General features: G+C 43.5%; 2 protein-coding genes across 2 annotated transcripts; both read right to left on the bottom strand.

Moving 5' to 3' along the window:
- Positions 48,277–66,464, bottom strand: LOC110433673 (chaperone protein DnaJ-like). Its single transcript, XM_021456182.1, has 3 exons — positions 66,351–66,464; positions 66,133–66,223; positions 48,277–48,509 (listed from the first exon to the last, which is right to left on the bottom strand). The coding sequence occupies exons 1-3, from the start codon at positions 66,462–66,464 to the stop codon at positions 48,277–48,279; spliced, it is 438 nt and encodes a 145-aa protein (XP_021311857.1).
- Positions 67,792–75,762, bottom strand: LOC8069553 (probable protein phosphatase 2C 3). Its single transcript, XM_002455601.2, has 8 exons — positions 75,295–75,762; positions 74,707–74,878; positions 74,472–74,625; positions 73,948–74,011; positions 73,696–73,803; positions 73,430–73,555; positions 73,039–73,271; positions 67,792–68,550 (listed from the first exon to the last, which is right to left on the bottom strand). Exons 1-8 carry the CDS (start codon positions 75,709–75,711, stop codon positions 68,334–68,336), a joined length of 1,491 nt encoding a protein of 496 aa, XP_002455646.1. The 5' UTR covers positions 75,712–75,762; the 3' UTR covers positions 67,792–68,333.

Below are 144,179 nucleotides of genomic sequence, written 5' to 3'. Positions count from 1 at the left end.
TCATGAATCACATATCACCTCCAGTTCCAAAAAAAATGCAGTAGGGTACACTATGAGCTTTTCCAAAGTCCCCTCTGACAAGTTAGTAGCCACTGGGTTTTGTTAGCAAGGGGATATAGAGCCCCTCTTTGTAATGGCATATTCAGCACAAGCTATGCACGTAGGAATTGAGGTCACACTATAACAAACTTGTCAAGCCCCTTTTGTGCTTTTCAATAACCACTAACAAGCAAGAAAAGCTTAGAGTACTAGGACAAGACAAGAGCCATATAGTCCTCATGGTTGTATTGTAGGCCCTTAAGGTGAGCAATCTAGAGCACCATAAAAATAATGCTCAAGCCCACTTATTCCATGTTGCTAAAAAGCACATTTTAAAAATTATTGCATATGCCATTAGTCAATATTAAGGAACTTTCATTATTATGTAAATCAATTAGTAAGAACTAGCCATATGCATGAACGTCATAGGTATCATGGATCAAGATAACAAACACTAGGAATATCCTTATAGCTAATCATATTCGACACATGCGGCATGAACATAGTGACATTAAAATTATTAGGTGTCAGGTAGAGCCTCATATTATACTTGTCTTTTATACTTGTTTCCATTCAATGCAACTCTCTTAGAGAACCTTCGGTCATCTTCTAGTCTTCCAGTCTCCAATACTTACAGACAACTCTTCACACCAACATACAAGCAAACAAATACAGAGACCTAAGAGCAGTAAACTATGACAAAACAACGTACTAAAAGGGAGCTAGTGCGATGGTCTCGAGATCACAAGAAACACCGATAATGGAACTATGGTTAAACAGAAACGACTATCCAGAATTTTATATATTATAAAAGAAACTACTACAAGCTTAATTTATGTTAAATAAGAAAAACTATATGTGAGTACTATTAATTTAGATTAATCAAAATATATTTAATTTCAAAAGTCGAGTAAAAGCTAATCATGTTTTATTTATAAATATCATCATATATTTTAATGATATTAAATTTAAAGTTTTGGAAAAAAATGGTGCATGTGAGAGCATCTATATCTATACCAATTTAATATACGAGTTTAAACTAATCAAACTTATATTGTAAAGGTATATTGCTGTTAGCAATTAATCACACTAATGTTTGTATATAAAACCTATGCTATTTTAAACAAGAACTAGTTACATGCATATTAATTAGATTAATATTTAAATTAAGAAATTGATAGCCATAGGATAGAATGAATGTCGATACTAACAGGTAAATTATGTCGCTGCAAATCTAGCACAGAAAGAACAAGCTAATGAACATGTTAACTTTAGATCATAATCAGCAGTGAACGGAAATTTCACAAGTGAAAAGGATGTATAGCTTATGAAATAAATGAACGGTGGATCATGGAATTTTCAAGACTATTACCATGTCATCCGTAGCTTGCTCTGTTCATGGCGAGAAACAGATAATGGATGCAGGATTAGCGAGCTTGCTTGGCCACAAGACAGACAAGCAGCCAGGGACACAGGTATCATGGTGGTAAATCTAACCAAAGGTGCTGGAGATGTTTTAAGATAATGCATGGAACGAATAATTGATTAGAAAAGAAAGGATAAACTAAAAGGTAGTGTATCTTCTTGTTTTCACCTGCATGGCGAAGCTGGATTTGAAACATTTAGAGCGTCAGACCAGAAATGTGAAGCCGCTATCAACAAGGGTTCATTTCTATCCATATCAGCTAAGGACAGTGTGATGCATTCAGTGGCGAATCTAGCATTTTGTCCTAAAAATTTTCATATAAAATTCAATAAAACCATTTTAGCAATTCAGTTATACTAGAAAAAGTGTTCGTGCGTTGCAACGGGAGAAAAAATATACATTAGCGGAAAATAAAGACAGCCTGTGCGCTGCTACGGGATAGCTAACATTATATATTTAAAATAGACAGATCACACAATAAAACTACAATACTGTAAAACTGAAATACCAACATTAAAGTGATAATATCTAAAAAAACAAAGTTTATGAAATCCAACACAGTCATGGAGAGCGCGGCATTGCAGGCTTACAAAGTCAATGTTATACATCTATCCATAATACGACTAAGATAATGTTTAATATCAGCAGAAAGATATATTTGATATCTATTTATTTCATACACCAGTAGATTCACAAATAAGTTCCACCATACCTCTGTACCATTCTATCACACATCGAGTATATGTAAATATTAGTGCCTATCTCATGGGTAATACTGCATCTTTTGAAAAAACTTCCACAAAAACTTCAAACAAAGTGTTATATTCATGGTATAGATATATGTGGCTTTTGGTGAATTTCACGTAAATATATAATGTAGTATAAGATGCCTCAAAAAATAAATAGAGGCCTAAAAAAAGCTCGAGAATCTACATAGACCCTCAACGTGGAGTGAAGCATAATAAAAAATAAAGTCTACAGTTAAAAATCTGTCACCGGTTGTCCACAAGCTGCAGTTGTGCAAAATCAAGCTTTGAAGCTATCAAATGCCTAGGACTCACATTGAAATAAAATATCAGCACTGTGGTATCTCTCCGTCACTTCGTTAGTTTCATTGCCACAAAAGAAAACTCGACTCTCTCTTCCCAAACTATGAGCTCAAGCAATCTTGTCTCGATCCTCTCTCTTCTGAACCAAATCGAGCATCTTCCTTCCAGATCCTACGAAGGGGTAGCTACATCGTTCCTGAGGGAGGCATCGACGAGGAGGCCAATGCAGTGGGCGTCTCAACCAGGCCAACGAAGGGGCACTACCTACACACTTGCGACGGCACAAGGTCGACGGCACCGGCGAAGAAGGTTCGCATCTGGATGCACTGTGAGCATGCATGGAGGACGACGCGAGGATACCGGCCGCCCACACCCCCCCCCCCCCCCTGCCAGCTCGAGTTCTCCACGATGCCACTCGAGGTCGCCCAGGACCACTCCCCCTCCTTAGCCTTCGACTGTGGCCCTTCAGGTGTTCTAAGTGTGACTTCTTTTTATCAAAAATTATCTGATTGGTCTTTTACCCCCCACAAAAGGTAGGGACCGTTCTTTGCGATCTATCTCTTTAATTTTTTTATTTGTGTTTGTTCTTTTTAAATTTATTAGAGATCTAGATCTTCTTGAATTCATTTTATTTTCTGCAGTCTTTTATTTTGCAAATCAAAGGGAATTCGAAGGAAATTTTGCCTCAACCCACGCAGCGCACCGGCCCACGAAGCGGCGGCCGCACCGGATCTGGACCCAATCCCCGAACAGCCGCGCACGCGCGGGGCGGTTGGTGCCCACCAACCAACCCGAGGCGCTGATTCACGCGGGGCCACAGGCCTAGGCCCGCTCATGGAGGATCCGGACGCGATAGGAGAGGAGTGGACAGATTTGGGGCAGACTGAAATTATGGCTCTTTATAAATAGGTATGGAATTGTAAAATTGACAATATGGTTCGGCATATAAGCATTATGTAACATAATAAGGCTTAAATGATGGATTAAGTTGAAACCATCCACTAAATATAGTATAAATAGTTCAAAAGGCATATCGATAATTAGAAATATAGGCATAGAAGAGTAACAGAGACTTACAATGATATTTTGATGACTATTCTATTCAATGCTTTTGAATGGCCGAAAATATCTTAATTATATCATCTTCGTCCACTTCAAAGAAAATACTCCGCTCAATAAAAATGACAAGACAATCATCCAAAAGACTATCTTTCATCTTATTTCTTAACTTTTAAAAAACACATAAACAATTTATTATTTATGATGTTAGAAAATAACTAAAAAATTAGATAATATTTTTTTATAAAAAACAATTAAATTTTACCCAAGAGAAATACCGAATCAGCGAGCACAACGAGTGATCGGAAAACAGAGGGCAGCTGGCAGAGGCCAGAGGGCACCGGCCACCAGGACTAGGGTGTCACCAACTCACCGTCCGTTGTGCCTCACGGCGTCGTCGCGTCATCGATGGCGCTGGCGTCAGCGTCAACTGTCAGGGCGGTAGCGGCGTGAGTCATGACTGGATCGAGAGTAGAAAACCGAAAGCCAAAAGTAAACTGCGTATACCGTGTATGTATTGAGGTGATTCAGGTGATCCTACTTGTGAACCTTGCTTGGGCCGCTTCATGGGCCTTGTGGCGTGATCAGTGATTCAGGTGATGTTTTTTTCTTTTTTTTTAAATACAGATGTTTTTTAGATAATGGATATTAAAATCCTGCTTCATCTATCGAAAGATAGAATCAGGTCAATTATTATAAGTACGTGTCACCAACCCAAGTTCTTTATTACAGTAAACGGAAAACCTAAACGAAATAAGCTTTGTGCTAAACATAGCCAACTAATCTTGTAGATAATCATCCACTAGAGCTGAAAAACTGCAAAACTGAGGACTCTAAGAACTGTCCAGCTTGGATCAACTGTTCCCGCTTATCATCATGCCTTTGCAGACTTGCCCACTGTCGAAGCCAGTGAGTTCCCCTGAATAGTACCTGCAAGAAAGATTTTGGTCTACATTTGTCAAAAACTACTTCGTTTCTAGTTAACCATATTGCCCAACAAAGTGCCGCTGCTGCTGTTAACAACAATAAATTATACTCCCTCCGTCCCTGAAAGAATCAATTCCTAGGATCCGTGTCAGTCAAACTTTTTAAAGTTTGACTAACTTTATAGAAAAGAGTAACAACATATATAATATAAAATACACATTATATGAAAATATATTTTATGATGAATCTAATAATACTAATTTGATACTATAAATCTTAGCATTTTTTCTAGAAATTTGGTCAAAGTTTAAAAAGTTTGACTTAGGACAACTCTAGAAATTGATTCTTTCAGGGACGGAGGGAGTACTTTTTACTAGCTATTTTTGACCACCTTGAAAAAAGATCAAATATATCAGATGGTGGTGGTAAACCAAAAAGCAAATGTACAGCACGCCATAAGAGTTTGGCATGAACACAATCTATGAGGAGGTGTTTTACAGTTTCTGGAAAATGACAAAAACAACAATATTTGTTACCATTCCAGTTATGTCTAACCAAGTTATCCTTAGTTAACAACACTCCCATTTTTTTTACTACAGAAAGATTTTAATTTTCAATGGTATTTTAATTTGCCAAATATCTTGTGACGCCCTGACCTATTGTTAATTAACGCAGCGTATATGGATTTGACTGTAAAGCAACCAGACACATTCAAGCCCCAAACAAAAACATCCCTTTGGTCCGTTAGATGTAAATCTTGTAATGAAGAAACAATTATATGCCAATCACTTAAGTTTTCTCCCGCTAGATTTCTTCGAAAGGAAATATTCAGAGAGGTTGAACTGAGTACTGTAGCCATAGAATCCTGTTTTCTTCTTACAATATTAAATAGCGAAGGGAATTTATCTTTGAGAGCCTTATTACCCAGCCAGGTATCAAACTAGAACCTAGTTTGAGATCCATCATTTACTTTGAACGAGCCAAAATCCATGAAAGGTTCCTTGACATTCATCAAAGTTTTCCGAAATGAGAATTAGTCGATTTTTTAACACAACTTCCTAATGTGTTCTCTTTGATGTATTTGTTTGTTAATAATTCCTGCCGCATACCATCTTTGTTTAATAACTTGAATAACCATTTACTTAACAAACATGTATTCTGAATATCTAAATTTTGTATGCCTAAACCACCTTGGTCGCTAATCTATATTTTCTCTTATCCTGATCATTCTGTCAGTAGAAACGGGATCTGAAACAGTCTATCTTTTCTAACACTCCTCTCGGTAGTTCGAAAAAAGACATTATAAACATCGGTAAACTAGAAAGCACCGAGTTTATCAAGACCAAACGCCCCCCCCTACTGAAAAAATTTTCCATTCCATCCACTCAATCTTTTCTCTATTCTATCTTCGATTACCTTCCAATCTTTGTCATTTAATTTACTAGTATTCATAGGTAGACCTAGGTATCGAAAAGGGTAATTTCCGATGACACAACCAAATAACTGCGAATAGAATATTTCGTGCTCTTTTGCTTTCCCAAAGCAAAAAATTTCACTCTTGTGAAAATTTATCTTTAGGCCGGATAATTGTTCGAAAGTGCTTAGTAAAAGTTTCATATTTACCGCCTATTGAACATCATGGCTCATGAAGATAACTGTGTCATCCGCATACTGAAGGATAGATAACCCGCCCTGGATTAGATTTGGAATCACCCCTTCCACCTACCCTTCCTCTTTTGCTCTGGCAATAAGTATAGCCAACATGTCAACGACTATATTAAACAGTATGGGAGACATTGGATCACCTTGCCTCAAGCCTTTTTTTTGTTTGGAAGTGTTGACACCGTTTTTGGACACGTATCCAGGGACCAGTAAAGTATGGATCGGCAGTTGGAGCAACGGTAACTAGCCTACAGAAAAGTTGCCGATGAGGGTAGTTACCGATGAAGGGACGATCGAATGCGGCTAAGTCCAGGAGTGATGACGTGTTCTTGCCGATGATCGATATCAGTGTTTGCCGATGGTCATAACAGGAAGTCTGCCGATGATTATGAAGGGGAGCGCGGAAGTTGCCGATTGATTTGTGGTGGTGTCCCAGACGGTTACAAGGGGGTAGTTTTTATGTTTTCCTTAGTTATTTAAAGTCGTTTTGTATACGGACTCCGTTTAATTTGGAATTTGAGTCCTAGTCGTATCTGATTGTAGCTCATTGAGCAGGGTATAAATGTAGACCCTTTGGCTTTGTAATAAAAAATCGATCAATCAATCAAACACAAGTTTTTACTCATATTCCAGCATCTATTTTTTCGACGACTTCGTCATATTTTTCCTTTTTACTACGAGTTCTTAGGGATTCGTCGACTTAAGCTTGGCATATTCTCGAGTTCCGTGTGAACACCTCTTGGCCGTGACATCCGGGCGCATCGCTGTTGTCGGGACCAAAGTGTTCGAATTACCACCTTCGCCGATAGTAAGCTCAAATCGGCTGGCACGCCTTAACATCTGAATCGGATATTAGCCCTTTGTGTTTGTAGATCAGCTTTTGCATCAACACATCTTTTGGCACGCCTAGTGGGACCAGATTCAAGATCAAGATCGATATGTCGACTACCGAGTTCGATCTGGAGAACGTCATCCCGGTGACGGAAGCCAATCTCAGAGATGAGCAGAAGCAAGCTATTGCGAAAGCCATGGAGGACTACAAGCAGCAATGTTTGAAATCCTTCAGCATCAACAGGAGTGGCGAAATAATCCAGAAAGAAGCACTGCCAGCACGTCGGCAGGTTACTTTTGAAGCCATTCCTAGTAAACTCTAAGACATGGTTGATAGTGCTATTAACCGTGCCTTGATCAATCAAGCTAGTGTGCTGTCCAATACGGTTTTCAATGCCGTGGCTAGAACTTTCAAAGAAGGACAATTGCCACCAAATTATGTGGGCCCTGTCTATCACCAGCCGGGATCACCGGTGGTCACAGCTCCATCGGCTGCTACAGCCACTGCGGGCACAGAAACTGTCGTTCCTCCAAGCACGTTAGGAGTCACTAATGCACAATCCACACCGATGCCGACCAATCCATCAACATCAGATGAGTCAATCAAGCTGGCCATGGATCTATTGGCGTCGGCAATGTCGGGATCTGTTCCTCCTAACTGGTGGGGTTATGGTATGCCCCTAGAGTTGATGTTGAAGACACCTAGCACATCTCAAACGGCTGATATAAGAGGCAAGGATCCTATGGCATCGGCACCTCCAAATATGCCGATGAATCAGAGTCCCCAGTATACTACAACTACTACTGCAAGACCTTACACTAGGAATTCTCAAGCTCCAACGTTCCTGTTGACACCATTTTTGGGCACGTGTCCGGAGTGGCAGGACAGGGTGGCAGTACGATACGGGTTGTTGGTAAGGATGGTTGCCGATGAGGGAAGGTTGAATGTGACTAAGTCCTCAGACAGTAACATGGTACCGATGACCAAGTAAAAGGGTCTGCCGATGACTATGGTAAGGGGATTGCCGATGATGCAAAGGAGGAGTCCGGAAGACTGCCAGTTGTCATATGGAGGAGTTTCGGTTTGTCACGAAGGGTGGTTTTATTATTTCCTTATGTTATTCGTATCGTTTTATATGCGGGTTCCGTGTAAATTGGAATTCGAAATCTAATCGTGTCTGGTCGTAGCTCTTCGAGCAGGGTATAAATATAAGCCCTAAAGCCTTGTAATCAGATATCAAGAAATCAATCAAACATACGTTTTACTCATATTCCAGCGTCTACTTTTCGACGACTTCGTCACCCTTTTTTCTTCTTATTACGAGTTCTTAGGAATTCGTCGACTTAAGCTCGGCGTGTTCTCGAGTTCCGCGTGAGTACCTCTTAGCCGTGACATCCGGGCGCATCGCTGTTGTCAGGACTAAAGTATTCGAGTTATCACCTTTGCCGATAGTAAGGTCAAATCGGCTGGCACGCCTTAACGTTTGAATCGGGTATTAGCCCTTTGTGTTTGCAGATCAATTTTGCATCAACACATCTTTTGGCACGCCCGGTGGGACAGATTCAAGATCAAGATCAACATGTCGATCTCTGACCTCGATCAAGACAACGTCATCCCCGTGACGGAAGCTAACCTCAAGGATGAGCAGAAGCAAGCTATTGCCCAAGCTATGGAAGAGTTCAAGCAGCAATGCCTGAAGTCTTTCAGCATAAACAGGAGCGGCGAAGTGGTCCAGAAAGATGCACTGCCGGCACCACGGCAGGTCACCTTTGACGCCAACCCTGGCAAGCTTCAAGACATGGTTGATAATGCCATCAATCGAGCGTTGATTAACCAAGCTGGTGTACTATCTAATACGGTTTTCAACGCCGTGGCAAGAACCTTCAAGGAAGGACAAATCCCGCCGGATTATGTGGGCCCCTCCCATCATCAACCCACGGCACCAGAGGTCACGGCTTCATCGGCTGCTTTGACAAGTGCGAGTGCACAGTCTGCCGTTCCTCCGAATACATTGGGGACTACTGGTGCACTATCTATGCCGATGGCAACTAACCCACAAATTTCTGTTGGGCAGCATAAACTGACAACAGATATGTTGGCATCGGCAATGTCGGGGTTAACTCTTCCTCCTAGCTGGTGGGGTTATGGTATGCCTCCAGAGTTGACGCCGGGAACATCACAGATAACTGACATGAGGGGCAAAACTCCTATGACATCGGCACCCTCCAATGTGCCGGTGAACCAGAGTCCTCGGTATACCACAACTACTACTGCAAGGCCTCACGCTGGAAATCCTCAAGATTCAATGTTCCAGATGCCTAACGCATCGGCAGAGTCAATGCTGATGCAACAGAGGCCTATGGCCCAGTCAGGGTATGTCAATTCAACGACGGTACCCAATTACCAATCATCGGCAGCACCTATGCCGATGAACGCTAATAATGGATGGCTTGGACAGCAAGCCTTTCCACAGTCGCCCCAGCAGGGTTATCAGACTACAGGGTTCCAGCAAGGACAGGTGTATCCCGGGTTCCAAGGTCAGGGAATTCCCAACCAGCCAATAAATTTTGGACAGCAACTCGGAGGACAGCCAATCGGTGGACAACAGTTTGGTAGTCTGCAGATTGGAGGACAGGTGACCAATACGATGTTCCATACAGGTCACGTCCCGAACAGACACGTGGAGGTTCGCCACCAAATGCCAGATCCGCAGCCGCCTCATCGGCAAGATGCCGATGCGTATTGGGCCGATAAGATTGCCGAAGTAATGAGGGAACAATTTGGGATAAAACCCAAAGTCAACACTTATTCTTATCGGACACCGTATCCTCCAGCGTATGATTTGATCCCGCTTCCACATCGGTACAAAGTACCGGATTTTACAAAATTTTCCGGACAGGACGATACGTCAACCATGGAGCATGTCAACAGGTTCATTATTCAATGTGGAGAGGCTGGTAACAGGGACGAATTGAGAGTTCGCCTATTTTCATCATCATTGTCTGGATCGGCCTTTACTTGGTTCATATCATTGCCTCCCAATTCAGTAATTACTTGGGCCGATCTAGAGAAGCAATTCCACAGATACTTCTTCTCGGGAGTTCATGAGAAGAAGATCACCGACTTGGTCAAGCTGAGGCAACGCAACGATGAGTCGGTTGAGGGATTTGTGCAGAGGATACGAGAAGTCAAAAATAAATGCTATAGCCTGGTTCTGGATGATCGGCAACTAGCCGATTTGGCTTTCCAGGGTCTGTTGCCACACATCAGGGATAAGTATGCCTCTCAGGAGTTCGAAAGTTTAAGTCACTTGGTACAGAGGATATCTGATCAAGACATCAAGCCTTTCGAGCCTAAGAGGGCATGGAATAAGAGAGTCTCATTTGTTGATGAGGCGACAAGCTCAGATTCCGATGAAGAACCAGTAATCGGTTTGGCAGAGTGGGTAAAAAACAAGAAGCCGATGTCTTGTCCTTTTGGGCAGAAGGAACCAGAGAAGTTTGCATTTGACACCGCCAAGGCCGATAGGATATTTGACTTTCTACTTCAGGAAGGTCAAATCAAATTGTCACCTAACCACGTGATCCCGTCGGCAGAAGAGTTGAAGAGGATGAGGTATTGCAAGTGGCATAATGCAACTTCACATGATACCAATGAGTGCAAAGTATTCAGACAACAGCTGCAATCGGCCATAGAGTCAGGGAGAATCAAGTTTGATAGTTCCAAAGCCCAGAAGCCGATGAAGATAGACCAACATCCTTTCCCGACGAACATGTTGGATGCTAAGGGGAAGGCTAAGGTCTTGACGTCGGAGACAGCTGAGAAGAGTGCATCGGTAGATCCTCAGCATCAAGTTACTACTGCTGATGCAAGAAGTAAGGGCTTGGTCCAGGAAGGAACTAGCTCAGGAAGAATTCCTCGATCTGGTATTGTCATAACTCATAGAAGGCCTCGAGAGAGATGGCAACAACGGGAAGATCGGTACCGGCGCCAGCAGGAAGATTATCAACGGGAAGAAGAGAGACGCCGACAGGAGTGGAATCGGCATAGGGATCATTGGAATTGCCCATTCTTCATCCATTGTTGGGAGGAAAATATTAAGCTTCCTACTGTCAGAGACTGCCCCGAATGCAACGGTTATGATAGGTACGACAGGAACGATCGGCGTTATCATGATGATGAGCGACGATTTAATGGGCCGATCAGAGGAAGGGCATCAGTTCATGATCGGCTGGGGGGCAGGCTTAGCGTTCACGATCGGCTTGGTGACCGTGTCCAGTATTTTCCCAGGAACCAAGAAGAGCTTGAAAGAATGGCTGATGCGCGGGTTCCCGATGAATTCATATTTTGCAGGGATGCCAATACGCATCGCATGGAGTTAAGAGAAGACCAACGCCCGACGGCAAGGCAAAGGCCACTTCCTCCATGGTGCCCTCAAGGATTAACTAAGACACAGAAAAGGAGATTGCAACGTGAAAGGCAGGAAGAGCTGAATAAAGGAGAGAACTCTGGAAGTCGGCAGCCATCAGACACTAAGAAGGAAGGTCCATCGGCAGGCGTCAACATGGTCTTCATGTTGCCGATGGAGTTTCTGGCACCAGCCAGTGATGATGAGTTGGAATTCTCTGATCAGATAGCTCAGTTGGCTCTGGATCCGATGACGGCTATCTTTGAGAAACCTGCCGATGACGAGAGGCAGCATCTCAAGGCTTTGTTCCTCAAAGGGAGGGTCGATGGGCAGCCAATGACCAAGATCCTGGTTGATGGTGGAGCCGCTATTAATATTATGCCGTACGCAGTATATCGGAAGCTTGGGAAAGGGGATCAAGATTTGACCAAGACCGATATGATGCTAAAAGATTTTGAAGGAAACGTGTCTCCAGTCAAGGGAGCGATATGTGCAGAGTTGACTATCGGCAGCAAAACCTTGCCGACAACTTTTTTCGTGATCAGCGGAAAAGGTGCTTACAATTTATTATTGGGGAGAGATTGGATTCATGCCAATTGTTGTGTCCCATCTACAATGCATCAGTGCTTGGTTCAGTGGGTAGGCGACAAGATTGAGATCGTCCCAGGGGATTCTTCTTATGTTATCGCGTCGGCAGAAGCAGATACTTATGAAAAGACTAGGTGCATTTCAGGAGAAGTTTGGGAGAAAGATTTTCTCAAGGTTGCCGATTATGAGATTCCGCCGATCCAAGCAGTCGGTTCTGACGACGGTTTTTAATGGATAGATTCGCCGATGATGGAAAATTAGGCCAGGGATTCACATCGGCCGATGATTTGGTAGAAGTAGATATAGGTAGTGGTGATAGGCCTAGGCCTACTTTTATCAGCGCTAAATTAGATCCTGAGTGTAGACGGCAATTAACTAGTTTGTTAAAGGAATATAAAGATTGCTTTGCTTGGGATTATACAGAGATGCCCGGTTTAGACCGATCAATTGTTGAACATCGGTTACCCATTAAGTCTGGGTTTCGGCCACATCAGCAACCAGCCCGCCGATGTAATCCTAACATTCTACCTGATATTAAGGCCGAAATCACTAAACTTATTGAAGCTAAGTTTATTCGGCAGTGTCGGTATGCTGAATGGATTTCCAATGTCGTCCCGGTTTATAAGAAGAACGGGAAGCTTCGGGTGTGCATTGATTTCAGGAATCTCAATAAAGCTACGCCAATGGATGGGTATCCAATGTCTGTCGCCGATCTACTGGTTGATGCTGCGGCTGGCCATCGAGTCATCAGCTTCATGGATGGTAATGCGGGTTACAATCAAATATTCATGGCAGAAGAGGATATTCCAAAAACCGCATTCAGGTGTCCTGGTCATGTTGGACTATTTGAATGGATAGTCATGACTTTTGGGTTAAGGAATGCCGGTGCTACCTATCAAAGGGCTATGAATTTTATATTTCATGAGTTCATCGGCAAGATCGTAGAAATTTATATTGATGATGTGGTGGTTAAGTCTGGAGATTTCTCAAAGCATCTTGCCGATTTACGAAGAGTGTTGGAATGCACGAGGAAGCATGGATTGAAGATGAATCCCAACAAGTGTGCATTTGGTGTATCGGCAGGGCAGTTTCTTGGTTTCATGGTACATCAGCGGGGTATTGAAATTAGTCGAAGGTCTATTGATGCTATCAATAAAATAGTGGCCCCTACCAATAAAACCGAGCTCCAATCGTTGATCGGCAAAGTGAATTTTATCAGAAGATTTATATCGAATTTATCTGGGAGAATTCGCGCTTTTAGTCCTCTCCTTAAATTGAAAGCCGATCAAGAGTTTGTTTGGGGAAAAGAACAGCAGTTGGCTCTAGATGAAATCAAAAGGTATCTAGTAAACCCTCCGGTTTTAGTTCCACCTCAACAAGGGAAACCCTTCAAATTATATTTATCTACCGATGGATCGGTTATCGGTTCAGCTTTAGTTCAAGAATTTGAAGGGAAAGAGAGGGTAATTTATTATTTGAGTAGGAGGTTAATTGATGCTGAAATCAGGTATTCGGCCATTGAGAAGCTGTGCTTATGCTTATATTTTTCATGCATCAAGCTAAGACATTACCTGTTGTCAGCCGAATGTGCTGTTGTTTGCAAAGATGACGTGGTCCGATACATGCTATCTATGCCGATTATGAGTGGTAGGATCGGTAAATGGATTTTGGCGCTGTCGGAGTTCGATTTGCGTTACGAATCGGCTAAGGCGGTCAAGGGGCAGGTTATGGCCGATTTCGTAACTCAGCATTGCGGTCTAGTGGAAACCTGGGAAATTGCACCCTGGACGCTCTTCTTTGATGGATCTACCTGTGACCGGGGAGCAGGAATCGGCATTATATTAGTTTCTCCTAAGGGGAGGAAGTATGAATTTTCCTTGCCGATTGTTGCTACATCAACAAATAATCAGGCTGAGTATCAAGCTCTGATCAAGGGATTGGAGTTGTTAAGAGAAGTTCGTGCTGATGCTGTTGAAGTATTCGGAGATTCCATGTTGGTTATAAATCAATTGGCTGGAAGCTATGAGTGCCGAAGTGAAGTTCTCATAACCTATTTCGAGAGAAGTATACAACTGTTGAAGGAATTCAAGAACTTCCGATTGGAGCATATTCCCCGATTGCATAATGAAGACGCTAATCGGTTAGCCCAGCATGCCTCGGGATATCAGCCAATGATTAATGCGACATCGGCAGTCACTGCCGGTGATTGGAGGGAAGAAATTATTGATTATCTAAAAGATCCGTCCAAAAAGGTTGAAAGACGGGTTCGATTTCAAGCAACCAAGTATGTGATCCTTGAAAATGAATTGTATTATCGAACTATCGACGGAATTCTTCTCCGATGCCTGGGTGATGATGAAGCCAGAAGTTTGATGGGAGAAATCCATGAAGGAGTGTGTGGAGCGCATCAGTCAGCTTTTAAGATGAAGTGGATGATTCGAAGGAATGGATATTTTTGGCCAACCATACTTGAAGATTGTTTTAAGTATTTCAAGGGATGTCAAGGTTGTCAAAAGTTCGGTAATATCCAGAGAGCACCAGCATCGGCTATGAATCCTATAATAAAACCTTGGCCGTTCCGGGGGTGGGCCATCGATCTGATCGGCCAGATTCATCCACCATCTAGCAAAGGGCATAAATTCATTTTAGTTGCCACTGACTATTTCACCAAATGGGTCGAAGCTATTCCCTTGAAGAAGGTCACATCGGCCAATATGATTGATTTTGTGAAGGAGCATATTATTTACCGATTTGGGATTCCCCAAACGATTACTACCGATCAGGGCACCATGTTCACGTCGGGGGAGTTCGATGAATTTGCAATCGGTATGGGAATTAAAGTGTTGAATTCTTCTCCTTACTATGCTCAAGCCAATGGGCAGGCCGAAGCGTCTAACAAGGGAATTATCAAGCTTATTAAACGAAAGATTGAAGAAAATCCTAGGCGGTGGCATACATTGTTGAGTGAAGCACTGTGGTCTTATCGGATGGCTTGTCATGGATCAACCAAGGTGTCACCTTATCAATTGGTGTATGGACATGATGCAGTTTTGCCTTGGGAGATTAAGGCTGGATCTAGGCGGTTATCTTTTCAAGATCAATTGGCTGCCGATGATTATGCCACTTTAATGACCGATGAGTTAGATGATTTAGCAGGGCATCGGTTAACGGCTTTAATGAGTATAGAAGAAAATAAGAAGAGAGTTGCCAGATGGTATGATAAAAAAGTGAAGGCTAAGGAGTTTGCCGATAAGGATTTGGTATGGAAGTTGATTTTGCCAGTCGGGACTAAAAGTTCAAAGTTTGGGAAGTGGTCTCCTAATTGGGAAGGTCCTTATCGGATAAAACGCTCAGCTCCTGGTAATGCCTATATTCTAGAAACTCTCGAAGGAGTTGAATTTCCCAGAGCATTGAATGGCAAATATTTGAAGAAGTACTACCCCAGCATATGGATCGATGCATAAAAGGTTAAGTGCCGATAACATTCCTATCGGCTGAATTTAAATGTTCGAGGGCAGACTTAATGTTTCAAAAAATGCCGATAACAGTCTTATCGGCTAGACTAAAAGCTAAAAACGGAGAGACAAAGGTGTGTCGCCGATGAAAGCTTCAGATGTTCAGCAGTGCCTGGATTGCAGATATGGCGCGCAGCCGAATCTGGTTGGCTGTCTCTATCTCTTTGATATCGTCATCGGCAGAACCTTCAATCGGCTTCAATTTCCTCTTCAGTTGCAGCGCTTTACGACCATGGATGTTTCGTTCCTGTTCAAGATGCTTGATGGTCTCCGGTAGTTGACTATCTTCTTGTTGGGCTTGGGACAGGGCGTCTTCTACTTGCTTGAGTTCAGCCAGCAGAGCTTCTCTTTTTGCCGATAGATCGGACATTTTCTGCTTCAGTGCATCACTTGAGGACTTTAAGATGCCGATGTTCTTATGTTTCTCATCGGCTAAGAGTTTTTATTTTATCATCTCCTCAGAGAGCTGGATTTGAGCAGCTCTGTCGGCAAGGCGTCGGGTAGCTCTCTAGTACTGTAGCTGACGGCTTTCTAGATGTGCGGCGTGGAAGAGTGCTTCTTCGGCATCGGCAGGAATTTGGCCTCTAAGAGCCTTGAACAGGGCCTTGGCTGGGTCAGAATCATCGACCAGTTGAGTTGTGTCTTGATGAAGTATGGCCGATAGCTCCTCCAACCTAGCTTTGGTTTCTGCCGATACAATTCCAACTGCCCGAGAAGAGCTTGCTTCCTCGCCTTCTTCCTCAAAGATGTCAATAGCGAAGGAAAATAAGCTGTCGGGAGAATCTTGTTCCTGAAAATGAAAATGAAATAGGTCAATTTTATGGTCAAAGCGTCGGCAGATGATACCGATGGAAAAGTGGATGACTTACTTGCTTCAGGGCAATTTCCTGCCTTTGACTCAGAGAGGCCGAAGGAGCTGCAGGTTGATCGGCAGATGTTGCCGATAGAATGATATCGCCTGAAAGAAGACAGGAAGGATTATAAGAAGAAATGAAAATAAGTTTATCGGTAGGAGTATTGTTGGGATATGTTACCCGGAAGAGGAACAACAGTTGTTTGAATTGAGGAAACCGCCGATGACATAACTGGACCTGCCGGGCCAGTTGTTTGCTCGCCTACGTCAGATAATGCCCCCGCCGTTTGAGGTTCTTCTTGCTGAGTTTCTTCAGTCTGTAGTGCTTCCTGTATTAATTGAGGAGATGTTCCTTGCTGTGCTTGGACTCCTGGAGGAGAAGGAGAAGATTCCACCGGGATTGGAAACACCGGAGGAGGAGGAGGAGTCGCCACTTTCTGACGCTTTGTTCCAGTCTTAACCCCTTGGACGCCTTTCCTCTTTGGCTGGCTAGACTGGGGGAGATCGGCACCTTGACGTTTGGCTTTTGCCGATGCACCAGTTTGCTGCAACAACGATAAAGAGTTTATGAGCACAGATAACCGATATAAAGATAGTCAGCATAAATAAAAAAGGGTTTTGAACAGATTGCCTTGAAAGCTTGCGCCAGAGTGGAAGCAGTTACCGTTGGTGATGTCTGAGTTTTCCTGGTGGTAACTTTCTTGAGGCGCGCACCCCGGTGTACAATGGAGGCCAGAGTGGGAGCATTGTGGCCGATTGAGGAGATCGGGCCTGGTGGGAATAAGTCGATCGGCTTGCCACTCCTGCTAACCGATGGGGGGGTGTTGTCAATCTGCAAAAAGAATACAGGGGTAAATTATCGATGGGAATAGTATTGGAAAATGAGACATCGGTTTAAAACACTTACAGTGTCGTCAGGGACTTCGTATTCGGGGTCGATCATGCCGCGGTATGAGAGAGCCGATCTGCAGAATAGATTCTCCTTCCATTCTGCCCACCATAGCTTGTATGCTTGAGTGATAAAGGCAGCTGGAACCCATTCGGACAGATCTACATCTGTATCGGCATTTGGTGGTAACTGGGCTACTCGAGTCCACTCGAGGAGGTTAGCGATGGGTTCTCTGGGCTTTATTACATCGGCATAAGGAAGTGCGATCGGCAATTGGCCGAAAGCCAGCTGGCGAGCTAATGCCGATGGATTATAAAATTCATAGGTTTGGGGAGAGGTTTTCGTGCTGCCGAAGAAGTTCACTGGTATGGCTCTGGGAGTCACGATTGCTATCATCGCCTCATTGTCCCTATCAAGAGCGTCGTCGAATGGATTGAAGGTCAGAGGGAGCATGCTATCTGGGTCGTCATAAGCCAGCCATGGTCGTTCATCTCTGGCCAGACCCTCATACAGCGTTTCGAAGAATCGGCCGATCTGATCCGGAGCGTTCCCTGAACCGGGTAAAACTATAACAGCTTCGCCAAAGTTCAGGGGGGCACGTGTTGGCGATTCCTCTTCGCCCAACACATGGTTCTCGGCTATATCTCTTGGGAAGTGCTGAGAGAACAAGTTGAGATCAAGGCGCTTGTGCAGGTGCAGATTGAGCCACATATTAATAAACCACCAAGGACCTCCCAAGTTGCCGATAGGTTGGCCGAGTAGGAGTTTCTGGACTACCTGGTGAAGGAGGTGATAAACAGCGCCGAGCAAATAGCGGCCGAGAGGAAATTGACCACCGCTAGCCAGTCTTTCTGCTGCCGATAGGTAGACAGAAGTTGGTCCTGCCGATCGACCACAGAATACAAACTTGTCTAGCCACATGTTCAGAAAAGTGGTTTGTTCCTTTATGGTGACAGGCCCTCTCCCACGGTACTTCTGGATGTACCCTGACCAGCCGCCGATAGCGCGAGTCTCCACTTTGGCGCTGGGGGCGGTATCGAAAAAGTGGGTGCTATCGGCAGAAGATATGTCTAACCCAGTGAGCATGGCTACATCGGCAAGGGTAGGAGAAGCAGGGCCGTGGCCAAAAACAAAAGCGTTGAGAGTATCTGACCAGAAGTAAGATGCGGCTATCAGCAATGACTCGTTCCTGTGCATATCGGCAATGGACAGCCTAATGCATTGAGCTAATTTCCTCTCACCCCATTGAATTTCATAAGAGTTGCTGACCCTCAAGAACCAGTCTTTCCACCCTACAGTAGGGCTAGGCCAAGAACGAAAGGTGTCTTTCCATAGATCTAGAGCAAAGTTTTCAGCTCTAAAGGGAATCCTGTTGGTTTCTGCGTTGATAAGGTCGGTTGGATCTGGATCCCCTAGAGGGCCGAGGCATTGAAGATGTGGTTGATCGGTAGGAATGACAATTTTGTTGGATAGTTCCTGGTGTTTTGGGGAATAAAGATACAAAGAAAAAGGGGAAGGAAAATATTCGGTAAGGTAAATCGCAGATGAACAGGAATGCAGGAAAAAGGTACAGCGGATGAGATGAAAGTCTGACCTCAGGGACGACGAAGCCGACGGCCATCTTGTCGTGAGGGGGGCGCTGGAAGACGCCGGAGTTGACGAAGAAGAATGCTTGTCGGAGATCTTGAGGATTGAGAATGGCGCCGCCGCTGGAAAAGTGAAGTTGGATGGCAGGATGATGTAATGGGGGAAGAGTACCCAAGAAGGAGCTATTTATAGGGCAAGATGGACAGGGGCAAATCTGACTTATTTCTTTGCCACATCCGAGAAACCCGAGGGTACTCAAGTGGATATGGTAACTGTTCGCACGATAATCCAGGGATTGTGCAGGTGATTTGACAGGAAGCGGTCATTATCTAAAGATATTTTACTGTGCACGATCTTTTGGTCGGTCCATCGGTAATATTCTATAACGGTCGTCCTGCCGATGGGCGGATAGAGGGGAAGTGACCGTTTTTGCGGACATACTGGGCAGAGCATCGGCAGATCTTTGTAACGGTATTGTTGCCGATGTACGACTAATAGGGATGCCCGTTTGGGAAGTTGTGGATTTCGAGGGATCTGCGGAGGATTAGGATCAGAGTTGCCCAGATTGAGGTTGTCGGTTACCAGGTTAGGAGCATTAATTGCGGAAAGGACATCATTACTGCAGAGAATTTCGGAGCATTAATAGTTTTATACTCCGAAACTGGGGGGCATGTGTTGACACCATTTTTGGGCACGTGTCCGGAGTGGCAGGACAGGGTGGCAGTACGATACGGGTTGTTGGTAAGGATGGTTGCCGATGAGGGAAGGTTGAATGTGACTAAGTCCTCAGACAGTAACATGGTACCGATGACCAAGTAAAAGGGTCTGCCGATGACTATGGTAAGGGGATTGCCGATGACGCAAAGGAGGAGTCCGGAAGACTGCCAGTTGTCATATGGAGGAGTTTCGGTTTGTCACGAAGGGTGGTTTTATTATTTCCTTATGTTATTCGTATCGTTTTATATGCGGGTTCCGTGTAAATTGGAATTCGAAATCTAATCGTGTCTGGTCGTAGCTCTTCGAGCAGGGTATAAATATAAGCCCTAAAGCCTTATAATCAGATATCAAGAAATCAATCAAACATACGTTTTACTCATATTCCAGCGTCTACTTTTCGACGACTTCGTCACCCTTTTTTCTTCTTATTACGAGTTCTTAGGAATTCGTCGACTTAAGCTCGGCGTGTTCTCGAGTTCCGCGTGAGTACCTCTTAGCCGTGACATCCGGGCGCATCGCTGTTGTCAGGACTAAAGTATTCGAGTTATCACCTTTGCCGATAGTAAGGTCAAATCGGCTGGCACGCCTTAACGTTTGAATCGGGTATTAGCCCTTTGTGTTTGCAGATCAATTTTGCATCAACAGTTCCAGATGCCTAACGCATCGGCAGATTCAATGCCGACGCAGCAGAGGTTTATGACTCAGCCAGGGTATGTCAATTCAATGATGATGCCCAATTACCAGTCATCGATAGGGCCTATGCCGATGAATGCTAACAGTGGATGGACAGGGCAGCCAGTCTTTCCACAGATGCCTCAGCAGAGTCATCAGGCTGTAGGGTTCCAACACGAACAAGTTCAACCCGGGTTTCAGAATCAAGGGTTGGTCAACCAGCCGATGAATCTTGGGCAACAAGTTGGTGGTCAGATGGTCAACCCCATGTTCCATGCAGATCATGCACCTCAGAGACACGTGGAAGCATACCAGCAGGTGCCAGATCCGCAACCACCACATCGGCAAGATGCCGATTCTTATTGGGCCGATAAGATAGCTGAAGTAATGAGGGACCAATTTGGGATAAAACCCAAAGTCAACACTTACTCTTATCGGACACCGTATCCTCCTACATATGATTTAATCCCACTTCCAAATCGGTACAAGGTACCCGATTTTACTAAATTTTCTAGACAGGATGATACGTCAACTATGGAGCATGTCAATAGGATCATCATCCAATGTGGTGAAGTTGCTAACAGAGACGAGTTAAGGGTTCGATTGTTCTCATCATCATTGTCTGGATCGGTGTTCACTTGGTTTATATCATTACCTCCCAACTCAGTGATTACTTGGGCCGATCTGGAGAAGCAGTTCCACAAATACTTCTTTTCTGGAGTCCATGAGAAGAAGATCACTGATTTGGTCAGATTGAAACAACGCAATGATGAATCGGTTGAGAGCTTTGTGCAAAGGTTGCGAGAAGTTAAGAACAAGTGCTATAGTCTGGTTCTGGACGATCGGCAGCTAGCCGATTTGGCTTTTCATGGTTTGTTGCCACATATCAGGGACAAGTATGCTTCTCAAGAGTTCAAGAGCTTAAGTCACTTGGTGTAGAGGATTTCTGACCAGGATATCAAACCTTTCAAACCCAAGAGAGCGTGGAACAAAAAGGTATCATTTGTCGGTGAAGCAGCAAGCTCAGATTCTGATGAGGAGCCAGTCATCGGTTTAGCAGAGTGGGTGAAGAACAAAAAGCCGATGTCTTGCCCTTTTGGGCATAAAGAGCCAGAGAAGTTCGCATTTGATATCACCAAAGCCGATAGGATATTTGACTTTCTACTTCAGGAAGGCCAGATCAAGTTGTCACCCAATCATGTGATTCCATCGGTTGAGGAATTGAAAAGGATCAAATATTACAAGTGGCACAATGCGACTTCCCACAACACCAATGAGTGCAAAGTTTTCAGGCAACAGCTGCAATCGGCTATAGAATCTGGGAGAATCAAGTTTGATAGTTCTAAAGCTCAGAAGCCGATGAAGATTGATCAACACCCTTTTGCGACAAACATGTTGGATGCTAAGAGGAAAACAAAGGTTTTGACGTCAGAGGTAGCTGAAAGAAGTGCATCGGTTGATCCTCAACATCAGATTACTGCTGCCGATGCTAAAGGAAAGGGTTTGATCCAGGAGAGAACTAACTCAGGAAGCCCTCCTCGATCTGGTATTGTGATAACTCACAGAAGGCCTCAGGAAACTTGGTAGCAACGCGAGGATCGTTATCGGCGCCAGCAAGAAGACTATCATCGGGAAGAAGAAAGACGCCGACAGGAGTGGAATCGGCATAGGGATCATTGGAATTGTCCGTTCTTCATTCATTGTTGGGAGCAAAACATTAAGCTTCCTACTGTCAGAGACTGCCCCGAATGCAATGGTTGTGATCGGTATGACAGATCAGATCGGCAGTATCAGAACAATGACCGCCGGTTTGATGGGCCGATTAGGGGGAGAATTTCAATACATGATCGGTTGGGGGGCAGGCTCAGCGTGCATGATAGGCTTGGTGACCGTGTCGAGTATTTTCCTAGGAATCGAGAGGAGCTTGAAGAGATGGCAAATGCTCGAGTTCTCGATGAGTTCATACTTTGTAGGGATGCTAATACTTATCGGATGGAGTCAAGGGAAAATCGTCGTCCATCGGCAAGGCAGCCACAACTTCCTTCATGGTGTCCAGAAGGATTGACTAAGACTCAGAAAAGGTGGCTGCAGTGCGAAAGACGAGAAGAGCTGAACAAAGGCAAGAATTCTGGCCAATTTGGAGATCAACAACAACCGGATCCTAAGGGAAAAGGGCCATTGGTAGATGTTAACCTGGTGTTTATGTTGCCGATGGAGTTCCTTGAGCCATCCAGTGATGACGAGGAGCTAGAACTTTCCGACCAGATAGCTCAGTTGGCTTTGGATCCGATGACGGCTGTCTTTGAAAAGCCTGCTGACAATGAAAGGCAGCATCTTAAAGCTCTATTTGTCAAAGGGAGAGTTGATGTGCAGCCGATGACCAAGATATTAGTTGATGGAGGGGCTGCCATTAATATCATGCCATATGCAGTCTATCGGAAACTTGGGAAAGGAGATCAAGATTTGACCAAGACTGATATGATGTTAAAAGACTTTGAAGGAAATGTGTCTCCGGTTAAAGGGGCAATATGTGTTGAGTTGACCATCGGCAGTAAAACCTTGCCGACGACTTTCTTTGTGATCAGTGGAAAAGGTGCTTATAATCTGCTGCTAGAGAGAGATTGAATCCATGCCAATTGTTGCATCCCATCAACAATGCACCAATGCTTGGTCCAGTGGGTAGGAGACAAGATCGAGATTGTCCCAGGAGATTCCTCTTATGTTATTGCATCGGCAGAGACAGATACTTATGAAAGAACCAGATGTATCTCAGGGGAAGTTTGGGAGAAGGATTTCCTCAAAGTTGCCGATTATGAAATTCCACCGATCCAAGCAGTCAGTTCTGATGAGGAGTTTTAATGGATAGATTCGTCGATGATGGAAAACTAGGCCAGAGGTTCACATCGGCCGATGATTTAGTAGAGGTAGATATAGGTAGTGGTGATAAGCCTAGGCCTACTTTTATTAGTGCTAAGTTAAATTCTAAGTGTAAGCAGCAGTTAACCGAATTGTTAAAGGAATATAAAGATTGCTTTGCTTGGGATTATACTGAGATGCCTGGTTTAGACCAATCAATTGTTGAGCATCGGTTACCCATCAAGTCTGGATTTCGGCCACATCAACAGCCAGCTCGCCGATGTAATCCTAATATTCTTCATGATATTAAGGCCAAAATAACCAAACTTATTGAAGCTAAATTCATTCGGCAGTGTCGGTATGCCGAGTGGATTTCCAATGTTGTTCCAGTTTACAAAAAGAATGGGAAGCTCCAAGTTTGCATTGATTTCAGGAATCTTAATAAAGCTACGCCGATGGATGGTTACCCAATGCCAGTTGATGCTGCGGCTGGGCATCAGATCATAAGCTTTATGGATGACAATGCAGGCTATAATCAAATATTCATGGCTGAAGAAGATATTCCAAAGACTGCATTTAGATGTCCTGGTCATGTTGGGTTGTTTGAATGAGTAGTCAAGACATTTGGTTTGAAAAATGCTGGTGCAACGTATCAGAGGGCTATGAATTTTATTTTTCATGAGTTCATCGGCAAGCTGGTTGAAATTTATATTGATGATGTGGTGGTTAAGTTTCGCGATTTCACAAAGCATCTTGCCGATTTGCGAAAGGTGTTGGAATGCACAAGGAAACATGGTTTAAAGATGAATCCCAATAAGTGTGCCTTTGGTGTATTGGCAGGGCAGTTTCTTGGTTTCATGGTGCATCAAAGAGGGATTGAAATTAGTAGGTGATCTATTGATGCCATCAACATAATTGTTGCCCCTAGTAACAAAACTGAGCTCCAATCCTTGATCGGCAAGGTAAATTTTATTAGGCGGTTTATATCTAATTTGTCTGGTAAAATTCGTGCTTTCAGTCCTCTGCTTAAATTGAAAGCCGATCAAGAGTTCACGTGGGGGAAAGAGCAACAGTTGGCCTTAGATGAGATCAAGAATTATTTGGTAAATCCTCCAGTCTTGATTCCACCTCAGCAAGGAAAGCCATTCAGATTATATCTATCTACCGATGGGATGGTCATCGGTTCGGCCTTAATTCAAGAATTCGAAGGGAAGGAACGTGTGATTTATTATTTGAGCAGAAGGTTGATTGATGCTGAGACCAGGTATTCAGCCATTGAAAAATTATGTTTATGCCCATATTTCTCATGCATTAAGTTGAGGCACTATTTATTATCGGCCGAATGCACTGTTATAAGCAAAGATGATGTGGTCCGGTATATGCTATCTATGCCGATCATGAGCGGCAGGATCGGTAAGTGGATTTTGGCACTGTCGGAATTCGATCTGCGTTACAAATCGGCTAAAGCGGTTAAAGGACAGATTATGGCCGATTTTGTGACTCAACATTGCAGTGCAGTGGAAACTTTAGAAATTGTGCCTTGTACACTCTTCTTTGATGGATCCACTTGTGACCGGGGGGCAGGAATCGGCATAGTGTTAATTTCCCCTCGGGGAAGAAAGTATGAGTTCTCTTTGCCGATTGTTGCCATGTCAACGAATAATCAAGCCAAGTATCAACCTTTAATTAAGGGGTTGGAATTGTTAAGAGAAGTCCATGCTGATGCTGTTGAAGTCTTCGGGGATTCTATGCTGGTTATAAATCAATTGGCTGGAAGCTATGAATGCCGAAGTTAAGTCCTGATAACTTATTACGAAAGGAATATGCAACTGTTCAGGGAATTCAGAGATTTCCGATTAGAGCATATTCCTTGGTTACATAATGAGGAAGCTAATCGGTTGGCTCAGCATGCCTCGGGATATCAACCCATATTGAACACGTTATCGGCAATCAGTGCCGATGATCGGAGAAAAGAAATCGTTGATTATTTAAAGGATCTATCTAAGAAAGTTGAAAGGCATGTTCGATTTCAAGCTACCAAGTATGTGCTCCTCAAGGATGAATTATATTATTGAACAATTGATGAAATCCTTCTCAGATGCTTAGGCGATGATGAAGCTAAAGGATTGATGGGAGAGATCCATGAAGGAGTGTGTGGAGCACATCGGTCGGCTTTCAAGATGAAATGGATGATTAGGAGGAATGGGTATTATTGGCCAACCATACTTGAAGATTGCTTTGAATATTTCAAGGGGTGTCAAGGGTGTCAAAAATTTGGCAATATTCAAAGGGCACCCGCATCGGCCATGAATCCCATTATTAAACCTTGGCCGTTTCGGGGATGGGCTATTGATCTAATCGGCCAGATTTATCCACCTTCTAGTAAAGGGCACAAGTTCATCTTAGTTGCTACTGATTATTTCACCAAGTGAGTTGAGGCTATTCCTTTGAAGAAAGTCACATCGGCCAACATGATTGATTTTGTGAAAGAGCATATCATTTACCGATTTGGTATTCCTCAAACAATTACTACCGATCAGGGTACTATGTTTACATCGGGGGAGTTGGTGAGTTTGCAATCGGTATGGGAATTAAAGTGTTGAATTCTTCTCCTTATTATGCTCAAGCTAATGGGCAGGCCGAGGCATCTAACAAAGGAATTATCAAACTTATTAAACGGAAGGTTGAAGAAAATCCTAGGAGATGGCATACATTGTTGAATGAAGCTTTATGGTCATATCGGATGGCTTGTCATGGGTCGACCAAAGTTTCACCTTATCAGTTGGTGTATGGACACGATGCAGTGCTACCTTGGGAAATTAAGACTGGATCTTGGCGACTATCTTTTCAAGATCAATTGACTGTCGATGATTATGCTACATTGATGACAGACGAGTTGGACGATTTAGCAGGGCATCGGCTGAGGGCTTTGATAAGCATAGAAGAAAATAAAAAGAGAGTTGCGAGATGGTATGATAAGAAAGTAAAGGCTAAGGAGTTTACCGATGGAGACTTGGTATGGAAATTAATATTACCGATCGGGACTAAAAGTTCAAAATTTGGGAAGTGGTCTCCTAATTAGGAAGGTCCCTATCGGATAAATCGATCGGCTCCTGGCAAATGCCTATATTTTAGAAACTCTCGAAGGAGTTGAATTTCCCAGGGCATTAAATGGCAAATATCAAAAGAAATATTACCCAAGCATATGGGTCGATGCATAGAAAGTTTAAATGCCGATAACATTCCTATCGGCTGGATCAAATTGTATCTGGTGCCGGACTTAGTGTTTAAAATGGTGCCGATAACAGTCCTATCGGCTGGACCAAAATAATCAGGAGTGTTTAAAAGAAAAGAGCAGGGCACGCCACCAATGAAGAATTTATATGTTCAGCAGAGCCTGGATCGTCGATATGGCGCGCAGACGAATATGGTTGGCTTCTTCTATCTCCTTCATGTCTTCATCGGCAGAACTCTCCACTGGCTGCAGTTTCTTCTTCATCTGCAGTGCCTTGCGAGCTTGGATGTTTCGCTCCTGCTCAAGGATCTTGATTGCTTCAGGCAGCTGGCTTTCTTCCTGTTCAGCTTGGGACAGAGCTTCTTCCACCTGTTTAAGTTCTGCCAACAGGGCATCTCTCTTTGCCGATAGATCAGAGATCTTTTGCTTCAGAACGTCTCCTGAGGATTTCAGAATGCCGATGTTCTTATGCTTCTCATCGGCGAGGAGCTTCACTTTCATCATCTCTTCTGAGAGCTGAGTGTGAGCGGCTCTATCGGCAAGGCACTGAGCAGCCTTTTGATACTGTAGCTGATGACTCTCTAAGTGTGCAGCCTGAAAAATAATCTCCTCGGCATCGGTAGGGATCTGACCTCTGAGAGCCTTGAACAGAGCTTTGGCTGGATCAGAGTCATCGACCAATTGCGCTGTATCTTGATGAAGAAGGGCTGACAGATCTTCCAGCTTTGCTTTAATCTCTGCTGATGAGATTCCAACTGCTTGAGAAGAACTTGCTTCCTCGCCCTCATCCTCAGAGATCTCGATGGCAAAGGAGAACAAGCTATCGGGCTATTCCTAAAAAGGAAGATAAAATAAGTTATTTTTATGATCAAGTACTGGTAATGATAGAAAATAGAGATCAGGTAACGTACTTGTTTCAGGGCTATCTCTCGCCTCTGACTAGTTGAGGCCGATGGAACCACAGGCTGATCGGCTAGAGTTGCCGATAAAACTATGTCAGCTGAAAGATTGACAGAAGTGATTAAGTGGAAGAAGTAGGTTCATCGGCAATAGATAGAAAGTATGTTACCTTGAGGGGGTGCAGTACTTGTCTGAATCGAGGAGACTACCGATGCGATGATTAGGCTTGCTGGATCGGCGGTCTGCTCATGTACATCAGCCGATGTTTCTTCTGGCTAAGGTTCTTCTGGCTGGAGTTCTTCTGTTTGGGGTTCTTCTTGTGGCTGGGGAGGAGACGGTGCTTGTTGTATCTGGGCTTCTGGAGAAGAGGGAGACGATTCCACCGGGATCGGTGACCTTGGAGGAGGGGGAGGCATTGTTGTTCTTTGGCGTTTCGCTTGTGATCTGGTACTCTTGGAACGTTTTCTCTTCGGTTGACTGGACTGGGGGGCATCGGCAGTCGTACTTCTAGTCTTTGCCGATGTACCGGTATGCTAATATAACAATAAAAAGTTTATGAGTGCAAGTGTAATAGGTATAAGAATGGAATCAGTATGAGTTGAAGAATTCAAAAATTTACCTTGAAGGCTTGTGCTAAGGCAGTAGCAGCTACCGACGGGGATGTCTTCGTCCGCTTGGTGGTAACTTTCTTAAGGCGCACACCTCGATGCATTACAGCAGCCAAGGCTGGAGCGTTGTTGCCGATCGAAGAGATCGGGCCCGATGGAAGGAGTTCAATCGGCTTACCACTCCTGCTGACCAATGGTGGTGTGTCATCAACTTGTATATGACAAAGAAAGTAAGTTACCGATGGAAAGTGAAAGTGAAAGGATTGAAACATCGGTTTAAAGTACTTACGGTGTTATCAGGGACTTTGTACTTGGGGTCGATCATGCCATGGTACGTGAGAGCCGATCTGCAGAACAGGTGTTCTTTCCTCTCTTCCCACCACTGTTTGTATGCCTGGGTGATGAAGAGTGCTGGGATCCAAGCCGATAGATCAACATCTGTATCGGCGTTTGGTGGAAGTTAGGCTACCCTGATCCATTCCAGATTGCTGGTAATGATCTCCCTCGGCTTTATCACATCGGCGTAGCAAAGTGCAATCGGCAGTTGGCCGAAAGCCAATTGGTGAGCTAGTGCCGATGGGTTATAAAACTCATAGGTCAGATTGGAGGCTTTTCCACTACCAAAGAAGTTCACTGGTATGGCTCTTGGGCTGATAATTGCCATCATCACGTCACGATCCTTGTTGAGGGCATTATTGAAGGGGTGGAAAGTCAAAGGGAACTTGGTGTCTGGGTCTTCATAAGGCATCCATGCTCGCTTTTCTCTGGTCAGACCCTCGTATAGAGTCTGAAAGAATCGGCTAACCTGATCTTCGTTACCACCAGTACCAGGTAAGACTATGGCTGCTTCGCCAAATTTCAAGGGAGAGCGAGTTGCCGATTCTTCTTCACCCAGTTCATAATCTTCGGCTATGTCCCTAGGAAAGCGCTGTGCAAAGAGGTCGAATTCAAGGCGCTTGTGCATGTGGAGATTAAGCCACATGTTGATAAACCACCAAGGGCCCCCTAAGTTGCCGATGGGTTGACCGAGCAGAAGTTTCCTGGCTACTTGGTGACGGAGGTGATAAGCCAAGCCGAGCAAGTATCGGCCAAGAGGAAATCGGCCACCATTGGCTAATCTTTCTGCTGCCGATAAGTAAACAGAAGTTGGTCCTGCCGATCGTCCACAAAATACAAATTTATCCAGCCACATGTTCAGAAAAGTGGTCTGTTCCTTTGCATTGACAGGACCTGTTCTTCGGTACTTCTGAATGTACCCTGACCAACCACCGATAGCACGAGTTTCCACCTTAGCACTGGGTTTGGTGTCGGAAAGGTGGGTGTTATCGGCAGTTGATATATCTAAGCCAGTGAGCATAAGTACGTCGGCAAGTGTGGGAGAAGCAGGGCCATGACCAAACATAAAAGCATTGAGTGTGTCGGACCAAAAGTATGAAGCGGCGATCAGCAGTGACTCATTCCTCTCCATATCGGCAAGGGACAGTCTAATACACTGGTCCAGTTTTCGCTCGCCCCATTGAACCTCATTTGAATGACTGACTCTCAAGAACCAATCCTTCCATCCCTTGGTAGGACTGGGCCAGGAACGGAAGGCATCCTTCCATGGATCTAGAGAGAAATTTTCGGCTCTAAAATGAACTATGTTTGTCTCTGTGTTTATCAGATCGGTGGGATCTGGGTTTCCTAGCGGGCCAAGACATTGGAGGTGAGGTTGATCGGTAGGAATAATGATCTTATCGGCCAGATCCTAAAGGTTTGTGGGGATAAAAGAAAAGAACAAGAAAGAAAAAGGAGTATTCAGTAAAAGAAATCGCGGATGAACAGGAGTACGGTAAAGGTGCAGAAAAGGAGGGTAGTGAACTGACCTCAGGCACGGTGAAGTTGATGGCCATTTTCTTGCGAAGAAGAGGATCGAAGACTTGGGAGATTGGTGAAGAAGGCCTTCGATGAAGTTCTTGGAGTCCTCGGGTTGTGCCGCCGCCAAGAAAATGGATTTTGGGCTGTAGAATGACAAGATGGAGAAGGAGTACCCGAGAAGGAAGTATTTATAGGACAAAACGGGCAGGGGCAAATCTGACTTATCTCTTTGCCGCTTCCGTGAAATCCGAAGGTGCTCAGGTGGATATGGCAACTGTTCGCACGGTAATCAAGGGATTGTGCAGGTGATTTGACAGCAAGCGGTCATGATTTTGGTGATATTTCACTGTGCGGGATCTCTTGGTCGGTCCATCGGCAGTTCCCTCTAACGGTAATATTGCCGATGGGCGCATAAGGTGGAAAGATCCGGTTCGGGATGTATAGGAATTCGAGGAATCTGCAGGAAAATCGGGCTAAGGTTGTTTAGATTTAACGGTCGGTTACCAAATTGGGAGAATTAATTGCGGAAAGACATCATTACTGCAGAGAATTTTGGAGCATTAATGATTTTATACTTCGAAATTGGAGGGCATGTGTTGACACCGTTTTTGGACACGTATCCAGGGACCAGTAAAGTATGGATCGGCAGGTGGAGCAACGGTAACTAGCCTACAGAAAAGTTGCCGATGAGGGTAGTTGCCGATGAAGGGACGAACGAATGCGGCTAAGTCCAGGAGTGATGACGTGTTCTTGCCGATGATCGATATCAGTGTTTGCCGATGCTCATAACAGGAAGTCTGCCGATGATTATGAAGGGGAGCGCGGAAGTTGCCGATTGATTTGTGGCGGTGTCCCGGACGGTTACAAGGGGGTAGTTTTTATGTTTTCCTTAGTTATTTAAAATCGTTTTGTATACGGACTCCGTTTAATTTGGAATTTGAGTCCTAGTCGTGTCTGATTGTAGCTCTTTGAGCAGGGTATAAATATAGATCCTAGGGCTTTGTAATAAAAAATCGATCAATCAATCAAACACAAGTTTTTACTCATATTCCAACATCTATTTTTTCGATGACTTCGTCATATTTTTCCTTTTTACTACGAATTCTTAGGGATTCGTCGACTTAAGCTCGGCGTATTCTCGAGTTCCGCGTGAACACCTCTTGGCCGTGACATCCAGGCGCATCGTTGTTGTCGGGACCAAAGTGTTCGAATTACCACCTTCGCCGATAGTAAGGTCAAATCGGCTGGCACGCCTTAACATTTGAATCGGGTATTTGCCCTTTGTGTTTGCAGATCAGCTTTTGCATCAACAGGAAGTATGAACCTAATCGGTCATTAACCTTAATATTAACATTACCCCCTTCTGTAAAACTTTGCACCCATTGGCACCATTTTTGTGAGAAGCCTTTCATCCTCAATGTTTATTGTAAGAAACTCCATTTAACTTTGTCATACGCTTTTCAAAGTCAATTTTAGAAATTACTCCATCTTTCTTTTTAGAATGGAGTTCGTGAATCATTTCATGAAGGATGACTGCGCCCTCCATAATGTTTCTCCCGGTCAAAAATGTCGTTCGAGTGGGTCTAATAACTTTCTATGCTATGGTAGTTAATCTGCTGGTTGCGACTTTAGTGAAGATTTTGAAAGACACATTCAGTAAACAGATCGGTCTGTATTGCTGAATTACTTTCGCATCCTTCTTAGGTAGAAGAATTATGGTTCCAAAGTTAAGGCGGTTTAACGGTAGTGTTCCCTCTTTGAAATCCATGAACAAAGCCATTAGGTCCTCTTTTATATCCTCCCAAAAAACCTGATAAAACTCTGGAGGGAAACCATCTGGTCCAGGTGCCTTATTATGTTCCATTTGAAAAATTGCAGCCCTTACCTCCTCTTGTGAGAGTATGTATCAAGTACTCATTTTCCAGCTGAGAAGCCTATGGAATATCCTCAGTCTGTGTCTCATCTAAGATGATATGAAAGTTATCTGAAGGGCCAAACAGGTTCTTATAATAAATGGTGGTATGTCCTTGAAGTTGGGCATCACCACTTATTATATTATTTCCATCGTCAAGCTGAAAAATATGAGTTTTACGATGTCTACCATTAGCTAACACATGGTAATATTTTGTATTAGCCTCACCCTCTAGGAGATGTTTAACTTTGGATCGTTGGTACCACTTAATCTCTTCTTCCCTTAATAGTTCTGCTAACCTTTCCTTTACCACATGTTTTAGATCTAATTCTGATTAAGTAAAATATTCTCTGCTTTCTTGTCTAATTCATCGAGTTTCTTAAAAATAGTTGTCTTTTCTTTCTTATATGCACCACTCACATTTTTTGCCTATCCTCTTAGATGTTGGCGAAGCCGTCTTATCTTAGCTTGCCATCTCTCTATTGGTGAGCCAAATACAGGTGTATTCTGGCCATCTATCATTATAGTTTGCATTATTTTTCTCATCCGAGCTCCGTATAATATTAAAATCACCACCTATAATTATAGGTAAGGCATCTTTGGAACATACACGGACCATCTCAGGTAAGAAGTGAGATTTATGTTCTACCTGAACTGGCCCATAGACTATTATCAAGTTGAATCTAAAATCATCTTCCTTATGTCTAACTTTAAAGCGAATATAAAGGTCTCCTTCCTCTATTTCTCCTATGTCAAAAGTTAACAAATGAATACCTAGAATCATGCCACCAGACCTTCCCTTTGGAGCCATGCAATGCCAAAGAAAATCTTTTCCTGCGCAGATATTATTCAATGTGGTTTGCGGGAAATTGGCTCTTCCAGTTTCTGATAAGGCAATAAAATCTAAGTTCTTTTCTTTTGTTAATTCAGATAAAAACCTATACTTCTTGCCATCAGCAAACCCATTACAATTCCAGAAAATACCCTTCATCTAGATTTACTTTTAGAATTTTTCTTCTTATTCTTAGGGCGAGATACTTTCTTAGAAATTTTAGATTGTGATACGGGGTTTGGTAGACATTTAGGATCACAACCCACATCACCGAGCCCCTCAGCAATTTCTGAACAAATAAAATTAAGATTCTCCAAGTGTAAACCATCATCAAAGGAGCAAACTGACGAAACATCCTGCATTAAATCTTTGGTAATAACTGCTGACTTAGAAAATTCTAGCAATCTCTGTTTCTCTATATCTTTTAAGCAAACAATTGACTTATTAACCTCAACTTCATTCTCTCCTAGCAGTACCCCTAAAGACTTTGTGGAATTAAATAAAAAATTGTCATCACAAGAAATAAAAGAGGGTGGTTGGGAGATTATATCTTTCTCATTCATGGACTCCAAGTTCTGCCGAGCCTTGAGCTCTACAGCCTTCTCCACTGAGTCCTGCTTAGCAGTTGCAGCTGTCCTCTTGCTGGACCTCCCAGGTGACCCTATCCCACCATTATGGCCTTTCATGTTGCTTAATGTGCTTGAGTCACTAATAGGGTCCATCAGTTTGGCATTCCACTGGCCAATGCTGCTAGGAATCGTCACTACACTCAGTTTTGTTCCTGCATTTGGCTTGCCAATTTTGTTAGCCACCATGCCATCTGCCATACCCTGTACCTAAGTAGAGGCATTGACTTTGGTTAACTGCTTCCCAGCCTTAGGAGCTTGCTTCTCCTTTTTACCATCAATATCCATCTCCTTGGCTCCATCCACTACTACAGAAAAAATTAACCATGGCGGGCCTTTCGCATTTACCGTGGCGAAACCAACGCCCGCCTCGGAGCGCTTATGTGAAACATTGTGCAAAATAAAATTTGTAGTAGTGATCTATGTTATCCTTCGGATCCTTGTTGGGATCAGCATCTCCATCAGCTTCTCCCTCCTTAGGATCCTCAACCTCTATGGTAGAGTCGAAGTCTAACAAACCTGGCTCAGCATCAGAATGACCCTGCTCCACCCCAAAATGCAGCTGGTACGCAAAGTCTCCAATAACCACATCCATGAAGACAGGGATGAGACTGGGGTCAAGCACTACCACCTTCATCCTTGCTCTCCCGTGCTTCTGTGTGAATCTAGTGTCAACAGCTCGTGGGACACCTAGAATAGAGGCAATTGCCCATATGATGGGAAACTTCCTGAACTCCAAAGGTAATCTCCTAAACTGTACCCACACTTTCTCAATCTCATATTTATACGCATCATCTTTAGTACACTTTTCAAATCTAATTTTACCTTTAACTGCTTTTGTGTCCATAGGCCCCCAGTTAACCATTATTTCTAACCAATCAGCAGATGGGAAATTAGTGGTGATGGCATCTTTACCCTTCTCCTCAATTACCCAATTATGCTTAACTGGTAGTAGTTTTTCTAGTTCCACTGCTAGTTGCTCAGTAGTAATAGAACCTTCCAACACATGTAGCACTGTAGTTTTTTCTTTGCCTTTTCTTTTGGGTTTTTAGCAAAAACAGGAATATAATAAAAACCCAGTCCTTCCACAACATTTCCATAAGGTAAAGCAAAAAGATTTGTATTTTTTATATTAGGACAGGCCTTAGCAACATGATCACCATAACAAAAATCACAGCATAAAATAGCATTGCACTCTTGTATGGTATGACCTTTTGTAAGACATCTGTAACTGAATGGCTTGCGTTTGCTTTTTTCCACACCCTTGTTAGATGACTCAGGAACATCAATATTCAACCAAGAATTTTCATTTGGTTGGACAGAACCCTTTGGTGCATCGGCCACCATATTACCTTCAAGTTGTTGTGGATGGTCATGGTTGCCCGCTCCATCATGAGGCTGATGGTCATCTTGGGCACCTTGCTGGTACAGATGGCCTGAAGTAGGCTTCTCCTGGCTAGCCACGACCTATTGAAGCTGACCGCGGCCAGCCGGTGGCGGCATCTAGCCGCCGGTGCCATGGACGTTCCTGTCGACGATCGACACGTGGATTTGATGGGGATGCCTGGAATTCGGGTTATGGTTTTGCGGAGTGAAAGGTCCTTGTTTGGTTTTGGTAATTGAGTGACAACTTAGGTGGACTAATAGTGTTTATGTGAGATACACAGGAGATTAGTCCACAGGTGATGATGTGATGATGGAGGAGCTCATTGCATATGAGACATGACATGGAGTCATGTGACCAAGGTGGAGAAGATCAAGATGAGGCTTGGCTCGATGGACCGGTTGCAAGAGTGAAGGGCAAGTCGAAGGCTTTGAAGCGAGGGACTGCATGTGACGGTGAAGCTTGAGCAAGACTTGGCGCCGATGGACCGAGGCAATGGTGAAGAGCAAGTGAGGTCAAGATCGATGAGCCAATACGGTCATGTGATGATATGAAGTGGATCATATCATTTGGTGATTGGTTGGTGCATGTGTTGCATCAACATTGGAGGAGATGGAATGGAATGCACAAGGCAAAGGTATAACCTAGGGCATTTCGATTTCACCGGTCATAGGTGTGTAGAGAAGTTTATGACTGGATTTAGGATAGATAGCCGTACTATCAAGAGGGGCAAACGGTTTGCATATCGGTCATCTAGTGCCACTTGAGCGATCTAACTTTGCATACGTGTTAGGATCGAGTGGCGTGGCAAGTTTGAGAGGCTAACTCCTTTGGGAAAATATTTGTGAAAATGCTAACACACTTGCACATGGTGGTGTACTCTTGGTGGTGTTGGCACATTTGTAAAGGAAAAGGTGTTGGAGTTGATTTTGATCAACTTGGAGAAGAGAGTGTAGTCTTTCGGTGTTCTCAGGACATTAGGATGGCCTTTAGATTGGAATACGGCTTTGATCCATTTTGATTTGGATTGAGTATTCATATAGATTGGATAGCACTCTAAGTAAGCTTTCCGAAATGTCCAAGATCATCGAATTCAGAGTTCGGAGCTAAAAGTTAGGAACCTAACAAGTTGAACTGCACGCACAGGTCGCTAAGAGTCCGGTGCGCACAGGACGAGTCCGGTGGCACATGACGCTGAGAGTCCGGTGCGCACAGGACGAGTCCGGTGTCACAGGACGCTGAGAGTCCGGTGCTGCTGCAAGTTTGTGTTGCTCTCTGCGTATGCGTCCAGTGCGCACAGGACGCGTCCGGTGTGAAGCAGCAGAGCGTCCGGTGCTACGGTTCCAGACACGTGTGCGTGTGCTAGCCGTTGGCGGCAACGGTCGAGTTCAAACGGCTAGTGACACATGGCTGTTTCTAGAGCACCGGACGCACTGTTCCAGCGTCCGGTGCTACCTGCAGTGAGTCCGGTGCTCACGACTTTTGCCCAGTGAAGGGGCAACGGCTAGTTTAGCCCTTGGGGCTATAAATAAAAGTGGTGGCTGATCTTGGCTGGTGCTGAGCACCCTTGGGACTTAGTGTCCATGCTTGGGGAGTGCTAGTAAAGCCTCTAACTCACATATGCTTGATAGTGATCATCCGATTGTGTGAGTGAGCGATTCTAGTGCATTGCATTGAGAGATTGCACAGAGTGGCACTAGGTGTTCGTGTTGCAAGCCGGTGGTGCTTGTTACTCTTGGAGGTTGCCTCCTCCTAGATGGCTTGGTGGCTTGTGACTCCGTCGAAGCACGCAAGGAGATTGTGCGGTGCTCCGGAGAAAAGATTGTGAGGGGTACGGTGCTCACCCCGCAGGGATCGCGAAGAGCAACTCTATTGGATCCTGCGTGTCATTGAGCAACCTCACTTGTGGGTAGGTTCTTGCGGTGTCCTAGTGGGGACGAGGTTCGTGTAACGCCTCTTAGCCGCCGAACCACCAAGTGTTGGTCGACACAACAGGGACGTAGCTTGGTGGCAACCAAGTGAACCTCGGGATAAAATCATCGTGTCAACTTTGTTCTTCCCATTGGTTTGCAAGTCCCTAACACAACCTTGTTTTTACATTCTCTTGTTTGTGCTTGTGTAGTTGCTCTTGTAATTAGTTAGCTTGTGCAGCTTGCTAGTTACCTTCTTGCTTGTGTCGCTAGAAGTAATTTCCCTTGCGTGACTAATTTGGTTTGTGTAACCTTGTTAGTCACATTACTTAGTTTGTGTAGCTAAGTAAGTTGCGCTCTCTAATTTGGCATTGGTTGCCTTGTTATTGAGCTTGCTAGTGAGCTTAGGCTTTGTGCGCTTTGCCTCACTAGTTTGTGTAGGAGCTCCCCCGGTTTGCAAAGTACTAGTTGCATAGGTTTGTGTGACCTTGCTCCTAGAATTGATTAGGTAGGCTCTTGATAAGGTAGCACCTTGCTTGCTTGTTTAGGATCTTTTCAAGGTGCTAGAGAACTTAGATAGAGGGGTGTAGTCTTGGCTAGACCGATAGTTTTAATTCCACATTTGTTTCGGTTAGCCGACGTAATAAGTTTTAGAAAGGACTATTCACCCCCCTCTAGTCCGCCATCTCGACCCTTCAAGTGGTATCGGAGCTAGGTCTCTCATTTGTGGTCTTTACCGACCCGAGAGGATGGCGTCTAGTGGGATAGATGATTGTGAGACACACATTTTTGATGGTACAAACTTTGCACATTGGAAAAATCACATGCTTGATCATTTTCGTGCAAAGGGACCTAAGTTTTGGTGGATTGTTACTAATGGTCTCACACACAACTTGGACCATAAGAATCTCACCAAAGCTCAAAAGGTTCTCTTTGAACTAGATTGTGAAGCTTATGATTATCTAATAGAATCTTTGAGCTTTGAGTTGTTTGATAGGATAAACTCCAAAGGAACCGCTTATGAAACGTGGGAGTCTATCAAACACACCTTCGGTGATTCCTCCACATGGGATGATGGCAAGTTCAAAAAGGAGGAACCAAAGGTGGAGATACATGAGGTTGTTGAGCATGACCACAACATGGTGTTTGTGGAGGATTGCTCCACCTCATGGTCAAGTGATGGTGATGATGGTGCTACCACAAGATCACTTGACAAGGATGATGATGATGCCACAAGTGATGCAAATGAAGATCTTTTTGAACATTATGGAAACACCTCAATTTTTTCCTGTCCGAACACGACCTCTAGCAGAGACCACTCAATCCGTTCTAAAAGTAGAATCTGTTGACATAGAACACATCAAAAGCCTTTCGACTATTCTGAGTTATGAATGGCTAACAGAAGCAGAGCTGTCTCCTGAGGTAGCTCGGATCATCACTCCTTCAACCATTCTTCTGTGCCAAATTAGAGGGTCCGCTAGGAAGGTCCACTACAATCTATATGTTGGGATAAATGTTATTTCCAAGGATTTAGCTGACACTATTTATCCCAACGAGTCCATAACCCCATCTCAAAAACTTTTACAAAGTCCATCTGGATTAATTCTAGAAAGCCATGGGGTATTAAGGGCAGTTCCTGTCAGAATCAAGGACTCTGGAATATGTCTAGATTTCCACATTTTTGACATACCGGAGAATCCTCTTTTGATTGGTAGACCAATCATGAAACTTCTACAAGAACAACCACAACGAGGTCAATTAGACTTCAAGGTTGGGAATTCCACTATTGTTGTTCCTCTTGCAAGATCAATTAACACGATAGTGGAACCCAAACTTAAACCAGATCCTATTGAGGAGATCTTAATGCTGACTCAATAGGAGATGGCCCAACCATTCTTTAATCATGAACACTTTGTTCAAGAAGAAGAAGAGTTGGTAGAACCCGTTGAGCTAGACAAAAATGAACAACCTTCACCTCCTTTGATAGAGTTAAAACCTCTTCCTTCTAGCCTTAGATATGTCTTTTTGCATAACAACCCAAAAACTCTAGTAATTATCAGTGACAAGCTTTCCGATTATGAAACACAACAACTTGTCACTATTCTTGAAACGCATAGATCAGCATTTGGCTACTCTCTTGTAACACCCAAAACTTGGATTTCAATTAATAGGGTTTAAATTGATTTATTTAAGTATTTTTGTGAGCATTTGAATCTAGCAAAATAAATAATTTTGTGCAAATAAAAAATTCACCAAAAATTAGAAACATGAATTTGCATTCATGCTGGAGCATCTTTATTTGATTGTGCTGCTAACATTTGTTGGAATTTATTTGCTCTCAAAATTCTATTTAAATAGCCTTTGGAAAAATATTTTGGAAAAGAAAAACAGAAAAAGAAAAAAAAGGGGAACGCCCCTGGAAAACTAGGCCGGGGCTCAGCCCAGCTTGCGCCCCCCGCGCCTCCCCCTCCCCCGCAGCTACGCGCGGCCCAGAACCCCCCGCGGCCCAGCAGCGCAGGTGCGCTTCCCCTCTTCCTCCCGCTGACACCCCGGGCCCGCGTGGCAGCGCCCTATTCTTCTTCTCCACGTCGAAACCGAGCAGGTTCTATCTCCGGCCGAATCCAATCACGGGGAAGCCGGGGTTTCTTGCCAAATCGATTACTCGAGGCCCTATAAAGCTCTAGCACCGACCCCGCGCGTTCTCCTTCCGTTTTTGCCGCAATAGCTGAGCCCTAGAACCTGCTGCAGCTCTAAACGGATCTCGCCGAGTTGGGAGCAAAGCCGCCGCTGCGACGTGCCTCTCCTGCTCCTCTTCGGCTTAAAAAACCTTCTCGGTGAGCTCGCGACGTTCTTCTCCATCTCCCGGTGCTTTTCCTTCAAGCAGTGGTGCTCGGAATCGGCCAGGCAGCGAGCTCCGGCGAGCTCGGCCTCCCCGGCCATGGCGCCACCGCACCGGAGGTCAGAGAGCCGGCCGGCCGCCGCCTCGGGACCTCTGGAGTAATCTCGGCCGTCGGATCGTTCGCGGACGGTCGAGATTAGAAGATACCCTTTCGTTGCGAGAATTGCTAAAGAGCCCCTAGAGTTTTCGCTATTCAACTCGTCATCCTTTACGCATTTTCAAGTTTACGTTTTCCATTTCAGTAAGCGTAATCTGGTCGGCTGAATATAAAATGCGCTTTCCAATAATTACAGAATTGCCACTGAACTTAAATTGCTTATAAAATACTTATTTTAACTCCGTTTTCATCCATTCAAATTTTGTTAGATTCGTATTTACGAGCTCTACATGTTAGAACTATTTACTCTCTGTTTTGAAACTTTTTAATTCTGCAGTACCATTTAATTAATTATTTCTCTATAGAAAATCTTAGAAAATTCATAACTTCTACGTTTTAATTCTGATTTTTGTGAACTTTACGTTTGTGTGATCGTAGCGCTGCGTGGAATATTTTCATAAACTTTTATCTTTGATTTCTCACTGTTGGTGTAATGTTCTAATTATAGCTTGTTTGCTTTGTGTATGATTGTCTACATTGGATTGCGTGTTGTTGATTAATGTTTGGGAATAGACGGTGAGCCGTACGTTGGTGATCAAGACCAAGCTTTTGAAGACCAGTAGGCTCAGGAGAGCTTTGATCAAGGCAAGTATAACTTGGGATCATCCTTGTTACCTATTCACTATTAACTACACATATATGTCATATGCATGCTATCACCTTGTCGACCTTAGCAAAATCATATATGATTGTTACCTGGATTCCTTGCTACCTACTTGTTATGCATTTTGTAGTTGTGCTAGTGCTTGATATAATCCATGATCTTGTAAAATGATTAATAGCTATGCAATGAAAATAAAAGAATGACAAATAACTGTATGAGATCTTGTCTGTACGTGATCACCCGGGATAACAGTGCAACCATGAGGGCTATAATGCTCTGGCTTTAGCTCAGTATGGAGACCTTTTCTAGCTTGTTAGAGGTTACCTGAAAGGGCGGAGGGGCTGAACCGACACGGGTATAGTGCGAGCCCCTATCCCTATGTGTATAGGCTGCGCGTCATTGTGCCATTCGGAAGGGGGGTTTCTATATCTGCTCGCAAAGGAAACCTTGTGGCCCTAACATGTTAGACGAACTCATGAAAGGCTTCATAGTGATCTCTGCCAACCTCCCTGGGAAGGGGGTTAACAGATTAGCTACCTCGGGTGAAAGGGTAAATCATGACTCATGCGTAAAGATGTGCAACCTCTGCAGAGTGTAAAACTGGTATACTAGCCGAGCTCACGGTCAGGAGCGGCCTTGGGGACATCTACATTAAGATGATGAGCTTATTATGTTATTATATTCATTTGATTATCGTTTATACTAAGAATTAATTACGCTCACAAATTGATCATGTGATTAATGGATTATTACTGCTACCTTGACATTTGCTATTAATTATGAACATGTTATCCACTATTAAAAGCTAAATGCAGTCAAACCAGTGTCAGCTATTTGAGCCTCATGAACCCCTGGTTATACTTATTGAGTACGATATGTGCTCACTCTTGCAATTTCCCAACACCCTAGGTTATGATAATGATGATGCTTGTAATGAGGACTACCGTTATGAGTACTAGGTTTGGAGTCAACCAGACAACCGTGTCCCTGTGTGGAGCTTCCGTCGAGAGCGTTGTTTACTTCATGCTATCATTTTTGTATGAGACTATGTGATATATTATATTCCGCTATGTAATAAACACTGCAATGGTACATTTGAGATTTGTCTACTTATGTGTGCGACTATTTTTGGGGCACATATGAGTCTTTTATGCATCCTATTTTGTTCTTAAAATATAGGTGTGACATCTCTCGAAGATCTCACGGGCATTACTCTCATTCTCTGCACTCATCGTATCCCTATTGATCCCAATTTTACACCTTCAAGGGAACCACAACGGAGACTTAACAATGCTATGCGATAGGTTGTTAAGAAAGAGGTCCTCAAACTCTATCATGCTGGGATTATTTATCCTGTGCCACATAGTGAGTGGGTTAGCCCTGTCCAAGTAGTACCAAAGAAAGGAGGAATGACAGTCGTTAGGAATGAGAAGAATGAACTCATCCCTCAACGAATTGTCACTGGGTGGTGTATGTGTATTGACTATCGAAAACTCAACAAGGCTACAAAGAAAGATCACTTTCCGTTACCCTTCATTGATGAAATGTTGGAACGGCTTGCAAACCACTCTTTCTTTTGTTTCCTTGATGGTTATTCTGGATATCACCAAATCCCAATCCACCCAGATGACCAAGAAAAGACTACCTTTACATGCCCGTATGGAACTTATGCATACCGACGAATGTCGTTCGGATTGTGCAATGCTCCAGCTTCTTTCCAACGGTGCATGATGTCTTGCAGCGATGTGAAGAAAAGCACTTAATCCTAAACTAGGAGAAATGCCATTTTATGGTTCAGGAAGGAATAGTGCTAGGACATAAAGTGTCCAAACGTGGTATAGAGGTGGACAAAGCAAAGATTGAAGTTATTGAAAAATTCCACCTCCCACGAATGTGAAAGGAATCCGTAGCTTTTTGGGACATGCATGGTTCTATAGACGCTTTATCAAGAACTTCTCTCAAATTGCTGGACCCCTAACTAGTCTCCTAGCTAAGGATGCACCTTTCATCTTTAGTGATGATTGTCATGAATCTTTTCAAACTCTTAAGAAAGCACGCATCTCAGCCCCGATTATCCAACCACATGATTGGAATCTTCCTTTTGAGATCATGTGTGATGCTAGCGATTGTGCGGTTGGTGCCGTTTTAGGACAAACCAAGGATGAAAAGCATTATGCCATATCCTACGCTAGCAAAACCTTGTGTGGACCACAGCTCAATTACACTACAACTGACAAAGAGCTTTTGGTTGTTGTCTTTGCTATAGACAAGTTTAGATCTTACTTAGTGGGGGCAAAGATAATCTTCTATTCAGACCATGCTGCTCTCAAGTACCTCCTCACTAAGAAAGATGCTAAGCCTCGTCTAATTCGATGGATTCTTCTACTCCAAGACTTTGACATAGAAATCTGAGATAGGAAGGGAGTAGAGAATTCCGTAGCCCACCACTTGTCTAGGCTTCAATATAAGGAAACACATGATTAGCTTCCCATAAATGACTACCTAAGGGATGACACCCTGCTTAAGATAACACATGCAGATCCATGGTACGCAGACATCGTAAACTTTATAGTAAAAGGCTATGTCTCACCTAGTACAAACAAAAGGAAGTTGCTTCATGATAGTCATTTCCACCTTTGGGATGAGCCATATCTTTTCCGAGTCTGCGCTGATGGACTCTGGAGAAGGTGTGTTCCTATGGCTGAGGCCACTCAAATTATGGAAAGATGCCATGCCTCGCCATATGGAGGACACTATGGAGCATTCCGGACACATGCTAAAATTTGGCAAAGTGGCTTTTTCTGGCCAACGATGTATGAAGATACAAAGGACTTTGTCAGGAGATGCCCCCTGTGTCAAAAACATGGGAATATCAACTCACGAAATGAAATGCCTCTCACAAATTATCTTCAAGTAGAACTTTTCCACCTCGCTAGCAAGAATCGTCTAATGCAACTATCTGAGCTAGAAGAATGGAGAGAGAAAGCCTACCACAATTCAAGGATCTATAAAGAGAGAACAAAACGATGGCATGATAAGAGAATCAAGCACAAGGAGTTTAAGCCTGGAGATAAGGTTCTACTATTCAATTCAAGAGTTAAGCTCTTTGGGCATGGTAAGCTACGAAGTAAGTGGGATGGACCATACAAGGTTATTGACACTTCAACTCATGGAGCCATTACCATCCAAGACGACATAGGTAACACTTTTAAGGTAAATGGTCAATGTTTGAAAATCTATCTCGAGCCATAAAACAACCTGGTAGAGGAACTTGATATGATTGAGTTCATAGAATTCTCACATTATGCTCTCATAAGCTCTAGACAATTAACTAACCCTTAACATGCTCCACAAGTTTTGTTGTCTATTTGGGGTGTGCAGGATTTTGAGGCTTAAGAAGAGTGAGACCGAACATGCAGGCCACAAGAGTGAACGACTATGTCAACATCCAGCTTGGGGGAGGCACCCCCGCGTGTATCTAGATAAGTATTACTTTTCTTTCTTGGTTTTATTTACTAGTATTCGGAAAAAAATGCATAACCATGAAACCAAACAAAGTTTTTCTTTTGAGTAATATACAATAGTTTTGTGTAATCCTAAGTTTTAAATAAAATAAAAAGAAAGTTTGATCCAAGTCTAGGTAATTGACAAACATGATATGAGAAGGTCTGAGCTACTATTTAACTTGTTCCAAGTTTCGCTAGAGTTCTGGAGATTTTATCTTTTCAAAATCTAAAAATTCAAAAAAAATGAGATCCTGTTTGACATAATACCTAGAGTCTTATAAGATATAAATATTAAAACTGTGGGCACTTGCTTTGTTCAAGCCATTGTTAATTCTTGTAGTTTTGGTTGAGAGAATTATCATGCTCCAAAGATCAAGATCTTTTTGTTTTAAAAATATAAAAGATTCACTCTTCTGAAGTATTATTGCGTTAGAGGCATGGGACTATGCAAAAATTTGATTCGAAAAAAAAGAGTGAGACGAGAGGTAAAAATGGACAAGTGTCCGAAGTAGAATTAGGGGTACAAAGATACCCACCTGAGTGGAAAAAAATGGACACGTGTCCGATAGTAGAATTAGGGGTACTTGGTGCCCACATGAAAAAAAAAGAGAAACAAAAAAGAGACTGAAAAAATAAAGAAAAAAATGATAGCCCATTGTCCCTCTAATAAGCAATATGCCAAGTAAGAGATGACAAACTTTTCAAAAAGGTCAAAGGTCTTGATCTAGGAGTATGACATTCCTCTCCCTTGCTCCGAGCATTGACATAGCATAATGCAAAGTAAGTATGCTAAAACTTTTAAAGCTCTACTTATATATCTTTCGAGAAGAAGGCAAATGCCTCAGTTTTATTTGGGAAACTTACAAAAAACTCCGGAACAAAGGTAAGACAGAAGAACTTGAGACATAGTGCTTGACTTGATCGTTTTGTTTTTCAATCACTTAAGACCATAGTGATAACTTAAACACCCTGTAGTAAGAGGCATAAAAGTAACCCCTGTTTTCTTGGTGATTTTAGGTTTGCTCAGGAATGAGCAAAGGTTAAGCTTGGGGAGCTTGTTGACGGTCCTTAAGTACCAAATATAATCATCAAATAAATAAAGAAAAGGATCCAAATGCAACTAACACCCAGACATAGGGTTTTATCTGACAGAATTCCTCGAGTTTTGGTGTTTGTCTATTTCTGCAGGGGGTTACCAGGAAATACGGAGAAAAGGCCCACACGTCGGGTATACATAGAGATATTCACGTGTGCGGCAATCTTCTATCATCTAGAAGACTCCAGAAGCCACGGGAACGAACGGGAGGCCGAGCGGGCCCGGGGCCTGGGCGCCCGCCCTCCCCCCTAGGGCGCCCGCCCTGCTACAGGAGCCAATCAGGCTCCGCCTCACGGATTATGCTCCACCGACCTAAAGGATTAAGGAAAACCGTGCGATTAAGGTCGGTTTGATCCGACGGCCCACGTTCATTTAGAAGGGCTATATAAACAGGCCCCCTAGCCCCTAGAGAGGATATCTCTTCTACAGAATCAAAGCTAGGGTTTCAATTATTCATCCAAGTAGAGAGGATCCCTCTAGTTCATCTAGTTCTAGTTCTAGTTCATCTAGTTCTAGTTCAAGTTAGTTCTAGTTGTAATCTAGAAAATAGGGAGAGAGAAGTGGAGAGCGGAGGAGGAGCCGGATATGTCGGATCTTCCTCAACATTGTACTTTTGCAGCAACAGGTTCGTTCTTCATCGTTCTCCAAGTTCTTCAATTAATAATTCCTGAGCTCTTTAATTACTTTTATTTACATTCAAGTTATTTATTAGATTCCCACTTGCGTCAAGTGCTCTAGTCTTTGCAACGCTAGAGTAGTAATTAATAGATTAGACGTGGTGTTCAGTCTTGCAATTACCTGGAATTACACTCAATCCTGCGGATTGTTGTGGTAGCCCTAGGGTAGTGATAGCCCTAACCGTCGACATATTCCACCTCGTTCGGATCGGTGTTTGTAGGACCATAGTTAGAGCTTCCTAGCCCCCTTCTCATCTCTTTCTATGGTTAGTGTTCTGATGTCCCGAAATAAATAATCTTTGAAGTAATTCTTGATTCTTAGATCAACTAGAGAACTCTCAGGAAACTTCCTCTCTTTCCACCAAAAATAATTATAGTTATCCTTGGGCGATTTTGAATCTTAATTAGTACACTCACGTTCCCTGTGGAAAATCGATACTCTGGAATACTCATGGGTGAAAGCTACATTGATATCCGTGCGGTTACGGATTTTTCTATTTGCGTTTAAAATACCCAACATCCTACTAACGGAGGTTGGACTATATAAGAATCAACAAAGCTGTCACCATCGCGAACTACCACACGACCCGGCCAATAGGACACATTTGCAGGTAAATAACATCTAAGCACCACGCCCACATGTGATCTACCACTTAGCTCCCACGTGTCAAGAGCTAAGCGCTTTGCAAACTTATACATAAACTCATTATCAATCATAACTATATCAAATATAGAACTAGAGCAAACTAAGAACATAATAAATAGAGACATAATGCAATTAGAATAAATTCGTAGAGAAAGATATGAAATAATACCAATCTTTATTGAACGCTAGGCTCCACTTCTCTAATTCTATCTAATCAATCCTATAGAACTTGAAGGAATTGGGAGTAGCTAATTCTAATTCTTTGCAGGAGAGAAGTTCCTAAACCCTAACTTTGATGGCTTCCTCTTATAATGATTTCTCCTCCTCTCCTGGGGTGGAGAGGCCTTGCTTATATAGCCCCCTCAAATGAACGTGGGCCGTCAGATCAAACCGACCTAAATCACACAGTTTTTCTTGAACATTAGAGGCGGTGGAGCACGATCCAGGAGACGGAGCCTGATTGGCCCCTGAGGCAGGGCGGGCACCCTAGGGGGGATGGTGGGCGCCCTGCCCCCGGGCCCGTTCGGCCTCCCATTCATTCCTGTGGCTTCTCGACTCTTCTAGATTAAGGAAAATTGCCGCACACATAATTATCTCAATGTAAACCCGACGTGTGGGCCTTCCTTCCATATTTTCAGATAACCCCCTACAGAAATAGACAAATACCAAAACTCGTGGAATTCTGTCAGATAAAACCGTAATTCTAGGTGTTTGGTGTATATTGATCCTTTTCCATGTTTAGTTGACGGTTGAATTTGGCATTTAAGGACCGTAAACAAACTCCCCCAAGCTTACCCTTTGCTCGTCCCTGAGCAAACAGCTAAACTCAGATGGATCAGGAGTTGCTTCGGAGTTTTCTTTCCTCACAGGCACACATGCTTTCATATAAAATTCTCCCAGATTAGAGTGAAGTTTCATGGGGCTTAGTACCTCCACTTAAGTCTTGAGTAATTGAAAGACAAAATAATTAAGTCAAGCACTATTCCTCCTGTCTATACTTCACCTTTGCTCTGGAGTTTTGCATAAGTTTTCAAAATAAAGCTCAGAGTTCCCAGACATGATACTCTCAAGTCTCTCTATATGTGGTATTTGTGGATCATTACCAAAGATGTCACTTACCTATAACTAAGGGAATGTTTATATGGAGTTTATAGGTGTGGAAAACAGCTCATACATATGTTGTTTAATCAAACCATGGATCCAAAGGAACTCAGCATATAATTAAATCAAGATGTGCATGTGTGGTGGAGTAAATGATAGTAATGGTGAGAATGTATAAGTGATGATAAAACTTACTTCTCATTGCTCCTCATATTGCTATCTCTCCTCCTTTCTTGATCTTTGCTTTGGGAGAACATGGGCTATCTTTTTCTTCTTTTTCTCTCTTTTTTCAGGTGGGTAGTGAATACCCCTAATTCTACTGTTGGACACTTGTCCATTTTTTTCTGCTCAGGTGGGCATCTTTGTACCCCTAATTCTACTCTGGACACTTGTCCATTTTTAGCTCTCATCTCACTCTTTTTCTTTCTTTTTCGAGGTTCCGGGCACTTGCCTTTTTATTTCCTCGTATATTTTTTTTGCATAACCCATGCCTCTTTCTGCATTGAATCTTTTTGGAGAGAGAGAATAACAACACTTTGGGACAGTGAGTGATAACAATATTTTTAGTAGATTTTTTATGAATGTTCGTGGCTAGTGTAATAGATGTGTGCAAGTGAGTATCTTGATTTAACCACATGAAAAGCTCCTTAAGGGTCTACACAACTTGATCAATCTCATTGCGAATATAAGTAGCAAAAGATATAGAAATTATAGCAAGTATGGCTGTGGTAGGAATTTTGTCATGCTAGGAACTCATCATATGATTTGCAAGTTTTCAAAGTAAATCTCCAGAACTCAGTGTTGTAAGAACAAGATAAACAGTAGCTCAAACTTTATATCATGTCTATCTCTTACCTAGACTTTAGTTTTAGGCTCATGCTCTAATAGATATTAAATTTCACGTTTTAGTAATTCTTGGGAGAACTCTAATTTGAAAGCTAGGTACGTGCAAGTAAGCAAACAGAGCAATTGTTCATCATTTCCATCATGCATCTTTTTTGTTTTTTTAGTTTTTTCTAGAGATTAAACTTAACAGGAAAAATAAAGCACACTATCTACACACTCTTTTTATGTGGTTTTCATGTTTAAAGAATACAGTAAATTAAGAAAGAAAATATTTATTGGGTTTTCTAAGTTTTTTTAATATTAAAACAGAAAAATAAATAAGAAAACAATAAAAACTTACTCGGTAAATGGGGAGGAACTCCCCCAAGCTGGATGTGGCTATGTTGGTCTTACTTGATGTCCTAGAACCGCATCATGGTGGTGATGTTGTCGTTCATCGTCGTGGTGTCTCCCCTTATGTCTTGTCCCGCAGCGGCGTGGTCCTGGTTCCACTTTTGTTGCTGTTCCAGGAGTCGCCCGTGCTGTGTTTGCCTTTCTTGTATGGCGAGGAGGGTGTTGTCGATGCGGTTGAAGAAGGCGCCAGCCTCTTGGTAGTAGTCCCCAGAGAAAACATAGGAGGCGTCGGAGTAACGTCCTGCATCAAATTGGGGCTAGGGCCTAGACCCTGAAGCTCTAAACGGATCAGTGGAGTACCTCTTGAACGGAAAGGCGGGTTCGCCCACTAGTGATCTTGGCCTTCGAGCCACATCTCCTATGCTGGTTCTTCTGGTTGAGCATGTTGTACCCATGGGTCTCGAAGGACTCTGGGGTTGTAGTCGCGATAACGCAGGTGTGCTACTTCTTTTGGCCCGGGATCAGCTCCATGCCATGTACGTTCTTGGTGGGTGGCCATCGTTTCGGATGCCACGTGCTGTGGAGCTCTCTGGTACATAGGTGCCACTGCAATCTCAATCAAATAATTTTGAACAACATACAGGCCAAGGTTTGGGTTAGGTAACCGAATCTTGCCTTTATTATCATACAACATGTACATTACGTTTCCTTCCTTTTTCCAGCATTCGAGCTTGTCTGAACATGTCATAGCCATGATAAATTCATAACTCGTCAATGAATTCCAATGACGAGTTCTCTAGCAAATTGAGACTAGAGGCTAGACGAGTGATGAGTGAAGTACAACCGACAGGTCCCTGAAGACTAGGTAAACTAAGCCAATGAGCAACTAAAAGAGTAACAGGTGAAATAGGTATTTTATTTATAGAAGCATATAAAAGTTGTTAATCTCCTACTCTTAACTTCCTAATGTCATCGCGATAGAAAAGATTGTACCCGATCCATTTGTGGAAGATCTGTAGTGTAGGATGCTCCATGTCACTGGTTCGGGGTTGGAAGAAGTATTCATCCCTCGAAACCTCCCTCCAAAACTGGTTTCTCTCAAAATTGGGCAAATTGGTGTCAATATCTAGGATGAATCTTGAAGAGAAACCGAGATGGTCGCTGAGTTCTCTCCAAGACAACATGATTTCTTGTTTGAACATCTGAAAAGCGATACCCCCCTCACAATATTGCAAAGTGCAGAGAAATTCAATGGTGAGAAGACGAGACCTTAATTCAATGATGCCCCAAAAATTCGTCCATCCCACTATCCGAAAAATCAAGTCAAATTCGGTGTCCATACGTGTCTCCTGTAGCAGGATAGGATCAAGAGTGGGGGTGTGAATGAAACTCTTGTACTTCAGCTGCTGTTAAACTTCCTTCTCTCTATGGGTCTTCAGCCCAAAGTCTCCCTTCTTGAGGAGAACCTTCACACTTGTGCCCGATGAAGACGATGGAGCTTGCTCGGGCGTCGGGTTGACGCTCATCTCCGATTGGTGCGAGGAGAGTCGGGATGAACTCCTCATCCCAATGTTCTTGATGGCCTTGGCCGCGTTCTTTGCCTTCCTAAACATCCTGCAAAAATTGACACAAACAAAAACTCGTGGAGAATGTGAGAGATAAAAGTTAGTGGTCAGCCGTCCAAAAAGTCAGTCGTCCAGAGGATAGTCCTCTGAGATAAATTTTTAATTGAATAGTTCGACAATACTTCCCCTAAGCAACTTTTAGTTCTGCTTTTGGACAGCGGGATCACTAATTACTAGATGAGCCTTGCTCTATCACTCTCCTATTTCAAAAACTATCAAGCTTTCTTCTACTCTTTCCTTCCATTCCACTCTCCTTCTCTCTTCACTACCAGAGCACTTCGTCTGGAAACCGAGAACTGAAGTGTGTAAGTGTTTTCTAGAATGTGTCTGTGATGAAGATGGAGGCAGAAGGTGGCCTTTTATAGATGGAAGGGGGGACAGGGCGGGCGCCCTATGGTGGCCTCCCCTCTGGCTGAAACTTCTCCACTTACTCACTTGCTTAGTCTTTACACCAAAAAATGCTGCATGGGTGGTGGTTGGACGGTGGAAGTTGTCTGGTGAGTGGAATGGTGTTGGTGGAAGAAATAATGTGATAAGATGTATGTGAGGTGTGGTGTATGACATGTGGGACCCTTGGGGTGTGGGTTGTTGACGGTCCTTAAGTATCAAAATTAATTATCAAATAAATAAAGAAAAGGATCCAAATGAAATCAACATCTAGACTTAGGGTTTTATCTGACAGAATTCCACGACTTTCGGTGTTTGTCTATTTCTGCAGGGGGTTATCAGGAAATACGGAAGAAAGGCCCACACGTCGGGATTACATAGAGATATTAACAAGACGCGCAATTATCTTACATCTAGAACACTCCAGAAGCCACGAGACCGAAGTGGAGACGAAACGGGGCCAGAGGCAGGGCGCCCTCCCTGTTCCCTTGGGAGCCCGCCCCCTCCCTGAGTCCAATCAGGACTCTGCTTCATGGGAGATCTCCACCGACCTAAAGGATGAATCTAAACCATACAATCTATGTCGGTTTGATCCAACGGCTCATATTCACTTGAAGGGACTATAAAACCAGACCCCCTGGCCCCTGGAGGAGAGAGCCTCTCAACCCTAATTCATTATTCTCAAGGGAGAAGAAGCCTCTGATCAAGATTAGAGCCACCACATCAATTAGACATCTAGATTAGCATAGCTACAGAGGATTAGAACTAGAAGGAGTCAATCTTCGATTGGTTTCCGGATCTTTCAAGAGGATTCTTGGTAATTCTCTAATTGTGCTTCTAATTGCTTTCTAATTATCTTTGTTCTTCAATATTATGAATATGACTTTGTTCTACTTCAATATATTGCTTATGACTTTGCTCTATTTGCTTATATTCAAGATTATATTGTTCTTAGTTTACCATAGTTATGTACTTGGCTTAGTTAGATTGGATCTATATACATGCTTAGGATCGTATAGCGTTTATCCATCGGATCCATGGGTAAATGATAGATATTGTGTAGGGGTGGTGCTTATACCGTATTTATCTGCGATTGTACCCAATATGCCAGATCGTGGGGTGGTTCGTGATAGTGACAGCTTCATTGATTCTTATATAGTCCCCCTCTCGTGTATTGGGCTGGCAGAGCAATATTATTACAGGGGAGTGATTGCTATGTTTCTCATTTACCTTGCTAATATCACTATGCATGGGCGTAGTCTTGTCTCACAATGATTGCTAAGTATGCTTGCACTAACTATGATAATGCTTGACTATATAGTTGAGAATAACATAGGAAATATTCTTGTAGTTCGTTCTAATTCCATGCTAATGACTTTCTAGAGTATCTAATTGAGGTGCTTATCATATTTATATGTGGCTGATCAGATTAATTATCCTTGTCACTATTCATTATTTCATATATCTTTTATGTGACACTTATCCCTGTATGAAAGAGTTAGATAAATGTTCTCAATTATACATGCAATGATAGATGCTCCATCTCATATTCTATTCTGTAATCACTATTGATGATTGCTAATCCCTTCCCAGTGGTAAAAATATAAATAACGATACCTGGAATACTTCCCGGTTAAAATGCTACATCGGTATTAATCTGTGCGCTTGTAGATCCCATTCATTATTTATTTAAAAGAGCAATTGCATATTTCAATACCGCGTCTCTCATGTCATGCTGGGGATGACAACTTGGCTTAAGTGGTGTGAGGGATAGGTTTGGCATTTTTGGCACCGTTACTAGAATTAGGAATTGTCCACTTTTGGTAATGATGTTAAGAATACCCAACATGGGTCATGCTTCTAGAAGCTTGATATAATTAAATATAATGCAGGAAAAACTAAGAGAATCAAAACTTAATGAGAATGATCATGGAAAAATATTTTTGTGCCTCCACTATAATTAATAAATATGGGTTGTCACACACCATAGATATTATTATTGTGGGGCTTTTATTTATTACAATAATGCTATGAATAAATATGACTAATGCAAGAATTAAATATGCATGAAATCGAACAATGTGGATAAATACCGATTTACCTCCCGGCGAGGGTTTGGGATTTTAGTGTCCCCCAAGCTGGACCTCCAAATCTTTAATCTTCTGATGTACCGTCCTCCGGAGATGGTATCTCCAGTGGTTCTTCTTCATGAACCTCCTTCACTATAGAGTCTCTCTCTGGTTTGGGTTTGAACGTGAAGTGTTCTTCTTGTCCGTTTATGTTGAACTTGATTTCTCCCTTTCCGACATCAATGTGGGCATTGGTGGTGCTCAGAATTGGCCTTCCAAGGATGATGGACACTTTTGAGTCGGGACTCATGTCTAGTACCACAAAGTCTACTGGCATAAGGAAATCTCTTATCTTGACTGGGATGTTTTTAGTGATGCCCATAGGGTGTCGAACTGATTGATCTGCTAGTTGTAGGCAGATTGATGTTGGTTCTAGGGTTGCATGCTCGAGCTTCTTGTAGACCGATGATGGAATCACACTGACACTTGCTCCAAGATCACAAAGTGCATTGTTGAAGTATTGGTTTCCGATCGAGCAATCAATGGTGGGGCATCCTGGATCCTTCTTCTTCTTCGGTGGTTTGTTGAGGATGGCCGCACTACGTACATTCTTCTCTCAGCTTGATCACCTCAGTGGTGGGCAGTGGTATCTTCTTGTTAAGAATATCTCTAATGTACTTTTCATATCTGGGTACCTGTATGGCATCAAGTAGAGGTATGTTGACATATAATTTCTGAATGACCTCTACAAACTTACCAAACTACTCATCGGACTGCAGTCCTCTGTTTCTTCTGGGAAATGTCAAATAGTTGGTGTCGTGAAAATCTTTCCTCATTTCTCCAGTACTTGGTGGTTGTAGCAGATCTTCTGCTTCAATGGGGTTCTCTTCTTCTATCACTGTTGGTGGCACTGGTGCTCTTTGCTTCTCTCTTGGATGTGGGGGGTCTTTGGTGGATTTCCCTCCTCTAGTAGTTATGTTCTTTACCTGCTCAATGTTACTGGCAACAGGCAACACAGCAGCCGGCTTTGCTAATTTAAGCTCTACCCTTTTATTAAGAGTGTTTTTCTCATCAAAGGCAGTTAATAGAAAATCCATTTTATTGTGTATATCTTTTAGAGATGATTCATTTGTATCTAACCTTTGTTTAACTTCATCATTAGTTTTAGTTTGTTGAGCAATTATCTCCTTTAATGTAGGTTGCTTGAAAGCATTACTTGAATTCATACCTTTGCTATTGGGTTGACTTGAAGTGGGTTGATACATGTATGTTGTCTCAATGGCCCTCTGATCTTCTTTGTACTTGGCCCTCTGGTCAATCCAATGGAGCAAATTCTCCATCTTGGTTGATAGTGCATTTACTTCTTCAGGTATTTCTTTAGTTTGATGACAATGTTGAGTTTTTTCTTGGAACCAGCTTTGGTTTTCTGCTATCTTATCCAAAAGTGTCTCTGTTTTTCTAATTGTAAGCTCCAAAAATGATCCTTTAGCAGATGCATCTAGGCACTCACAAGCCTTTCAGGTTAATTCATGGTAAAAGGTCTGCATAAGTAAGCATCTGGCCATTCCATGGTGAGGACAATCTGATATGTATCCTTGAAAACGCTTCCATGCTTCTAGAATGGTTTCTGTCTTCTGCTGTTGGAATCTGACAATATTTCTTCTTAAGGCAGCTATTTTGCCTATAGGGAAAAACTTTGCTAGAAAGGCATCTCACAACTTCGTCCAATTGTTGATGTTTTCTTGATTGGTGGAGAACCACTTCCTTGCTCTTCCTTCTAGTGAGAATGGAAAGAGGCGAAGCAGTATGACGTCTTTGTAACCTCTATTGATGCTGATTGTGCTTCCAATCTCTAAGAAATTCTGTAAGTGTGTACTAGCGTCTTCATGTGCCTTTCCACTGAATTGTGTAGCTTGCACCAAATTGATGAGGCTTGACTTGAGCAAGAACTCGGGTGCTCCTTCTACATCAAATCTTAGACCAGTTGGAATGTTCTCAAGGCTTGGAGCAGAGAATTCTTGTAGGGTCTTCTGTGCCATAGCTTCAACAATTGGTGGCTAGCTTCTTCTTTCTTGATTGCTTTGGTTCTGATGATGAAGAGTTGAATGTACCAAAGTCAATTCTGATATACCCTGTATAAAAATATAAACATAGAAAAACAACAGGGTGAACCTGCCAAAGCAGAGGTGCCTTGTTATGATTTCTCATTTTTATAGTAGTTGTTTGTGCAATTATTTCTCCATAGTCTAGTCTAATATTTTATGTGCGTAACCTTGACCAACTTCCTGACTTTCCTTACCGCTCCCCGACAACAGCGCCAGAAATGCTTGTTGACACTTGCTAACACCACTTAAATACTAGGTTGTCATCCCCAGCATGGTGCCAGAGTGTACTAAGGTATTTATGAATATGAAGGCTCTCTAGAAAATAATCTATTATATTCGCAAGCGCACAGATAAAATACCTCATTGTAGCATTTCACCACTGTTGGGTATTTTAAACGCGGATAGAAAAAATCCGCAAGCGCACGGATACCGATGTAGCTTTCACCCGGGAGTATTTGAGAGTATCGATTTTCCACAGGGAATGTGAGTGTACTAATTAAGATTCAAGATCGCCCAAGGATAACTATATAATTATTTTTGGTGGGAAGAGAGGAAGTTTCCTGGGAGTTCTCTAGTTGATCTAAGAATCAAGAATTACTTCAAGGATTATTTATTTCGGGACATCAGAACACTAACCACAGAAAGAGATGAGAAGGGGGCTAGGAAGCTCTGACTACGGTCCTACAAACACCGATCCGAACGAGGTGGAATACGTTGACCGCTAGGGCTGTCACTACCCTAGGGTTACCACAACAATCTGCAAGATTGGGTGCAATTCCAAGTAATTGCAAGACTAAACACCATGTTTAATCTATTAATTACTACTCTAGCGTTGCAAAGACTAGAGCAGTTGATTCAAGCGGGAATCCAATAAATAACTAGAATGTAAATAAAAGTAATTAAAGAACTCAGAAATTATGAATTGAAGAACTTGGAGAAAGATGAAGAACGAACTAGTTGCTGCAAAAGTACAATGTTGAGGTAGATCCGACAGATCCGGCTCCTCCTCCGCTCTCCTCTTCTCTCTTCCTACTTTCTAGATTACAACTAGAACTAGAATTAGATGAACTAGAGAGATCCTCTCTACTTGGATGAGTAATTGAAACCCTAGCTTTGATTCTGTAGAAGAGATATCTTCTCTAGGGGCCAGGGGGGCTACTTATATAGTTCTTCCAAATGAACGTCTGCCGTCGGATCAAACTGACCATAATCGCACGGTTTTCCTTAATCCTTTAGGTCGGTGGCGCATAATCCGAAAGGCGGAGCCTGATTGGCTCCTGTAGCACGGTGGGCGCCCTAGGGGGGAGGGCGGCACCCTGCCCCCGGGCCCGCTCGGCCTCCCGTTCGTTCCCGTGGCTTCTAGAGTCTTCTAGATGATAGAAAATTGCCGCACACGTTAATATCTCTATGTAAACCCGACGTGTGGGCCTTTCCTCCGTATTTCTTGATAACCCCCTGCAGAAATGGACAAACACCAAAACTCATGGAATTCTGTCAGATAAAACCCTAAGTTTGGGTGTTAGTTGCATTTGGATCCTTTTCTTTATTTATTTGATGATTATATCTGGTACTTAAGGACCGTCAACAAGCTCCCCCAAGCTTAACCTTTGCTCGTCCCTGAGCAAAGCTCAAATCAGCGAGAAAATAGGAGTTACATTTATGCCTCTTACTACAGGGTTTTTAAGTTATCACAAAGGTCTTAAGTGATTGAAAAACAGAACGATCAAGTCAAGCACTATGTCTCAAGTTCTTCTGTCTTACCTTTGTTCTCGAGTTTTTTTGTATGTTACCAAAATAAAACTGAGGCATTTGCCTTCTTCTCGAAAGATATATAAGTAGAGCTTTAAAAGTTTTAGCATACTTACTTTGCATTTTGCTATGTCAATGCTCGGAGCAAGGGAGAGGAATGTCATACTCCTAGATCAAGACCTTTGACCTTTTTGAAAAGTTTGTCATCTCTTATTGGCATATTGCTTATTAGAGGGACCATGGGCTATCATTTTTTTTCTTTTTTTCAGTCTCTCTCCTTTTTTTATTTTTTTTCAAGTGGGCACCAAGTACCCCTAATTCTACTATCGGACACGTGTCCATTTTTTCCACTCAGGTGGGTATCTTTGTACCTCTAATTCTACTTCGGACACTTGTCCATTTTTACCTCTCGTCTCACTCTTTTTTTTCGAATCAAATTTTTGCATAGTCCCATGCCTCTAACGCAATAATACTTCGGAAGAGCGAATCTTTTATATTTTTTAAAAAACAAAAAGATCTTGATCTTTGGAGCATGATAATTCTCTCAACCAAAACTACAAGAATTAACAATGGCTTGAACAAAGCAAGTGCCCACAGTTTTAATATTTATATCCTATAAGACTCTAGGTATTATGTCAAACAGGATCTCATTCATTTTTTTTTGAATTTTTAGATTTTCAAAAGATAAAATCTCCAGAACTCTAGCGAAACTTGGAACAAGTTAAATAGTAGCTCAGACCTTCTCATATCATGTTTGTCAATTGCCTAGACTTGGATCAAACTTTCTTTTTATTTTATTTAAAACTTAGGATTACACAAAACTATTGTATATTACTCAAAAGAAAAACTTTGTTTGGTTTCATGGTTATGAATTTTTTTATTTCCGAATACTAGTAAATAAAACCAAGAAAGAAAAGTAATACTTATCTAGATACACGCGGGGGTGCCTCCCCCAAGCTGGATGTTGACATAGTCGTTCACTCTTGTGGCCTGCATGTTCGGTCTCACTCTTCTTAAGCCTCAAAATCCTGCACACCCCAAATAGACAACAAAACTCGTGGAGCATGTTAAGGGTTAGTTAATTGTCTAGAGCTTATGAGAGCTTAATGTGAGAATTCTATGAACTCAATCATATCAAGTTCCTCTACCAGGTTGTTTTGTGGCTCGAGATAGATTTTCAAACATTGACCATTTACCTTAAAAGTGTTACCTATGTGGTCTTGGATGGTAATGGCTCCATGAGTTGAAGTGTCAATAACCTTGTATGGTCCATCCCACTTACTTCGTAGCTTACCATGCCCAAAGAGCTTAACTCTTGAATTCAATAGTAGAACCTTATCACTAGGCTTAAACTCCTTGTGCTTGATTCTCTTATCATGCCATCATTTTGTTCTCTCTTTATAGATCCTTGAATTGTGGTAGCTTTCTCTCGCCATTCTTCTAGCTCAGATAGTTGCATTAGATGATTATTGCTAGCGAGGTGGAAAAGTTCTACTTGAAGATTATTTGTGAGAGGCATTTCATTTCGTGAGTTGATAATCCTATGTTTTTGACACCGGTGGCATCTCTTGACAAAGTCCTTTGTATCTTCATACATCGTTGGCAAGAAAAAGCCACTTTGCCAAATTTTAGCATGTGTCTGGAATGCTCCATAGTGTCCTCCATATGGCGAGGCATGGCATCTTTCCATAATTTGAGTAGCCTCAGCCATAGGAACACACCTTCTCAAGAGTCCATCAGCGCAGACCCGGAAAAGATATGGCTCATCCCAAAGGTGGAAACGACTATCGTGAAGCAACTTCCTTTTGTTTGTACCAGGTGGGACATAGCCTTTTACTATAAAGTTTACGATGTCTGCGTACCATGGATCTACATGTGTTATCTTAAGCAGGGTGTCATCCCTTAGGTAGTCATTTATGGGAAGCTCATCATGTGTTTCCTTATATTGAAGCCTAGACAAGTGGTTGGCTACGGAATTCTCTACTCCCTTCCTATCTCAGATTTCTATGTCAAAGTCTTGGAGTAGAAGAATCCATCGAATTAGACGAGGCTTAGCATCTTTCTTAGTGAGGAGGTACTTGAGAGCAGCATGGTCTGAATAGAAGATTATCTTTGCCCCCACTAAGTAAGATCTAAACTTGTCTATAGCAAAGACAACAGCCAAAAGCTCTTTTTCAGTTGTAGTGTAATTGAGTTGTGGTCCAGACAAGGTTTTGCTAGCGTAGGATATGGCATAATGCTTTTTATCCTTCGTTTGTCCTAAAACGGCACCAACCGCAAAATCGCTAGCATCACACATGATCTCAAAAGGAAGATTCCAATCAGGTGGTTGGATAATCAGGGCTGAGATGAGTGCTTTCTTAAGAGTTTGAAAAGATTCATGACACTCATCACTAAAGATGAAAGGTGCATCCTTAGCTAGGAGACTAGTTAGGGGTCTAGCAATTTGAGAGAAGTTCTTGATAAAGCGTCTATAGAACCCTACATGTCCCAAAAAGCTACGGATTCCTTTCACATTCGTGGGAGGTGGAAGTTTTTTAATAACTTCAATCTTTGCTTTGTCCACCTCTATACCACGTTTGGACACTTTATGTCCTAGCACTATTCCTTCCTGAACCATAAAATGGCATTTCTCCCAGTTCAGGATTAAGTGCTTTTCTTCACATCGCTGCAAGACTCTATCTAAATTCTCCAAACAATGATCAAAGGTTTTGCCATAGACGGTAAAATCATCCATGAAAACCTCCATGATCTTCTCAATCATGTCCGAGAAAAATAGACATCATGCACCGTTGGAAAGAAGCTGGAGCATTGCACAACGACATTCGTCGGTATGCATAAGTTCCATACGGGCATGTAAAGGTAGTCTTTTCTTGGTCATCTGGGTGGATTGGGATTTGGTGATATCCAGAATAACCATCAAGGAAACAAAAGAAAGAGTGGTTTGCAAGCCGTTCCAACATTTCATCAATGAAGGGTAACGAAAAGTGATCTTTCTTTGTAGCCTTGTTGAGTTTTCGATAGTCAATACACATACGCCACCCAATGACAATTTGTTGAGGGATGAGTTCATTCTTCTCATTCCTAACGACCATCTTCCTCCTTTCTTTGGCACTACTTGGACAGGGCTAACCAACTCACTATGTGGCACAGGATAAATAATCCCAGCATGATAGAGTTTGAGGACCTCTTTCTTAACAACCTCTCGCATAGCATTGTTAAGTCTCCGTCATGGTTCCCTTGAAGGTGTAAAATTGGGATCAATAGGGATACGATGAGTGCAGAGAATGGGACTAATGCTCGTGAGATCTTCGAGAGAGTAGCCAAATGTTGATCTATGCGTTTCAAGAACAGTGACAAGTTGTTGTGTTTCATAATCGGAAAGCTTGTCATTGATAATTACTAGAGTTTTTCGGTTGTTGTGCAAAAAGACATATCTAAGGCCAGAAGGAAGAGGTTTTAACTCTATCGAAGGAGGTGAAGGTTGTTCATTTTTGTCTAGCTCAACGGGTTCTACCAACTCTTCTTCTTCTTGAACAAAGTGTTCATGATTAAAGAATGGTTGGGCCATCTCCTCTTGAGTAGGCATTAAGATCTCCTCAATAGGATTTGGTTCAAGTTTGGGTTCCACTATCGTGTTAATTGATCTAGCAAGAGGAACAACAATAGTGGAATTCCCAACCTTGAAGTCTAAATGACCTCGTTGTGGTTGTTCTTGTAGAAGTTTCATGATTGGTCTGCCAATCAAAAGAGGAATCTCCGGTACGTCAAAAATGTGAAAGTCTAGACATATTCCAGAGTCCTTGATTCTAACAAGAACTACCCTTAATACCCCATGGCTCTCTAGAATTAATCTAGATGGACTTTGTAAAAGTTTTCAGATGGGGTTATGGACTTGTTGGGATAAAGAGTGTTAGCTAACTCCTTGGAAATAACATTTATCCCAACATATGGATTATAGTGGACCTTCCTAGCGGACCCTCTAATTTGGCATAAAAGAATGGTTGAAGGAGTGATGATCCGAGCTACCTCAGGAGACAGCTCTGCTTCTGTTAGCCATTCATAACTCAGAATAGCCAAAAGGCTTTTGATGTGTTCTATGTCAACAGATTCTTCTTAGAACGGATTGAGTGGTCCCTGCTAGAGGTCGTGTTTGGATAGGAAAATTTGAGGTGTTTCCATAATCTTCAAAAAGATCTTCCTTGAATTCAAAGGGATGCTCTAAAGGTGGTGGTTCATCATCCTTTAGTTGGTTTTGCATTCCCTTATCAGGAGGTTTATCTACAACCAAATTAATAGATGGGTCAGGTGGAATTTCTAACTCGGTTGCAAGTTCCTCATCTTTTCGTTTAGGATCAGGCTCGACTTCTTTTTCTTCTTCAGGAAACTCATCATAAATGCATGTGTAAGGGGTATTTTCAAGGATTTTCTCTAGGATAGCTCTCCCCTCATCTATGTGTTTGTGTGCGTATGAGCCTCTTGAAGCAATGTCGAGGTGAAGAGCAGCTTCCTTGTTTAGACCACGATAAAAGTGGTAGTACAGTACATGGTCAGGCAGGGAAAGGTTTGGACCAGAATTGGTAAGGCTTGTGAACCTAGCCCAAGCTGCTCCTAAAGTTTCCTTCTCTCTTTTTTGAATGTAAGAATTTCGATTCTAAGGTCAGCGATTCGAAAAAGTGGGAAGAAAGCGAGACAAAAGTTGTCCCGAAGTTCATCCCAATTTCCATTAACGCCTCCTACAAAATGAGCATACCACTTTTTTGTTCTTCCCAAAAGGGAGAATGGAATTAATTTCCATCTAAGGGTTTCTTGTGTCATGCCGGAAATAGATCGGCAAGAGCACAACTGCTCGAAGTCTCTAAGGTGGGTGTATGGATCTTCATCTACTTTCCCAGAGAAGGGTTGCTCCTGAATCATGGCTATTAGATCAGGGCCGAGGTCATACCCATCTGTAAGAATTGTATGTGATGATGGTGGTGGCTCTAATAACTCGCCCTTTGGAGCAAAGAATTTATAGATAGGAGAGAAATCCATGTGGTATAGTGAAAATGGTAAGGTGAGTGTGGTAAAAAAGAAAAAGGATACACGGACGACTTGGTTCAAAACTACCACAGCTACCGTTCCCCGGCAACGGCGCCAGAAAGCTTGTTGGGTATTTTAAACGCAAACAAAAAAATCCGCAAGCACACGGATACCGATGTAGCTTTCACCCAGAAGTATTATAGTGTATCTATTTTCCACAGGGAACGTGAGTGTACTAATTAAGATTCAAGATCGCCCAAGGATAACTATATAATTATTTTTGGTGTGAAGAGAGGAAGTTTCCTGAGAGTTCTCTAGTTGATCTAAGAATCAAGAATTACTTCAAAGATTATTTATTTCTGGACATCAGAACACTAACCACAGAAAGATATGAGAAGGGGGCTAGAAGCTCTGACTACAATCCTACAAACACCAATCCGAACGAGGTGGAATACGTCGACCGCTAGGGCTGTCACTACCCTAGGGTTACCACAACAATCCGCAGGATTGAGTGCAATTTTAGGTAATTGCAAGACTAAACACCATGTCTAATCTATTAATTATTACTCTAGCGTTGCAAAGACTAGAGCACTTGATGCAAGCGGGAATCCAATAAATAACTTGAATGTAAATAAAAGTAATTAAAAAACTCAGAAATTATGAATTGAAGAACTTGGAGAACGATGAAGAACAAACCAGTTGCTGCAAAAGTACAATGTTGAGGAAGATCCGACAGATCCGGTTCCTCCTCCGCTCTCCTCTTCTCTCTCCCTATTTAAGATTACAACTAGAACTAGAACTAGATGAACGAGAACTAGAACTAGATGAACTAGAGGGATCCTCTCTACTTGGATGAGTAATTGAAACCCTAGCTTTGATTTTGTGGAAGAGATATCTTCTCTAGGGGCTAGGGGGCCTGCTTATATAGTCCTTCCAAATGAACGTGGGCCGTCGGATCAAACCAACCTTAATCGCACAGTTTTTCTTAATCCTTTAGGTCGGTAGAGCATAATCTGCGAGGCGGAGCCTGATTGGCTCCTGTAGCAGGGCGGGCGCCCTGCCCTCGGGCCCGCTCGGCCTCCCATTCGTTCCCGTGGTATCTGGAGTCTTCTAGATGATAAAAAATTGCCACACACGTTAATATCTGTATATAAACCCGACGTGTGGGGCTTTCCTCCGTATTTCCTGATAACCCCCTGCAAAAATAGACAAACACCAAAACTCGTGGAATTCTGTCAGATAAAACCCTAAGTCTGGGTGTTCGTTGCATTTGGATCCTTTTCTTTCTTTATTTGATGATTATATTTGGTACTTAAGGACCGTCAACAACCACAAAAAGTATGTTGGGTATCATTATTAATAATTTTGCTTAAGAGAACGGCGAAAGTGAAAATAGGGGTAAAATCTATCAAGGTGTGGACTAGAGATAAACTTGCAAGAACATGATTACTAATGAGAAACTCATCACACAGTCACTTGCTTTGGCAGGGGGTAAGCCATAAAAATAAAGATAATGAAATATAAGCTCATGGGTAAATAACACAGCGATTAGAAATAGACTACTCCTCATAAAATGTAAGGTGACGTCAGACTAGCAAGAGAATGGATTCTAAGTATCTATTATCTACTAAGTCACAATCTACTTTAGGCATCTACAAGATCATATATAGCACAAAAGACTCTTCATTCATGTATAAGGAACATTGTTAAAGTAAATCAGAACATAGCAAGACTTACTTCGCAATACAAATTCTGCCTGTCCTACTAACGAAGGGCAAACTATATAAGAATCAACAAATTTGTCAGCATCGCGAACTACCACGCAACCCGGCCAATAGGATACATTTTCAGGTAAATAACATCTAAGCACCACGCCCACATGTGATCTACCACTTAGCTCCCACGTGTCAAGAGCTAAGCGCTTTGCAAACTTATACATAAAGTCATTATCAATCATAACTATATCAAATATAGAACTAGAGCAAACTAAGAACATAATAAATAGACATAATGCAATTAGAATAAAGTCGTAGAGAAAGATTTGAAATAATACAAATCTTTATTGACGAAGATCCGAAATCCAGAGCGCTAGGCTCTACTTCTCTAATTCTATCTAATCAATCCTATAGAACTTGAAGGAATTAGGAGTTGCTAATTCTAATTCTCTGTGGGAGAGAAGTTCCTAAACCCTAACTTTGATGGCTTCCTCTGATAATGATTTTTCCTCCTCTCCTGGGGTGGAGAGGTCTTGCTTATATAGCCCCCTCAAATGAACGTGGGTGGTCGGATCAAACCGACCTTTCGTTCCGTTCGTTCCCGTGGCTTCTGGACTCTTCTAGGTTAAGGAAAATTGCCGCACACGTAATTATCTTGATGTAAACCCGACGTGTGGGCCTTCCTTCCATATTTTCTGATAACCCTCTGCAGAAATAGAGAAACACCAAAACTCATAGAATTCTGTCACATAAAACCCTAATTCTAGGTGTTTGGTGTATATTGATCCTTTTCCATGTTTAGTTGACGGTTGAATTTGGCATTTAAGGACCGTCAACACTAGCCTCCATACCCTCTATAGCCTCCACCGTATCCGTGATGCCCCCCACCATAGCCATTTCGCCGGCCACCACCATAAGGACGATGGCTAAATCTACGCCCGCGACCCCCATGTACCCCGATTCCTAGATCAAAACCCGAGAGGAACTCATAGTTGAAACCTGCACCCCCTCTTTCATCTCCTCAATACCCACCGCCTCCACCGTTGCCCCCACCTTGCATCACCATAGGTTTTCCCTCCCTCACCACGTCGGCAAACGAACGACGGGGAGTTGAGGGAATAGACTGTGGCGGTGGCTTAGGTGAGGTACGAGTATGGATTCTGGTGCCTGTGCGCTGGAATAGGGAACACAGTCCTTTCGTGGGCCCGAATAATTTGCCTAGCCCAAGAGAGATCCGATCTAATTTTTTAGGATGCATAGACTTACTCCGATACACCTCCTCCACAGAACTCGTGGGCACGTCCGTGGCTTTACCAGTCGGAGGCAGCGCACCAGAGAGAGGAGAGAAAGTAGGATTGGTTGCCTTAGGATTCGAAATTACTATTTTTTGAATTGGCTGGATTACTCGGAATTTCAAAACTATTTGACCTCTTCCCCGGCCCTGATGGATCATGTCTCGCCGGTGACCTGGACGCACCATCGCGAGTGGTATTCCGGTAGGTTGCCGAAGCTAAACAATCTCCCAAGGTGCAAGGTGGAGAAACTCTAGGTAATGGTAAGGAACCCTCCCATGGAGTTCCCACCATTTTCTTCTTTGTCATTGTTGACACAATAATTTTGGGGAGAATTGTATCAACCAAGGATGGAGAATTACCTGATGCCAACGCTTGCTCCGCTTTAGCGAGCTGTTGAACTGTGAAACCCGCCTCCAAAGCATCCCTGATGAACTCCGGAGTTGAATGCGACGATGCGGAATTAGTGTCGTCATCGGACTCGTTGTCGCTCCCAGAATCCCAAAACGATCGCGGAGCAGAATGAACGGATTCAGAAGGGCTGTGAAGTTGTGGTTGCGACGCCCCTTAAATACAGATGTATGTAATACCTATATTATATTGTACATCTACCACTAATGCATTGATCTATGCCGCATTGATTTATACGGCGGTACCAATTTCTCCAGCCTTTGACCTAGGAGGGCCATGAACAAAAACTAGTCTTTGGGTCAGACCAATCTGCTAAGTCCACCAGATGACTTTTGAAGGCGAGTCTCTGGGTCTCTAAATTAATGAACTCAATAGGGTCCTTGGGGCCTAAAAATATAGATTTGATTTGGCTTCGGTTAGAATCATGATGTTTGCCCTTAGTTCCTAGAGGAAAATATGGGATTGAATCTAAATCTAAAGTGTAAAAAGAGAAATGGGATTGTGAATCTCAGATTCCTGGAAGAAAGATTAAAATGACATGAAAAGGGGTCAGAAGAACATACCTCTAGGACATTGGTCGAGGTTGCCATTGATGGAAGATTGAAGATGAAGAACTCCAAGATCACATCTGGTCGAGGTTGAATCCCTCTTAATGATACTCCTTGCGAGAAGTGACAGTGTGGCGGTGCAAGGAATAGCGGTGCCGGCGATAAGGACAAAATGGCTAAGTGAAGAAGAAGAATAAGAAGAAGAAGAAGAAGAAGGCGTGAGGATGAATATAAAGGTAATTTGGCTCAAAAAACGAGGTGACATGCGCATGCCAAGAGGAGCGGTTGGCGAGCATAATAATTAGTGGAGAGAATTTCTAAACAAACATTTTATTCTGAAATTGGGTGGCACAAGTTTACGCCAAATTTTGGATTCAGTCACGGAAATTACTGCGCCAAGCAACATCAGCTCAAGCGTGAAGTTGGGCTCTGCCATGAGAAATTTAGAAGCATCCAGAAGGCCATAATGTTAGTAGCATCGACCTAAGGCGTAATGGAATCAGACTCCACTAGAAGGAAAAATTGTGAATTCCAGTTTATGTAAATTAAATTATTTTATTTTAAGCACAAGAATTGTTTAGTCTTATTTGACTAGGACTATGTATCAGCCCATGGTATAAATATAAACCTCAGCTATTGTAAACAGACACAATCAATACAACCTCTTTCCGGCTCAACTCCAATCCTTAGGAGTAAGAGTAATGTAGATCTCAGCTACTTCTTGGTAGACATGTTTATCTCATCATGTTTATCTCTATTTTGACGTTAGATTAAGTTTACCAGCCGACTATATCTTAATCTTGGTCTATGTGTTTTCAACCGTCTATTTAACTATAAATAGATCTGTTGGCTTAGAGCATCTCCAATAGTTTGCCAAATTGCACTTGCCAAATCTTGTGTTTTGGCAAGTGGCTAAAACAAATGGTAATAAGTGAAATAATCTTGTATCTCCAATAGTTTGCCATTTGGAACTGTCGCAACTTGTGAAGCAGATTGGTTACCGGCGTAGGCTCCCTGGATCTTCCGAAACCTGGCCTTGCCCACGTTCGTGCTGCCGACGGAGCTCCCAGCGCACTTGTCTGGGTGCCATTTCTGCCCACCAACACCAACATGGACTATTACACACCAGTGAGCAGAGCAGCAGAGTTGGGATCTTTGAGCGAAACAGAGCAGCCTGACAGGACAAAGGGAAGCAGATAAAACGGAGGAGGTCACTGACCATGGCGAGCTTGCGGTAGGTGTTGCGCAGGTCGGCATCAGAGCAGTCGCTAGCCACGCCCAGCACCGCGTACAGGCTGCTGCTCTTGCTGCCTCCTCCTCCGCGTCCAGCCATCGCAACACAAGCAGGAAGGAGTTAGGAAAATTCCGAGGCAGCGCGGGAGAAGGGGCGGCTCGGGCTTCCTCGCGCGATGGCAAGTCGCGGAGTGTGTGCAAATTTACGCATGGAGCACCCCTGCATAGCAACTCCTCAAAATTTGGCAAATCCTTTAGCAAACTATTGGAGAATCAAATTTGTAGTTTTTGCCAAATAAACAAGGATAGCAAGTGCAAATGGCAAACCATTGGAGATGTTCAAGCTTTAACTTATCACCCGACCGCCAATGTTGTCTCAGTTTAATCCAATTGGTAGTGATGCTAGATTAGATCTAATTAGTTTATTGATTTATTCATAGAAGAACAGAGGATGGTTTGCATACTATAATGTGTCGGCTTTGTAGCAGATAGCCATGCTTTCATGTTTTATCGTATGTTATACCTTATATCCATCAATTTATACTTTATTTATCATATACATGGATATATTCTTTTGTTTTTGAACATGGATATATTCAGTTATCATCGGCTCTATAGTCGACGACTATCATGTTTATTCTATGCCATGATTTGTGCTTTCATTCTTATTTTTTTGCATCAGTTTATCCCTGAATTTATTTAATACTCCCTCCATCCCAAATTATAAGTCATTTCAAGAATCTTGGAGAGTCAAAATATCTCAAGTTTGACCAAATTTATATGGTAGAATAATAACATTTATAATATTAACTAAATATCATTAGGTTTTTCATTAATTATATTTTCATAGTATATCTATTTCATGCCACAAAACTCTGTAATTTTTTTCTATAGTTTTGGTCACACTTGGCATGTTTTGAATCTTCAAGATTCTTAGAATGACTTACAATTTGGGATGAGGAAGTATCTTTGTATGGATGAGGAAGTATCTTTGTATGGACTCTACTTTACTGTCATCAGCTTTCTAGCCGATGGAGCTCATTTCAACTGTTTCATCTTCTCAAATTGCTAAGTATCAGCTTAGCCGATGAGTTGCTTTATCGGCTAACTACTAGATCATGGAACTGTCTAGATCACAACGACATGTTCCACCTTAAATAACTAATTGTCTTTCCTACGTCAAACTGACTGACATAGCCACGATCCTCAAAATCCACAGGACCTGCACTGAAGTTAAGTAGATCTTCTAGGCTTGTCGTGTGTCCTGCGCAATAACTAAATTTCTACGTGGACACTAATGTCTTCCTTTTTGGTGTTTGATTCCAAAAGATATAGAGAAGTTAGAGAATAGAAAGATACAAAAAAAAATATTTTAAAGTAATCATCCAAATAAAACTTTAGAGTGAATAAAAAGACTCCTGTAGATGCTCTAACAAAGGCTGAAAACATTTTAATTAAATATCATTCAGATATGAAAATAAAAAAATTGTCCTTGCGCACAAGAAATTACACTACAAAAGTTTACAGGTGAGAGATAAGTCTTTTGCTGACAAGACCCTAACCGACCAAGAATGCCTCGAACAAGAACGGAAAAAATGAACACCTATAAATGCGTGTGCATTTTCTACGGGGGGTGGGGGTGCAGGGGGAAGGCAAGATAGTTACAAATAAAGAATAGGTTAGCTATCATTACTCGCGAGCAGCGAGTTACAGTCAGCCCATTCCGACTGGAAAAGAGAAAGGAAAATGAAGGCATACCCTATTCACTCGCTTCACATTTCCTTTTGCCAACAGCTACTTACATAGTTGGCTAGTTCCTCGCAAGATAGAACAAAATAAGATGCACCCTAAATCATCCGAATTCCCAGAATTAAAGAAAAATTTGTAAAACCCTGAAAGGATCCTCATGAAGAAAGGAAAGGAAGGTGGGATTTTTCAGGTAGCTACAATGGTAATTGGTTGCTGTATACTACAGAACCTTGACACCACTAGGTCGTTTGCCTTCCATGGCATCCTTCTTGTCACGGCAGTCCGAGCATAGGAATGGGCCTTCCCATGGCCTGGAGCTGGAAGAGAAGATCGATCCAGCATGCACCGAAATGCCTTCACTTGGCTCCAGGTCTAATTGGCAGATTGCACATGTAAACAAGCTTGAGGTTCTTCTGCCATCCGAATGAGGACCTAACCTGAGTGTACATTATATGCATGAAATGAGCATTGTTGTGTAGAAGAACCCAAATTGACAGGTTACAATACAATCATAGCATTTCAAAGTCAAAAACAAGTATATATGGAATAATAGGTACTTCATCCGTTCCAAATTGTAAGAGGTTTTGGCTTTTCTAGATACATTTCCTTTTACTATGTATCTAGACTAGATATAATGTACATGAGTACATCTAAGTTGAAATGAAGGAAATAGTATGCAACAAGATGAACATGAAAAACAATGAAAAATGTTATCTCTATGCTGAGCCATAGTGTGCACAACTCACCTTAAACTCAGACATATAATCATGGTATTGTAACACTAGCCCTACAACAGTGCTCGTACCAGGTTAACCATCAAATGGATCAGGGTCTTGCGGCACTATGTAATTTTAGCTATATTACCGATATTAAAGAGATCTTCAAAATCAAAAAATTAACCATACAATCCATATTATTCCGTGTATTTCAAATTATTAGTCATTTTGCTTTTCTATACAATGATTTTTGAGTAAAATGCACCATGGGAACTTAAACTTTTCATAGATTCTGACTAGGGTCCACAAACTAAAAAAGTGACTATCTAGATCCTCAATCCACTATGGATTCTAAACTACGTCAGTCGCTTCACCTTCGGTTGTCAAGCAGCTGCCCTCCTCTTCGGCTGCTCCCTCGTCCTCGAAGGTAGAGCAGCCGTTGCTCGACACCTGACCATCATCATGGCTGGCCCTATCCGGTTAGCTGCCCAGCCTCACCTAGCCGGCCAGCGCTGCTGCCCAGCCCTGCCCCTACGGCAGCTCTGGGCAGGAGGTCCTGGGTTGGGGTCACCTCGCCGCCGCCTCCAACCAAACATCGCTTCAGCGGCAAGGTTTACCAGCACCATCCATCTTGCTCATTGTCGCCAGCGACGGATGGGGTTAGGTCGTCCACTGCCACGACACTGCAGCCCCCGCGGTTCATGTGTCCCTGCCCTCGAAGGGTCACTTCTGGGACATTGCAGCCGCCTGCGCCAGCTCCACAGCCCATGCAGGGCACGACGTTGCTGCCTCCCCCCTACAGTGGCCACTGACTTGATTGTTGTTGTGCATCCTCTTAACTACAGGGTTCTCTGCCAAGTCGACATCTCCCCTGCTATGGAGGACGAGTACCGAGCGCTCATCGACAACAGACCTTGATGGCCCGGTACTAATGAGGTCACTGGCAAATGGCTATTTAGGCACAAGTATCTATTGCTCATTGACAACAGACCTCGATGGTGAGCGGTTCAAGATGTAGACAGCTGTCACCACTGCCTCTCCCCAGAAGACAGCCAACATCCCCCTCTGCTTGAGAAGGGGCCAAGCCATCCCCACAACCGTCTGGTTGCGCTGCTCGATGACGCCATTCTGCCGCGGGCTGTATGGCGCGGAGTAGTGGCACTGAATGCCCCAATCACCACAGTACGACGCGAATTCAGCCGCCGTGAATTCGCCGTCGTTGTCGGTGCGCAGCACGCGCAGCTTGCGGCCGCACTCCGCCTCCACAGCAGCCTGTGTGCACCTGATGGCGTCCACAGCCTCTCCCTTGCTGCCGAGGACCGTCACCCACATGTAGCAGGAGAGGTCGTCGACAAGCAGCAAAACGTAGCGTCGTCCTCCCGGTGTGGCCGGTGTCACCGGGCCACACAAGTCCCCATGCACGAGCTCGAGCCTCTCCTTGGCTCACAAGCTCGCCCACTAGGGAAAGGGGAGTCGCCTCTGCTTTGTCAACATGCAGACGTCGCATAACTACTCCACATGGTCAAGACACGGCAGGCCTCGCACCATCTCTGTGGCATTGAGCCGCTTCAGGGCCTCAAAGTGAAGGTGTCTGAAGCACTCTTGCCACTGCCATGCCTCGTCGTCCCAACGAGCAGCGAGACAGAGGGGTTGTGCCACCTGCACATTAAGGATATATAGTCGATTTGCGCCTCTGGTTACCTTGGCAAGAAGGCAACGACTGCAATCCCAAATCCTCATGACCCCGTGCTCTATCTCCGCATGCGAACCGTTCTCATCCAGCTGTCCCTACAGGGATGTAGTAGACTCCGGTGAGCAGCCTGTGCTCACTAGACACGGTGGTGAAGGTGAATGAGCTGACACCCTGGATCTCCACGCCGGAGGCATCCCCAAACTTGACAAAACCTCAAACGCTAGAGTCAAGCTCGGCGAACTCCTGTCGACCAGTCATGTGATGGGTGGCGCCGTTGTCGAGGCACCACCCGTCAGTCTTGTCATTGCCGGAGCCGTAGCCGAGGAGGGCGTGCTTTTGGCTCGACAAAGGTGGAGAGCCGCTGCGACCGGTGCCACTGGAGGTAGCTGGATGCTAGCATGTGCTATGAATAGAGCCAGCTCCTCCGCCTGTGCGACTAAATCTGGCCAACCCTTGGACCAATGGCCAAGCTGGCCGCAGTTGTGGCAGGTGTCGTCTCGTGGCTTGTGCTGGCCAGCAGCACCGCCCTGGGTGCTTCCACAGCCATCACCCTCGGCACGTCCTTGCACCCTAGCCTGGGCGCCTTGCGCAGCTTGCCATGCTTGCGGCCACCTATCATGGAAGAGGACTCCCCCTTCTTCCTGTCACCTTGGCAGGCATCCCACTACTCCCACTACTCCCGAGTGAGAAGGAGCTTCCCGCCAATGTTGATGGGCCCCGAGAGAGACTGTGGCTCATCACTGTCGACAACCTTGAGGTGACCTCTCGCCTCCTCGATTGACATCGTGGAGAGGTCCAGCAGAGAGTAGATCGAGGGAGCCATCTGCTTGTACTTCTCAGCGATATAGCGAAAGAGCTTCTCGATAGCTCTCTCCTCGCTGTATGTGTCGTCGCTGAACTACACCGACTTCTGCAGCAAAGTGTTGAGATGGAGAGTGAAGTCATCAACATCCTCACCTGGCTTGAAGGCTAGGTTCTCCCACTGCTTGCGAAGCACCTGTAGTGTGGACTTGCGGGCGCGGTCACTGCCAATGCGTGCCACAGCAATGGCGTCCCAAGCCTCCTTGGTAGTCCGCTTGTTGGAAAGCGAGAACTGCATCTCGGGCAGGACTGCAGCGATGAGGGCATCCAGCGCCCATCGATCCTAGTCGTAGTCGACGTCACCATACCGGACTGCCTCCCACATGTGCTGCACCTAGAGCCTCACCTTCATCACCGCGGCCCACTCAACGTAGTTGGTCTTGGTGAGAGTAGGCCACCCACCGCCGGGGCCTATGAAGGCTACGCTGTCCATCGATCCATCTGCCGCCGTTGTCGTGCATGCCTCTAGGAGCGCCATCGCCGTGCGCGCCTCCTCCAGGAGCGCCGTTGGCTGCCGCCACGTTCGTGGGCGCACGCGGCTGCCCACTGTGCCGCCCGCTCTGGCGCAGCCTCCCTTGCCAGCAGGTCGAGGTCAGCAACAGCGCTATCAACAGAAATGGAGCTGCTAACGCTGCCGCGCAAAACCTTGACCTCCGCTGCGGCCGCACACGCTGCATCTGCTGCCACCATTGCTTCCACCTCCGCTCTAGTTGCTGCCAGCCTCGACGCCCTTGCCGCCGCCGCAGCGGTCTCTGACGCCGCTCGCTCGCAGTTCTCTACCGTGGCGAGCTCAGTCTCCTGTCGATGCCGCGTGCTCGAGGCGACCGAGCGCTGAGACTGCCCTGCGGACATGGCGCGTTACCGGGGGCTGCTGCATGGAGAGAGGGCTGTTTCTGACAAGCTGCTGCTCGTCTGCGCAAAGGGAGAGGAGTGAGCAGGGACAGCCGGAGCTGCTGCTGCTACCGGCTGGGGCTGCTGCGAGGCTAGGAAAGGAGATGAGAAGGAGATGTTCAGGATACAGGATAGTATGGCTCCGATACCAGTTGTTAGTCTCTAAATTCTTACTCTTAGTAGTAGCAGAATTCTTACTCTCATCGAGGGAGAGGATGACACTAGAAGTTGGGACAATTTTCTGGTTTATTCCTCACATAGGGGTTGAGGATACATATTTATAGGCTGCCAATCAGCCAAGCATATACCAAGATGCTAGTCCGAGATGCTAGTCTAAGATGTTGTCCTAAGTTGCTGTTCTGAAACGCTGTCCTAAAGCTAGTCCAAGATGCTGTCCTAGATGGGGCAGCAAAGACCATGCAGCAGGGTCACAAGGACCATGTGCTGTATCCCCACAAAGACCATAGTACAGAGACTTATCCATCAGAGGTGAGAAAAAGAGTGCGAGAGATATAGGAGAGAAATCCTAATGGGCTTGGCCCAAACAGAGCTAGTCCAGTAAGCTGAAGCAGCCCATCTTCCTATCTGATGTCTAGTTGGTCAGGGTACCTAGTCAAATGATTAATCATGACTAGTCAATGATTAATTGGATGACCAGGTTTAGGTTTATGATCACTCTGATCGAGTCATGCCAACAGTGAGCTAGTGGAATAACACTAGAAAATTCTGATCAAGAAAACATTTGGAGAAAGAATAGAACTGACCTTTCTGATAGCATGGCCGAACCTTCTTCAAATATCTCTTCAACGATACCAACAGCTGAATGTTGTTTAGTCAACTTCTGAGAAGGGTCCTTTGCTTTCTTTCTAAAGATTAAAGACTTCAGCTTGCTCATCTTTTTCGGAGGAGACAGAGGCTGTATTGTTTGACCAGGTGGGATTATGTCAACAACAATGCAAGTTGTATCATCCTTTAGCCCTCTAGTCCTGAGTGCCTCCTAAAAGATTATTGCATAAAAGTACTTGGGTAAGAAGCATAGTCAACTTGCTGATGCATCATAGTTGATGTCTGCTGATGCAATAATAGTAATTGGCAACCATAAGAAGTATCATCAAGGTTAAACAAGAATATATAACCAAGTGGTAAACTATTTACCTTAACAACTTGCTTTGCGGCAAGCTCAGCAGGCAAACCTCTGCAAGACTTAGCAGCTGCTTCTGAGGATAATGCATCCCAAATGCCATCTGAAGCAATAATAAGTCTTCCTCCAGCATTTGACAACTAGGAGAAAGAAAAAATGAACCAAGTCAAATAAAACAATTAGCATACTGGCAGATTACATGTCCATGAATAATGGAAAGCCTACAGATCACAAACAGAAGAATTTCTGACATCTATTTTTGAAAATAACAGAGTAATACCTTCACTTGCTTCACATATGGAACAGGGACAATAAATTCGCCAACATCAATATCTCCAATGGATCTTGATAAGCATAGACCTCCTGGCCAGCATCGTAGCGGACCAATCTTGTAACAGAGTAGGACAATTGTTATGTTGTTTTGTAGTCCTTCAAATGTTAAGCTACTAGTATTTAATGCATGGTATCATAGATATAGCATAGAAAGCTAGCATGTAAAATCATATTCTTCTGACAGCAAGTGAGAGCACACCTCTGCTCCGCCAACAACACTGAGCCTTCCAACTTCACCTCCACTTGCTGTAACGCGCTCCCTCCTACCATAATTTCACATGATAGTTTTGGTAAAGCAAAAATTACTAATATATTCTTACACGCAGCAATAATGTCCACACTGGTACTTGAGGAAAGAATATTAGCAACTGCTACCAATTACAGGTAACAAGACAGGAACCAAGACCAAGGCTATAGAAAACAAAAGCTTTCTACTTTTTTAATATTAACTACCAATCGTAATTAATATAGTAATTCAACATTTATTAATAGTGATGGCATAGTCAAGTTGCAGAAATGGAAATATGGTTGTATTATAAAATGGTGGTGGTAAACATTTCAGCGACTAGCAATTGACTACTACAGCTGATTTAGTTGACAAAACAAATCACACATGTATGCAATACTAATTCCTAGGTAAGAAAGCAATAGAAAAGCTTGTTGACATGTAACATTACCAGCAAAATAGGACAACACATTACTTAGAAAGTAATTAATACTCACTCCTCAATGTTTTCTTCTAGTCTGTGATCCACAGTAAGCAAAGAAACAGCCCCACCCTGGGCATCTAAAATACAGCGAGAATCACCAACAGATGCAACAGTGATAGTCCATCCATCAATTATCACAAATGTAGCGGTTGTGCCAGAAGTTTGCCCTGATAAACATTAGAAAAAAGACATCAGCATTCATGATAACACACGACAGTAATTACAAGACGCTGATTGCAGAATCATACCTTTGCTCTGGAACTCCTTGTCAGTCTTAACAAACCCTGCGACCAGTGCTATGGGCAACATGTGCAACCACTCATCCCTGGACAGCCCCCTTGGCATAGCACTAAGGACATGGTTGAGCAAATTGTCTCTTGTGTATATTGCGGCAGCGTTACCATTATGGCCATCAAGTACCTGAAGATGGGAAGTGTACAATTAGCACTTGGCACCACTCCAGTCTATCCTTGTCAATTGCTGCGTCATACATGCATTCCACTTTATAGCCACTCCAAGAACAGCTAAATGTATAATTGTGAACTTCAAATTCCAGTGCCCTGGTTCCAAAACTAGGGACAGGCAGCATGGCACACAAACAAATTTAGCAACCATCTCCCACAGATGCAAAGCAAACTCCAAGCTACCAATGCAGCAAAGTTCCCAGGGTCAGCAAATCCATGTTGTCTAGGTTGGTACTCTGATACTCCCGACCTCCACCTCAATCCTCAACAGATGTAGAATAGCGCGGCACTAGTACTACTATCCCAATCACGGCGAAGATGGCAATGGATGCATAGAGAGCGGAGATTCGAGATGTCTGGATAGGTACTCACGGCGAAGACGGCGAAGGTAGGGTGCGGGGAGTCTGGGAAGGAGACGGAGATGGCGGGACGCGGGCAGTCCGTTCTGAGCAAGAAGAAGTCCTCGCCCTTTTTGCACTGCGCGGCGCACCCATAGCGCAGCAGCGGGCGCTCCAGCCGCGTCTCCGCCGCCACCTCCCCTCCTACGCCTGAGTTTCCTACTCCCGCCGCGTCCTCGTCGCGCGCGGAGATCCTGCTTTCGCCGCTGGCTACGGAGTGGCGCTCCGTGCGGGCCTCCTCCTTGATGAGCGCGGCGAGCGGCACGAGACCACTCCCTCCTGTCTGGTGCCGGTAATGCTGCTGGTGGTGCGCCGCCGCCGAAGACGACCCTGACGACGACGACATTCCCCTGCCCCTCGAACCGTTCCCGATCGGATCGAGGCGGGGCATGCGAGGAAAGGGAAACGGAGACGCGGTTTTGGCCGTAGGGAGGTTTGAGACTGCGCTGCTAAAAATAAATAAATAAATAAAGTCCGCCCACACATAAGCTACTTATATCTATATCTATATAAGAAAAAAAAATTACATAACTCAACTACGCTATATAGAACTTTATTTTATCCCTAAACTATAAAACTATATTTATTACCCCTTGAACTTTCTGCGTTGAAATAACCCCTCAAGTGGTTGCGTACGATGATTTTGCTATTGTGATAGTGGTTTTTTGTTTTTCGTTTTTATTTATTTCCATTGAATCTTAAATCACAGTAAATAAAAAAATCATAAAATCAAAAATCTATTTTTTACGTTTCACATGAGTAGATCTACATGGTGATTATATAATATGATATGCTTTAGTATAAATTTTTTGTTATAGCTTTAGATCTATAAATTATTCTAATTAATTATAGAAAAACATAGACCTAAAGTTACAACAAAAACTTTATACTAAAACATATCATATATTTATGTTCAAGGTGTAGATCTACACATGTATAATATGGGCATCCGGGAGCGCTTTCGAGGGCGGTCGAGAAGGCGGCGGTGTGGGTCCTCACCGGAGTTTCGCTGACGGGGACATCTCGCGACGGAGCGAAGGTTAGGGGGCGAGAGGGTGTTTGGTGGCCCCTCACCAGAGTTCCGCCGACGGGGACACCTCGCAGCGGAGCAAAGGTTAGGGGTGGGGAGGGTGTTGGGCGGTCCTTCACCAGAGTCCCGCCGACGGGGACACCTCGCGACGGAACGACAGGTTGGGGGCGGAGATGGAGAGGCTCGGCCGGAGGATCATCGCGGGCGGGAACAGCTTTCGGTGTCTTCGTCCACGCCGGTTCCGGTGTCGGGTCCGCGACATCGATACTCTGCTTCATCTCCATCGAGATTCAGGTTTTCTGAGTTCCCTTCCCTTTGTGATTCAGCTCGTATTATTTCGAAGAAAAAAGGTTTTAGTCCTACTTTGAAGGATGATCTGAGGTACCAATTGGCGATTCAGAAAGGGGAATTTCCCTTTGAGGAGGTTGACGGTGAGACTGTGAGAATTAAATCCACCCCGATTCATTTGCAATGGAATTCGTATGAACATCCCGTGGATGTTCATCCTAGGAATAGAAATTCCACTCAGTTTAATCTGCCATGGGGATTTCAGAAACAGGGGAATCAGAGGTGGTTCCGAAAACCCCCCAAAGTGCAAGTTGTACCGGGGATTCTGGGAGTATGTCCGATCGAATATACACGTGGCACGCATACAGAAGGGGGTGAGAATAGCGGTGAGAGAGATCCCGAGTCGGGGTACTCTCCACTTCAGGACTCTAAAAACCCCATCCGAGTCGGAGGGGCTCCCCCAAATCCGAGAAACCCTAGTGCCCCTTCTCGAGTGAATCTATCCAGATTTGTGGGTCATTTATGGTCTGGAGCCAAACCAAGATCGTTTGCTGTGGTGGTGCGTGCTAATCCAGCCCCCACTGTAGTAGTCGAGATGCAGCCGCGAGGTGGAGGCAGACAAGGCGGGTTCGGCTCGGGGAGAGGTAACTTTAGTCAAGATCGTGGAGGCTTTGGCCATGGTCGGGCTGGTTTTGGTCAGAGTCGTGGTGGTTTTGGGCATGAGCGTGGTGGCTTTGGGCAGACGCGTGGTGGTTTCACTCAGGATCGTGGGAGATTTGGACCAGGTCATGGTCTGGGTGGGAACAGAGGTGGGGGGAGATTTAATTCTTGGAGACGCAAGGATGAGGAACCTGGGAAGGAGGAGAAGAATGGAGATACTTTTGTTGGTAAGGATGCTCAAACTCAAGATTCAGAAGAACTCAGGAACATATGGGAAGGAAAGAGTAATCCTATTGGGAACAAACAAGGGGAGGAAAGCTGTAAAGATGCTGATCTGCAAAAGGAGGAGCCCTCCAAGAAAGACAGTAAGCCAAAAACTCTTGATACTGATGATTCTTCTCTGGCTATGGGTAAATCTGTGAATGTGGCTTGTGAGTTCTGTGGTCTCTTTAATCATGCTTCTCATGATTGTTGTAGGATGTTATGTGAGATTTGTGGCTTTACCAATCATAATACTTTTGATTGTAAGAGATGTCTTCCCTAGAATTATGGTCCTAAACTTTGTGCCACTCAAGTAGAAGAACAGAGCTTCTTTTTTATAGAGGAATGTATTGATTCTAGGGTTGCAATTGAAAAAGCTAGTACTGCTGTTATCAAAGTGATAGAAGGTAATGCCAATGCTAAACAAATTGAGTTTGAGTTTATGAATCTCATTGGAGCTGATACTTGGAGATGGCGTGCACGGCCAATAGCTAATAAAAAGTTTCTGCTTAGATTTCCTAATGCTAAGATGGTAACTGAATGGAGTCGTATTAAGAATCTGACTCTAAGAAATGATGCTCAAATTACCATTGAGACATGGTCCCCTGCTGTTGGTGCTAAAGGTATTCTGCAGACTGCCTGGTTCAGAGTTAGTGGGATTCCAGCTGATCAGAGGTCTGTAAAGACCCTTGCCAAAATAGGTGGATTGGTGGGTAAGGTGTTGGAAATTGATGAAGGGTCTAGATACAGGTATGATTATGTTAGACTCAAGATAGCCTGTAGGGATGTCACTAGGGTACCTAAGACTGCTGAAAGTTTCTTGGGCATGTATCTGATTGACTTTGGTTTTGAAAGGGAAGTCACTATTGAAAGTGGACCCAAGATGCTTAAGAGTGGAATTACTGTGGGCGACCCTGATTCCCAACCTCCTGCTAAAAGAACTAAGTCTGGTATAGATGCTGGAAAAAGTCAGCTAGAAGAGAAGAAAGAAAACCTGTCTAGAGCAGGAGACACCAGTAACAAAGGAAAAGAAAGTGAGATTAGTAAGCAATCCCAAATATGTTGGTCTGCACCACCTAAAGTTGGCAGTGGAGACATCACTGCAACTAATCCGAAGAGTGTTGCACAAAAGTCATTCAAGAAGAGATGTATTGATGATGATGGGGAGAAAGTTCATATTCCTGAGACTTTGGAAGACTCTGATTCTGATAGTGACTCCTTTGCACATAAACTGGCATTACTGGCTGGTATGGATGGTGGTGGCCAAACCTCTAAGAATGATCAAGAGAACAGTTCCAAGCAGATATGGTTTATGAATGAGACTTCAGAAGTTAATATCAAGGATATGTCACTTGCTAAGCTAGATGACAAGCTCAAGGAGGATGATACAAAAGGTGTGAATGTAACTGTTAACACTCAATCTCCTGAGATTTTTTTATCTGATGACACCATTGTCAACGCTCAAGAAAGTGAGATCATGGACATTGATGGAGGCATCATTAAGGGTGGAGCCCTGCCTTTATCTGATTGTGAGATACAGACTGAAAAAGCTATTCCTGAGCAAGAAAGAAGGAGAAGTGAAAGGCTGAAGAAGATCACACCCCTGACAAATTTGGAAGAATTGGAGAGGAATACTGAGGATACAAACTTTGAAGGTATATACTCTAATCATAACTCCTTTTCTATACTTTTAGATGATGATATTTCTCACATTACTTCCTGCATGGGAATTGTGGTTGAAGAAAGTAGTTTTGATACTTTTAACCTTATTAGAGATTTAGAGAAAGCTAGAGACGATTTGTATCAAAAGCAAAATGTAAAAAATCAAAAACCTCAAACTGATGTAGTTGAGGGGGGCTTAGAGGAGGATGTTCCATTAGCTATTGAGTGGATTAATGAAGAGTCTTCTGAGTTAGAAGATTTTATTCTGGTTGAATCAAGGAGAAAAAAAAGAGAAAAGAGAAAAAGTTTGATGCTGGCCAATTCTCAAAACAGTAGAAGAATCATACAGGAAACTCCTGATGATTTGAAGAAGAAGAAAGGGAAATTGAGTAAAAGAAATGTTCCAAAAAATATTAAAAAAGTTAGAAAATGAGTATCAATGGTTTAATTTGGAACTGTCGAGGTCTTAGAAAAAAGGAGTGTCTACATTCCTTAAGGATTTGATATCTCAACATCGGTTTCATTTTGTTGGCTTACAAGAAATATGATTAAGGAGTGTGATGAGAAGATTCTTAGGAAGTTTGATTCAAATAAAGACTATCTATGGTTGTATAATCCTTCCAAAGGAAAATCTGGTGGTATTTTGGTAGGTGTGCGAAATGATTTGTATGATGTAGGATCCTTTCAACAAGGTGACTTTATGCTTCAAATGAATTTGTGGGACAAAAGTAACAAAATAAAGTGGAATCTGCTAATAGTGTATGGTGCAGCTCATGATGATAAGAAGATGGACTTTCTTGCTGAACTTTCCTCTTTTTGCTCTCGAAATTCAGATCCCATTCTGATAGGGGCGATTTTAATATTGTAAGATTTGCTAGTGAGAGAAATAAGCCTCATGGTTTAACTAGGTTCTCTAATCTCTTTAACTCTCTGATTGGCTTTTATGAACTTAAAGAGATTGTCATGACTGGTGGTCTTTATACTTGGTCTAATAATCAAGAGGATCCTACTCTGGAAAAGCTTGATAGGATTTTGGTTTCTAGAGATTGGGAAGATATTTTTCCAACTGCTATGGTTAGGAGACCTCCTAGAGAAATTTCTGATCATAACCCTCTGATTTTAACCTCTGATTGTCATAAACCTCTTAAATTTTTGCAGTTTAGATTTGAGCTCAATTGGTTGGATAATCCTGAGTTTTTAGGGGCAGTTGAAAAAATCTGGTCTAAACATTGTAATGCTAGAACTTCTTTGGATAGAATACAGCAAAAATTGAAACTTGTGAAACAATATTTTAAGGGGTGGGGGTTTAACCTGCAAGGAGAATTGAGGAAAAAAAGGAAAATGGTGAGTGAAGAATTGTTTGAGCTAGAAGGTATAGAGGAAGAAGAATGCCTTACTCAGGAACAAATGGCTAGAAAGGTTTGGCTGATCAAGGAGTCCTTGCAGCTTTCGGACCAAGAGGAATCCTACTGGGTGAAGAGGTGCCATGAGCAGTGGCTGCTCAAAGGAGATAATAACACTAAATACTTTCATAGTATTGCTAATGGGAGGAAGAGGAAGAATTCAGTTCTATTTCTTGAAAGTGATGGAATTGTAATTGAGGGCGATGAAAATCTGTTGAAACATGCAACTGATTACTATGCTGACCTTTTTGGTCCATCTAAAGAGCATAATATACGAATTGATAATAATATTTGGGATGAATTGGAAAAGGTATCTGATGAAGAAAATTCTAATTTGACTAAACCCTTCTCTGAATCAGAGATTAAAGATGCTTTGTTTCAAATGGAGAAGAATAAAGCTGCTGGGCCTGACAAAATACCAATAGAGTTCTATAAAACTTGCTGGAATATAGTTAAAGAGGATATTGTCCAGCTGTTTGATGATTTTTATGAAGGCAAAATTGATATTAGTAGAATCAATTATGGTATCATTACTCTTTTGCCCAAAATTACTGATGCTTCTAAGATCCAACAATTTAGACCCATTTGTCTCTTGAACTGTTTATATAAACTCATCACAAAAACCCTGACCTTGAGACTTGAAAAAGTAGCAAACAAGCTCATTCATACTAATCAAACTACTTTCATGAAGGGGAGAAATATTATGAGTGGGGTGATGGTTTTGCATGAGATTCTGCATGAGACAAAAAGGAGGAATCAGGTGGGGATTATTCTTAAGCTTGATTTTGAAAAGGCCTATGACAAGGTCAAGTGGAATTTCATGTTTAGTTGTTTAGCTGCGAGAGGTTTTAATGATAAATGGTGTAAGTGGATTGAACAAGTAGTTTCTGGGGGTACAGTTAGTGTCAAGTTAAACAACCTAACTGGTCCTTATATTAAGAGTTACAAAGGGGTGAGACAGGGTGATCCTTTATCACCAATTTTGTTCAATTTTGTAGCTGATGGTTTATCTCGAATGATTCACAAAGCTCAATCAAATAATCTTTTCTCATGTTTGATAGACCATATTGTTAATAAGGATGTTGCTGTACTACAATATGCTGATGATACCATAATTTGTCTTGAGCACAATCTTGAGGGAGCTAGAAACATGAAGTTGCTTCTATATATGTATGAATTGATGGTGGGTCTCAAAATTAACTTTTACAAGAGTGAAGTGCTGGTTATAAATGATAATGATAATTGGGCTAATGTCTATGCTGAAATTTTCAACTGTCAAATTGGCATCTTCCCTATTAAATATCAGGGTGTCTCTGTTAGCCCAAGCAGACTACATGTCTTGGATTGGTTACCTTTGGTTGAAAAAAATAATAAAAAATTGGACCCATGGAAAGGGGGTATGATGTCTATTGCTGGAAGAACAGTTCTAATCAACTCTAGCCTAAGCAGTTCACCAATATATCATATGTCTATATATTTGTTGCCTAAAACTATCATAGCCAAGATGGATAAAGTGAGAAGGAAATTTTTCTAGCAGGGTGGAGGTACTAAGAAGAAATATCATCTACTGAAATGGGCTAAAATTTGTAAGCATAAGAAGAGGGGTGGGTTAGGTATTAAGGACCTTAGGAAAATGAATATTAGTTTGCTTTGTAAATGGTGGTGGAAGCTTGACACTGAGAAAGGTCTTTGGCAAGACATTGTACAATACAAATATCTGAGGAAAAAAAACATCTGTACTGTGAAACACAGGCAGAACGACTCAGCAATTTGGTCTGATCTTTTAAAAATCAGACACATATACTTACAGGGAAGGAAGGTGAAAGTAAAAAATGGGGATAAAGCTTTGTTCTGGAAAGATAGTTGGCTTTTTGATAAACCTCTCGAATGTTTGTTTCCAGACTTGTTTACAATATGCATGCAACCAGACATTTTTGTATCTCAGATGAAACAAAGGTCTATCAATTTAACAAAGCAGTTTGTGCTGTTGTAGCTCGCTGTTTAGGGGCTTCTAATGTACCTAGAAATTTTAATCAAAGCTGGGCTTGGTGTGAGCAATGGCTACCTTATGGTACCAAATTTCATGCAATAGGCATTGCTGCTATTTGTTGGGCAATTTGGAAAACTCGGAACAGTGCTTGTTTTGAGGACAAAGCTGTTTCTAGTCCAATTCATGTTATATGTTATGCTTGTTCGCTTATGGAATATTGGGCAGGTTTGTTTCTGGAGGAAGATAAGGAGCAGTTGATCGCTGGAGCAAATACAATGCTGAAAATTGCTATGCAACTGGTGAGCAGAGAGGTGAGAGATCAAAAGCACCTCGCTCTGGAGGATAACAAGTCAACTGATGAAGATGATGCCCTGGATGGACAGAAGTGATCTGACGGTTGATGAAGACTGGTCTTTTGCAAGAAACTGTCGCGAGGAAGGCGCTTTGTCGCTTGATTAAGCTTTTGTATAATCAAACTTGGTTATTTTGCTGGCGCTTTCCTTCTGCTGTGCTGATTAGCCATAGCTGTCGTGAGCTAAGTGCGGTAGTAGTCTGTGTAGTTTCTCTCGTCCAGAGCTGTGCTACTTTCTAGTCTTCTCTTTCGGTCCTACAAACTATCTGTATGAACGGTATTTCCGTTGTTCATTCAATGGAAATGGGGGAAATCCCTCGGTTCGAAAAAAAAGATCTACACATGTAGAGTGCAATAAAATTAGATTTTTCATTTTATGATTTTCTATGATTTACTATGATTTTTAAAGGTTCAGCAAAAATAAAAAACAAAACCAACATCATTATAGCAAAACCACCATTCAAAATTGCTTGAGGAGGTTATTTGACCGGTTTTGGAAAATTTAGGGGATAAAAAAATCTGGTTTTATAGTTCACGGGGTGAAATAGTCCGTCTACAGTTGAGGAGGTTACTAAGACTTTTTCCTATATCTATATCTATACCTCCTATATTAAAGAGCAGGGATGAAAACAGTAAGGATATTTTCTCATCGTATTCGAGACTGAAATCGTTTAGAATGGTTCAAATCTATCCATATCCGAGTCAAAATATTCAACATCTGATATCATATCCGTATCTAAATACTTAAATCTTATATTTATGATGTCGACATTCAATCATATCTTATCCAACATAGCTGACACTATCTGTATTCAAATCCAAATCCGACAAGAAATATAAAAACAAATATGATATGGATAATATCCGTCTGTCGTTTTCATCCCTACTAATGAGGCAAAATCTCTGGCTCTATAATTTTCGTCCAGCCCTGCCGCTCCTAAGCCTTGTTTAGTTCACCCCGAAATCTAAAAAGTTTTCAAGATTCCCCGTCACATCGAATCTTGTGACACATGCATGAAGTATTAAATATAGACACAAACAAAAACTAATTACACAGTTTGTCTGTAAATCGCGAGACAAATCTTTTGATCCTAGTTAGTTTATGATTGGACAATATTTGTCAAATAAAAACGAAAGTGCTACAGTAGCGAAATCCGAAATTTTTTCGAAACTGAACAAGGCCGACGTATCGGTCCTAGGTACTGATTCACGTTGCATTAACATTGACCATGAAGATTATGAGTGAGAAAGAGAATAGAAAGAGATATAGGGTTTGAAATGTAAAGATATCATAGTGTTGACACCGTTTTTTGCCACGTGTCAAGATAATCAGGATGGACTCATCAGCAGTAGGAAAGTTGTTGTATTACCAGAAGGGTGCTGATGAATATCAGCCGATGGAGATTATTGCCGATGAGTGGTAGTGATCGATGAGAGGATTATCTTCTAACTAAAACTCAGAGGTGTTGTTAACAAGATCAGGGATGGCATTGTCGATGACGATTTGAAGATTGTTGTCGATGAGGCTTAATGGTACGTTGTTGATGCCGATGAAGGAAGACGTAAAGACTACTGCTGATGAAGCTTATGACGACAGAAAGCATGCCGATGGAGCAGGAGCCGATGAAGGTTTCATCGTAATTGAGGTGGGCACTAAAGTAGATAGGTGTTGTTTTCCCTTTTCTATATTTGTTAGACTATAACCTATGTAAGAGTCATGTTTTGCCTTAGATACGGATTCGATGTCCTAGTCGTATTTGGTTATGATTCTTTGGACCAGAGTATAAATATAGACTAAAGGACACTGTAAAATCATTAGAATCAATCAATATCAATATAATTTTACTCATATTTTTTGCATCCACTTATTTTTGATGACTTTATCAATTCGCATATTTTCTTTTTACGAGTTCTCATCGATTCGGTGAGCTACATCGCTTCAGTGTGACCTTCGGTGATCCTTGAGTTCTATGTGAGTACCTCTTGGCTGTGCCTTTCGGGCATATCGCTGTTGTCAGGACCAAAGTGCTTGAGTTATCATCCTTGTCGATTAATAGGTCAAATCGACTAGCACGTCTTGGATATCGAATCGGGTATTAGCCCTTTGTATTTGTAGATCTACTTTTTGCATCAACACATCTTTTGGCAAGCCTGGTGGGACCAAGTCAACATGATCAACATGTTGAATCCTGATATCGACGCGAACAACGTCATCACGGTGATAGAAGCAGATCTTAAGGAAGAGCAAAAACAGGCTACGAAAAAAGCTATGGAGGATTACAGGCAGCTTTGCTTGAAGTCGTTCAGCTTGAACAGGAGTAGAGAAGTCATCTAGAAGCAGGATCTGTTGTTACCTCAGCAGGTTACCTTTGACTCTAATATTGGTAAACTTCAAGAGATGGTTAATTCTGCAATTAATCATGCTTTGATTAACCACTCCAATGTGCTATCCAATATTGTTTACAATGTTGTGGTATGAACTTTCAAAGAGGGACAAGCACCACCACTTTATGCTAGGCCAGCTTATCATCAACCAGGGCTGCCATCGGTTAGTGCTACATCGGCTCCCTCAGCCGTTGCACGTACAGAAGTTACTCTCCTCCAATTTCGGCAGGTGTGCCTAATGATCAATCTACACCGGTGAGATCAGATCTGATGCCTTCAGGAGGGCGAGTTTAACTCAATACAAATCTATCGGCATAAGCTATGTCAGGGTCTACATTCCAAAACAGCCAGGTTCCTCCTAATTGGTGGGGATATGGTATGCCTCCGGAGTTTTCTGCCATTAATTCTGGATTATCTCAGGTGTCTGATACAACAGGAAAGGCTCTTGTATCATCGGCTCCTCCAGTTTCGCAGATGACTCAAGTACCTCAATATGCTACATTGACTACTATGCGGTCAATTCCACGGGGGTTTCAGATGCCCTCGTTTCAAACACCCAATACATGTTCATCGGCAAATCTATTGCCGACGCAACAAAGGACTCCTACTATGAGTCAGCCTGCAGTGCAGTTCATCTCTCAAGCTGGTTATGTTAACTATCATCCAGCAATGTCGACAAATTACCAACCATCGGCAAGCTTTGTGCCGATGAATTCTAATAATGGTTGGCTAGGATAGTTACCTACCCAGCATACAGTTCAGCCAAATTATCAAGTTTCAGGAACTTAGCAAGGTCATATACACACTAGATGCCAGAATCAAGCATCGGCGGTTCAGCCGATGAACCCTGTCTAGCAGATTGGTGGGCCACAAGCAGCAGCAAATATGCCAAAAAGACACATGGAAGCATATTAGCAGATTCCTCCTGTAGAAGTTCAACCAATCCATCGGCAGGAGGCTGATGCTTATTGGGCTGATAAGATAGCAGAAATCATGAGAGATCAGTTTAGGATAAAACCCAAAGTTAATACATATTCTTATCGGACACCATACCCTCCAGCATATGATTTAATTCCTCTCCCAAATCGGTATAAGGTGCCAGATTTCACTAAATTCTCTAGACAAGATGATACATCGACAATGGAGCATGTCAATCGCTTCATTATTCAATGTGGAGAGGCAGCTAACAGAGATGAACTAAGACTTCGATTGTTTTCATCATCTTTGTCTGGATCGGCATTCACCTAGTTTATATCATTGCCATAAAATTCTGCATCACTTGGACCGATCTAGAGAAACAGTTTCATAAATACTTCTTTGCTGGAGTTCATGAAAAGAAGCTTACCGATCTAGTGAGATTGAGGCAACGTAATGATGAATTGGTAGAAAGTTTTGTGCAGAGGTTACGAGATGTGAAGAACAAGTGCTATAGCTTGGTGCTGGATGATTGACAACTCGCTGATCTGGCTTTTCAAGGGTTATTGCCATACCTCAAGGACAAGTATGCTTCTCAAGAGTTTGAAAGCCTAAGTCATCTTGTATAGAGGATCTCTAATCAGGATACTAGGGTTTTTGAGCCTAGACAAAATTGAAGCAAAAAGGTGTCATTTGTCGATGAAGCAGAAGACTTTGATTTTGATGAAGAACCAGTTATCGGTTTGGCTGAGTGGGTTAAGAACAAAAAGCCGATATCTTATCCCTTTGGTTAGAAAGAATCAAAAAAGTTCACCTTTGATGTCACCAAAGCCGGTAGGATATTTGACCTTTTGATTTAGGAGGGTCAAATTAAATTGTCACCTAATCATGTGATTCCATCGGCAGAAGAGCTAAAGAAGATCAAGTACTGCAAATGGCACAATGCTACCTCACATAGCATAAATGAGTGCAAGGTGTTTAGGCAGCAGTTGCAATCGGCTATAGAATCTAGAAGAATTAAGTTTGATAACTCTAAGACTCAGAAGCCGATGAAAATTGATCAGCATCCTTTCTCAACAAATATGTTGGACGCCAAGGGTAAAACTAAGGTACTGACATCAGAAGCTGCTGAGAAGAACACATCGGTGGACCCTCAACATTAGATAACTACTAATGATGCAAAAGGAAAGAGTCTACTGGAGGAAAATAGCAGTTCCAAAAGGCCTCCTCAACCTGGTGTTGTGATCACTCATTGGTGGCAACAGGGGGGAACGCAACAGGAGAATTGGCACTAGCATGAGAACCGATATCGACGATAGCGGGAAGAGAAGCGTCAGGAAGAATGGAATCAGCATAAAGATCATTGAAACTGCCAATTTTTCATCCATTGCTAGGAATAAGGTATCAAATTGCCAACTGTTGAAAATTGTCTTGAGTGTAATAGTTACTATCAAACCAATCGGCCAGAAAGGAGGTTTCAGCCTGGTAATCGGGTTTGTTCATTGATAAGCCGATCAGAGGTAGACCATCAGTACATGAATGGCTAGGTGGCAAACTCAGTGTACATGAACGACTTGGTGAGCGTGCTGGCTATTTTCCAAGGAATCAAGAAGAGCTTGAGGAGATGGCCAATGCTAGACTTCCTGATGAAGAAATATTCTATAGGGACCCTAATATACGCCATGTAGAGTCGACTGAAAACCCGTTATTAGCCGGTCTAGAAAACTAAGCTTCCCCAATGGTGTCCTGAGGGCCTAACAAAGACACAGAGGAGGAGGATCAGGGAGGAAAATTCTTCTAATGAAAGGCCTGAAAATTGGCGGCAATCAAAATACAAGGGTAAGGGTCCATCGGCAGATGTTAATATGGTATTTATTTTGTCGATGGAGTTTCTTGCACCTTCCACTGATGAAGAGGAAACTGTTCTCTCTGATCAGATAGCTCAATTGGCACTAGATCCTATGATGGCTGTTTTTGAGAAACCCTCCAATGATGAAAGACAACATCTTAAAGCTTTATTTGTCAAGGGCAAAGTCGATGGGCAGCCTGTATCTAAGATACTCATCGATGGAGGAGCTGCGATTAATATTATGCCTTATGTGATGTATCGGAAACTTGGCAAAGGAGATCAGGACTTGACGAAAATCGATATGATGCTAAAAGATTTCGAAGGCAATGTGTCGCCAGCCAAAGGAGTAGTGTGCGTTGAATTAACTATCGGCAACAAAACTTTGCCAACAATGTTCTTCATTATTAATGGTAAGGGTGCATACAATCTGCTTCTAGGAAGGGACTAGATTCATGCCAACTGTTGTATTCCTTCTACAATGCATCAATACCTCATACAGTAGGTTGGAGATAAGATTGAGGTTGTCTCTGGTGATTCCTCTTACATCATTGCATCGGTAGAATCAGATACTTATGAACGAACCAAGTGTATATCAGAGGAAGCTTAGGAAAAGGAGTTCCTTAGAGTTACCGATTACTTAAGGGATTCATCTAAGAAAGTTGAAAGGCGTGTAAGATTTCAAGCTACTAAGTATGTGCTCCTCGATGATGAATTATATTATAGAACCTTGGATGGAGTCTTACTCAAATGTCTTAGCAATGATGAATCAAAAAGCTTGATGGGTGAAATTCATGAAGGAGTGTGTGGGGCACATCAATCAGCTTTCATGATGAAATGGATAATCAGAAGGAACATATATTATTGGTCGACTATTCTTGAAGATTGCTTTAAATATTTTAAAGGATGGTAGGGGTATCAAAAATTTGGCAATGTTCAAAGAGCGCCTGCATCGGCCATGAATCCTATCATCAAACCTTGGCCGTTCCGAGGATGGGCTATCGATCTCATCGGTCAAATTTATCCACCATCAAGCAAGGGGCATAAATTTATACTGGTTGCTACTGATTATTCACCAAATTGGTTGCAGCAATTCCTTTGAAAAAGGTGACATCGGCCAATATAATCTATTTTGTGAAAGAGCATATTGTCTATCAATTTGGTATTCCTCAAACTATTACTACCGATCAGGGCACTATGTTTACATCGGGAGAATTTGATGAGTTTGCTACTAGTATGGGGATCAAAGTTTTGAATTCTTCTCCTTATTATGCTCAAGCTAATGGTCAGGCTGAGGCTTCTAACAAAGGGATTATTAAACTCATTAAGAGCAAAATTGAAGAAAATCCTAGGCGGTGGCATATGGCATTAAATGAAGCCCTATGGTCATATCGAATGGCGTGTCATGGTGCAATTAATGTGTGGCCTTATCAGTTAGTGGACGGACGCGATGCGATACTGCCTTGGGAAATTAAAACTAGATCTAGGCGGGATTCTCTCAGAATCAATTGGTAGCCGATGATTATGATACTCTTATGAAAGATGATTTGGAAGATTTGGCAGGTCATCAGTTGAGGGCTTTAGTTAGCATCAAAGAAAATAAGAAAAGAGTGGCCAGATGGTATGACAAGAGGGTGAAAGTAAAGGAATTTGCCGATGGAGATTTAGTTTGGAAATTGATTTTACCGATTGGGACTAAAAGTTCAAAGTTTGGCAAATGGTCTCCTAATTGGGAAGTTCCTTATCTTATAACTCGATCTGCTCCTGGCAACGCATATGTTCTAGAAACCCTCGAAGGGGTTGTATTTCCCAGATCATTAAATGGAAAATATTTAAAGAAATATTATCCTAGTATTTGGATGCATGCGTAAAAGTATAAATGCCGATAACAGTCCTATTGGCTAGGCAAAGTATTAGTATTTCTCAAAGCACCAATGCAACATGCTGCTGATGGAAGGGTTTACAAATTTAATAAAGATTGGATGGCCGATATCGTACGTAGGCGAATCTGATCGGCTTCCTCCACTTCTCTAACGTCCTCATCGGTAGAGCCCTCCACTAGTTTGAGATTCTTCTTCATCGCCAGGGTTTGCAGCCTTGAGTGTCTCTCTCTTGTTGGAGGACCTTGATGGCATCAGGTAGCTGACTTTCCTCTTGTTCAGCATGGGCTAGCTCTTCTTCGACCTCCTTAAGCTCAGCCAGTAGAGCTTATTTCCTTGCCGACAAGTCTAAGATCTTCTGCTTTAGTTTGGCACCGGATGACTGCAAACTGCTGATGCTTTTGTGTTTCTCATCGGCGGTATGCTTCAGGTACAGCATCTCTTCCTTAAGCTGAGCTTGGGTAGGTCTATTGGCAATGCGCTGGGCAGCCTTTTGATACTAGAGCTAGTGGCATTCTAAGTGGGTAGCCTAGAAGAGTGCCTCCTCAATATTGGCAGGGACTTGACCACGGACTATCTTGAAGATCATTTTCGCAGGGTCCGAGTCGTCTACCAATTGGGCGGTGTCTTGTTGTAGTAAGTTTAGCAGAGCCTCCAGCTTGGACTTAACCTCTGCCGATACTATTCCTAGCGCTAGTGTAGAGCTTGCTTCTTCCCCCTCATCATCAGAGATGTCGATGGCAAAGGAGAATAGGCTATCGGGAGAGTCTTGTTCCTAAAAGAAGAAAAGGAGTGAGTTGAGAGCAAGTATGAATAGTGCAAATTTGCTAAGTCAGTTGGCTTACTTGCTTCAAGGCGATTTCTTGCCTCTAGCTGGGGAGAGCACTCTGGAGTACACCTTGATGAGAATCGGCTAGACCTGCTGATAGAATATCTTCAGATGTGGAGTTGATTAGTATTGAGATTAATGAGAATTTCTTTGCAGATTAATCGACAGTTAATTCTTGGAGTACAACAACTGATGACGTACCTTGTGTAGATGGATTAATGGTTTGTTCAGGTACAACGGCCGATGACATGCCTTATGCGGAAGAATCAATCGTCTGCTCAGGTGCATCGATCGGTTCTGGCTGGCTTGGAGGCGCTGGTTGGGGTGGTGAAGATGGTACAAATTTTTGCCATTTTGGTTGAGCCTTGGTGCATGTTTTAGCCTTTCACTTGGTTTGAGCTTTGATGACTGCTGGCTACGGGGCATCAGCACTGGTTGGTTGAACATCAGGCATAGATTGTAAGATATGATGTTTGGTGAGTTAAATATAAAGTGAAAGGAATACCTCTGAAGGCTCGTGAGGGATAGCAGTATCTGATGCAAGAGGGTTGCCGATGATGACCCGATTGTAGTTGGGATGTCCTAAAAAAGTATATATAGTGTCAGTACGATTTGAGATCGCCATAGATTGTAGTAAGCAGGGTTGTTACCTTAAACGCTTTTACGAGAGTTGCAGCAGCAGCCGATGGAGTGCCCTTTGGGCGCTTGGTGGTGACTTTCTTAGGGCGTGCTCCCCGATGAGTTAGAGCGGCCAGGGTGGGAGCATGATAGCCGATCGGTGCTATTGGAGAAACGGGCTGAAGGTCGAAAGGTTTCCCACTTTTGCTCATGGCTGGTTCTGGATCATCAACCTGTCAAACAGAAGGAGTTAGTTGCCGATAAAATTAGAGGTGAAGAACGGACTAAGTGTTGAAAGAAACTTATTGCATCATCGAGGATGATGTGCTCAGGGTCAATTAGATGCCGATACATGTGGGCAGATGTTGTGAATAATTGACTCCTCCATTCTTGCCACCATGACTTGTATGATTCAGTGATGAAGGAGGTCGGTATCCAGGTCGACAGATCAATGTCTGTGGTATCAACATCAGGGGGAGTTGAACCACCTTGTCTCAATCTAATCTGCTAGTGATTGCTTCTCTTGGTTTGATTACATAGGCATAACAGAGCTTGATCGGTAGTTGACCAAAGGCCAATTGACATGCTACCACCGACGGGTTATAAAATTCGTAAGTGATGCTGACATTCTTCCCACTACTGAATGTATTTGCTAGAATTGCTCGGGGAGTGATGATAGCCATCATCAGATCATTGTTTTTGTTTAACGCCTCATCGGCAAGGTAGAAGAGGAGGGGGAATCTAGATTCTTCATCGATGTAAGGCATCCAGGTCCGATGCTCATAGGAGAGGCCATTGTAGAAGGTTTGGAAGAACCTGCCAATTTGGTCCTCGTTGGCTTCTGTCCCAGGAAGTACTATTATTGCCTCGCCAAAATTGAGGGGCGGGCGTGTTGCCGATTCTTTGTCCTCAAGCTCATAATCTTTGGCAATATCCCGTGGAAACTACTAGGTGAAGAAATTCCATTGCAAACGTTTATGCATATGGGCATTCAGCCACATATTGACAAACCACCATGGGCCTCCCAGGTTGCCCATGGGTTCACCAAGTAAAAGCTTCTGTGATACTTGGTGAAGAAGGTGGTAGGTAGAACTCAAAAGATATCGCCAAGAGGGAACCTCACTCCATTGGCCAGCAGTTCAGCTGCAGCAAGGTAGACGCTGGTTGGCCCTACCGATCGGCCGCAAAAAATAAATTTCTCTACCCACATATTTAGAAAGGTGGCGTGTTCCCTCTGACCGACTGACCCGGTCTTCTGTTACTCTTGGATGTACCCCGTCCAACCCCCGATGTTGCGAGTATTCACTTTATACTCGGCCCTTCTGTTGTAAGCAAGGGGGTCATCGGTAGATGAGATATCTAGGCCTGTGACCATGTGCACATCGGCAAGTGTGGGGGTGGCTGGGCCATGTCCAAATATGAAGGTATTGGTGGTGTCTGACAAAAAATAAGCGGCCACTATCATCATTGACTCGTTCTTCTGCATATCGGCAATCGATAACCTGATACGTTGGTCTAGCTTTCTCTCTACCCAGTATACCTCCATCGACCCAATAACCCTCAGATACTAATCTTTCCATCCCTTGGTAGTTTTGGGCCAAGATCGGAACGTGTCTTTCCACAGATCTAAAGAAAAATTTTGGGCTCTAAACGGGATTCTATTAGTCTCTGCATTGATTACATCGGTTGGATCTAGGTCACCCAAGGGACCTAGGCATTGGATGTGAGGTTGATCGGTTGGGATAACTAGTTTGTCACTCAGTTCATAAGTTTGGAAGATCAAAAGGACGATGGAAAAGAGAAAGAAAAACCACTAAGTATATGAACTTACAAGGGCACAAGGAGCTATAGTAAAAAGAGATGAGTATGAGACTAACCGTGGGGATGTTGAAGTTGATCACCATTGCTTTGAGTGGGATGAAGGTGTGGCTGGAGACTTGAGGCCGCTACTGGAAGAAGTTCTTGCTGGTTGAAGCCGCACGGTTGTTCGTCAGGGTCGCCACCGGGGAGAATAGGTTTTGGAAGATTGGAATGTGAAGGTAGAAGACAGGCATTTGGGAGAGATGTATTTATAGCTTGAACGGAACAGAGGCATTCTAGACTTATCTCTCTGCCACGCGCGTAACAGTCGAGGTTGTTTAGATATATATATGGTAACTGTTCACACAATAATCAAGAGATCGTGTGGGTGATTTGATGGCAAGCAATCATGATTCAGAAGAAATTTTGGTGTGCAGAATATTTTGATTCTAAAATTGACAGTCTAGTATGGTGTTAGATTCTTGCTGATGGGTTGCTGCCCTTATATTTTAGCCATAATCGGAGCTGGGATGGTTAGAGGTTGTGTGATGTTTACTGAAGCACGAAGATCTGGATTAGATTTAATTGGATTCAGTAATGGATTTTGTCATGAGTTAGATAATTGAAGACAATCGTTATCTAGAGTAAATTTTAGAGCGTTAATGATTTTATACTCCAAAATTGGGGGCATATGTTGACACCATTTTTTGGCACGTGTCGTGATAATCAGGATGGACTCTTCGGCAGTAGGAAAGTTGTTGTATTACCAGAAGGGTGCCGATGAAGATCAGCCGATGGAGATTCTTGCCGATGAGTGGTAGTTGTTGACGGTCCTTAAGTACCAAATTTAATTATAAAATAAACAAAGAAAAGGATCCAAATGCAACCAACACCCAGACTTAGGGTTTTATCTGACAAAATTCCACAAGTTTTGGTGTTTGTCTATTTCAGCAGGGGGTTATCAGGAAATATGGAGGAAAGGCCCACACGTCGGGTTTACATAGAGATATTAATGTGTGCGGCAATTTTCTATCATCTAGAATACTCCAGAAGCCACGGGAATGAACGAGAAGCCGAGCGGGCCCGGGGACAGGGCGCCCGCCCTGCTACAGGAACCAATCAGGCTCCGCCTCGAGGATTATGATCCACCGCATTTGAGGATCAAGGAAAACCATGCGATTAATGTCGGTTTGATCTGACGGCCCACATTCATTTGGAAGGGCTATATAACCAGGACCCCTAGCCCCTGGAGGAGGCACCTCTTCATCCCTATTCATTATTCATAGACAGTTCAAAAGCTAGGGTTTGGAGATGAGAGATCTCCTCTCATCTCTAAACTAGAGTAGATCTAGATAGTAGCGAGATGGAGAGCGAGGGAGGATTGGAGGAGAGGCCGGCCTATCGGTTCTTCCTCCGGTTGTACTTCGCCATGATCAAGCCCTAATCAAGCTTGCTCATGGGATGACTGTAACACCCCAGGTGTTTGCCACGAGTTAGACTTTAGGTTTTGAGCTCAAACATGCCAAGATAAGTGGTGATGATCATGTTAAGGTTAATCCATGAAAGTGAGCCTCAAGTCAAACTTAGAGAATGCACCCTTGCTTATATATAGGCCCTTTTTCAAAGTGCATGCTTGGGTGATATTAATGGAACCTCTCTCATGTGTCCCACATCCATCATTGCCTATAGTGATCACTCGAAAAGTTTCAAGAAGTTTAGAATCAAAAGGTCACATGAAATGATAAGTTACATGCTTGTTGGAATGACCTCATGAAGTGGATAGAACCATAGGTCATCAACCAATTCTTGCAACCTTGCCCAAATGACTCTATATGAACTCTACAACAAAAGTCATGAAGGGTACATGTTGAGCTTCTGCCTAGAAAATGCTTCAATTTGGCCTAAAACCTTAATTCAAGCTTTATCAAGTTGCTGCTTTGACCAAAGTGAAAGTTTGACTTCTGTACTAGTTCTGAGGTTTGACCTTAATTGAAAGTTTTAGTTTAGATTCTGTAGAACAAACTTTGTTTAGTGGTCAAGAGCTAGTTTGGTCCCTAACCTTGTCAAATTGAGCTTACAAAATTCAATGCAGTGCTGTTTTGGAACTCCAGAATTTTGGCTAAGTCCTCAAGGTATTTAGTTTCGGGTACCCTAGTTGGGAGCCCTGTATCTTACTAACCAGGCCAAAAAAGTAGAAGGTCCTTTTGTAAAAGTTGTAGCATAGTTTGCATTCTACAATCTTTGTTAAAGTTACTAAGTCTGAATCCTCCTCTAAGCATGTCAAATAATAGTCACAAGATTGGATCTGCTGTAATTTCCAGCACTTCGAATTTCTAAGTGTGGAATTGCAGTTCATCACGTTGGCATCCCGCGTTCTCCTAATTCTTATAAACAACTTACTTGGGTCCCAAAATAAAAGTTGGAGTACATATTGTGGACAAGAGCATATAAAAAGATGACACCAGTTTGACTTGGTTATGGTCATCAATTTTGAGTTTTGCTAATCTTTATCAATTCATTGGCACTCATAGATTGGCATCTAATTATCTACTAATCTGCAACTCTAATGACCATGGCACCTTAATCAAAGTTGGAGAGTGTCAAGAGTAGAGCAAACTTCGTTTTTGGTCCATGTCCAAATTTGGTCCAGATCCGGCCCAAATCGCTTCCCACGCTGACCACATCGTTGCGTGACACGTGCTCGGTGGAATGCCTCAACGGATGGACACGTCGCTGGTGCGTGGCGACGATGCATGGACACCACACGCCCACCTCCCCTGCTCCTATCGCCTGCTCCTCTCTGCACGCATAGGCGAGCACCAGAGCGCCCTCCACACCCTCCTCCACTCCCTTATTCAATCTTCCTCACTTGGAGCTTCCTCTCATATCTCTGGGAGCATGCACAGCGCACACCGCCATGGCAAGCCTCCCCAGCTCAAGCTTCTGCCACTGCTAGCTACAGCCGGCCAAGGCCAGGGCCGGGCGTGACCACGGCTGGCCGAGGCCAGGCCGCCGACTGGCTCCCCGCTGCCACCGGCGCTCTCCAACAGAATCCAGAAGCCGGCCATGTCGTTGTGTCATCTGTGTCCTCTGTTCTGTAAGGGAGAAGAGAGGGATCTCGGGTTAGAATATGAAACAACTCAGGGTTCCAGGTGCGAAGCCAAGACTCATATGAATAGTGTTTGTGGGCTGTGGCGTGATTCCTAGAAACTCTAGGGTTCCCGGTGCAAGATCGGTTTTCCTTTTCTTTTGTTTTAGCACATTTCTGGGTGAAATTTGAAAATGCATAGTAATTAAAAGAAAAATCGTAAAATAGGAAATGTGGACTTTTGCAATCCCTCTGAAATTCCCTTGTGTAGATCTATAATATTGCATGTTTTAGTTTGAAGTTTTAACGGTAAAAATAGATTTGTGCAGTTAGGTTTTAATTGCTTGTTATATTTGTCGTTTTCATAACCACTGTATTATTGCTCCAATAAATGTGAAAATATTGTGACATGCTTTAAATATTATATTTGATATCTGGTAAAATTTGCATGAATTTAGGAATGACAGATTAAGAGTTATAAAAATAACAAATGCCCTGTGTTGCTTTGCTCATATTCTGAGTAGTTCTGCATGTTTATATTGTTTGGCTCAGTTAGGTTGTGAATCATGCCTAGATGAAAATATATGAGTTGTAGTACTTTTCATAATCTTTCCAAAAAGATAAATAGCACAATTTTTGGTTAATCACATGTTTAGTTATAGTGGTTTAAAGTACTGTTCCAGTTTCTGTCTAAACCCAGACTGGATTGCATTGTTTGTAATGTAAGACCTTGTTAGTGGTAGATTTAGCTCTAGATGTTTATAACAAAGTTGTTCAAAATTTCGTAAGCTTTCTAGAAAGTACACAACCATAAATTATGGACATGTGAACCTCAAGTTATAGCTGTTTAATGTGGCATGACAGATTCAGATTTGAATAGAGATGTCTTCATAGGGCTTGATAAATGGTTTATAATTATAAATAAAAATGTAAAAATGGAAAATGTTGTTCCAGTACAATTCTATGATATTTTTGTATCATGTTTATATATGATAGGGCCATGTGTTTGAAGAAAATATGATTTGTGCATTTATCTTACTCTCACATGGTTAATTGCAATGGTAATTTGTCTTTATCATAGATGTTTCTATGCTATTTCAAATGCAGTGAAATTTGGACAGTAGACTATGGATAGTATGTAAAAGCTACTGTAATTTTTGGTGGAATTTACTGAGCACTTTTGTTATATGTTCTTTAATTCACCTTATTATCCAAATAAATTAAGAAAGACTTTAAATAAATATATTTGGTAATGACCACTATGTTTTCTGGTGTTCTTTGGATATGTGCAAACTGCTGGTAACAATGGTTTTGCTCAAATGTATGTTTGAAACATAAGTTAGTAATTAAATGGTTGCAATTGTTGTTTCTAGACAGTTTCTCGAACTGTTTGGATTACAATATGTAAATGATGTTTTCTGGGAATATTGTTTATAGAAAAGTTGTAGACAATTTACTTATCTAGCTTCTGTTAAAATTTGGTAGTATTTGGCCTTGTGGTTTGTGAGTTATGTCTGTTCAAAGTTTGATTCCAGAAATGACTGCTCTCTGTTTGTCAGGGACAGATTTTGGAACTTTATAATTTCGACCAGCTTAAGTTGAGAATCTGTTGATGCAAAAGCTGATATGCAAACACAAAGGGCTAATACCTGATTCAAACGTTAAGGCGTGCCAGCCGATTTGACCTTACTGTCGGCAAAGGTGATAACTCGAATACTTTGGTCCCGACAACAGCGATGCGCCTGGATGCCACGCCCAAGAGGTATTCACGCGGAACTTGAGAATACGCCGAGCTTAAGTCGACGAACTCCTAAGAACTCGTAATAAAAGGAAAATATGACGAAGTCGTTGAAAAAGTAGATGCTGGAATATGAGTAAAAATGTGTATTTGATTGATTGATTGATTGATTGATTACAAGGCCCTAGGGTCCACATTTATACCCTGCTTAAAGAGCTACAACTAGACACGACTAGAACTCGAATTCCAAATTTAACAGAATCTGTGTACAAAATAATTTAAACAACTAAGGAAAACATAAAACTATTCTGCCGTGACAAGCTGGGACACCACCACGGACCAAATAGCTGCCGTGACAAGCTGGGACACCACCACGGACCAAGTGGTAACCTCCAAGTCTTCCTTCCATGTCATCGGCAGACTCCCCATCGTCAACGATCAATACTGGCCATCGGCATCACCACCCACGGACTTAGCCACATTCAGCTATCTCCTCATCGGCAACCATCCTTATCGGCAACTCTCCTGCAGACCAGTCACTATTGCCCTTTCTTGCCGATCTACACTCTACTGATCCTGGGTACGTGTCCAAAAATGGTGTCAACACATGCCCCCCAATTTCGGAGTATGAAATCATTAATGCTCCGAAATTTTCTGCAGTAATGATGTCTTCCCGCAATTAATCCTCCCAATTTAGTAACCGACAACCTTAACCTGAACAACCTTGGTTCAATTCCTCCGCAGATTCCTCGAAATCCTCAACTTCCCAAACGGACATCTCCGTTTTAGTCATCCACCGGTAATGTTACCGTTACAGAGACCTGCCGATGAACTGACCAGGACACCCTATTCAGTAAAGCATCTTATCCTCCTAGACGGATATCCCCACTTTATCCGCCCATCGGCAATATTACCATTACAAGGCGCTGCCGATGGACCGACCAGGAAATCTCGCACAGTAAAATATCTCCAGATCACGACCGCTCTCTGTCAAATCACCTGTACAATCCCTTGATTACCGTGCGAACAGTTACCATATCTCCCTGAGTATCCTTGGATTTCACGAATACGGCGAAGTGATAAGTCAGATTTACCCTTGCCCATTTTGTCCTATAAATAGTTCCTTCTCGGGTACTCCTTCTCCATCGCATCATTCCACAGTTCCAACTCCACCTCCCTGGCGGTGGCGCTGTTTGAGATCTCCAAGAAATCCAACAAAGTCCCTTCTTCACCAACCTTGAAGCCTTCGATCATCCTTTTGTGAGGAGATGGCCATCAACTTCACCGTTCCTGAGGTTAGTTCTTCATTCCACCTCTTGTGCTTTTACCGCATCTCTGTTCATCCGCAATTTTATTTTACTGAACATTTTTCCTTTTCTTTCTTTTTACCTTCAAAACCATTAGGATCTGTCCAATAAAATTGTCATCCCTACCGATCAGCCACACCTCCAATGTCTTGGCCCCTTAGGGAATCTAGATCCCACCGATCTTATTAACGTAGAAACAAACAGAATCCCCTTTAGAGCAGAGAACTTTTCTCTGGATCTATGGAAGGACACTTTCCGTTCCTGGCCCAGTCCTACCGTGGGATGGAAGGATTGGTTCCTGAGAGTCAGTCACTCAAACGAAGTCCAGTGGGGCGAGAGAAAACTGGACCAATGCATCAGGTTGTCCATTGCCGATATGTATAGGAACGAGTCAATGTTGATAGCTGCATCATATTTCTGGTCAGACACGCTCAATGCCTTTGTCTTCGGCCACGGCCCTGCTTCCCCTACACTTGCCGATGTGGTCATGCTCACTGGCCTAGATGTATCTTCTGCCAATAGCACCCACTTCTTTGATACCAAACCTAGTGCTAAAGTAGAAACCTGCTCTATCGGTGGTTGGTCAGGATACATCCAAAAATACAAACGAGCAGGCCCTGTTAGCATAAAGGAGCAGACCAACTTCCTGAACATGTGGCTGGACAAATTCATATTGTGGTCGATCGGCAGGACCAACTTCAGTCTACCTAGCAGCAGTAGAAAGACTAGCCAATGGTGGCCGATTTCCCCTCGGCCGATACCTGCTTGGCGCGGCTTACCACCTCCTTCAACAGGTAGCCAAGAAACTCCTACTCGGCAAGTCCATCGGCAACTTGGGGGGTCCCTGGTGGTTTATCAACATGTGGCTTAGCCTCCACATGCACAAGCGTCTTGAGTTTGACCTCTTCGCACAGCGCTTCCCCAGGGATATAGCCGAGGACTATGAACTGGATGAAGAAGAATCGGCGACTCGCCCTCCTCTGAACTTTGGTGAGGCTGCCATAGTACTACCCGGTACAGGAGGCAATGCAGACCAGGTCAGCCGATTCTTCCAAACCCTGTATGAAGGCTTGACAAGAGAATAGCGAGCATGGATGCCCTATGAGGATCCAGACACCATGTTTCCCTTGGTTTTCCATCCCTTCAATGATGCTCTCAACAAGGACCACGATGTGATGACGGCACTGATTACTCCCAGAGCTATACCAGTGAACTTCTTTGGTGGTGGGAAAACCTCCAACCAAACTTATGAGTTTTACAACCCATCGGCACTAGCCTGTCAACTAGCTTTCGGCCAGTTGCCGATTGCACTCTGTTATGCCGATGTGATAAAACCCCGGGAAGTTATCACTAACCTTCTCGAGTGGATTTGAGTAGCCTAGCTGTCATCGAACACCGATACAGATGCAAACCTCTCAGAGTGGGTTCCAGCCCTCTTCATTACTCAGGCGTACAAGCAGTGGTGGGAAGAATGGAAGGAGCACTTGTTGTGCAGATCGGCCCTTACATACCGTGGCATGATTGATCCCCAATACAAGGTCCCCGATGATACTGTAAGTACTTCCAAACCGATGTTTTAATCCTTTTATTCTCATTTTCATCGGTAACTCACTTTCTGTGTTGCGTTGCAGGTTGACAACGTCCCTCCATCGGTCAGCAGGAGTGGCAAGCCGATTGATCTTTTTCCATCAGGTCCGATCTCTTCAATCAGCAACAACGCCCCCACCTTGGCTGCCGTCATGCATCGAGGCGTACGCCTCAAGAAGGTCACCACCAAGAAGACCAGGACATCTCCATCGGTAGCTTCCTCTGCCTTGGCACAGGCCTTCAAGGTATATTTTCAAACTTTTTCATACCGATTCCAGTCTTACATCTATTACACTTGTACTCATAAATTTCCCTTTCTATATCAGCACACCGGCAAAAACCAGAAGCACAAGTGCCGATGCCCCCAGTCCAGTCAGCCGAAGAGAAAAGGTGCCGAGAGTACCAGAGCACAAACAAAGCGCCAGAGAGTAACAACGCCTCCTCCTCCCCCGGTATCTCCAATTCAGGTAGAATCTTCTCCCTCTTCTCTAGAAACACAGACACAACAAGTACCATCTCCCCCTCAGCCGCAAGAAGTACCTCAAGTGGAAGAATCCCGACCAGAAGAGACCCAGCCAGAAGCACCTCAGCCAGAAGACACATCGGCTGATATGGGCGAGCAGACTACCGATCCAGCAGGCTCAATCATAGCATCGGTAGTTTCTTCGCTCCAGACAAGCACTGCACCTCCTCAAGGTAACATACTTTTACAAAAGCATTGCCGATGAACTAGTTTTCCTAATTTTATAATTACCTCTGCTAATTTTCAGCTGACATAGTTCCATCGGCAACTTTGTCCGATCAGTCTATAATTCCACCAGCACCTTCCAGTCAAAGGCGAGAGATTGCCTTGAAACAAGTAAGCCATCCAACCCCATCGGTTTTTATCAATACTTAACCATGAAATAGCTCACTTTATCCCCTTTTCAAGAACAGGATTCTCCCGACAGTCTGTTCTCCTTCGCCATTGACATCTCTGAAGACGAAGGTGAGGAAGCAAGTTCTTCCCGGGCAGTCGGAATTACATCGGTAGAAGTCAGGGCAAAGCTAGAAGAGTTATCAGCCCTCCTTCACCAAGACACGGCCCAGCTGGTTGATGACTCCGACCCAGCCAAAGTTCTGTTCAAGACCCTCAGAGGCCAAATCCATGCCGATGCCGAAGAAATCCTCTTCCAAGCTGCACACCTAGAGAGTCGTCACCTGCAGTATCAGAGGGCTACCCAACGTCTTGCCGACAGAGCTGCTCACGCCCAGCTGTCTGAAGAGATGATGAAAGTGAAGCTCCTTGCCGATGAGAAGCACAAGAACATTGGCATTTTAAAGTCCTCGGGAGATGCTCTGAAGCACAAGATCTCCGATCTATTAGCCAAAAGAGAAGTCTTGTTGGCAGAACTCAAGCAAGTGGAAGACTCCTTGTCCCAAGCCCGACAAGAAGAAAGCCAACTACCGAAATCAATCAAGCTTCTTGAGCAAGAGCGTAACATCCAAGCCCGCACGGCTTTGCAGATGAAGAAAAAGCTGAAGCCAGTGGAGGGCTCTGCCGATGACGACGTGAAGGAGATAGAAGAGGCCAACCAGATCCGTCTGCGCGCCATATCGGCAATCCAGGCGCTGCTGAACACATGAGCTCTTCATCGGTGATACATCCTCCTCTCCCCTTTTGAGCACTCCTAGTACCTTAGTCTAGCCGATAGGACTGTTATCGGCGCCTTTCAAAACACTAAGTTCAGCTCCAGATATATTTTGATCCCGCTGATAGGAATGTTATCGGCACTTAAACCTTCATGCATCGACCCATATGCTGGGGTAGTACTTCTTCAGATATTTGCCATTTAATGCTCTAGGAAATTCAAGTCCTTCGAGAGTTTCTAGAATATAGGCATTACCAGGAGCCGATCGACTTATCCGATAGGGACCCTCCCAATTGGGAGACCACTTCCCAAATTTTGAACGTTTAGTCCCGATCGGTAAGATTAATTTCCATACTAAGTCTCTATCGGCAAATTCTTTAGTCTTTACCTTCTTATCATACCATCTAGCAACTCTCTTCTTATTTTCTTCTATACTCATCAAAGCCCTCAGCCGATGCCCTGCTAGATCATCCAACTCGTCTGTCATCAAAGTAGCATAGTCATCGGCAGTCAACTGACCCTGAAAAGATAGTCGCCTAGACCCAGTCTTAATTTCCCAAGGTAACACCGCATCATGCCCATATACCAACTGATAAGGTGAAACCTTGGTTGATCCATGACAAGCCATCCGGTATGACCACAAAGCTTCGTTTAATGATGTGTGCCACCTCCTAAGATTTTCTTAAATCTTTCGTTTAATAAGCTTGATAATCCCTTTGTTAGATGCCTCGGCCTGCCCATTAGCTTGAGCATAGTAAGGAGAAGAATTTAATACTTTAATTCCCATACCAATTGCAAATTCATCAAACTCCCCTGATGTGAACATAGTACCCTGATCGGTAGTAATTGTTTGAGGAATTCCAAATCGGTAGATAATATGCTCTTTCACAAAATCAATCATATTGGCCGATGTAACTTTCTTCAAAGGAATAGCTTCAACCAATTTAGAGAAATAATCGGTGGCAACCAAAATTAATTTATGTCCCTTGCTGGATGGCGGATAAATCTGGCCGATCAAATCAATAGCCCATCCTCGGAACGGCCAAGGCTTGATGATAGGATTCATGGCCGATGCAGGTGCTCTTTGAATATTACCAAATTTCTGACAGCCTTGACACCCTTTGAAATACTTAAAGCAATCTTCGAGTATAGTCGGCCAATAATACCCATTTCTTCTAATCATCCACTTTATCTTAAAAGCCGACTGATGTGCCCCACATACTCCCTCATGGATTTCTCCCATCAAACCCTTAGCCTCATCATCACCTAAGCATCTGAGAAGAATCCCATCAATAGTTCGATAATACAATTCATCTTCAAGGAGCACATACTTGGTGGCTTGAAACCGAACTCGTCTTTCAACTTTCTTAGATGGATCCTTTAGATAATCAACAATTTCCTTTCTCCAATCATCGGCACCAATTGCTGATACTGCATTAACTATAGGCTGATATCCTGAGGCGTGCTGAGCCAACCGATTGGCTCTAACCGGAAATCCTTGAATTCCTTCAACAGTTGCATACTCCTTTCATAATGAGCTATCAAGATCTCACTTCGGCATTCATAGCTTCCAACCAATTGATTTATAACTAGCATAGAATCCCCGAAGATCTCAACAGCATCAGCATTAACTTCCCTCAGCAACTCCAAACCTTTTATCAAAGCTTGGTACTCAGCTTGATTATTTGTGGACGTGGCAACAATCGGCAAGGAAAACTCATACTTCCCTCCCCGAGGGGAGATTAATACTATGCCGATTTCTGCCCCCCGGTCACATGTGGATCCATCAAAGAAGAGCGTCCAAGGCACAATTTCCAAAGCCTCCACTGTACCGCAATGTTGAGTTACAAAATCGGCCATAATCTGTCCCTTAACCGCTTCAGCCGATTCGTAATGCAGATCGAATTCTGACAGCGCCAAAATCCACTTACTGATCCTGCCACTCATGATCGGCATAGACAGCATGTATCGGACCACATCGTCTTTGCAAATAACCGTGCATTTGGCCGATAGCAAATAATGCCTTAACTTAATACTGGAGAAGTACAAGCATAAGCACAGTTTTTCAATAGCCGAACACCTGGTCTCAGCATCAATCAACCTCCTGCTTAAATAGTAAATCACACGTTCCTTCCCTTTAAATTCTTGAATTAATGCCGAACCGATGACCATTCCATCAGTAGACAAATACAATCTGAAGGGCTTCCCTTGCTGAGGTGGAATCAATACTGGAGGATTTACTAGATAATTCTTGATTTCATCTAAAGCCAATTGTTGTTCCTTCCCCCAAACAAATTCTTGATCGGCCTTCAACTTGAGCAAAGGACTAAAAGCACGAATTTTACCAGACAAGTTAGATATAAATCTCCTGATAAAATTTACCTTGCCGATCAAGGACTAGAGCTCAGTCTTGTTGGTGGGAGCAACTATTTTGTTGATGGCATCAATGGATCTTCGACTAATTTCAATCCCCCTCTGATGCACCATGAAACCAAGAAATTGTCCTGCCGATACACCAAATGCACACTTATTGGGATTCATCTTCAACCCATGCTTCCTCGTACATTCCAACACTTTTCGCAAATCGGCAAGATGCTTTGTAAAATCTCTAGATTTAACCACTACGTCATCAATATAAATCTCCACCAGCTTACCGATGAACTCATGAAATATGAAATTCATGGCCCTCTGATAAGTAGCACCAGCATTTTTCAACCCAAAGGTCATGACTATCCATTCAAACAACCCAACATGACCAGGACATCTAAATGCAGTCTTTGGAATATCCTCTTCAGCCATGAATATTTGATTGTACCCTGCATTGCCATCCATAAAACTGATAATCCGATGTCCAGCCGCAGCATCAACTAGCAGATCGGCAACTGGCATCGGGTAGCCATCCATCGGTGTAGCCTTGTTAAGATTTCTAAAATCAATGCAGACCCGAAGCTTTCCATTTTTCTTGTAGACTAGAACCACATTGGAAATCCACTCGGCATACCGACACTGCCGAATAAATTTAGCTTCAATCAGTTTGGTTATTTCGGCCTTGATATCAGGAAGAATATTAGGATTACATCGACGAGCTGGCTGCTGATGTGGCCAAAATCCAGACTTGATAGGCAACCAATGTTCAACAACCGATCGGTCTAAACCAGGCATCTCAGTATAATCCCAAGCAAAGCAATCTTTATATTCCCTTAACAAATCAGTTAACTGTTGCTTACACTCAGGACTTAACTTAGCACTAATAAAAGTAGGTCTAGGTTTATCACCACTACCTATATCTACTTCTACCAAATCATCGGCCGATGTGAACCCCTGGCCTAACTTTCCATCATCGGCGAACTTATCCATTAAAAACCTTCATCAGAACCGACTGCTTGGGTCGGTGGAATTTCATAATCGGCAACTTTGAGAAAATCTCTTTCCCAGACCTCTCCTGAAATACACCTAGTTCTTTCGTAGGTGTCTGCCTCTGCTGATGCAATAACATAGGAAGAATCTCCCGGGACAATTTCAATTTTGTCACCTACCCACTGAACCAAGCATTGGTGCATTGTAGACGGGATGCAACAATTGGCATGAATCCAATCTCTCCCCAACAGTAAGTTATAAGCTCCCTTTCCACTAATCACGTAGAAGGTTGTCGGCAAGGTTTTACTGTCGATGGTCAACTCAACGCATACGGCTCCCTTGACCGGAGACACGTTGCCTTCAAAGTCTTTGAGCATCATATCAGTCTTGGTCAAATCCTGATCTCCTTTCCCAAGCTTCCGATACACTGCATATGGCATGATATTGATAGCAGCTCGACCATCAATTAAAATCTTGGTCATTGGCTGACCATCAACCCTTCCTTTGACAAACAGAGCCTTCAGATGCTGCCTTTCATCACCGGCAGGCTTTTCAAATATGGCTGTCATTGGATCCAGAGCCAACTGAGCTATTTGGTCAGAAAGCTCCAGCTCATCATCACTAGACGGCGCCAGGAAGTCCATCGGCAACATGAATACCTTGTTGACGTTTGCCGATGGCCCTTTCCCCATAGGATCTGATTGCTGATCCCAGATTGACCAGAGTTCTCGCCCTTGCTTAACTCCTCTCGCCTCTCGCGCTGCAGTCTTCTCTTCTGTGTCCTGGTCAACCCCTCTGGACACCATGGAGGTAGTTGCTGCTGCCTCACCAATGGGCGACGACTCTCCCTTGACTCCATCCGATAAGTATTGGCGTCTCTGTAGAAAATGAACTCATCGGGAACCCGCGCATTAGCCAACTCTTCGAGTTCTTCCTGGTTCCTAGGAAAATATTGAACACGATTGCCAAGCCTGTCGTGCACACTGAGCCTGCCCCCCAGCCAATCGTGAACGGACGCTCTTCCCCTAATCGGCCCATTAAATCGCTGATCATCATCGTGATAGCGCCGATCGGATCTGTCATACCGATCATAACCGTTGCACTCAAGACAATCTCTGATAGTGGGAAGCTTGATATTCTCCTCCCAGCAATGGATGAAGAACGGGCAATTCCAGTGATCCCTAAGCCGATTCCACTCCTGTCGGCGTCTTTCTTCTTCTCGATGATAGTCCTCTTGCTGGCGCCGATACCGATCCTCACGTTGCTGCCAAGTCTCCCGCGGCCTTCTGTGAGTTATCACAATACCAGATCGGGGAGGCCTTCCTGAATTAGCCCCTTCCTGGATCAAGCCTTTTCCCTTGGCATCGGCAGTAGTGATCTAATACTGAGGATCCACCGATGCACTCCTTTCAGCTGCTTCCGATGTTAAGACCTTGGCCTTTCCCTTGGCATCTAGCATGTTTGTTGGAAAAGGATGTTGATCAATCTTCATTGGCTTCTGAGCTTTAGAGCTGTCGAATTTGATCCTTCCAGACTCTATAGCCGATTGCAGCTGTTGTCTAAAGACTTTGCATTCATTTGTGCCATGAGAAGTTGCATTGTGCCACTTGCAATATTTCATCCTTTTCAATTCTTCAGCCGATGGGATCACATGATTGGGTGACAACTTGATTTGACCCTCTTGAAGTAGAAAGTCAAATATCCTATCGGCCTTAGTGATGTCAAACGCGAATTTCTCTAGCCCTTTATGTCCAAAAGGACAAGACATCGGCTTTTTATTTTTCACCCATTCTGCCAAGCCGATGACTGGTTCTTCATCAGAGTCCGAGCTTGCCGCTTCATCCACAAATGACACCTTTTTGTTCCATGCTCTCTTGGGCTCGAAAGGCTTGATATCTTGATCAGAAATTCTCTGCACCAAATGACTTAAGCTTTCAAACTCCTGAGATGCATACTTGTCCCTTATGTGCGGCAATAAACCCTGGAAAGCCAAATCGGCTAGCTGCCGATCATCCAGAACCAAGCTATAGCATTTGTTCTTGACTTCCCGTATCCTCTGCATAAAACTTTCAACCGATTCATCATTGCGTTGCCTTAATTTGACCAAATCGGTGATCTTCTTCTCATGGACACCAAAAAAGAAGTATTTGTGAAATTGCTTCTCTAGATCGGCCCAAGTAACCACTGAGTTGGGAGGTAATGATATAAACCAAGTAAAAGCCGATCCAGATAATGATGACGAGAATAAGCGAACCCTTAACTCGTCCCTATTAGCAGCTTCTCCGCATTGGATGATGAACCTGTTGACATGCTCCATGGTCGACGTATCATCTTGCCCAGAAAACTTGGTAAAATCCGGCACTTTGTACCGATTTGGAAGCGGGATTAAATCATATGCGGGAGGATACGATGTCCGATAAGAGTAAGTGTTGACTTTGGGTTTTATCCCAAATTGATCTCTCATCACTTCAGCAATCTTATCGGCCCAATAGGCATCGACATCTTGCCGATGAGGCGGTTGCGGATCCGGCATCTGCTGGTAAGCTTCCACGTGTCTGTGCGGCACACGTTCTGCATGGAACATTGGATTAATCATTTGGCCACCTATCTGCTGACCACCAAACTGTTGCCCGCCGATCTGTTGTCCGCCGATCTGCTGTCCGCCGATCTTCCGCCCAAGATTCATTGGCTGGTTGGGTAATCCCTGATTCTAGAATCCGGGGTAGATCTGGCCTTGCTGAAACCCTGTAGCCTGATGATTCTGTTGGGGCGTTTGCGGAAAAACATGCTGCCCAAGCCATCCACTATTAGCATTCATCGGCATAGACTCTGCCAATGTCTGGTAATTGGGCATCATTATTGAATTGACATACCTTGCCTGAGTCATAAACCTCTGTTGCGTCTGCATTGAATCTGCCGATGCATTAGGTATCTGAAATGTTGGAGCTTGAGAATTCCCAGTATAAGGCCTGGTAGTAGTAGTTGTAGTATACTGGGGACTCTGGTTCATCGGCATATTTGGAGGTGCCGATGCCGTAGGAGCCTTGCCTCTCACGTCAGCTGCCTGAGATGTGCTAGGTGCCCTCAGTGAGTATTCCGGGGGCATACCATAACCCCACCAATTAGGAGGGACAGATCCCGACATTGCCGATGCCAATAGATCTGTAGTAAGCTTGATCGACTCATCTGATGTTGATGGATTGAACGGCATCGGCGTGGACTGCGCATTAGAGACTCCTAGCGTGCTTGGGGGCGTAGTAGCCTCTGTGCCTGCAGCACCCGTGGCAGCCGATGGAGCCGTAACCACTGGCAATCTTGGTTGATGATAGGCAGGGCCCGTATAATTTGGTGGCAATTGTCCTTCTTTGAAAGTTCTAGCCACGGCGTTGAAAACCGTATTGGACAGCACACCAGCTTGATTGATCAAGGCACGGTTGATAGCATTATCAACCATGTCTTGGAGTTTACCAGGATTGGCGTCAAAAGTAACCTGCCGAGGGGCCGGCAGTGCTTCTTTCTGGATTACTTCGCCGCTCCTGTTGATGCTGAAGGACTTCAAACATTGCTGCTTGTAATCCTCCATGGCTTTTGCAATAGCTTGTTTCTGCTCATCCTTGAGATTGGCTTCCGTCACAGGGATGGCGTTCTCTTGATCGAATTCGGTAGTCGACATGCCGATCTTGATCTTGAATCTGGTCCCACCGGGCGTGCCAAAAGATGTGTTGATGCCAAAGCTGATCTGCAAACACAAAGGGCTAATACCCGATTCAAATGTTAAGGCGTGCCAGCCGATTTGACCTTACTATCGGCAAAGGTGATAACTCGAATACTTTGGTCCCGACAACAGCGATGCACCCGGATCCACGGCCAAGAGGTATTCACGCGGAACTTGAGAATACGCCGAGCTTAAGTCGACGAACTCCTAAGAACTCGTAATAAAAGGAAAATACGATGAAGTCGTCGAAAAAGTAGATGCTGGAATATGAGTAAAAACGTGTATTTGATTGATTGATTGATTGATTGATTACAAGGCCCTAGGGTCCACATTTATACCCTGCTCAAAGAGCTACAACCAGACACGACTAGAACTCGAATTCCAAATTTAACAGAATCCATGTACAAAATAATTTAAACAACTAAGGAAAACATAAAACTATCCTGCTGTGACAAGCTGGGACACCACCACGGACCAAGTAGCTACCGTGACAAGCTGGGACACCACCACGGACCAAGTGGTAACCTCCAAGTCTTCCTTCTATGTCATCGGCAGACTCCCCATCGGCAACGATCAATACTGGCCATCGGCATCACCACCCACGGACTTAGCCACATTCAGCTATCTCCTCATCGGCAACTATCCATATCGGCAACTCTCCTGCAGACCAGTCACTATTGCCCTTTCTTGCCGATCTACACTCTACCGATCCTGGGTACGTGTCCAAAAACGGTGTCCACAGAATCATACTTTGATGTCTAAATATCAAATGTAGATAATTTCTTAAGCTTTCCAGAATGTCTTCTTGCATGTCTTTTGGAGTTGTGTAACTCCAGTTACGATTTATTTTCTCAGCTGCTGTTAACAGTCCTAAAAATAACAGATTCCTTGTACTGTTGTTGCTTGGTATATTTCTATGTATGACTCATGTCTTTGATAATAGCCAAGTTAATACACCTGAAATCTTGCTTACTGGATGTCATGCCTAATATGATTAGTGTTGCATTCTTTGTTGACATAGCATGTTGGTTGTGTAATCATTAAGTTGAGCAGTGAGATGTGCTTAAGTATGTTTAGTGTAACCATGCTCTTGCCATGCTTCTTGTGTGTGATGCTTTTTCTATTGCACTTCTATGTGTTCATGCACTTGCATCTTGCATCTCATTTAGGTACGCTAGATGAACGACATGAAGGACATGATGGTGGACCTATCGGGATGATGGAAAGACTACACAAGTGTTGTGAATTTGGATGTCGTCAAGATGGCGCAAGCTAACTTAACTGACTTGTGTCAGATTCCAGGCAAGCCCTGGAGCATTCTAAGTATCCTACCCTCTCTTTTTACAAAAGCACAAGAGTATAACTTTATTTGATGCATTAGGATTATGATCCATCGCCTTTGAGGATCAAGGAAAACCGTGCGATTAATGTCGGTTTGATCCGACGGCCCACATTCATTTGGAAGGGCTATATAACCAGGACCCCTGGCCCCTGGAGGAGGCATCTCTTCATCCCTATTCAATATTCATAGACAGTTCAAAAGCTAGGGTTTGGAGATGAGAGCTCTCCTCTCATCTCTAAACTAGAGTAGATCTAGATAGTAGCGAGATGGAGAGCGAGGGAGGATTGGAGGAGAGGCCGGCCTATCGGTTCTTCCTCCGGTTGTACTTCACCATGATCAAGCGCTAATCAAGCTTGCTCATGGGATGACTGTAACACCCTAGGTGTTTGCCATGAGTTATACTTTAGGTTTTGAGCTCAAACATGCCAAGATAAGTGGTGATGATCATGTTAAGGTTAATCCATGAAAGTGAGCCTCAAGTCAAACTTAGAGAATGCACCCTTGCTTATATATAGGCCCTTTTTCAAAGTGCATGCTTGGGTGATATTAATGGAACCTCTCTCATGTGTCCCATGTCCATCATTTCCTATAGTGATCACTCGAAAAGTTTCAAGAAGTTTAGAATCAAAAGGTCACATGAAATGATAAGTTACATGCTTGTTGGAATGACCTCATTAAGTGGATAGAACCATAGGTCATCAACCAATCCTTGCAACATTGCCCAAATGACTCTAGATGAACTCTACAAAAAAAGTCTTGAAGGGTACATGTTGAGCTTGTGCCTAGAAAATGCTTCAATTTGGCCTAAAACCTTAATTCAAGCTTTATCAAGTTGCTGCTTTGACCAAAGTGAAAGTTTGACTTCTGTACTAGTTCTGAGGTTTGACCTTAATTGAAATTTGTAGTTTAGATTCTGTAGAACAATCTTTGTTTAGTGGTCAAGAGCTAGTTTGGTCCCTAACCTAGTCAAATTGAGCTTCCAAAATTCAATGCAGTTCAATTTTGGCTAAGTCCCCAAGGTGCTTAGTTTCGGGTACCCTAGTTGGGAGCCCTCTATCTTACTAACCAGGCCAAAAAAGTAGAAGGTCCTTTTGTAAAAGTTGTAGCATAGTTTGCGTTCTACAATCTTTGTTAAAGTTACTAAGTCTGAATCCTCATCTAAGCATGTCAAATAATAGTCACAATATTGGATCTGTTGTAATTTCCAGCACTTCGAATTTCTAAGTGTGGAATTGCAGTTCATCACGTTGGCATCCCGCGTTCTCCTAATTCTTATAAACAACTTACTTGGGTCCCAAAATAAAACTTGGAGTACATATTGTGGACAAGAGCATATAAAAAGAAGACACCAGTTTGACTTGGTTATGGTCATCAGTTTTGAGTTTTGCTAATCTTTATCAATTCATTGACACTCATAGATTGGCATCTCATTATCTACTAATCTGCAACTCTAATGACCATGGCACCTTAATCAAAGTTGGAGAGTGTCAAGAGTAGAGCAAACTTCATTTTTGGTCCATGTTCAAATTCGGTCCAGATCCAGCCCAAATCGCTTCCCACGCTGACCACATCGTTGCGTGACACGTGCTCGGTGGAATGCCTCAACGGATGGACACGTCGCAGGTGCGTGGCGACCATGCATGGACACCACACGCCCACCTCCCCTGCTCCTGTCGCCTGCTCCTCTCTGCACGCAAAGGCGAGCACCAGAGCGCCCTCCACACCCTCCTCCACTCCCTCATTCAATCTTCCTCGCTTGGAGCTTCCTCTCATATCTCTGGGAGCATGCACAGCGCACACCGCCATGGCAAGCCTCCCCAGCTCAAGCTTCTGCCACTGCTAGCTACAGCCGGCCAAGGCCAGGGCCGGGCGTGACCACGGCTGGCCGAGGCCAGGCCGCCGACTGGCTCCCCGCTGCCACCGGCGCTCTCCAGCAGAATCCAGAAGCCGGCCATGTCGTTGTGTCGTCCCTCTGTTCTGTAAGGGAGAAGAGGGGGATCTCGGGTTAGAATATGAAACAACTCAGGGTTCCAGATGCGAAGCCAAGACTCATATGAATAGTGTTTGTGGGCTGTGGCGTGATTCGTAGAAACTCTAGGGTTCCCGGTGCAAGATCGGTTTTCCTTTTCTTTTGTTTTAGCACATTTCTGGGTGAACTTTGAAAATGCATAGTAATTAAAAGAAAAATCGTAAAATAGGAAATGTGGACTTTTTGCAATCCCTCTGAAATTCCCTTGCATAGATCTATATTATTGCATGTTTTAGTTTGAAGTTTTAACGGTAAAAATAGATTTGTGCAGTTAGGTTTTAATTGCTTGTTATAATTGTCGTTTTCATAACCACTGTATTATTGCTCCAATAAATGTGAAAATATTGTGACATGCTTTACATATTATGTTTGATATCTGGTAAAATTTGTATGAATTTAGGAATGACAGATTAAGAGTTATAAAAATAACAAATGCCCTGTGTTGCTTTGATCATATTCTGAGTAGTTCTCCATGTTTATATTGTTTGGCTCAGTTGGGTTGTGAATCATGCCTGGATGAAAATATATGAGTTGTATTACTTTTTTATAAGCTTTCCAAAAAGATAAATTGCACAATTTTTGGTTAATCACATGTTTAGTTATAGTGGTTTAAAGTACTGTTCCAGTTTCTGTCTAAACCCAGACTGGATTGCATTGTTTGTAATGTAAGACTTTGTTAGTGGTAGATTTAGCTCTAGATGTTTATAACAAAGTTGTTCAAACTTTCGTAAGCTTTCTAGAAAGTACACAACCATAAATTATGGACATGTGAACCTCAAGTTATAGCTGTTTAATGTGGCATGACAGATTCAGATTTGAATAGAGATGTCTTCATAGGGCTTGATAAATGGTTTATAATTATAAATAAAAATGTAAAAATGGAAAATGTTGTTCCAGTACAATTCTATGATATTTTTGTATCATGTTTATATATGATAGGGCCATGTGTTTGAAGAAAATATGATTTGTGCATTTATCTTACTCTCACATGGTTAATTGCAATGGTAATTTGACTTTATCATAGATGTTTCTATGCTATTTCAAATGCAGTGAAATTTGGACAGTAGACTATGGATAGTATGTAAAAGCTACTGTAATTTTTGGTGGAATTTACTGAGCACTTTTGTTATATGTTCTTTAATTCACCTTATTATCCAAATAAATTAAGAAAGACTTTAAATAAATTTATTTGGTAATGACCACTATGGTTTCTGGTGTTCTTTGGATATGTGCAAACTGTTGGTAACAATGGTTTTGCTCAAATGTATGTTTGAAACATAAGTTAGTAATTAATTGGTTGCAATTGTTGTTTCTGGACAGTTTCTGGAACTGTTTGGATTACAATATGTAAATGATGTTTTCTGGGAATATTGTTTATAGAAAAGTTGTAGCCAATTTACTTGTCTAACTTCTGTTAAAATTTGGTAGTATTTGGCCTTGTGGTTTGTGAGTTATGTCTGTTCAAAGTTTGATTCCAGAAATGACTGCTCTCTGTTTGTCAGGGACAGATTTTGGAACTTTATAATTTCGACCAGCTTAAGTTGAGAATCATGCTTTGATGTCAAAATATCAAATGTAGATAATTTCTTAAGCTTTCCAGAATGTCTTCTTGCATTTCTTTTGAGGTTGTGTAACTCCAGTTACGATTTATTTTCTCAGCTGCTGTTAACAGTCCTAAAAATGACAGATTCCTTGTACTGCTGTTGCTTGGTATATTGCTATGTATGACTCATGTCTTTGATAATAGCCAAGTTAATACACCTGAAATCTTGCTTACTGGATGTCATGCCTAATATGATTAGTGTTGCATTCTTTGTTGACTTAGCATGTTGGTTGTGTAATCATTAAGTTGAGCAGTGAGATGTGCTTAAGTATGTTTAGTGTAACCATGCTCTTGCCATGCTTCTTGTGTGTGATGCTTTTTCTATTGCACTTCTATGTGTTCATGCACTTGCATCTTGCATCTCATTTAGGTACGCTAGATGAACCACATGAAGGACATGATGGTGGACCTATCGGGATGATGGAAAGACTACACAAGTGTTGTGAACTTGGATGTCGTCAAGATGGCGCAAGCTAACTTAACTGACTTGTGTCGGATTCCAGGCAAGCCCCGGAGCATTCTAAGTATCCTACTCTCTCTTTTTACAAAAGCACAAGAGTATAACTTTATTTGATGCATTAGGTCCTAGGAGTTGAATGAAACCGTTGGTGCATATATTCCTACCTTGTCCACTATATGAAACTACCTGAACCCTTACTAGGAAGACGTTCTATGCTTAGCTATGCTTAGCTCGGTAGAAGCCAGGTGATTTCCTGTCACCTGCGAGAGATAGGTGGATACCTGATCACGGTTGGCTATATTTGCTATCGTGGAAAATAACAATGTGCTAATAATGAATTTGAGACCGGGCGGGATGACGATAGTGCAACAACAAGGCATGGAGGTCTTGGGTGTGAATCTATCCCCGTCTGTGTCGACTAAGGACCGATTCGTTGTACGTCCTCGTGTCATGTTGAACGCATGCCAAACACTTAGTTGGCCGGATAAGTCGTTCCGACCGCGAAGCCTACGAGTGCAACTCAGGCCGGATACCCTATTCTGTCTGAGTGCGCACCCCGGTTGCTAGTAAGTATGTGCGGGGAGTCAAAGGCGTAAGACTGAGGTGTCAGGTTAGAGTCCTGACCCTGGCAGATTGGCGGTCCCTAGGGGTGCAGCGCTGGACAGACCTGTGACTTGGTCCAGAGTTGTGCTAAAGGTGATCCGAGCTGCCCTCACGAGGTATGCTTGGGTGAGTGCTAGGAATACCCCTCCAGCTGGATAGGAATCAATTCGAATCGCCGTCTCTCCCGGATGGTGAGAACTTGACTCGAGCAGCGGCAACGTAGAATTCACTAAATGAAACTTAATGGTTATGATGATGATGATAGCTACATGATAAACCGGATATGGTTATTAATGTGATGCTTATTAATCAAGTGATTGCTATAGAATAGGTGCAAAATCTAGCTATGGTAGCTTAACTGAACTTGATGCTAAAATATTGACTAAAAGGTTGAAAGTAAGGACTCATGATAGTAATGCTCTTTTTGGCAAAGTTATGCTATCCAACCAACTCCACCAAAAAGCCTTGCATATCCTTGAGATTCTTTTATTTTCTCTCCTGTCGGGTAAGTCTAGCTGAGTACATTCGAGTAATCAGGGTTTATCCCACCCTGTTGTAGGTGAAGTCTTCAGTCTGCTAAAGATGGTGGCTAACCGCCGGTGGGCTCGGTTCTCATCTACATGCTTTTGTCGGAGGATGTCACTTATGCTAGCAATGTATTTGGAACTTATGTTATTGTAATCACTTGAAAGCTATGTTGTTTTCTAATCGATTTGGCAAATTCAAACTTGTATTATTATTTGTGAACTCTTTTGTAATATTATTTCCGCTGCAAATCTCCGTGTATGTGATGTTTATTTGCTTAATCATGCGATCTTGGTGTAAAGTTGATTTACCGAGGTCCTTCGTGACACTCGGCAGACTACCGGGTTTATATAAGTGAGAGTATGCGCGTGTCAACGTGGTAAACGGGGACAGTCGTACTTAAACTTGTATAAATTGGGCGATTCTGTTACAATGACTCTGGTAATCTACTTCTATTTCATTATGCAGTTACTATCCATGTATGATATGGTTCGCAACTCTTTCGAGTACTTTAATCTATAGGACCCTATAGGTTAGAGTTGTAGTATAGGTGTAAGCGTGGTGCTTAGACCTAGATTACTTGTGGATATCCCATGTCTAGCTGGATCGTGTGGTAGGCCGCGTAGGTGACAGCTACGTTGGTCCTTTGTAGTCCACCTCCCATTAGCAGGACTGGTAGGGTTTATCGGCCTATGGATAAGCATCCTTTGTGGTGTATTCTTGTCACATGTTCGTCCCAGACATAGACATACCCCTTTGAAGTAGAGAAACCCTAGTTATCCTCTCTATTCTCCTATTATCGCCCATATATTATATTTGCTCTACTCTATATTCCCTCATTATCATTTCAACTTTAATATTGTTCTTATTCAATTCTACCATCTTTCCTATTTACACCTATCTATCTATCTGTCAACGAAAGCTAGTCGGCAGTCTACCTTGGGGTATACCCACGGTAGTAGTTTATCGGTAGACGGTGCGCAAGCTACGAACTCGATGGTGACGCAAGACACAGACAAGCTTTTTATCCAGGTTCGGCCGCCGTGTGGGCGTAATACCTACGTCCTGCGTCTGATTGTATTGATTTGTGTTGAGAGAATAATGTGTCCTAGGGGGGTCCCTTGCCCCTCCTTATATAGTCCGGAGGGCAGGGTTACAGATATGGAAACTAATCCTAGTCGGTTACAATTGCCATAGATAGTTCGATATCAATTCCTGTTCTAACCGACTAGAATCCTGCTTGATCTCCACGTCTTGTTTCCTTGCGCGAAACTCCGAGCGGTCGGATCAAGCCTCGAAATTGTCTCGTAATGGGCCAAGCCTCCTGGCCCAAGTCTAGCCGTAAGGGTATAGGGGTTTATACGCCCACAGCTAGTCCCCGAGCACCATGTATTGTGATGTAACATGCCGTCTTGAGCTTCTTCGACCAGCGAGGTTTGACGTCTTCAATAAGCATGAAAGTCACCCAAACAGTTGCAACGGTATTTTAAACAACTCAAAAGACAGTTGATCAACATCGACATCGAAGAAGCAGGTTGTTCGAAGAATGCATGGTGCTCTTAATCAAAAAAAGATTTCTTTCCTGATGAAGTGTGCCCACTTTACTTTTTTGAAAAGTATAGTCTTTCAAAAAGCAAGCATATTCACCGCAAGGTGAAGTGTGCCCACTTAGTCCCCGAGCCTGGTAGTAGGTGACGTAGGCACGTGGTGCCAGGGTCAAAAAAATTAAAAATATCCAGTCCCCGGGCATCTCATGCTCGTTTGCCATCGTATTGACTTATCAACCAGTCCCCGAGCAGATAACGCTTTGGTGGTTGGTAGAGTCCCTAGTTCTTCCAAACTAGCAGACTGGTCGACCAGTCCCCGAGCGTATAGTGCTCGGTGGTTAGTGCAGTACCCAGATCTCCAAACTGGCAGACTGGACGACCAGTCCCCGAGCATACCATGCTCGGTGGTCGGTGCAGTCCCCAGATCTCCAAACTGGCAGGCTGGACGACCAATCCCCGAGCATACCGTGCTCGGTGGTCGGTGCAGTCCCCAGATCTCCAAATTGGCAGGCTGGACGACCAATCCCCGAGCATACCGTGCTCGGTGGTCGGTGCAGTCCCTAGGAACGTTGATCTTCCACCAATTTTTGTCTCTTATTTTGAAAAAAGCATCTTGTCACATAAATTAGTGATGTGACGAGACCTCCTGACGCATTGTCAGATGGTTGCGTGAAAAGGTGCGCCTGGTAACTGTGCAGCCGCTCTTTGCGCGGTTCAAGAAAAGGAAACCATCAATTATACAAAAAGGCCGCCGTATTAACTGCCGGTAATTGTTGAAAACCGAAACGCCGCGTCCGCCGTTGGGCCCGCTCACTTCCCAAGAATGCGGGAAGTGGGAGGGGTGGAGTTGTGGCTTATAAAAGCTTGACAGTGCCCCCGTATTGCTTACCCTGCCATTGCCTTCAAGCTTTCCATTCTTGCCTTCTACAATCACCATCAGTCCTCCCAACTCGTTGTCATTCCCGTAGCGTCAATGGCGAAGAGCGACTCCAAGAAGAGGGCCGAGCTGATGGCTAAGGAGTGGAAGAAGTCCCGTAGCAGCGTGAGGTCCCTCAACGACCTCGTCGGCATGGGGCTACTGTACAGTCAAGAGCTCGGCGGCTAGAGGGCGCCGGAGAGGGAGAGCTACCCCGACCCTCGTGCCGGTGAGATCGTGGTTTTCGTAGATTTTTTCAAGAGGGGTTTTGGGGTTCTTGTCCATCCTTTTCTCCAGAGGCTTCTTCTTTACTATGAGATCGGGATCTGCAATTTGCACCCGAACTCGATTCTTCTTATTTCCACTTTCATCCATTTGTGCGAGGCCTATGTTGGGATAGAGCCGAACTTCGATCTTTTCTGCTACCTTTTCTGTTTGAGGAAGAAGGGAGCGGTTGGAGGCTCCAAGATTGCAGGTGGAGTATACCTCAATCTTCGTGACGGGATGAAGAACCGATATCTCAACTACCCGTGGAATACTTCTCTCACCGAATGGTACAAGAAGTGGTTCTACGTCAAGGAAGAGCCGGGCAGTTCCACGTTCTGCGATGTGGGCTACATTCCCGAGAACAGGGTCAGTTGGACATACCGCCCGCAGTTCGCTGGTCAGGTAGAAGACCTGATGAAGCTGATTGACTGGTCCTGTTTAGACGGGCTAGGAGTGGTCGGCAACTTCATCTGTCATCGGGTGATGCCCTTCCAGAAGAGGGTACATTCGGCGTATGAATACGCTGGGAGCCGGGACCCGACCAGGATGAGTCCTGAAGTTTTGGAGAAGGCGGAAGTGCAACAACTGTTGAACGAGCTGTTCAACTTTACGGACGGCAGGTTCGTCCGTAGTGGTGATCGGGTGCAGGCCTTCAAGCTGGGACAACCAGCTCCCAAGGTAGTGTTGCGAACTGATTTTGCTTTCTGAGTACGTGTTCTCCTAGTTGTTGATTTGTCTTTTATTTTTGCTGCAGATTGGAGACGTTGACCGGTGCGCAGTGTACGTATCACTGGCACCTGGCATGGAGAACCCCGTGGGGGTAGACCCGCCAGAAGACGACGCTGCTCAGTGTGCTCGATACACCAGCAGTGAGGAGGAGCAGAACCATCCCACCCCGACCACCGAAGACAGAGTGGCGGGGAAAAGGCCACTGGTAGCGAACCCCTCCAGTGCGGAAGCGCTGCCGGCAGAGAGCAGTCAGGCGCCAAAGCGCCGTATCGTCCGGATCACCGACGACGACGAGGAGGAGGAGGAGGCCGCGCCTTCTCTGGTCCGGAGGCCGCGCAGTCAACCGGACGTTGCGCCGGCCACCACTGGTCGGGTGACCAGCGACCCTCCTGCACCGCACGCCGAGCCGACGCGCGTCGTACAGACGGGTGTTGACATTTGGGAACGCAATAAGGAAATGATCCGCAAGCGCACGGATATCGGTGAGCATTTCACCCGGGAGGTTTTCCAGAGTATCGTATTTATATTTTTACCACTGGGAGAAAGGGTGCATCTGACTAACCAAATCTATTGCTACTATCCCTTTAGGCACAAAGAATGTCTTTCGATGTGAGTGATAAATAGAGAAGACTGCAACCGTAGTCTCCTTCTAACCTTGGTAAGGATGATCTACTGTTCTAATGGGGAGGCTAACGGAATCTAGACACCACAAAGGATGTTCAACCCGCACCTATAAACCCTATCCTTCCTGCTAACGAGATGTGATCTACAAAGGTAGCTCGGAAATGTCACGTTCCTCACTACTACCACGGTCCAGCTAGTCAGGGAATATCTATGAGTACCCCAGCCTAAACACCACGTTTACGCCAGCAATGATTACTCTAAACTCTACGCGAAGAGATTAAAGTAAACTCATAAACCATAAGAACAATAAAACAAGAACTTACTAGAATTTAGAAGTCGAATTACTGAAGAATCCTAGGAGCAAGCTTCGGGTTAGGAGAACTTGATCCCGCAGGTACAAGCTTGGAGTAGACACCGACAGGCCGGGCTTCCTCCACTCTACACCTCCACTCTATCTCTCTCAATCTAGTAGAAACTAGAAGATCTATTTCTACGTTACATTGATTGCTAAGCCTAAAAAGAAATATTAATTAGAGAAGAGGTTTTCCTTCGAGGGCACCCCTCAGTCTCTATGATAATTTCTTCATGTCTTCTCCAGGGGCCAGGGGGGCCTCGCTTATATAGTCCTCCCCTTCTATGCGTTTTTGGGTCGTTCTTGATCCAATAGGTCGGTGGAATATCCTGAGCGAAGAGTCCTGAATTGGCTCCAGCAGGGGGACGGGCGCCCAGGCTACCAGGGCGGGCGCCCTGGGCCTGGCCCAACTTCGCCTCCGCTTCGGTCTCGTGGCTTCTGGAGTCTTCTAGATGATGTAAAATTGCGCGGTGCGTTGATATCTCTATGTAATCCTGACATGTGGGCCTTTCTTCCTTATTTCCTGATAACCCCCTGCAGAAATAGATAAACAACAAAACTCGTGGAATTCTGTCAGATCAAACCCTAATTCTAGGTGATGGTTGCATATTGGTCCTTTCTCTTGTTTATTTGATAATTAAAATTGATACTTAAGAACCATCAACAAATACCCCCATACTTAGGCTTTTACTCGTCCTCGAGAAAAGGATGGTTAAGAACAATATCTGGGATAAACATTTAAAACATTCTCTATATAATTTGCAGGGTGTTAAAAATTCCACTGTGTACCATAGTCAGGGAAGTATATGATTAAGAGTAAAGATCCTTTCTTCTCAATCCTGTCACTTGGAGTTTTTGTATATTTTTGAAAGAAAGTTAGCATACCTTTTTATCCTCATAGGTTCTCTCAGATCACTCATTATCTTTTATATATTTCACTGAGGCTGTTTTATTTTGCAAAAATTCTCAAGCATACTTACTTTGCATTTATTGCCTGATCAAAACGGGATCCGAGGAGGGGAATGTCATACTCTTAGATCAAAGACTTTGGAAATTAAAAACTTTGTCATCTCTTGCTGGCATATTGCTTATTAGAGGGACCATGGGCTATCATTTTTTTTAAGTGGATACCGAGGTACCCCTAATTCTACTGCCGGACACTTGTCCATTTTTTTCTGCGAGGTTGTCGAGCACTTGCTCCTTTTTATTTCCTCGAAATATCTCTATTTTTGCATAGCCCATGCCTCTAATGCAATAATACTTCGGAAGAGTGAATCTTACTGAAATAGTGTCTTGATCTTGGGAGCATGATAAATCTCTCAACAAGGGTCTAACTCATTTTGAACAAACTCAATACAGAGCAGATAGCTTTTATAATCATATTTAATATTTCAGTTTTATCAGGCATATAAAACACTGAGGATGGTAGCTAGGAATTTGAATATTTTGGAATAAATTCTCCAAGCAACAATGATATCAAGAATAAGAGACTCATACTCTACCATCACATATTCCATATTGACTTAAGTAACACAGGGTTTTGAAATGATTTTATAATAATTTGCAAGTTTTCAGGAAATATCACAGATTGAGATTAATCATGATTAGAAATATTTTAATCTTTTTATTTTATCATATCGGAAACAATATTCTGCATAATCTAAAATATATATATGTGTAAAGTAAAGTGTGCAGAGTGTGTACCTGAATCATGGAGTGGTGTAGTCGGAGTGTGTTTAGCATGTCGAGGGATCTCCCCCATACTTGTTTTCTGCTTTCTTGCACAAAAATAAAGTAGAGACACACAAGACATAATAATAATACTCTTTATTGATCTTGAGGCATTTATTACACAAGGAACAACAAAATTATTTTTGGCTATTCTCTCCCGGATTAGGAGTAGAATATTTTTGGGTGATTCTGAAGATGGAAATGTATGGATATATGTGGATGGTACTTCCGGAGTAGAAGTAGCATGTGTGAGTGAACGTGCAAGTGAATCTTGATTTAATGACAAGCTCCTAAGGGTCTAAACAGCTTGACCACACTCAATGCTCATAAGCAATAAGTAAATGTGTGGCTCGAAGTCTAGCAAGCATGTATATATGGCTGTGGTAGGAATTTAAACTCTCATCATACAAGAACTCATAAGGCAACATTTTAAAGATTTCCAAAGATAAAATTCTCCAGAATTCTAGCACCTCTAGAAACAGATAAACAGCAGCTCAACCTTCCCATATCGTATCCATTAACAACTTAGATTTCAGATCAAGTTTTCATCCCACAAGTTTAGGTCTAGAGCAAGCTTTAAATTATAACAGTTATGTCTAAACTTGAGAGAGAACTTAAAATGTGCAAATTAGGCAGAGCAACTATTCATTATTTCCATGCTTGAGTTTTATTTAGATACCGATTAGCATAGCCACTTTATTTATTTATTAAACACACTAAGCAAAAGACATATATATAAGCATAAAATCTTTATTTGGTTTTTCATAGTTATGTATATTTATATTCTAAAATAATATAAGTATAAAGATAGATAGAAATACTTATCGAGATAAATGGGGGTGCTCTCCCCCAAGTTGAATTTTGACGTAATTTCTCTTGATGTAACTAGCAGGTGGCAGAGGTGTATTTGAAAGTCAGCAGCATTGTGACAGCGATTAGAATATCCTCCGTCTGCCAGTCTTCTTGATTCTTAGATTCTGTGGAGCTCAAATAGACAACAAAGCTTGTGGAATAATTATGTGTTAGCATAAATATCTAGCCTTTATCATGTTGAGACTCCTTAATAATTATTACTCCCTATTTTTATATTTTTATTTTATAAAGCAGAAAAATATTTTTATTTTATTTTTATGCCACCACAGTGAATGTACTTATGGGTTTTATGCCACTCGTATCCTCACATGGGGCTTACTGTTTTTTCACATTTTTACTTTCTGTTTAGAACTTAATTAACTAAGTGAACTACTTGAAATAATTAAAAGGGAAAGGATAACTACCAAGTTTACCTCTTGGCAAGACGTTCGGTGTTTTTAAGTCCTCCGAACGGGACTCTCCTCTTTCTCAATTATCCTGAGGTTCGTTGGGTATCGTAGTCGGTACTTCCGGCAGCGCCTCCTCTTCATGTATAGTTATCTTCATTTTCCACACCTGACTTGGTGCTTCGGCCTCCTCTTGGATAATTCTGTTTAAACTCAACGTCTTCTGATCTTACAACTTTTTCTTCGTAGTTTGCCCATCCGTCCTTGATGATTTGCCTCCTCTGGTTGCGGTTGCGTCGTCTTCTTCTTGTCCTGACCTGCTTAGAATCTTCAACTATGTAGTTAGAATCATTAAAGTAATGGCGTACCTTCTCAGAGGGGAAATACACGTGGACTTCTCCGGTTCCAATGTAGATGATAACTTGGATAGTGTTGAGGAATGGTCTTCCAAGGATGATGGGTGGATCGTACTCGTCTTCTCCCATATCAATGTTCTGAAAATCATTTGGAGCTAAATATATATTGGTTGTAGGGGCATGGTTCCATGCAGGAGCTGATAAGTGACTGCGGCCATTATGTTGACGTTAGATCCGGTGTCGTAGAGTGTTTTCTAAAAAGAGTATCTATTGGTTGTGCACTCGATGATTGGAACACCAGGGTCGTCCTTCTTGATCAAGAAAGGTGACTTGAGTCGACGATCTTGACCTCCTTGAGCTGCAGTGACCATCTTAGCTGACTCGGTCCACATTTGCTTGTTCCTGTTCCTCCTATTGGTCCTCTTCCTTGGTTCATGTTGGGATTGCTCTGAAGTTTATGTAGTCTTGTTCTTGAAGGAAAGTCTCCTTCTTCCCCTTGATGTAGAGACTGATCTTGGCAGCATTAGCGTAGATGACAGCTCTGGTGTTTAGGAATGGCCTGCCTAAGATGATGGGTGCCCTCTCCTCAGTACCAGTCTCTACCACCACGAAGTTTGCTGGAGCGTATAAGGTACCAACTTGGACACAGAGGTTCTTTAATATTTCCTTTGGGAAACTAAGTGTCTGATCTCCATTGTGTTTGTGCTCGTAGATCCCGGTTCTTTACTTAATGGAATCTGGGAGTTGTAAAACGCCTTCACGTTTCTCAAAATGTGTCCTGCTCATAGAGACAAGGCAGAGATCAAGTGCATGGGCTCTGTTGGTGGAAAACACCAACAGAACCAAAAGTGTATTTGTTCTTTTCTAACCTTAAGCATAGTGAGTAAGACAAAGTTGATGGATCATGAGTGTAGCATTTAAAACATTTGTTAGATCAGATGGCTCAACCTAATGGAAAGATAATCTATCTATATTTATGTTTTGTTTTTATCTTCAAAAGATTGAATGTGCAACATATTAGCTTATATGTTTAGGAGCGTGGGATTACGAAGGTAGTACTAAGAACAAAGATTAAGGGACTAAACATGTTGAATCAGTTAGGTTGGTTAATTTAGAGTTATAAATCATACATGTTTGTCTCTTTATGTGAACGCCAGAACCAAGGAGAAACTTATAAAAGGATAGTCAAGTACCTTAAGATGTTACCTTTGAAGAGTGATGGTACAGTATCACCTTGTTGAAGCTTTCCTTTCTAGCGGTTGTGCATCGTGTTTGTGGCTCCCTCCATGGATCATCTCTTATGAGCTACGTCTTTCTTGTGCAAATTGTTAAACTTCATGTGTCACTTTCTTTATCTCCAATGTGAGTTTATCTCAGGACTTCCCAGGTTGATATTGAAAGTTTTCCTGCAGGGGTTAGTCCCACAAAATATACCAATGTCTACACAAGCAATTTTTAGTTCGATAACCGAACTAGACTCCATGTCTAATCAGATTAAGGAAGGCTGTTTAACCTAAGCACCATGCTTAATTTAAAAGCCAATAGAAGTATGTGCAGTACTTCCAAACTAACACTTACTAGGATAAACAAAGGTAGCGTGATGGCATTTATAGAGATCTACTTAAGTGGAGATGAAGTAGTGTGATTAGTATTTAACAAATTGAGCATGTCTCAAAGGTAAGGACAACCAACATAGCAACATGGCAAAGGATGTGTTATGTGAAGTACTCCCTAAGCTTGAATTTTGCAAAATTCAAGATTGGATGAATTTAATTCAATGTTGCATGTTGATTGGTTGGGCATACCTTGCGCTTGTCATTCATCCGGTCTTCTTGCTCCAATCCTAGAAAGGTTAGTGACAAGAATACCCGAAGGAATATTTCTACAATTATCTTATATGCTCAATACACAAGGTAATGTTGCAAGTAATTAAAAGTTCATGTTACAATCTGATAAGTGCTTGTTTTAGGACACTAAGCTTGTCCTTGGGAAACCATCAATTAACTCGACGAGATCTGCAATATTTATTATAAACATATGCATCGACAACCGCTCTTTTAAAGTTTTTATAAATAGAAAAGAAGAGAGGGTTGGAGATCTCAAATGTGGTGATAGCACATGAATTTTTAATGCCCTCTAGCCATTGATGTTGCTCTCCTCGATCCTCCTTCTTATGCATGGGATGTCTAGAGAGATTCATAGGATTATCGGGAGGTTCAAGAGAAAGAGCATAGTAGAGATTATTAGGCTCAAGGATGGGTTGGATAGCCAAATCATGGGATTGGAAAGTTTGGAAATCGGCTATTGAAACTTCCTCTCCTTGTATGGGAGATGATTCCTTCTCTATCTCTAAGATTTTTCTATGAAGACTAGTGCAAGAAGGATGTCTACGAATGAAGACATACCTTCCTTTACTAATAGATAAAGAAAGAAAGACTCTACCAAAGATTATATGATTAAGACCAATGTGAAAATATCTAGGAAAAACATGGTCTTGTAGGGCTAGGTCTAAACCAGAATTTATAGAAAGATTAACAGATTCCCTAGGTGTAGCTAAAAGTGCATTATCTTCTTGATTAAAAGATAGGACCTCGGCTATAGAAAAGGGTTGGTTTTGACCTATTGCAATCAACTCCGGACACAGATCATAATTAGGGGCAGGACGTGTTGACTCCCATGGTCTATGGCTGGTCTCCGAAGGTGCAAAGAATTTAATAATAGTTATGGAATTTGAGATATCCATAAAGATAAAAAGATAAAAGAATAAAAGTATAAAAGTATAATACAAGATAATAGCAAGACTCAAAGTTATCTCAGCAAACCGTCTTTCTCCCCGGCAACGGCGCCAGAAATGCTTGTTGATATTTGGGAACGCAATAAGGAAATGATCCGCAAGCGCACGGATATCGGTGAGCATTTCACCCGGGAGGTTTTCCAGAGTATCGTATTTATATTTTTACCACTGGGAGAAAGGGTGCATCTGACTAACCAAATCTATTGCTACTATCCCTTTAGGCACAAAGAATGTCTTTCGATGTGAGTGATAAATAGAGAAGACTGCAACCGTAGTCTCCTTCTAACCTTGGTAAGGATGATCTACTGTTCTAATGGGGAGGCTAACGGAATCTAGACACCACAAAGGATGTTCAACCCGCACCTATAAACCCTATCCTTCCTGCTAACGAGATGTGGTCTACAAAGGTAGCTCGGAAATGTCACGTTCCTCACTACTACCACGGTCCAGCTAGTCAGGGAATATCTATGAGTACCCCAGCCTAAACACCACGTTTACGCCAGCAATGATTACTCTAAACTCTACGCGAAGAGATTAAAGTAAACTCATAAACCATAAGAACAATAAAACAAGAACTTACTAGAATTTAGAAGTCGAATTACTGAAGAATCCTAGGAGCAAGCTTCGGGTTAGGAGAACTTGATCCCGCAGGTACAAGCTTGGAGTAGACACCGACAGGCCGGGCTTCCTCCACTCTACACCTCCACTCTATCTCTCTCAATCTAGTAGAAACTAGAAGATCTATTTCTACCTTACATTGATTGCTAAGCCTAAAAAGAAATATTAATTAGAGAAGAGGTTTTCCTTCGAGGGCACCCCTCAGTCTCTATGATAATTTCTTCATGTCTTCTCCAGGGGCCAGGGGGGCCTCGATTATATAGTCCTCCCCTTCTATGCGTTTTTGGGTCGATAGCCGAGGTGGTACTATGTTTTTCTTGATCCAATAGGTCGGTGGAATATCCTGAGCGAAGGAGTCCTGAATTGGCTCCAGCAGGGGGGCGGGCGCCCAGGCTACCAGGGCGGGCGCCCTGGGCCTGGCCCAACTTCGCCTCCGCTTCGGTCTCGTGGCTTCTGGAGTCTTCTAGATGATGTAAAATTGCGCGGTGCGTTGATATCTCTATGTAATCCTGACATGTGGGTCTTTCTTCCTTATTTCCTGATAACCCCCTGCAGAAATAGATAAACAACAAAACTCGTGGAATTCTGTCAGATCAAACCCTAATTCTAGGTGATGGTTGCATATTGGTCCTTTCTCTTGTTTATTTGATAATTAAAATTGATACTTAAGAACCGTCAACAACGGGGGCGCACGCACCGACCGGTAGGACCAGGAGGAGGTTCACCGCGACACATAGGCGCTCTGACCTGTAAGTTTTCAATCTTACTTTCGTGCTGCGATACTCTGCATTTTGTTTCTGTTTCTGACATTGTTTAAATGTCATCTTGTTGTTTAGCGCGGCATCGGACGTCGACCCTGACCACGTTGCTGTCCAGAGGGTGGCCGAGCCTGTAGCTGCCGTTGGGGACGCCGCGCCGCAGACCACGGAGCAGCCTGCGGCGACAACCGCTGCTACGAGCGCCGAGGAGCATCCGGCCCCGGCGAGTGCCACGGCGAGCATCCCAACGAGGAACAAGGAGGCTGCGAGGACGCCTCCCCCGAGTAACGTTGTGGAGGAGGAGAGCAGAGCCCTGACTCCTCTAGCCGAAGAGAGGGGAGTCCCAACGCCGCCCCGAGCAGGGGCCTCGCCGCTCGCAGGCTCCCTTGGCCTGGACCAGGGGCCAGTGATGCCTGCGACCGTAGCCGGTGGCAGTGCAGCGAACGAGGAGACCCGGATGGCCTCTGACGATGACGTGGAGGAGATCCAAGGTCGTCCCCGTGATGGTCGCCAGCACGTCTACGTGTGGCGCCAACGCGGGGACCACTTCATCGGACATGAGGAGCTCGCGGAGACGGAGGAGGCTGCAAGGGTGGAGTGCGCGACAAAACGCCTCGTGGACGAGGTTAAGGTAAGTGGTCCTTTGTGCTGCTCGATGCTTATGCGCTATGTTCGTGGGTTCGATATGTGTTCTTGCAGGGCGCGATGAAAACGGCGAAGTACCGAAAGAGGTGCTTCGACCAAATTGAGGGCATTGTGGCCGAGAACAAGGCCCTGTCCGCGGAGGTGGATCGGCTTCGGTCGGAAGCTGGGGAGAGGGTGGCCGAGATGAGTGCTCAGGAAGAGCGCCTTCTCGACCTCAATCGGCGGTTAGCCGACCAGGATCGGCAAAGGAGAGGTCAGTCGCGTACTCCGAGCAGCTGTATGTAGCCGCGTGGTTAGTTTTGTTGACCAGGGGATTGTTCCTGCAGACTTGGAGGAGGAGGTTGCACGCCTTCGGAAGGAGAAGGAGCAGCTCGGCCGAGAGCTTGCCGGGGCGATGGAGTCCGGGCGCCGAGCCGGCGAGGAGCTAAGCAACAGGACTCGGGAGTTGTCTGGTAATAACCGTGCCACCCATTTTTTATTTGGTCGCTTAACGTTCCTTTCCTTATTTGCGAACTGACCTCCTGCTTGATTTGTAGTGCTCAAGGTGAATACCAAGAAGCATTTAGACGAGTTGATCAAGAACCGGGACTCCTGGGAGACCAACTGTATCAAGCTTTGGAAAGGAGTGGCCCCGGTTCTTGACTTGATCAGCCCCGAGCTCCCTGAAGACCAGCCTCGCGCGCCGAGACTGACGCCAGTCGAGAAGGCACAACGGGCGTGCGACTGGCTTCAGCAGTTCGTCAAGGACGCCGGGGAATTCGCCGGCGCGCACGTCCTCAGCATGGTGCGCGCCCACTATCCCCTGGTCGACCTGTCCAGGCTGGAGAGGGGGTACCCCAAGGAGGTTGGTCCGCAGGAAGCAGATGACCTTCGAGCTGGCCTGCTTGACTTGTCATCGACGGTGATCGGCGACATCAACCTATGCGGGACGGCCACTCCCCCCGACCAGCCAGGGTCAGACAGATCGGCCAGGGAGTTGTCGGGAGCGTCCATTGCTGGAGATGGGTGGTCGACGCCTGTGGTCTCGACCAGCCAGGCGCCGGTGGCCCCGACCCCTTCGTCCGAGCAGCAAGGCCGAGCGGGTGATCAGCCCGAGCAGTAGGCCTATAGGATAGTCTGTAGAAGTAGACTAGGAACCGCCCAGCGGGGTGTTTATTGTAAACTCTGTATGTAAAGTTTGTAATAAAGTTTGATTTTGACATGACCATGATTTTGAGCGCTGCAATGTTATCTGAGTGATGTATCACTGTGTTTAAGAATCTTCGCCGCAGAGGAGGATTGTTGTGCTCGTCGAAAGCTCTGCGTGTAAACAGTATATAGCGAAAAAGGAAAACTTTTATTATTACTAATTATAAGAAACTTACAAGCAAAAGGTACTGGAACTTATGGATAGAAACGGCGTAGTTTGTCTATGTGCCAAGAATTAGGCACGCGTGTTCCGTCTGGATAAGCCAGTCTGTAGGATGTAGGGCGTGTGACTTCGGCGACCACAAAGGGACCTTCCCAAGGTGTGGATAACTTGTGCGTTCCTTCCTGGCTTGTTTTCCACCTGAGTACCAGATCATCGACCACGAAGGAACGGTCTTTGACGTTCCTGTTGTGATATCGCCTGATGGCTTCGAGATACTTTGCTGTTCGAAGACATAAAATTAGACATTTTTCCTCCATGCAGTTGATTTCGAGCTCCCTTGTGCCGTCAATCGTTGACTGGTCGAAGTTTTCAACTCTTGGAGATCCGAAGGTTACATCAGATGGGAGCACTGCCTCGGAGCCATAAATCATGAAGTAGGGTGACACGCCTGTATTGCAACTAGCCTGTGTTCGGAGACCCCAGACCACGGCCGGTAACTCTTTCATCCATCGACCAGGTGCTCTGTCGTTCTCGGTGTACAACCTTTTCTTTAGGGCATCAATAATCATCCCGTTCGCGCGCTCTACTTGACCGTTTGCCCGTGGGTGAGCTACTGACACGTACTTTATGACTATGCCCCTGTCATCGCAGAAGTCCCAGAACGTAGTGCCAGTGAACTGAGTGCCCAGGTCGGTTATTATACTGTTTGGGATCCCGAATCTGTGTATGATTTGATCAAAGAACTCCACAGCTTTCTCGGAGGTTGCTTTGACCAGTGGCATGTATTCGATCCACTTCGAGAATTTGTCTGTTAACACGAAGACGAACTTGAAGTTGCCAGGAGCCGGTTTAAATGGACCGATCATGTCGAGGCCCCAGCAGGCAAAAGGCCAGGACGACGGAATAGTTTGAATCTCGTGAGCAGGTACGTGGGTCCTCTTAGCGTAGAACTGGCAACCTTCACAATGTCGGACTAGTTTCTCGGCGTCGGCGACCGCGGTTGGCCAGTAGAAACCTGCTCGAAAGGACTTCCCGACCAATGCTCTGGAGGCCACGTGATTGCCGCAGGATCTGGCGTGTATGTCATTTAAGAGCTTGATTCCATCATCTTGGGATATGCATTTGAGCAGCACTTCGGAACTTGCGTTCTTTCGCATAAGTTTGCCATCCACTAGTATGTAATTCTTGGATCGTCGAATGAGGCGCTCGTTCTCCGTTTTGTCCTGAAAGCCCAATCCGTCCGATATATACCTGATAAAAGGAGTGCGCCAGTCGCGGCTTGTGGTTGTCGGAGTAGCGTCATCTACGAGCATTGCTTCATTAGGTTGCTTTTCGACCAGGTCTGTGCCCACACTCGGCGCGTGGATGTCCTGAACGAAAACACCGTGCGGGATCTGGGCCCGAGACGACCCTAACTTTGACAGCGCATCCGCTGCCTGGTTCTTATCCCGGACCACGTGGATGTACTTTATGCCGTAGAAGTTGGATTCCCATTTGCGGATTTCTTTGCAGTAGAGGTCCATCTTCTCGTGGGTTGTGTCCCATTCCTTGTTGAGCTGGTTGATGACTAAGGCAGAATCGCCGTGGACGTAGAGGCGTTTGACTCCCAGTTCGACAGCTAGCCGTATGCCGTGTAGGCATGCTTCGTACTCAGCGACATTGTTTGATGCTGGAAAGAGGATCCTAAGGACGTAGCGTAGTTTGTCCTTGTTAGGCGACACGAAAAGTATCCCAGCGCCGACACCGCTGATGTTCAAGGACCCGTCGAAGAACATTGACCAGTGGTCGGAGATGTCGGTAATGGAAGGCTCGTTGAGGTCCGTCCACTCTGCGATGAAATCGACCAGGGCCTGAGACTTGACGGTGGTGCGGCTCTGGAAATCTAGGGAGAATGGGCATAATTCCATTGCCCATTTTACGATTCTGCCGTTGGCATCTTTGTTGCGCAGAATGTCCCCCGGAGGGAAGCGTGTGGTTACCAAGACCCGATGGCCGTCGAAGTAGTTCTTTAGCTTCCTCGACGTTATGAGGATGGCATATATGAGCTTCTGTATCTGTGGGTATCTGGCCTTGGACTCGCTTAAGACTTCGCTTATGAAATAAACGGGTACCTGGACTTTGTAGACGTGGCCTGGCTCGTCTCGCTCGACCACTACTGCCGTGGAGACAACCCTGTCGGTTGCTGCAATGTAAAGGAGTAGGTCTTCATTGGGCTGAGGTGCTGTGAGAACAGGCGGTGAGGTGAGGAAAGTCTTGAGCTAGGTGAACGCAGCATCAGCTTCCTCTGTCCAAGAGAATTGTTCTGACGCCTTCAAGAGTTTGAAAAAAGCGAGGCGTTTTTCTCCTAGTCTTGAGATGAAGCGGCTGAGGGCGGCCATACATTCGGTGAGCTTCTGAATATCATTGACATTCTTAGGTGGTCGCATGTCGAGCACTGCTTTTACTTTTGAAGGATTCGGTTGTATGCCGTCGCTGCTGACGACATTGCCGAGTAGTAGACCAGAAGGGACCCCAAAGATGCACTTTTTGGGGTTAAGCTTCCACTTGTATTTGTTTAGTGCCTTAAAGGTTCGGTCTAAGTTGTCGATTAGAGTGCTTGCATCCCTTGTTTTGACGACGACGTCGTCTACATAAGCCTCGACGAGGTCATCACGAATCTCGTCGTGGAGGCATTGCTGGATGGCTCGTTGATAGGTGGCTCCAGCGTTTTTGAGTCCAAAGGACATGGTCGTGTAGCAATATGCGCTGAAAGGAGTGATGAAAGACGTTTTGATCTGATCCTCTTCCTTTAGCGAGATCTGGTGATAACCAGAGTAGCAGTCGAGAAAAGAGAGGAGTTTGCATCCGGCCGTTGAGTCGACCACCTCGTCGATGCGAGGGAGACTGAAAGGATCTTTAGGATAGTGTTTATTGAGATCAGTGTAGTCAACGCACATTCTCCATTCATTATTCTTTTTGCGTACAAGAACCAGATTGGCGAGTGTTGACGGTCCTTAATGCTCACATTTAACCATCAATTAATCATGGAAAAGGATCCAAATGCAACCAACACCCAGACTTAGGGTTTTATCTGACAGAATTCCACGAGTTTTGGTGTTTGTCTATTTCTGCAGGGGGTTATCAGGAAATATGAAAGAAAGGCTCACACGTCGGGATTACATAGAGATATTAACGTGTCGCGCAATTTTCTATCATCTAGAAGACTCCAGAAGCCACGGGAACGAACGGGAAGGAAATTGGGCTCGGAGGCAGGGCGCCCGCCCAACTCTCCTGGGCGCCCGCCCAGCTACAGTGTCCAATCAGGACACGTTTCGCGGATTATGCTCCACCGACCTAAAGGATCAAGGAAAACCGTGCGATCAATGTCGGTTTGATCCGACGGCCCAGATTCACTTGAAGGGACTATAAAACCAGACCCCCTGGCCCCTGGAGATCATACCTCTTCTACAGAATCAAGGCTAGGGTTTCAATTCTTCATCCAAGTAGAGAGGATCCCTCTAGTTCTTCTTGTTCTACCTCTAGTTCATCTAGATCTAGATCTAGTTCATCTAGTTCTAGTTCTAGTTCCTCTAGTTCTAGTTCTAGTTAGTTCTAGTTGTAATCTAGAAAATAGGGAGAGAGAAGAGGAGAGCGGAGGAGGAGCCGGATCTGTCAGATCTTCCTCAACATTGTACTTTTGCAGCAACTGGTTCGTTCTTCATCGTTCTCCAGGTTCTTCAATTCATAATCCTGAGTTTTTTAATTACTTTTATTTACATTCAAGTTATTTATTGGATTCCCGCTTGCATCAAGTGCTCTAATCTTTGCAACATTAGAGTAGTAATTAATAGATTAGACGTGGTGTTTAGTCTTGCAATTACCTGGAATTGCACCCAATCCTGCGGATTGTTGTGGTAGCCCTAGGGTAGTGACAGCCCTAATGGTCGACGTATTCCACCTCGTTCGGATCGGTGTTTGTAGGACCATAGTCAGACCTTCCTAGCCCCCTTCTCATCTCTTTCCGTGGTTAGTGCTCTGATGTCCCGATATAGATAATCTTGAAGTAATTCTTGATTCTTAGATCAACTAGAGAACTCTCAGGAAACTTCCTCTCTTCCCACCAAAAATAATCATATAGTTATCCTTGGGCGATCTTGGATCTTAATTAGTACACTCACGTTCCCTGTGGAAAATCGATACTCTGGAATACTCCCGGGTGAAAGCTACATCGGTATCCGTGCACTTGCGGATTTTTCTGTTTGCGTTTAAAATACCCAACAAGCTTTCTAGCGCTGTTGCCGGGGAGCGGTAGCTGTGCTAGTTTCGAACCAAGTCGTCCGTGTATCCTTTTTCTTTTCCCTTTTACCACACTCACCTTACCATTTTCACCACACCACATGGATTTCACTCCTATCTATAAATTCTTTGCTCCAAAGGGCGAGTTATTAGAGCCACCACCATCATCACATCCAATTCTTACAGATGGCTACGACCTCGGCCCTGATCTAATAGCCATGATTCAGGAGCAACCCTTCTCTGGGCAAGTAGATGAAGATCCATACACCCACCTTAGAGAATTCGAGCAGTTGTGCTCTTGCCGATCTATTTCCGGCATGACACAAGAAACCCCTAAATGGAAATTATTTCCGTTCTCCCTTTTGGGAAGAGCAAAAAAGTGGTATGCTCATTCTGTAGGAGGCGTTAATGGAAATTGGGACGAACTTCGGGACAACTTTTGTCTCGCTTTCTTCCCACTTTTTCGAATTGCTGACCTTAGAATAGAAATTCTTACATTCAAACAAAGAGAGAAGGAAACTTTAGGAGCAGCTTGGGCTAGGTTCACAAGCCTTACCAATTCTGGTCCAAACCTTTCCATGCCTGACCATGTACTGTACTACCACTTTTATCGTGGTCTAAACAAGGAAGCTACTCTTCACCTCGACATTGCTTCAGGAGGCTCATTCACACACAAACTCACATATGAGGGGAGAGCTATCCTAGAAAGAATCCTTGAAAATACCCCTTACACAGGCATTTATGATGAGTTTCCTGAAGAAGAAAAAGAAGTCGAGCCTAATCCTAAACCAAAAGATGAGGAACTTGCAACCGAGTTAGAAATTCCACCTGACCCATCCATTAATTTGGTTGCAGAGAAACCTCCTGATAAGAGAATGCAAAACCAACTAAGGGATGATGAACCACCACCTTTAGAACATCCCTTTGAATTCGAGGAAGATCTTTTTGAAGATTATGGAAACACCTCGAATTTTCCTATCCAAACACGACCTCTAGTAAGGACCACTCAATCTGTTCTAAGAGTAGAATCTGTTGACATAGAACACATCAAAAGTCTTTCGGCTATTCTGAGTTATGAATGGCTAACAGAAGCAGAGCTGTCTCCTGAGGTAGCTCGAATCATCACTCCTTCAACCATTCTTCTATGCCAAATTAGAAGGTCCGCTAGGAAGGTCCACTACAATCCATATGTTGGGATAAATATTATTTCCAAGGAGTTAGCTGACACTCTTTATCCCAATGAGTCCATAACCCCATCTCAAAAACTTTTACAAAGTCCATCTAGATTAATTCTAGAGAGCCATGGGGTATTAAGGGAAGTTCCTATTAGAATCAAGGACTCTGGAATATGTCTAGATTTTCACATTTTTGACATACCAGAGATTCCTCTCTTGATTGGTAGACCAATCATAAAACTTCTACATGAACAACCACAACGAGGTCATTTAGACTTCAAGGTTGGGAATTCCACTATTGTTGTTCCTCTAGCTAGATCAATTAACACGATAGTGGAACCCAAACTTGACCCAGATCCTATTGAGGAGGTCTTACTGGTGACTCAAGAGGAGATGACCCAACCATTCTTTAATCATGAACACTTTGTTCAAGAAGAAGAAGAGTTGGTAGAACCCGTTGAGCTAGACAAAAATGAACAACCTTCATCCCCTTCAATAGAGTTGAAACCTCTTCCTTCTGGCCTTAGATATGTCTTCTTGCACAACAACTCAAAAACTCCAGTAATTATCAGTGACAAGCTTTCCGATTATGAAACACAACAACTTGTCACTGTTCTTGAAAGACATAGATCAGCTTTTGGCTACTCTCTCGAGGATCTCACGGGCATTAGTCCCATTCTCTGCACTCATCGTATCCCTATTGATCCCAATTCTACACCTTCAAGGGAACCACAACGGAGACTTAACAATGCTATGCGAGAGGTTGTTAAGAAAGAGGTCCTCAAACTCTATCGTGCTGGGATTATTTATCCTGTGCCACATAGTGAGTGGGTTAGCCCTATCCAAGTAGTGCCAAAGAAAGGAGGAATGACGGTCGTTAGGAATGAGAAGAATGAACTTATCCCTCAACGAATTGTCACTGGGTGGCGAATGTGTATTGACTATCGAAAACTCAATAAGGCTACAAAGAAAGATCATTTTCCGTTACCCTTCATTGATGAAATGTTGGAACGGCTTTCAAACCACTCTTTCTTTTGTTTCCTTGATGGTTATTCTGGATATCACCAAATCCCAATCCACCCAGATGACCAAGAAAAGACTACCTTTACATGCCCATATGGAACTTATGCATACCGACGAATGTCGTTCGGATTGTGCAATGCTCCAGCTTCTTTCCAACGGTGCATGATGTCTATTTTCTCGGACATGATTGAGAAGATCATGGAGGTTTTCATGGATGATTTTACCGTCTATGGCAAAACCTTCGATCATTGTTTGGAGAATTTAGATAGAGTCTTGCAGCGATGTGAAGAAAAACACTTAATCCTGAACTGGGAGAAATGCCATTTTATGGTTCAGGAAGGAATAGTGCTAGGACATAAAGTGTCCGAACGTGGTATAGAGGTGGACAAAGCAAAGATTGAAGTTATTGAAAAACTTCCACCTCCCACGAATGTGAAAGGAATCCGTAGCTTTTTGGGACATGCAGGGTTCTATAGACGCTTTATCAAGAACTTCTCTCAAATTGCTAGACCCCTAACTAATCTCCTAGCTAAGGACGCACCTTTCATCTTTAGTGATGAGTGTCATGAATCTTTTCAAACTCTTAAGAAAGCACTCATCTCAGCCCCGATTATCCGACCACCTGATTGGAATCTTCCTTTTGAGATCATGTGTGATGCTAGCGATTTTGCGGTTGGTGCCGTTTTAGGACAAACCAAGGATAAAAAGCATTATGCCATATCCTACGCTAGCAAAACCTTGTCTGGACCACAGCTCAATTACACTACAACTGAAAAAGAGCTTTTAGCTGTTGTCTTTGCTATAGACAAGTTTAGATCTTAATTAGTGGGGGCAAAGATAATCATCTATTCAGACCATGCTGCTCTCAAGTACCTCCTCACTAAGAAAGATGCTAAGCCTCGTCTAATTCGATGGATTCTTCTACTCCAAGACTTTGACATAGAAATCCGAGATAGGAAGGGAGTTGAGAATTCCGTAGCCGACCACTTGTCTAGGCTTCAATATAAGGAAACACATGATGAGCTTCCCATAAATGACTACCTAAGGGATGACACCCTACTTAAGATAACACATGCAGATCCATGGTACGCAGACATCGTAAACTTTATAGTAAAAGGCTATGTCCCACCTGGTGCAAACAAAAGGAAGTTGCTTCACGATAGTCGTTTCCACCTTTGGGATGAGCCATATCTTTTCCGAGTCTGCGCTGATGGAGTCTTGAGAAGGTGTGTTCCTATGGCCGAGGCTACTCAAATTATGGAAAGATGCCATGCCTCGCCATATGGAGGACACTATGGAGCATTCCGGACCCATGCTAAAATTTGGCAAAGTGGTTTTTTCTGGCCAACGATGTATGAAGATACAAAGGACTTTGTTAGGAGATGCCACCGGTGTCAAAAACATGGGAATATTAACTCATGAAATGAAATGCCTCTCACAAACAATCTTCAAGTAGAACTTTTCGATGTTTGGGGCATTGATTTCATGGGGCCATTCCCTATGTCCGGGAATTGCGAGTATATCTTAGTAGCTGTGGACTACGTGTCCAAATGGGTAGAAGCCCTACCTTGTCGATCAGCTGATTCAAAACATGCCAAGAGAATGTTCCATGAAGTAATCTTTCCTCGCTTTGGTATACCCCGGATAGTTATAAGCGATGGAGGTTCCCACTTCATCGACAAAATCTTCTGGAAGTACCTAACCGATCATGGAGTTCGACACAACGTCGCAACACCATACCATCCTCAGACTAGCGGTCAAGCTGAAACATCTAACAAACAAATCAAAAATATTTTACAAAAGACCGTAGATGAGATGGGTAAGGGGTGGAAGGACAAACTTCCTGATGCACTTTGGGCATATAGAACTGCATTCAAAACACCCATAGGCATGTCACCTTATCAACTTGTATATGGAAAAACTTGTCACTTGCCTGTGGAAGTAGAGTTTAAGGCTCATTGGGCACTCAAGAAATGGAACATGGATCTCCACCTCGCTAGTGAGAATCGTCTGATGCAACTATCTGAGCTAGAAGAATTGAGAGAGAAAGCCTACCACAATTCAAGGATCTATAAAGAGAGAACAAAACGATGGCATGATAAGAGAATCAAGCACAAGGAGTTTAAGCCTGGAGATAAGGTTCTACTATTCAATTCAAGAGTTAAGCTCTTTGGGCATGGTAAGCTACGAAGTAAGTGGGATGGACCATATAAGGTTATTGACACTTCAACTCATGGAGCCATTACCATCCAAGACGACATAGGTAACACTTTTAAGGTAAATGGTCAACGTTTGAAAATCTATCTCGAGCCACAAAACAACCTGGTAGAGGAACTTGATGTGATTGAGGTCATAGAATGCTCATATTAAGCTCTCATAAGCTCTAGATAATTACCTAACCCTTAACATGCTCCACAAGTTTTGTTGTCTATTTGGGTTGTGCAGGATTTTGAGGCTTAAGAAGAGTGAGACCAAACATGCAGGCTACAAGAGTGAACGACTATGTCAACATCTAGCTTGGGGGAGGGACCCCCACGTGTATCTAGATAAGTATTACTTTTCTGTCTTGGTTTTATTTACTAGTATTCAGAAATAAAAAAATGCATAACCATGAAACCAAACAAAGTTTTTCTTTTGAGTAATATACAATAGTTTTGTGTAATCCTAAGTTTTAAATAAAAATAAAAAAAGTTTGATTCAAGTCTAGGTAATTGACAAACATGATATGAGAAGGTCTGAGCTACTATTTAACTTGTTCCAAGTTTTGCTAGAGTTCTGGAGATTTTATCTTTTGAAAATCTAAAAATTCATAAAAAAATATAAGATCATAATACCTAGAGTCTTATAAGATATAAACATTAAAACTGTGGGCACTTGCTTTGTTCAAGCCATTGTTAATTCTTGTAGTTTTGGTTGAGAGAATTATCGTGCTCCCAAGATCAAGATCTTTTTATTTTTTAAAAAAATATAAAAGATTCACTCTTCCGAAGTATTATTGCGTTAGAGGCATGGGACTATGCAAAAATTTGATTCGAAAAAAAGAGTGAGATGAGATGTAAAAATGGACAAGTGTCCGAAGTAGAATTAGGGGTACAAAGATACCCACCTGAGTGGAAAAAATGGACATGTGTCCGACAGTAGAATTAGGGGTACTTGCTGCCCACTTTAAAAAAAAAGAGACTAAAAAAAGAGAGAAAAAAAAGGGAAAAAATTATTATAGCCCATGGTCCCTCTAATAAGCAATATGCCAGTAAGAGATGACAAACTTTTCAAAAAGGTCAAAGGTCTTGATCTAGGAGTATGACATTCCTCTCCCTTACTCCAAGCGTTGACATAGCAAAATGCAAAGTAAGTATGCTAAAACTTTCAGAGCTCTACTTATATATCTTTCGAGAAGAAGGCAATACCTCAGTTTCATTTTGCAGACTTATAAAAAAAACTCCAGAGCAAAGGTAAGACAGAAGAACTTGAGACATAGTGCTTGACTTGATTGTTCTATTTTTCAATCACTTAAGACCTTAGTGATAACTTAAAAACCCTGTAGTAAGAGGCATAAAAGTAACCCCTGTTTTCTTGTTGATTTTAGCTTTGCTCAGGGACGAGCAAAGGTTAAGCTTGGGGGAGCTTGTTGACGGTCCTTAATGCTCACATTTAACCATCAATTAATCATGGAAAAGGATCCAAATGCAACCAACACCCAGACTTAGGGTTTTATCTGACAGAATTCCACGAGTTTTGGTGTTTGTCTATTTCTGCAGGGGGTTATCAGGAAATATGAAAGAAAGGCCCACACGTCGGGATTACATAGAGATATTAACGTGTCGCGCAATTTTCTATCATCTAGAAGACTCCAGAAGCCACGGGAACGAACGGGAAGGAAATCGGGCTCGGAGGCAGGGCGCCCGCCCAGCTCTCCTGGGCGCCCGCCCAGCTATAGTGTCCAATCAGGACACGTTTCGCGGATTATGCTCCACCGACCTAAAGGATCAAGGAAAACCGTGCGATCAATGTCGGTTTGATCCGACGGCCCAGATTCACTTGAAGGGACTATAAAACCAGACCCCCTGGCCCCTGGAGATCATACCTCTTCTACAGAATCAAAGCTAGGGTTTCAATTCTTCATCCAAGTAGAGAGGATCCCTCTAGTTCTTCTAGTTCTACCTCTAGTTCATCTAGATCTAGTTCTAGTTCATCTAGTTCTAGTTCTAGTTCCTCTAGTTCTAGTTCTAGTTAGTTCTAGTTGTAATCTAGAAAATAGGGAGAGAGAAGAGGAGAGCGGAGGAGGAGCCGGATCTGTCAGATCTTCCTCAACATTGTACTTTTGCAGCAACTGGTTCGTTCTTCATCGTTCTCCAGGTTCTTCAATTCATAATCCTGAGTTCTTTAATTACTTTTATTTACATTCAAGTTATTTATTGGATTCCCGCTTGCATCAAGTGCTCTAATCTTTGCAACATTAGAGTAGTAATTAATAGATTAGACGTGGTGTTTAGTCTTGCAATTACCTGGAATTGCACCCAATCCTGCGGATTGTTGTGGTAGCCCTAGGGTAGTGACAGCCCTAACGGTCGACGTATTCCACCTCGTTCGGATCGGTGTTTGTAGGACCGTAGTCAGACCTTCCTAGCCCCCTTCTCATCTCTTTCCGTGGTTAGTGCTCTGATGTCCCGATATAGATAATCTTGAAGTAATTCTTGATTCTTAGATCAACTAGAGAACTCTCAGGAAACTTCCTCTCTTCCCACCAAAAATAATCATATAGTTATCCTTGGGCGATCTTGGATCTTAATTAGTACACTCACGTTCCCTGTGGAAAATCGATACTCTGGAATACTCCCGGGTGAAAGCTACATCGGTATCCGTGCACTTGCGGATTTTTCTGTTTGCGTTTAAAATACCCAACAAGCTTTCTAGCGCCGTTGCCGGGGAGCGGTAGCTGTGCTAGTTTCGAACCAAGTCGTCCGTGTATCCTTTTTCTTTTCCCTTTTACCACACTCACCTTACCATTTTCACCACACCACATGGATTTCACTCCTATCTATAAATTCTTTGCTCCAAAGGGCGAGTTATTAGAGCCACCACCATCATCACATCCAATTCTTACAGATGGCTACGACCTCGGCCCTGATCTAATAGCCATGATTCAGGAGCAACCCTTCTCTGGGCAAGTAGATGAAGATCCATACACCCACACTTAGAGAATTCGAGCAGTTGTGCCCCGATGAGGGCCGTCTTCTCGGGGCTGCCGTCGACCAGATGTACTTCATTATATTCCTTAGACTTTGAATTCTTCCTAGCGGTCTCTTGCTCGGGTAGTCGGAGCTGGTCGGGAGGGAGCTGTGCAGCTTGGGCTGCTGTTTCTGCCATGCGGATTGAAAGGTCAATTGCTTCGGTGATCTTGAAGCTTTCCTCCTCGCAAGTGTATGCGGTGTAGACATTGCCTCGAACAGTTAGGACGCCCTTTTTTGTGGGCATTTTGAGGACCAGGTATGAGTAATGTGGAACTACCATGAACTTTGTCAGCGATGGTCGGCCCAGTATTGCGTGGTAAGTTCCATCGAAGTCGGCGACCACAAAGTTGACGAACTCTATTCGAAAGTGGTCGGATGTTCCGAACTGGACAGGCAGCGTTATCTGTCTGAGGGGTACAGAACTTTGACCCGGCAGGACTCCCCAGAATTGAGCGTCGTAGGGCTTTAGCTGTGCCGGGGTTATCTTGAGAGCAGGCAAGCTATTGCGAAAGAGGATGTCAATGGAGCTTCCCCCGTCGACGAGCACGTGCTCGAATCTGATGCCGTTGATGCAAGGATCCAGTATTAGAGGGAAACGTCCTGGCTCCGGGATGGCGGCCCACTAATCCTTCCTACTGAAGGAGATCTCCCTGTGCGACCAGGGAGGGAATTTCGGATCGGCGATCAGGCCGTCCGTGCTGTCTATGTTGCGGCAGGCTCTCTTTAAGAGTTTTCTTTCTCGCTTAGACTCGATGGAGACCTTGCCCCTGAAGATAGAGTGGACCACGTCGGTGGGACTGACATACTGGTGTCGTGGGTCCCTATCCTGGTCCTCGTCCTCATCTTCGTTATCGCGCCCGTCCTGTTTCCCGTTTTTCTTGGCGGGGTCTTCTTGAGCAGCCCACCGCGTATAGATGCTTTTGAGGATGCAACATTCCTCCATCGTGTGGTTGGAATTTGGATGTAGTTGGCATGGTCCCTTCAATGTCTTGTTGTAGTCTTCATGGTAGTCTCACCGCCCGTTGGGATGCTTGACCGTATTTACCTCGTGGTCGTGGTCACGAGGGCACTTGCCTCTGAAGTCATCACGATTGTCACGCCGTCTATCCCAACCTTCTCTGTGGTCACGGTTGTCGGGGCGACAATGGTTCCTATTGTCGAAACGGCCGCGACTGTCGTCTCGTCGAGGGAGCTGGTCGGGACCTCTTGCATCGTCCCGGATGAGCTTTTCTGCGTCGTCGGCGTCGGCATAATGTTTGGCCGTGGCAAGGAGTTCGGCCATCATCGTTGGCCTTTTGCGCAGTAGCTTGATCCTCATTGCTTCATGGAAGCATAGCCCTTTAATGAAAGCAGATATGGCCTCGTCGTGGGAAATTTTCGAGATTTTGAGGCGCATATCCGAGAATCGTCGGATGTAGTCGCGCAGAGGCTCGTTTTTCCTGTCCCTTATCCTCTCGAGGTCGTACTTGTTCCCGGGCTGCTCGCAGGTAGCGATGAAGTTGTCGATGAACGCTTGGTGGAGTTCTTCCCAAGAGTCGAAAGAGTCCTCAGGCAGGCCCAGGAGCCATTGATGACCGGCCTGGTCGAGGACGACCGGGAAGTAGTTGGCTATGACGGGCTCATCTCCTGTTGCTGAACGAACTGCGATCACATAGAGAGTGATCCAGTTTTCTAGGTTCTCCTTGTCATCATATTTTTTGAGCTTCTCGAGCTTGAAGTTTCGGGGCCACACGACCTGGCGGAGGTGTGAGGAAAATTGTCTCAGGCCGGGAGGACCGTGCGTGGCGTCGTACTCAATGCGACGTAGGTTTTCGTGCACTGCTCTATCCGTGGCGCGCCTATTGATGCGGTCCCGGGCGTCCTTGGGAGGGATGTTGTGTCGTAAATCCCTATCCTGGTTCACTTCCTGGCCGCGGCCACGATTCTGCTCGCGGTAGCCGCCGGCGTCCCGACCACCGTTATCGCGTCGCGAACCCCTCCAATGATTATTGGGGGAGTGGCTATGGTGGTGCTCGCTGGGTTGTGGTGAGGTCTGGCTGCGATGAGTGCGATCCGCGTAGGAGATAGCTTGGACTCTTTTGAGCAGGGTGGCTGTCTATCCCATTGCGGCGATTAGATGCGCGCGTACGCTGGATCGGACACCCTAGCACTTGGGAGTGTCATGGAGTCGGTCTAAGTTTGCCATAGCAACGGCCACGTTAGCGCTTGGCGTTTTGTAGACTTGTTGATCCCCGACCATGTCGAAAGCGTCGCTGAGGTTGTGCGGCGGGAGTTGTCTTTCCTCGTCTGCGCGTCGCCGGGCGC

This window comes from Sorghum bicolor, chromosome 3 (genome assembly GCF_000003195.3).
Source record: "Sorghum bicolor cultivar BTx623 chromosome 3, Sorghum_bicolor_NCBIv3, whole genome shotgun sequence".
Lineage (NCBI taxonomy): Eukaryota > Viridiplantae > Streptophyta > Magnoliopsida > Poales > Poaceae > Sorghum > Sorghum bicolor.
Note: the sequence above shows the minus strand (reverse complement) of the source record. Positions and strands in the feature narration are given on the sequence as shown.

Excerpts from the sequence above, each read along its gene's own strand:
- LOC110433673 (XM_021456182.1), bottom strand. The coding sequence starts at position 66,464 with ATGGCTGGACGCGGAGGAGGAGGCAGCAAGAGCAGCAGCCTGTACGCG. Across the intron at positions 66,224-66,350 it reads CCTACCGCAAGCTCGCCATG|AAATGGCACCCAGACAAGTG; the intron begins GTCAGTGACCTC and ends GTTGGTGGGCAG. Across the intron at positions 48,510-66,132 it reads GATCCAGGGAGCCTACGCCG|GACGTTACTCCGACGCCTCC; the intron begins GTAACCAATCTG and ends AATTTGATGCAG.
- LOC8069553 (XM_002455601.2), bottom strand. The coding sequence starts at position 75,711 with ATGCCCCGCCTCGATCCGATCGGGAACGGTTCGAGGGGCAGGGGAATG. Across the intron at positions 74,626-74,706 it reads CAAGGAGTTCCAGAGCAAAG|GGCAAACTTCTGGCACAACC; the intron begins GTATGATTCTGC and ends AATGTTTATCAG. Across the intron at positions 73,804-73,947 it reads GTGTTGTTGGCGGAGCAGAG|ATTGGTCCGCTACGATGCTG; the intron begins GTGTGCTCTCAC and ends CTCTGTTACAAG.